A 144,179-nucleotide genomic window follows, 5' to 3' on the forward strand; every position below is an offset into this window, starting at 1 on the left:
ACACCCCTGGTCTAGTGCATAATACCTCCGTTGGCTAGGTAGCTCACGTTAGCTCACGTTAGTCACTACGAAATGTCCCAGTAAACTAAATAGTTCACTGAAGCGTTGTCTTAACGTTATCTAGCAGTAACTACAGATAACTCCTGATTTCAATGTCTTATAACATGCGTATTCGAGCCCCTGGCTTCCATCGCATGAGGGCATGCTGAATAGGGTCCAACTGCAGCGCCGGAGAATCCTTGCATGCTGAATGTAGAGTATAGGGTCCAGCTGCAGCGCCGGAGAATCCTTGCTGGAGCTGGAGGCTACTCGATACACACAGACAGTGGAGATGTTTGCAGATAGCGAGCATTTTGACTTGTTGCGTGGTGGCGATGTTTCGCAGATAATACAACTACAAGTATGATTATATAATATATATATATATTTTTTTAAAGAATTATAAAACATTTGGCTGGTAAGAAATATACTTGGCGGGTAGATTTTTCCCATCTACCTGCCACTGGCCGGTGAGTCAAAAAGTTAATTTCGTGCCCTGCTCACCACAGAACATAACTCACCATAACTCACCACAGAACATAACTCATCACAGAACATAACTCACCACAGAACATAACTCACCACAGAACATAACTCACCATAACTCACCATAACTCACCACAGAACATAACTCACCATAACTCACCACAGAACATAACTCATCACAGAACATAACTCACCACAGACCATAACTCATCACAGAACATAACTCACCACAGAACATAACTCACCACAGAACATAACTCACCACAGACCATAACTCACCATAACTCACCATAACTCACCACAGAACATAACTCACCATAACTCACCACAGAACATAACTCACCACAGAACATAACTCACCACAGAACATAACTCATCACAGACGATAACTCACCACCACAGTGAGTCAAAGTGACTTTATAAACAACCATTATAAACAACCAAGCTTGTTAGCTTGTTAGCTTGTTAGCTTGCTATCTCGTTAGCTTGTTAGCTTGCTAGCTTGTGTAGCGTTCCAAGGATCTGACGTGTCAAGCTAAGACAGATGCAAAACCCTCAGACAAGGGTTGAGATGATGATGATGATGATGATGATGATGATGGTGATGATGGTGATGATGATGATGATGATGATGATGATGATGGGATGATGATGGTGATGGTGATGATGGTGATGATGATGGTGATGATGGTGATGATGATGATGGTGATGATGATGATGATGATGGTGATGATGATGATGATGATGGTGATGATGATGATGATGATGATGATGATGATGATGATGATGATGGTGATGATGATGCTGATGATGATGATAATGATGGTGATGATGATGGGATGGTGATGATAGCATGGAATATACTACAATGAATGATCACTACGTGGACACACACACGCACACACACACACATGCACACACACACATGCACACACACACACACACACACACACACACACACACACACACACACACACACACACACACACACACACACACACACTCAGTTTTATGATTACCTCTCACTTTGTCTTTTCCATGCAGCCTACTAGTGATGCACGATATATCGGCTGCCGATATAATATGGCAGTTTTTTTACACATCGGTATCTGTCCGATATCAAAATAGGGCCGATATCCGATATTTAAAAAAAAAAATATCTTTTTTTTTATCTTTTTTTTTCTTTTTACATGTTTTGGCCTTAAATAGTTTCAAAATATCAGTCATTTCTGAAAATAAGTTACAAAAGTAAAAAAATTATGCGTTTTGGAAAATAGCTCTTTATTTGTGTGAGGTTTTGTCCGCTGCTCACCAACTTTCTCTGTCTTCTTTAAGCCTACTGTTAGGAATTCCCTACTCACTCTCTCTAGCCCCCACCCTCTCGTTCTTTACTCTCAGTGGCCACACCTGGACTATTATCAATTACCTCTCGCACCTGTGGTGGCAGGCTAATTAGTCCCCCTGTGGGCTTTAAATACCAGGGCGCTTCCCCTCGTTTCGGCGTGGGGTCGTGTTGTATACTTGCCGAGTCATATTCTCTAAACATCTAGACTCTTTCGGGAGATCCTCTGTCTGCCTATGCTGTTCCATTCTCCGGCGTCGAGATGTTTGCTCCAGCCTTCGCCAGCTGTCGCCGTTGCCTGTGGGGGAGACTGGTCTGCGCTCCCTGTACTTCCACGGGAGGCACCCCAGCGTTCCACTGCAGACCCCCGCGCAGCTGTTCGTCCTGACGCACATCCAGACCAGCGCAGACGCTCTCCAGTCCTCAGCGCGCAACGCGCATCTTCCAAGGACGCTCGAGCTTGGCACGCTCTCCAGACCAGCGCGCATCTTCCAAGAACCCTCGAGCTTGGCACGCTCTCCAGACCAGCGCGCAACGCGCATCTTCCAAGGACGCTCGAGCTTGGCACGCTCTCCAGACCAGCGCGCAGACGCGCATCTCCTAGACCTTCGAGCTTGGCACGCTCTCCCGACCAGCGCGCAGACGCGCATCTCCTAGACCTTCGAGCTTGGCACGCTCTCCCGACCAGCGCGCAGACGCGCATCTCCTAGACCTTCGAGCTTGGCACGCTCTCCCGACCAGCGCGCAGACGCGCATCTCCTAGACCTTCGAGCTTGGCACGCTCTCCCGACCAGCGCGCAGACGCGCATCTCCTAGACCTTCGAGCTTGGCACGCTCTCCCGACCAGCGCGCAGACGCGCATCTCCTAGACCTTCGAGCTTGGCACGCTCTCCCGACCAGCGCGCAGACGCGCATCTCCTAGACCTTCGAGCTTGGCACGCTCTCCCGACCAGCGCGCAGACGCGCATCTCCTAGACCTTCGAGCTTGGCACGCTCTCCAGACCTCAGCGCGCCGACGCGCATCTTCCAGACCTTCGTGCTTGGCACACTCCTCCACGCAGACGCACCAGATGCGTCTCTCGGTTCCGGTGCGCACTCCAAGTTGTGGCGCACCACTCTGTCCTCGGCTCGGACAGCCGGCTTCCCGGTGGCGACACCCTCGCCACCGCCGCCTGTTCCAGCACCACTCTGTCCTCGGCTCGGACAGCCGGCTTCCCGGTGGCGACACCCTCGCCACCGCCGCCTGTTCCAGCACCACTCTGTTCCTCGGCTCCGACAGTCGGCTACCCGGTGACGACACCCTCGCCACCGCCGCTGTTCCAGCACTCTGTTCTTCGGCTCGGACAGCCGGCTACCCGGTGGCGACACCCTCGCCACCGCCGCCTGTTCCAGCACCACTCTGTTCTCGGCTCGGACAGCCAGCTACCCGGTGGCGACACCCTCGCCGCCGCTGCTGTTCCTGCACCATTACGCATACGTCTGGGTGAGTTTTGACTGTCTAGATCATCTCCGTTTTCGTGTGTTTCTAACACTAAAGAATTACCACCTTTTAATCTGACAGTCACTCACCCAGCGTTGTGCCTCTGTTTGTTTCACTTGGATATTATTTTGGACGTTACATCTCCCACTGTGTGTTTGTTCACACCAAAGATAGTATTCTCTTTGTATTTGTTTTGGTACTTTGCTCTTTGTGTATTTTTCACGAAGATAGTTTTACTTTGTTTAACTTTGGTATTTGGACTGGTCACCTCTCCTGCATCTGCTCTGTTTTTTCCCCTTTGTACATTAACCCTCTCCTCTCTCCCTCTCGGCCGCCGTTACCCACCTCGGAGATCTGCCGAGAGTTCTGCAGAGCGGCCCAGGTTTTCCCACCAGTCCTCCCAGTCCTCCCTGTCCCCAGCCCGCCTCCGCGGGCCTCTGTCCCTAGTTTCTCCCCTCTCTAGTCCTCTGTCCCTAGTCCTCTATCCCTAGCTCTCCTAGTCCCTAGTCCTCTGTCCCTAGTTCTCCTTGTCCCTAGTTCTCCTAGTCTCTAGTTCCTCTGTCCCTAGGCGTTCCCTTACACCTTCCCTTAGTGTTCCCTTTTCCTGCCCGCCTCTTAAAGGCACTTTACCTTCCCCTCTTGTGTTATTCCAGTGTTTTGTGTTTTCTCCCTTAAAGGGACAGTGCCCTTTTTCCCTGTTCTCAATAAATATCTGTTTCTTGGCAAACCATCATACCTGTCTTGTGTTGTGCGATTGGGGTCGGTTACAAACCATAACAGTTTGATTATCATAAAAAAGTGTTTTCTATACAGAGATATCGACATCGGTAAATATCGGTATCGGCCAGAACAGCAATATTAATATCGGTTATCGGTATCGGCCACAATTTTCACATCGGTGCATCACTACCATAAACCATGAATGACACCATAACTTCCATTCCGCTGTCACTGCTATTCTAGGCCACACAGCTCTGAGCTCACAGGGTTCCCTGAGGTAAAGAAAATTATAATTAAACACTTCTCTAACCACTAGACCACTACTGCCTCATCAAGTACACTTCTCTAACCACTAGACTGCCTCATCAAGTACACTTCTCTAACCACTAGACTCCTCATCAAGTACACTTCTCTAACCACTAGGCTCCTCATCCAGTACACTTCTCTAACCACTAGGCTCCTCATCAAGTACACTTCTCTAACCACTAGACTGCCTCATCAAGTACACTTCTCTAACCACTAGACTGCCTCATCAAGTACACTTCTCTAACCACTAGACTCCTCATCCAGTACACTTCTCTAACCACTAGGCTCCTCATCCAGTACACAGTTTTCACATACATGTTGTTTTTGTGTAGACAGTGATGAAACATAATCAACACGGGCAGTGAAAAACGGTAATAAAGACAATAATAAACAGTGAAATCAAAGCCAAACGCTGCTGGTGAGCGGAAGTGTGGTGCATCCTGGGTAACGGAGGCCTCTTCAGGAAGTGTGGTGCATCCTGGGTAACGGAGGCCTCTTCAGGAAGTGTGGTGCATCCTGGGTAACGGAGGCCTCTTCAGGAAGTGTGGTGCATCCTGGGATACGGAGGCCTCTTCAGGAAGCGTGGTGCATCCTGGGATACGGAGGCCTCTTCAGGAAGTGTGGTGCATCCTGGGATACGGAGGCCTCTTCAGGAAGTGTGGTGCATCCTGGGATATAAAGTTATTCTACAGTGTGTAAAGCCTATCAGTAATAGCCTCTCGTGTTGTGGTTCTGTGCAAGCTGAGGGAAAACCTCGTCTGTTTACAATCCGTTTTAACCAGCTCTTGCTGTGGTTTGATTGATTGATTGATTGATTGATTGATTGATTGATTGATTGATTGATTGATTGATTGATTCAACAGATTGCAGAATGGGTACAGTACAGTACAGCTCAATACACACAATTGTTAAGGGGATGCAGACCAGAGAAAGACTTTCGTCTTGTTTACATCAGGGTCCCCCATTTTCAATTCATCATAACATATGACATGCATGACATACAGATAGACAGTACTGCTAAATCTATACAGATTGATTTTGGAGTCAAATGAGGACCTGTTCCTATCATTCTCCTTCTTCCCATCTAGTTAGCAACCTCAATGCACTGTGAATAACCTTAGGTATTGACTTAATATACGACATGCACTTGGTGAGATGTGATCTCTTGAGCTTGGTAGAGACGAGGGGTTTGGAGACATGATAGGCTACCTGCTATAGCCTATACCACTTTACCTACAACCAGACTATCATGCCATTGGTTCTCAGGGGTCCAGCAAAAATGGGGAGCAGTTCAATTGTACTAATATTCTATTCACTAGCAGCTAGGGGTGTAACGGTACACAAAAACCACGGTACGGTACGTACCTCGGTTTTGAAGTCACGGTTCGGTACGGGTTTTCGGTACAGTGGGGGAAAGTTTGGCTTTCCATGTTCCACTCAGGGGTGATGTAGTGTGCAGTAAATAATTGTACTTGTAGGGCTGTCAACGAATATTCTATATTGAAATTAATAATCGACTTGAAAAAATTAAAATAATAAATAATAATGATATTAGATTGTGAAAAAAACTGCCCCTGGTGAGCGGTCGTTAGTGGTTAATATACTGTTGTATTCGTTCGGTACACAGCCATTCGGTACGGTACGGTACACACTGAAACGGTTCGGTATGGATACGTGTACCTTTACACCCCTACTAGCAGTACAATAGAAGATTTGACAGTTCTGATCATAGGCTCCACTCTCTGCATCTGTAGGCTCCACTCTCTGCATCTATAGGCTCCACTCTCTGCATCTATAGGCTCCACTCTCTCTGCATCTATAGGCTCCACTCTCTGCATCTATAGGCTCCACTCTCTCTGCATCTATAGGCTCCACTCTCAGCATCTATAGGTTCCACTCTCTGCATCTATAGGCTCCACTCTCTCTGCATCTATAGGCTCCACTCTCTCTGCATCTATAGGCTCCACTCTCTGCATCTGTAGGCTCCACTCTCTGCATCTATAGGTTCCACTCTCTGCATCTATAGGCTCCACTCTCTCTGCATCTATAGGCTCCACTCTCTGCATCTATAGGCTCCACTCTCTCTGCATCTATAGGCTCCACTCTATCTGCATCTATAGGCTCCACTCTCTCTGCATCTATAGGCTCCACTCTTTCCATCTATAGGCTCCACTCTCTCTGCATCTATAGGCTCCACTCTCTCTCATCTATAGGCTCCACTCTCTCTGCATATATAGGCTCCACTCTCTCTCATCTATAGGCTCCACTCTCTCATCATCTATAGGCTCCACTCTCTGCATCTATAGGCTCCACTCTCTCAGCATCTATAGGCTCCACTCTTCAGCATCTATAGGCTCCACTCTCTCAGCATCTATAGGCTCCACTCTCTCAGCATCTATAGGCTCCACTCTTCAGCATCTATAGGCTCCACTCTTCAGCATCTATAGGCTCCACTCTCTCAGCATCTATAGGCTCCACTCTCTCAGCATCTATAGGCTCCACTCTCTCATCATCTATAGGCTCCACTCTCTCTGCATCTATAGGCTCCACTCTCTCTGCATCTATAGGCTCCAGTCTCTCTGCATCTATAGGCTCCACTCTCTCATCATCTATAGGCTCCACTCTCTCTGCATCTATAGGCTCCAGTCTCTCTGCATCTATAGGCTCCACTCTCTCTGCATCTATAGCTCCACTCTCAGCATCTATAGGCTCCAGTCTCTCTGCATCTATAGGCTCCACTCTCTCAGCATCTATAGGCTCCACTCTCTCTGCATCTATAGGCTCCACTCTCTCAGCATCTATAGGCTCCACTCTCTCTGCATCTATAGGCTCCACTCTCTGCATCTATAGGCTCCACTCTCTCTGCATCTATAGGCTCCACTCTCTCACTCTCTGCATCTATAGGCTCCACTCTCTGCATCTATAGGCTCCACTCTCTCACTCTCTCAGCATCTATAGGCTCCACTCTCTCTGCATCTATAGGCTCCACTCTCTCTGCATCTATAGGCTCCACTCTCTGCATCTATAGGCTCCACTCTCTCTCATCTATAGGCTCCACTCTCTCTGCATCTATAGGCTCCACTCTCTCAGCATCTATAGGCTCCACTCTCTCTGCATCTATAGGCTCCACTCTCTCACTCTATGCATCTATAGGCTCCACTCTCTGCATCTATAGGCTCCACTCTCTCACTCTCTCAGCATCTATAGGCTCCACTCTCTCTGCATCTATAGGCTCCACTCTCTCTGCATCTATAGGCTCCACTCTCTGCATCTATAGGCTCCACTCTCTCTCATCTATAGGCTCCACTCTCTCTGCATCTATAGGCTCCACTCTCTCTGCATCTATAGGCTCCACTCTCTCACTCTCTCAGCATCTATAGGCTCCACTCTCTCAGCATCTATAGGCTCCACTCTCTCTGCATCTATAGGCTCCACTCTCTCACTCTCTGCATCTATAGGCTCCACTCTCTGCATCTATAGGCTCCACTCTCTCACTCTCTCAGCATCTATAGGCTCCACTCTCTCTGCATCTATAGGCTCCACTCTCTGCATCTATAGGCTCCACTCTCTCAGCATCTATAGGCTCCACTCTCTCAGCATCTATAGGCTCCACTCTCTGCATCTATAGGCTCCAATCTCTGCATCTATAGGCTCCACTCTCTCTGCATCTATAGGCTACACTCTATCTGCATCTATAGGCTCCACTCTCAGTATCTATAGGCTCCACTCTCTCTGCATCTATAGGCTCCACTCTCTGCATCTATAGGCCACACTCTCTCTGCATCTATAGGCTCCACTCTCTCTGCATCTATAGGCTCCACTCTCAGTATCTATAGGCTCCACTCTCTCTGCATCTATAGGCTCCACTCTCTGCATCTATAGGCTCCACTCTCTGCATCTATAGGTTCCACTCTATCTGCATCTATAGGCTCCAATCTCTCAGCATCTATAGGCTCCACTCTATCTGCATCTATAGGTTCCACTCTATCTGCATCTATAGGCTCCACTCTCAGCATCTATAGGCTCCACTCTCTCTCATCTATAGGCTCCACTCTCTCTGCATCTATAGGCTCCACTCTCTCTGCATCTATAGGCTCCACTCTCTCAGCATCTATAGGCTCCACTCTCTCAGCATCTATAGGCTCCACTCTCTCTCATCTATAGGCTCCACTCTCTCTGCATCTATAGGCTCCACTCTCACTGCATCTATAGGCTCCACTCTCTGCATCTATAGGCTCCACTCGCTCTGCATATATAGGCTCCACTCGCTCTGCATCTATAGGCTCCACTCTCTCTGCATCTATAGGCTCCACTCTCTCATCATCTATAGGCTCCACTCTCTCTGCATCTATAGGCTCCACTCTCTCTGCATCTATAGGCTCCACTCTCTCTGCATCTATAGGCTCCACTCTCTCTGCATCTATAGGCTCCAGTCCAGGGTTCGAAATTAACGGGGGCTTGGGGCAAAATGCCCTCGAAAATTGACCAAATGCCCTCGAAAATCAGTTAAGGGGGGCAAAAAAAGCCCCCGACAGTTTACTAATTATATATATAATTATATATATGCTCTACAGTGCGAGCATTTCCCTCGTATTGCCCCTAATAATATGTGTGTGTGCAAACCGGAAAAATCATTTACTTGCAGTGTGCAAGACAGACGAGTGATTGTGAAGATTACAAAACAGCTCCGCTGTTAATAGTTCATATTGAAACTGGACTGAAATTCAGTTTTTGGGTGGAATGTTTGTTCCAAGGAGGAGGGAGGCGGGGCCCGCTGCGTGTTACAGGCACTTGAGAGGTGCTGCGAACACAGAGAGAGCGCTCTGCTCTCATCAAGCATTACACTGCTATCTTAACGTTAGCAAGCTAAGCATCTGCATAGCGCGACCTGTGTTCTGTGTAACGTTAAGTAACTTGTGTTCGGCGGGGAAAGACCATTCCATTTGTAACACAACTCCAAAAGAATAACATCCAAACCCGATCCCGATGCGCATTTCCTTCATTCCACAGCGCTGAGCGTGCAACGTATTTCATTGATCGATCTGGCCAGAGCCTATACTCACAAACGTTGCGTGTGTGGGGTTTTTCATCAATTTGAAACAAGCCTCTTGACTGTTGGAATTAGGGATGTTAAAAATAAAATATCTAATAATATTATTCAATATTAGACATTCATTGATCCAGAGGCAACCGGTTATTATATCAAGACAACAACACAACTTGCCCTCACTCAGGGACAATAATATTTAATCTATTTAGATAGAGTATGTATGTATTATTTACAGATAATTGAAGGTACCTCAAAACATGAAACCAAGCCATGATGTCACACATTGTGTGCGTGTGTGTGTGTTACTTGAACAATTGTCACTGTGCAATTGTCACTGTGCTCCTAAATTTCTGTGTGCTCCTAAATTTGTATTTAGATTTTATTTATTAACATTTTATTTAGGAGCACATGTGCTCCTTGGGAAAAAGGTTAGCGTAGAGCCCTATATATGGAGACATTAACATTACGTTATCAAACATAGGGACGAAGACTGTAAAAAAAGTGTCAACAATGTTTTATAATCTTTATGTTAATTTTCATTATAAAAATGTTGTGCCCCCGAAATACAAAAAAAAGCCCCCGAAAAGCAATTAAGGGGGGCAAAAAAAGCCCTTGAAAAAAAATGTTAATTTCTAACCCTGCTCCAGTCTCTCTGCATCTATAGGCTCCACTCTCTCTGCATCTATAGGCTCCACTCTCTCAGCATCTATAGGCTCCACTCTCTCAGCATCTATAGGCTCCACTCTCTCTCATCTATAGGCTCCACTCTCTCTGCATCTATAGGCTCCACTCTCTCATCATCTATAGGCTCCACTCTCTCTGCATCTATAGGCTCCACTCTCACTGCATCTATAGGCTCCACTCTCTGCATCTATAGGCTTGTCTCTCAGCATCTATAGGCTCCACTCCCTCATCTATAGGCTCCACTCTCTCTGCATCTATAGGCTCCACTCTCTCTGCATCTATAGGTTCCACTCTCTGCATCTATAGGCTCCACTCTCTTTGCATCTATAGGTTCCACTCTCTCTCTGCATCTATAGGCTCCACTCTCTCTGCATCTATAGGCTCCACTCTCTCAGCATCTATAGGTTCCACTCTGCATCTATAGGCTCCACTCTCTCAGCATCTATAGGTTCCACTCTCTCTGCATCTATAGGCTCCACTCTCTCAGCATCTATAGGTTCCACTCTCTGTATCTATAGGCTCCACTCTCTCTGCATCTATAGGCTCCACTCTCTCAGCATCTATAGGTTCCACTCTCTCAGCATCTATAGGCTCCACTCTCTGCATCTATAGGCTCCACTCTCTCTGCATCTATAGGCTCCACTCTCTCATCATCTATAGGCTTCACTCGCTCATCATCTATAGGCTCCACTCTCTCTGCATCTATAGGCTCCACTCTCTCTGCATCTATAGGCTCCACTCTCTCATCATCTATAGGCTCCACTCTCTCATCTATAGGCTCCACTCTCTCTCCATCTATAGGCTCCACTCTCTCTCATCTATAAGCTCCACTCTCTCTGCATCTATAGGCTCCACTCTCTCAGCATCTATAGGCTCCACTCTCTGCATCTATAGGCTCCACTCTCTCTGCATCTATAGGCTCCACTCTCTCATCATCTATAGGCTTCACTCGCTCATCATCTATAGGCTCCACTCTCTCTGCATCTATAGGCTCCACTCTCTCTGCATCTATAGGCTCCACTCTCTCATCATCTATAGGCTCCACTCTCTCATCTATAGGCTCCACTCTCTCTCCATCTATAGGCTCCACTCTCTCTCCATCTATAGGCTCCACTCTCTCTGCATCTATAGGCTCCACTCTCTCATCTATAGGCTCCACTCTCTCTCATCATCTATAGGCTCCACTCTCTCTGCATCTATAGGCTCCACTCTCTCAGCATCTATAGGCTCCACTCTCTCTGCATCTATAGGCTCCACTCTCTCTGCATCTATAGGCTCCACTCTCTCTGCATCTATAGGCTCCACTCTCTCTGCATCTATAGGCTCCACTCTCTCAGCATCTATAGGCTCCACTCTCTCTGCATCTATAGGCTCCACTCTCTCATCTATAGGCTCCACTCTCTCTCATCATCTATAGGCTCCACTCTCTCTGCATCTATAGGCTCCACTCTCTCTCATCATCTATAGGCTCCACTCTCTCTGCATCTATAGGCTCCACTCTCTCTGCATCTATAGGCTCCACTCTCTCTGCATATATAGGCTCCACTCTCTCTGCATCTATAGGCTCCACTCTCTCTGCATCTATAGGCTCCACTCTCAGCATCTATAGGCTCCACTCTCTCTGCATCTATAGGCTCCACTCTCTCTGCATCTATAGGCTCCAGTCTCTCATCTATAGGCTCCAGTCTCTCATCTATAGGCTCCACTATCTCTGCATCTATAGGCTCCACTCTCTCAGCATCTATAGGCTCCACTCTCTCAGCATCTATAGGCTCCACTCTCTCTGCATCTATAGGCTCCAGTCTCTCTCCATTTATAGGCTCCACTCTCTCTGCATCTATAGGCTCCAGTCTCTCTGCATCTATAGGCTCCACTCTCTCAGCATCTATAGGCTCCACTCTCTCAGCATCTATAGGCTCCACTCTCTCTGCATCTATAGGCTCCACTCTCTCAGCATCTATAGGCTCCACTCTCTCTGCATCTATAGGCTCCAGTCTCTCTGCATCTATAGGCTCCAGTCTCTCTGCATCTATAGGCTCCACTCTCTCTGCATCTATAGGCTCCACTCTCTCTGCATCTATAGGCTCCAGTCTCTCTGCATCTATAGGCTCCACTCTCTCAGCATCTATAGGCTCCACTCTCTCAGCATCTATAGGCTCCACTCTCTCTGCATCTATAGGCTCCACTCTCTCAGCATCTATCCCCAGCTACAGTTATGGAATTCTGGGCTAAATCATATCTAACACAACAACAACAACAGATAGAGGTCCCTGGTCCACGGCTTGTTTACAGATCAGTCCGAGGGCCCTGGACGTGTGAGAGAACCTCCCTCTGGCCTGATGTTCTAGTAGCAGAGCAGGCCGTCTGTTGGAAGAGGACTTAACTCCACTCTCTCTCATCTATAGGCTCCACTCTCTCTGCATCTATAGGCTCCACTCTCTCTGCATCTATAGGCTCCACTCTCTGCATCTATAGGCTCCACTCTCTCAGCATCTATAGGCTCCACTCTCTCAGCATCTATAGGCTCCACTCTCTGCATCTATAGGCTCCAATCTCTGCATCTATAGGCTCCACTCTCTCTGCATCTATAGGCTACACTCTATCTGCATCTATAGGCTCCACTCTCAGTATCTATAGGCTCCACTCTCTCTGCATCTATAGGCTCCACTCTCTGCATCTATAGGCTCCACTCTCTCTGCATCTATAGGCTCCACTCTCTCTGCATCTATAGGCTCCACTCTCAGTATCTATAGGCTCCACTCTCTCTGCATCTATAGGCTCCACTCTCTGCATCTATAGGCTCCACTCTCTGCATCTATAGGTTCCACTCTATCTGCATCTATAGGCTCCAATCTCTCAGCATCTATAGGCTCCACTCTCAGCATCTATAGGCTCCACTCTCTCTCATCTATAGGCTCCACTCTCTCTGCATCTATAGGCTCCACTCTCTCTGCATCTATAGGCTCCACTCTCTCAGCATCTATAGGCTCCACTCTCTCAGCATCTATAGGCTCCACTCTCTCTCATCTATAGGCTCCACTCTCTCTGCATCTATAGGCTCCACTCTCACTGCATCTATAGGCTCCACTCTCTGCATCTATAGGCTCCACTCTCTCTGCATCTATAGGCTCCACTCTCTGCATCTATAGGCTCCACTCTCTGCATCTATAGGTTCCACTCTATCTGCATCTATAGGCTCCAATCTCTCAGCATCTATAGGCTCCACTCTCAGCATCTATAGGCTCCACTCTCTCTCATCTATAGGCTCCACTCTCTCTGCATCTATAGGCTCCACTCTCTCTGCATCTATAGGCTCCACTCTCTCAGCATCTATAGGCTCCACTCTCTCAGCATCTATAGGCTCCACTCTCTCTCATCTATAGGCTCCACTCTATCTGCATCTATAGGCTCCACTCTCACTGCATCTATAGGCTCCACTCTCTGCATCTATAGGCTCCACTCGCTCTGCATCTATAGGCTCCACTCGCTCTGCATCTATAGGCTCCACTCTCTCTGCATCTATAGGCTCCACTCTCTCATCATCTATAGGCTCCACTCTCTCTGCATCTATAGGCTCCACTCTCTCTGCATCTATAGGCTCCACTCTCTCTGCATCTATAGGCTCCACTCTCTCTGCATCTATAGGCTCCAGTCTCTCTGCATCTATAGGCTCCACTCTCTCTGCATCTATAGGCTCCACTCTCTCAGCATCTATAGGCTCCACTCTCTCAGCATCTATAGGCTCCACTCTCTCTCATCTATAGGCTCCAGTCTCTCTGCATCTATAGGCTCCACTCTCTCATCATCTATAGGCTCCACTCTCTCTGCATCTATAAGCTCCACTCTCACTGCATCTATAGGCTCCACTCTCTGCATCTATAGGCTCGTCTCTCAGCATCTATAGGCTCCACTCCCTCATCTATAGGCTCCACTCTCTCTGCATCTATAGGCTCCACTCTCTCTGCATCTATAGGTTCCACTCTCTGCATCTATAGGCTCCACTCTCTTTGCATCTATAGGTTCCACTCTCTCTCTGCATCTATAGGCTCCACTCTATCTGCATCTATAGGCTCCACTCTCTCAGCATCTATAGGTTCCACTCTGCATCTATAGGCTCCACTCTCTCAGCATCTATAGGTTCCACTCTCTCTGCATCTATAGGCTCCACTCTCTCAGCATCTATAGGTTCCACTCTCTGTATCTATAGGCTCCACTCTCTCTGCATCTATAGGCTCCACTCTCTCAGCATCTATAGGTTCCACTCTCTCAGCATCTATAGGCTCCACTCTCTGCATCTATAGGCTCCACTCTCTCTGCATCTATAGGCTCCACTCTCTCATCATCTATAGGCTTCACTCGCTCATCATCTATAGGCTCCACTCTCTCTGCATCTATAGGCTCCACTCTCTCTGCATCTATAGGCTCCACTCTCTCATCATCTATAGGCTCCACTCTCTCATCTATAGGCTCCACTCTCTCTCCATCTATAGGCTCCACTCTCTCTCATCTATAAGCTCCACTCTCTCTGCATCTATAGGCTCCACTCTCTCAGCATCTATAGGCTCCACTCTCTGCATCTATAGGCTCCACTCTCTCTGCATCTATAGGCTCCACTCTCTCATCATCTATAGGCTTCACTCGCTCATCATCTATAGGCTCCACTCTCTCTGCATCTATAGGCTCCACTCTCTCTGCATCTATAGGCTCCACTCTCTCATCATCTATAGGCTCCACTCTCTCATCTATAGGCTCCACTCTCTCTCCATCTATAGGCTCCACTCTCTCTCCATCTATAGGCTCCACTCTCTCTGCATCTATAGGCTCCACTCTCTCATCTATAGGCTCCACTCTCTCTCATCATCTATAGGCTCCACTCTCTCTGCATCTATAGGCTCCACTCTCTCAGCATCTATAGGCTCCACTCTCTCTGCATCTATAGGCTCCACTCTCTCTGCATCTATAGGCTCCACTCTCTCTGCATCTATAGGCTCCACTCTCTCTGCATCTATAGGCTCCACTCTCTCAGCATCTATAGGCTCCACTCTCTCTGCATCTATAGGCTCCACTCTCTCATCTATAGGCTCCACTCTCTCTCATCATCTATAGGCTCCACTCTCTCTGCATCTATAGGCTCCACTCTCTCTCATCATCTATAGGCTCCACTCTCTCTGCATCTATAGGCTCCACTCTCTCTGCATCTATAGGCTCCACTCTCTCTGCATCTATAGGCTCCACTCTCTCTCATCATCTATAGGCTCCACTCTCTCTGCATCTATAGGCTCCACTCTCTCTGCATCTATAGGCTCCACTCTCTCTGCATATATAGGCTCCACTCTCTCTGCATCTATAGGCTCCACTCTCTCTGCATCTATAGGCTCCACTCTCAGCATCTATAGGCTCCACTCTCTCTGCATCTATAGGCTCCACTCTCTCTGCATCTATAGGCTCCAGTCTCTCATCTATAGGCTCCAGTCTCTCATCTATAGGCTCCACTATCTCTGCATCTATAGGCTCCACTCTCTCAGCATCTATAGGCTCCACTCTCTCAGCATCTATAGGCTCCACTCTCTCTGCATCTATAGGCTCCAGTCTCTCTCCATTTATAGGCTCCACTCTCTCTGCATCTATAGGCTCCAGTCTCTCTGCATCTATAGGCTCCACTCTCTCAGCATCTATAGGCTCCACTCTCTCAGCATCTATAGGCTCCACTCTCTCTGCATCTATAGGCTCCAGTCTCTCTGCATCTATAGGCTCCAGTCTCTCTGCATCTATAGGCTCCACTCTCTCTGCATCTATAGGCTCCACTCTCTCTGCATCTATAGGCTCCAGTCTCTCTGCATCTATAGGCTCCACTCTCTCAGCATCTATAGGCTCCACTCTCTCAGCATCTATAGGCTCCACTCTCTCTGCATCTATAGGCTCCACTCTCTCTGCATCTATAGGCTCCACTCTCTCAGCATCTATCCCCAGCTACAGTTATGGAATTCTGGGCTAAATCATATCTAACACAACAACAACAACAGATAGAGGTCCCTGGTCCACGGCTTGTTTACAGATCAGTCCGAGGGCCCTGGACGTGTGAGAGAACCTCCCTCTGGCCTGATGTTCTAGTAGCAGAGCAGGCCGTCTGTTGGAAGAGGACTTCACTCAGACCTGCACTGTGCGCCGAGGCTATACGCGTGACGACAACGCATTGAACACAATAATAACAACAAGAAAGAAGAAATCCCTGAAGCATAAACCGCTCTCGTCCTACAAATCAACAACAACAACTGGTTTCGCACACTGTGGCTGCTGCAACTCATCCATGAGAACCAAAGTGGTTACGTCATTGGAAAATGTTCACGTCATGTGTTTGCAAAAAAAATAAAAACACTCCTCCTCACAGCTCTCTGCGGCTGATCCACCTCCTCACTGTCCCACAGAGTGCAGGGCCAGTGGGCCACACACAAAGGACATCTCGCACATCTCGTGTCCAGATCCCACTGTGCACACACTACACTGCCTTCCACCGTGATCCAGTCTCATTGCAGGACAACCTAGTCATATACAGCGATACTGGGGGGATGGCCGAGTGCGCACTGACGCTGTTCCATCCATAAGCAAGATACGGTACCTATGTGTTCAGATAAGCACCGGGCTATTCATCCTCGAGCCGCGGATACAGACAGACACACAAACCATGGATGATGTGCAATAATAATAAACCCCTCGTGCCGCGGCCCTTACCTTTCAGAAGACGTTCAGATGCATTAATCCATGATCATTTCGATGTTCTCGCAATAGGTCCGATCACGTTTCCCCCACAACGTTGCAGGCGGCGCGCGTGAGAATAATAAGAAATAAATAATTATAGGGAGGAGCAGCCCTGCCCGTTATTTTCCTAACGGGAGGCGAGAGACAACGCGTCTATTACCGTGGATTCCATAGATGACTAAAAATACCGGCGTCCAAAAAAAATCCAGACGCGAATACAAAGCTGTGAGGTCAGCAGCAACCTTTTCAGATGTTGAATTCTCTCTCTCTCTCTCTAAAAACACACACACAGGGGCTGCGAAGCGATGCTGCTCCTGATTCAAGAGCCGTGTCCCTCCTCCACAAAAGAGCCGCCCTCCCTCTGTCTCGTTATTCTCCCCCCCCCCCTCCCTCTCGCTCACACACTCCCACACACACACACTCTCACACACACGCACGCACACACACGCACGCAGAACAGACCGGTCCCCATTTAAAGAGATAGCACGCAGGCTGGAATATCAGTGATGATGCACTCGCTCTCTGGGCTGCTGAGCGTTGAGTTGGGCGTCGAGGTCTGCAGCAGTGCGACCGGAACCGCGGGTTCTCTCTCTCTCTCTCTCTTATGTAACCTCGCGGTACTGATGGTTCCTCGGTACTGATTGTTCCTCGGTACTGATGGTTCCTCGGTACTGATGATAGTTCCTCGTCGCATTTCAGCCTCTAAACGTTGCAAAGGGGAAATCATACAACAACATCCATGGGCCGCATTGCTTTAGTTAACGCCGTGCGTTTCTTATTGTGGTGACAGAATTTAGATCAGCCAGATTTTTTGTTTGTTGCTATTGTGTTTATTAGAAGAAGGCTAAAAGCAGGGATGTCCACCTTTTTATGTGTGAAATAGTTGTACATATACCTTTTTAAACTGATATCTAGAATGTTCAAATTCATATTAGGCCTCTATAGGCCCTATAGATGGATAATACTATTCTGAAATAACAGCATTGTTTATACTGTATACAATCAATCAATGAATCAATCAAGGAATCAACCAATCGTGGGATTGATTGATTGATTGATTCTGACCATATAATGCTGAATCTTAGAAACTGATAATTAAACAGATTTGTTTTAGATTTACATTATTCGCCTGTACAAATGCTACTTCAGACTATTCTTTTTGAATGGTGTTGTTCTAAGCCAGGGGTCAGCAACCTTTTTGACATGGAGTGCCTGTTTGAAATATAGTTGTAACTAGTGTGCCTCAACAATATTCCATGCATCGTAATTTTTTTTTCTCATAATCAGGTATTTTTAATGATAATTTTTACATTATTACATCATTATTGTTATTGTTATTATTAACAATATTATTATGATGGTTGTATCAACCCTAAATCTGAGTTGGGGCGGGGGGGGAATGCAATGCAGACAAACGGCTGCATACAGTGTGACCATTTCACTCACATTTGCCCATTCATTTTTGGACACATCACACACCATCGGTGTGTGTACTGTACGTGTGCTGTCATAGCTCCACCTACAGGCCTAATGGAGAACACCAGGAGAACACCAGGATGTGAATGGAGGGTGAATGTGAGGTATATCGTGTAAATAAGTTTTGATTGATCGCAAGACTACACTGTAAAAAGATTTATTATAATAAGTTACCAGAACTTAAAAATATTGAGTTCAGTTACTGTGCATTTTTCAGTTTTCAATCCATAATAAGTTAACAGAAAAATAAGTACACAACCACATTATTTCAACCTAATAAAACTATGTTTATTGTCATTGTTTTAAGAACACAAGTTGACTTGGTAATACTCAAATCTTTAGTAAAAAAATGGCTTTTAACATGTGCAATGTTCAACGAAATAGAAAAATAAATAATAAAATTTGTTGATTAATCCCACTGGTCACAATGGTGACCGTAATACTGTTTTTGTTATAAGGCTCTGCAAATGTTACTGAATGATGTAGCAATGTATTTCCAGCTAAATTGAAATAATAAACAAATAAAGGGTCTCAATTAAATATGTGGTAGTAAAAATAACCTGTGGGAGGTTTTCAACAAGATAAATGCGACAACAGTGCAAAATATTTCACTATAATATTTCAAAGCAAAAAAAAACAAATTATAATTTTTTTTTCTTTTTTTTTTTACTTCTGCCCCCTGTGCATATGAAAATGCCCCCGCGTGCCTATGCAGCAGGCACGCATGCCTAGGGTTGCCTACCCCTGTTCTAAGCTATAAGAATGAGCAGAACACAAACCCTAACAATTCACCAATATGTCAATAATGTAACATTTATATTTGCAGGCATTTATAGGCTTCTGCCTCTAGTTCGTAGGCTTAATGTTACGGGAACAGAGGAGCTGTACCCGTAAAAGCAACACAACAGATTCAAAGGGGAAACCGCCAACCGGCGTGAATTTATTTATAAAAATAAATAACTAAAACAACAGAACAAACAAACGACGGTGGTGGTGTAAATCAAATCAAATCAAATGTATTTGTAAACTACTACTACTACTACTACTACTACTAAGGCCCGACAACACACGTTAATGTCCCCATGGGCCGGACACGTCTTCTTTAAACAAGTCAAGAAGAAACATCACAATAAATCAAGAACAAAACAAAAACACCATGAAATCCAAAATAAAATGTAAAATAAATAAATGAATGCAACACTGAGTCCCAGACATACCCCACGCGAAGGTAAGGAAAAACTCACTAAAAACCTAGCAATATAAGAAAAAATGCACCACAGGCAATGTGGAGGAGAGAAACCTTAGAAGGGCCGTTCAAGGGGGGGATCTCCCTTCATAGATGTCGGTGATAGTAGTGTTGCTATAAAACAGGCGAAACAGTTGTATGTACATGTACGTATACGTGTAATGAAACACAAATAAGTACATGCAATAGCAACTGGGGTACATAAGAAAGATTGAAAATAGAGCTGATGGAGGATCCATTCGAGGAATGGGGTCGGCGTAGAGAGGATCGCATCCTCCCGGCCATCATCACAGGACGTCCACTCACAGGGAGACGGGGACAGGCGGACATAGTAATAGATATATGTAGTAAGCATATAGAATAGAATGTTTTTTTTTTTTCTTTTTTTTTTTCTTTTTATCTTTTTCCCCCTCCTTTTTCCGATTTTTCTCCCATCCCACTGTTAGTCGTTATGCCAATTCCCACCCAACTTCCTTGTTGTTGCGCACTTTCCCCTACTGTTGGTCCGAGAGGCCGGAGACTGTCACATGCTTTCCTCCGACACATGTGCAGCCAGCCGGCAGCCAGCCTGGCCGCGCAGATTCTCACTGGGAGAGTGTAACGCGTGGGAGGCCGCACTACCTCTCTCCAGATCCTACCCTCGCTGAGCAGGTGCATAACCAGTTCGAAACAACAAGGCTTCAAAGCATGCCGTCTAACAGTGAAGTGAGTGTGTGTTATTGGAATGATTGATTGATTGATTGAACATTTTATTAATGTCCGCCTTGTTTCGAACTGGTTATGCTTAGGCCCTCTTTCGAAGTCGGTTATGCTTAGAGTTTATCTTTAGAGCAGGGCGATAGACCACCAGCCCTGATTCCAAACTCTAAGCATAACCGACTTCGAAAGAGGGCCAAAGCATAACCAGTTCGAAACAAGGCGGACATTAATACAATTTTAAATCAATCAATCAATCAATCATTCCAATAACACACGCTCACTTCATTCTTAGATGGCATGCACCTCCGAGTTGCTTCACAGCATGCCGTCTAACAGTGAAGTGAGCGTGTGTTATTGGATTGATTGATTGATTGCTTGAACATTTTATTAACAGTGAAATGAGTGTCTTTTTGACGAATGGCATCTAACAACAGACTTCCCGTGATTTATATTTTGTTCCACAATGTGTCATGACCAACCAATTACATAATCCAACATTGTGTAAGCAACTAACACATTCCACGTGACAGAATCCTTTTTGAATGAGTCGTTATGACGCTATCAACAATTTTTTTTATCCTTTATTTATCCAGGAATGTCCCATTGAGATACAAGATTTCTTCTTCCAGGGAGTCCTGACCAACACGGCACACAACAAGTTTCAACATAAAACAGGGCATTAAACAAAAAACATACAATTCAAATATAAATACAGAAGGCCATTTGTGCAGTGGCAAGGAGCATAATCACATCAGCAATAGCATCAGGTAAAACAGTTACATGTTTCATGAAGGGCTAATCGTAGCATACCTTTAAAAGCATTTACAGTAGGAAGTGCCTCTAGACAAAGTTTTACTTGCAGCGTATTCCATAAAAAGGGAGCATAGTGGGAGAATGCAGCTTTGCCTCATCCATTCGTAAAGATTATTGTCCGCCATCTTGGTTTCATTTCTAAAAACTCGAACTGGCGGAGTAATTGTAATTCGGTTGTGGGCGGGTTCTGGGATCACGAGCGTGTGTTATGAGAAATAACCACGTCTAACTTGACTGTTTCAGCCAATCAGAATCAAGAAATTTGCATGCCATTGTATAAAAGTACTTAACCCAGCAATGAACTAGAACAGGCATGGTTTAGACGTTGTAGGTCGGACAGAAGACGGTATGAAGCTGATCCATGACCTCGGTGGTGCACATAGCCAATGTGGGGGTAGAACAGTCACTGCAATCTTGGCCATCACCCCAAGACATCCACCACCTTGGTCAACACTACGAGACAACCACTCAGAGAGATGGGGAGTGTGTGAAGGCGGAAGCCTGGAATATGATGTATGTAATTAATCAATGTGTCTGTATGCTGAGGACTATATGAGTGGGTTTAACAATGTAAAGGGGTCTTACCGTGTTGTGTTATGTGGTGCGCCGAGGCAGTCAAAAAGAACTCCTGGGAATGGTCGGGGGTCCGGGGTCTGAATGGTCGGGGGTCCGGGGTCTGAATGGTCGGGGGTCCGGGGTCTGAATGGTCTGGGGTCCGGGGTCTGAATGGTCGTGGGTCCGGGGTCTGAATGGTCAGGGGTCTGAATGGTCGGGGGTCCGGGGTCTGAATGGTCAGGGGTCCGGGGTCTGAATGGTCATGGGTCCGGGGTCTGAATGGTCAGGGGTCCGGGGTCTGAATGGTCGGGGGTCCGGGGTCTGAATGGTCGGGGGTCCGGGGTCTGAATGGTCAGGGGTCCGGGGTCTGAATGGTCGGGGGTCCGGGGTCTGAATACGAGGGGGTCCGGGGTCTGAATACGAGGGGGCAGGCGAGAGAGAGAGAAAAACGGGGGCAAGCGAGTGGGTCGAAAAAATACCGGGGAGTCAAGGCGAGCGGAGAAAAACTAGCGTGGGGTATTCGGGAACGGCGTCCCCACACTAGACAAAAAGAGAGACAAAAACGAAGGTTAGTTAACCAGCCAGTAAATACAAATACGAATCAAAACAAGACAATGGTTAGTTAACCAGCCAGTAAATACAATATACGAATTGAACAGGGATTGAGACAAAATAGTCAAACGGTACGACGCAACCTACTGTTCCTGGTAGAACGAGCTGGCCTTGTCCTCAGGGCAGCGTTTAAACTCCCATCGGCAGCTGGCAGGGAGACAGGAGCCCCTGATTGGAGATTGGCACCAGGTGCCCTGCTGAGAACTCCTGAGGGCGCGTGTGTGTCGGGGTGGTGTGACAGCGACAGGTGACCTCCGGGGGGCGCTCCTGAGGGCGCGTGTGTGTCGGGGTGGTGTGACAGTGACAGGTGACCTCCGGGGGGCGCTCCTGAGGCCGCGTGTGTGTCGGGGTGGTGTGACAGTGACAGGTGACCTCCGGGGGGTGCTCCTGAGGCCGTGTGTGTGTCGGGGTGGTGTGACAGTGACAGGTGACCTCCGTGGGGCGCTCCTAAGGGCGCGTGTGTCGGGGTGGTGTGACAGTGACAGGTGACCTCCGGGGGGCGCTCCTAAGGGCGCGCGTGTCGGGGTGGTGTGACAGTGACAGGTGACCTCCGGGGGGCGCTCCTAAGGGCGCGCGTGTCGGGGTGGTGTGACAGTGACAGGTGACCTCCGGGGGGCGCTCCTAAGGGCGCGCGTGTCGGGGTGGTGTGACAGTGACAGGTGACCTCCGGGGGGCGCTCCTGAGGCTGTGTGTGTGTCAGGGTGGTGTGACAGTGACAGGTGACCTCCGGGGGGCGCTCCTGAGGCTGTGTGTGTGTCAGGGTGGTGTGACAGTGACAGGTGACCTCCGGGGGGCGCTCCTAAGGGCGTGTGTGTCGGGGTGGTGTGACAGTGACAGGTGACCTCCGGGGGGCGCTCCTGAGGCTGTGTGTGTGTCAGGGTGGTGTGACAGCGACAGGTAATTTATTGCCAAGTAGTTGATACATACAAGGAATTTGATTTGGTTGTATTGGTGTGACATTAACGGACAGCCAATTACGGTCGAATAAAATGAAAGGTAGAATAAAATAAAAGGGAGTATAAACTAAATGTAAATAGAAGTACAATAGAATAGAATAGAATATAATTATAAAATAAAATAGGCCAGGGCTGTACAATTGTGCAAGATGTTTGCACAATCATGTATCATCCTTATTTTCTGGACTGGTGGTTAGACGTTGGAGCTCTAGTAGAGCAAACACACAAGCTTCCAATAATGATGACTGTACTGTTCCCATGTGCAAGAGTTCGTTTGGACAGTCTGCCTTCTCTGTTAACGGGGCAAACTTATGGAACTCTCTGCCTACTGGCTTAAAACTGGAGTCCAATGCCAACGTCTTCAGCAGAGGACTCAAGGTATGGCTGAAATCAACGCAGCAGTGCTCACATAATGTAGACGCGGACTGGTTTTGTTGTTTTGATCATGGACTCTTGCTCTGGTAACTATTTGTTCTGATTTGTGATTTTAATTCTGTATTTTACTGTTGATTTTATTATATCTTTTAGAAAAGCCTCAATGGACTAGTGTTGAAAACTAGCACTTGTGCTATAAACACACAAAACAACGCATCTGGTCTGTCCACTGTGACTGGTCCAATGTAGCTGTGGTGTCCATTTTAAATAAACGTTTTCATTCATTCATTCAAGTGGTCAAGTATATGGGAAAAAGGTATGAACAGTGAAGTGTGAACAAGCATGAAGAGTGTTGAGTGTACACTATCCCTGTCAGGTCCTCACATGTTAGCCTGCTGCGTGTTAGCCTGAGCTCCTCCACTTCAGTCTGGTCTCAGATCAGATTCACACTTTTCAAATCAAAACAAGCCGGAAGTAGGAGGATGAGAAGCTGATCTGAGCTCCTTTGTCGTGGAGCAGCGAGGGCCAGACATACCCTTCTTCCAAGTGGGGCTGGATGACCCGCACAGAGAGGGGGTGGGTTCTAACCCCACACAGAGCTCCTCTAAGAAGGGGTGGGTTCTAACCCCCCACACAGAGCTCCTCTAAGAGGGGGTGGGTTCTAAGTTCTAACCCCACACAGCTCCTCTAAGAGGGGGTGGGTTCTAAGTTCTAACCCCACACAGAGCAGCTCTAAGAGGGGGTGGGTTCTAAGTTCTAACCCAGCACAGAGTTCCCCTAAGATGGGGTGGGTTCTAAGTTCTAACCCCACACAGTGCTCCTCTAAGAGGGGGTGGGTTCTAAGTTCTAACCCCAGACAGAGCTCCTCTAAGAGGGGGTGGGTTCTAAGTTCTAACCCCACACAGTGCTCCTCTAAGAGGGGGTAAGTTCTAACCCCACACAGTGCTCCTCTAAGAGGGGGTGGGTTGCTGAGTGAGGTCCTAAAGGTTGACGCACAACACCTCACACTGCTGACGGTCAGTGTTGGGCAGTAAGGGGTTACTTAATTATTAAAAAGTTACTAACTACATTTACTAATCCAAGTAACGCTGCCTTACTGCATTACATTGTTGCCAGAATGCAAATATTGTTTTTGTCCTATGGGGAGGTGTAGTGGTTACGTCATTGCTGTTTCCCGCGCGGTCCATCCCTCTAGAAATTGCCATGTATTTCCAATGGACCCATTTCTAAATCGTCTCGTTTAAAACAAATAAAGCATGAACATTGGCATGGTGTACCTTTCTGTGTGTATTCATCCACAATCTATAGCTCAACATGAAAAAGATTTATCGTAAAGGTAGCAAAATAACAACGTTTATGTTTTCGTTCACTGAGGAACATACGGTTATCCTATAACCATAGTTATATGAGTATAGCGAGCGCTCTGCACTCTAGTGGAACCCTATCCCTTATCAATCTAATACTGAATAATTTTCTCCCATCCGCCTGGCCACACCCACATCCGCTCCTCTACATAAGCGGGGTCGTGGCCATACTAACAGCTCCTTCCCAAGTCTTTCACCACCAAAGGCGAAGACCACGGGGTCCTCAGCGAGTCAGCGCAGAGCGCTCGCTATACTCATATAACTATGGTTATAGGATAACCGTATGTTATATTATCGTATAGCTTACGCTCTGCACTCTAGAACACAGGAGCTGAGCAGAGCGGAAGCTTGACAAATGTACCCGCTGAGGCCTCCCACAACCATCAGAACCGGGGAGGACCCGAGCCCCCGGACCCCCCTAGAGGGGGACGGGAGGGAATCGGATCCGACTGTGCGAAGAGGGTTTAGCACCTCAACGCACAGGGTGAGCAGATCGTGGGACTTACCTTCACAGAAGGACCTGCGACCACTCAGGCGCGCATCCCACATGCCACTAGGGAACGAACGGGAAGAAAGAAAACCCATTACAGCCCCCAACATCACAGGGTCAAAGGTCAAGAACCCAACCGCGTGGCAAGGCCGTAGCAGCGGAGTGCGGAGGAGGACCCAGCCCCAGGAACAGCCTGAGGGCCAGGACCCCCCGAAAAAGGGGGCCTGGTGAGGTCAACGATGCCGTAGCATCGGGACCCCACCAGACGGTCACTGATGACACCACACCCCACATCGCCAGCCTTCCCCCCTTTGGCATGCCGCTCTGAAGCACTCTAGCTTACTGCACCTGGTATTCCCAGGGGGTCCCCCATCCGAAAACTACCAGGGCCGAACCTGCATGTCCAGGTTGGCATGGCCGTAAGCCCCAAGAGGCTACCCCCCCCCACAATACTGTGGGGCCAGACGGCGCACCGGCGAGACAACCCCCAAGGGGGTTGATCCCTCAATCCAGGCAACAGGCCAGAACTCGACCTGTGCCTGGAGTACTGCGGACTAGACACGCGCCTAAAGGGTCTACTGTAAGAACAGTACCCGGCGGAAGGGGTGTTCGGTATGCTGTGCACCATGTCATGACTTTCCATTCCCATCCAGCGGGGTCGAGGTTCAAAGGAGAGGCCGACACAATTGGCAGACGTCATGAAAAATGCGAGGGCACACTCTCGGGCAGACGGGGTCAAGCACGGCCTCAACCCGAGAGTCGACTCTGCTACCAACACACCGGAGAACCAAGAAAAACCTAGAAACAAAGTGTTTCAGTTTTCAAAGGGTTAACCCAGGCCAACAGGTTGACGGGAACGAGTCCGGACCTGGGCCTGGCGGACCGGGACCTACACAGGGATGCCTAGAGAGGTTGACAGCAACCACCTCGACAGCCCCCTCCCATCCCTGCCCAGCAGGGGGAGGGAGGAGTGAAACAATGGAGAAGGACCAGGCCCCCTAACACAGTGCAAGGTACAACACAGTATGGACCAAGCACGTCACTGTTATGGGCAAGCCGTAGTGGCATACACATGACACACATATCCACGACATCAATCCCTGCGAAGCCCGGACCGACCCGGCATTTCCCCCCCGGAAAAGCACAAAGTCCTTCGGGGTACCAGAACAGCAGATCTGCGCCCCGGCGGACAACAGGTTAACTGACTTGGTCCGGCGTGACCAGAACCAGTCCCGCGTCCTAGTCACGCCGCCATCCCCAGTCCTAAGAGGGGGGTAGGTATGCGTGTCGATCTAAAACATCACAGAGGGCGCCACCAAGATGGACAGAACGTGAATGCGCTGCTCCTGGTGGCCCACCTCATGGGTGTGAGTCTTGCACTGGCGCTCGGTAGAGATAAAAAATCTCCTTCCTAGTCGCCCACATAAAAAAACGCCGGCCCAAAAATGTGGTTCCACATAGGAAGCACCCAGGGCCAGCGCTATATGCACGTCAAGAACCCGAAACACATCAATGGTGAATTCTAATAAGAAAACACCAGACGACGTTCCCTCCATGCTGTCTGGGATGAGCAGCAGGAACCGGTCAATAAGACACAGACACAGGCCTTATATGACGCGACTGAGGGCAACCCCGTCAATTCTGCTCCTCACATAAGAGGGGAAGACAGAAGTTCCCCCAGAGAGACCTCCACGTACAATTGAAAAAGATACATGAAATAATAATTGGGCCAAGTGACCAACGGCCCAATACACACTGTAATAGAGAGCAGAGCAGAAAACGAACAGTTTTCGAATGCAACGCATCATCCAACTTTGACAAAGACAGCGGTCTGCAGCACAGAGCCTGTAACCTCACGGATGTCTCCTGGCCAATAGGAAACGCACCCAGTGACGTATCCCATGGCCGGGGGGAAATCCCGTGACCCACCCATCCTAACAGGGAGTGGAACCAGGGAACCCCCCCCCCCTTCCCTCTCCCTGTGACGAGCTGCCCCTCAGCCGACAGGGAAAACTGACAGGCAGGAGGTCCCACCTCCCGGCCAATCAGTAAAGGGGTAGGAGGATTTTATCAGCCCACCCCTCATGACCCCTCACCCCTGATACGATGCAACGACAAAGCAGAGCCATGACACCAGTCATAGCGTGCCACATGAAAGCGCATTATACCTGTTAGGGTAACAGCTTCACATTCTGCACGCCAGCCACAGACGATAACCTCGCCTGTGCAAAAACTGGTTTTATACATGGCTTCAGGCTCATGTGCAAACCTGCCACCTGAATTCTTACACCTTTACCCTAAAGGAAGAAAAAACACAGACCAAGAGAGGGGCCCTGGTACAAGAGCTACACATGTAACTTCTGTAGGCCAACACCTAACCCAGTTGTGGATCCTAAACGTGAATACGATACACACAACCCTCCATCACAACAAAAAAGGGCAAAAAGTTCACTCTCACTACTGTAAGAGGAACGCCATTTTTTATGATGAGAGAAGACATAAGTCCTCGATTAAGTGCTGGTCACAGGCCTTGCTAAGTCTACATGACAGTGACCAAAAAAATTTCAGAGAAATTGCCTCTCTCTAAGCAAGAGCACAACCCCAGCAGAAGCTGAGGAATTTACACCGTATCCCCAAAAATATAGTGAATCAACACACATTTTGTAAACAAAATCATATTTGAGGGGAGGGGGGGGGGGGGGGGCAGGGGCAAACCACCTTACCCCTGATACGACGCCAAATGTGTAAAGTAAGCTAGGCTGACCAAACGTCCTCTTTTGCCCGGACATGTCCTCTTTTCACGCCCGGTCCGGGGCGTCCGGGGGGGGTTTATTAATTCATCGAAATGTCCGGGGTTTCACTGTTTTTCAGTTTCAGTTTCATTTTCACGGCCCTTTGCGAGCATCTGAAGGCTCGGGCTGCATTTTTCGCCGAACATATAAATTACCGAATTAAAGCGCTATTCGTTGCCGTTCGAATGCCAAAATCCGTGCCTCGGTTCTCGAGTTACATGCCGATATGTCAGGCATGCGACTTTTTACATGGCATTATCCAACCGGACTCCCGGAGAAGCATGCAGCTGCAGAGCCGCAGAGCCAGCGGCGCTCTCTGGGCCGCGCGCTGACGGCCGCGCTGTGAGGCAATAGTATCCAGCTGCAGGACGAGAGCACCAACACTCTCAGGACCGCAACACTTTAAGGACCCACACTTTAAGGACCCTCGCTTCCATTGGCTGATTTGGGTCACATGACCGTCCCACCCAATGGCTGAATTGGAGTATTGCACTGCGGGATTGATTGATTGATTGATTGATTGAAAACTTTATTAACAGATTGCAGAATGGGTACAGTACAGCTCAATACACACAATTGTTAAGGGGATGCAGACCAGAGAAAGACCTCAAAGCAGTACTGTTACATTTGTGACATACAGTAAATATATACAAGGGGGAGGGAACTGTACATTTATGATGAATTGAAAATGGGGGACCCTGATGTAAACAAGACTTGCATTATTTTGCGCGCCGCGTGGGAGCAAATTCGAGACACATATTCGGTTGCAAAAAGGTGTCCCACGGTCTCCTCTATGGCCGTGAATATTTTCACACGGATCGGAATCACGGCGTGCCCGTGGCACACTTTACCGTTTCGGCGAGTTTATTCCACGCTATGTCCTCTTTTTTGGAAATCAAAATATGGTCACCCTAGAGTAAGCTTTACATCATGCACGCCAGCACAGCCGAATACCTTGTTTGAACAGGTTTCCCACAGCTCTGCTTATGTGTGAAAAAAACTGGCCACTTGTTATTTTCATCATTACCCTCAAGTAAAGAATAACAAGCTAAGAGAGGGACTCAGCCCTCGATCATATGCCACTATGCACAGCATTGTAGGGTAACCCAGCCAGTTGTGGGCTCAGCCACGTTGTCTAAACGTTACATGAAGACACACAACTTCTCATCATACAACAAAGAACCCAGTTAATTTGTACTCACGTAAAAAACAACGCTGTTCATAGGTAGAGAGAAAGGCACAATCCTTGGCCATCGCTAACCCAAGCTATACAAAGCAACCAAGACAATTCTCACACAGCACACGTTGTATCTCCAAATGTAGTGAAGTAACATATGTTTTGTAGACAAAGACATCGTTATTAACAAAAACATTCGGGAGGGGAAAGAAGGAAGAGTGGGGTAATGTCCATTGGACATCTTACCTGCACCAAGGAACGCAGGACGAAAGGCCGCAACACAGGTTGGTCTCCACGTCGACGAAGGCCTCACGCTGGCTAGGCCAGAAGAAGCAATGGCCGGTGCCTAGCTCCGGCGTGACGCCCCCCTCCTGCAGCTGGTCATGGCGCAGGCCCGACTACATCTTCTGCCAAAGATGACGTCGTAGTCAGAGTGCCAGGGCCTGCTATTCTCACGGCTACGCCAATGGTTGTAGCACAAGCTAAATAGCTAACTCTAGGCTAACTGATAGCATCAAGCTAACGTTCCCAGCCGAGTGCAGCCGGCAGCTAACGTCGTAGCTAACAGCTAACTGGCTAACAGTTAGCTCAAACCGGCTATCGCTAGCCACTAGCTCACGCAGAAGCAAGCTAAGCGGCTACTACTGAAAACTGTACAACGTGAGAAAAGCAATACAGGCTAACACTTCAGACAGCCGCTGTCTTTTCCTCTTCTTATCCGAAGAAAAAAGGGAAAAAAAGGCAACACACGTCCCTCTTCAGAACGGTGTTTACCAGACACAGCGGTGTCTGCAACAAGCCCCTCACGGGCTATAGCCGACCTGAGCATGGAGATATTCACATAACGAACACCAAGCTCACCTCCCTCGCACCGGGTGTTTTTCATCTTGAAAAGCGGGGCCAGCACGACGACAGTGGGTATCCGTTTGTCCAGAGACCCGGGGAATTGAACCGCAGATTCGGAATCACGGTCCCAGGAAAACAAAGCTCTTACTTGAGGAGGAGCTAATGTTATCGTGGGGCATCAAACTAGAACCCCCTCCACGCCGCTAAGGGGCCGCGAAAAAGATCCTAGCCTGGAGCCGACCTTCGTAAGCTGTGTAGTTGTTCCCCCCACAACCGACACACCTGGCGCCCACGTCGCAAAAACATCACCCGCCCAGAGAGGCAGTCAGCCCCCACACGGCCGATCGCCTCCCAAGCAAAGTGTCCAGCTGCAGAGCCGGAGGCAATGCCGGCGGGGATTGCTCAGCGACGCAAGCCCCTAATGCGAAGCGCCCGTGGAAGTCAGAATGATCATCATCTTCTAGACACTCCGGTGGCGAAGACATTATCGCTGTATTTCCTCGAAAAATAGTGAGAGAGAAAACAAAGATATAATGTCAACGCAGCTCCTTTTCTACAATAACGTAACTCCTTTCCAATAACTATTTCGGCATCAAACTAAAGTGGTGTATACAGTCACTTTTCAGTGGTGAAAATAGGGAAGGAGCTGTTAGTATGGCCACGACCCCGCTTATGTAGAGGAGCGGATGTGGGTGTGGCCAGGCGGATGGGTGTGTACATGTGGAGAAAATTATTCAGTATTAGATTGATAAGGGATAGGGTTCCACTAGAGTGCAGAGCGTAAGCTATACGATAATATAAACACTTCTCTCTGGCACTGCTGACGGCGACAGCACTGAATGATAGGCGTTCTACTGGTAAGTGTAGTTATTAACCCTTATAACTACCTTTATTTCAACCAAAAATGCTTAAACAATAATGTTAGTGATAGAAGGGAACTCATTTTGTGCAAAAATGGAAAGCTTGCCAATGTTCATGAGGCAGAATTGTCACAATAGCCGATAATACATTTTCCTAATGATAAATCCCTATACGGGTGGACCGCACAGGAAACTAAAGTGACCTCCCTATAACGTTAGGTTTATACGCAGCCCTCTGTAGATGACATGCGCGGGCTGGCAGGTGAGAGCGAGGTCATGTCAGCTACTAGATAAACAGCAGGTGAGGAAGCGTTCATTAGCTGTCTGTTGTAAACATCTAACCAGAGGGCAACAGTAAAGTGCAATAACAATATACAACAATGACAGTATAATTATGTACAGTGATATCACAGGTATAAATATACTATGGTAGTAGCCATACTGGCCAGTGGTATAACTAGTATTGATTGATTGATTTAATTGATTGATTGATTGATTGATTGATTAATTGATTGATTGATTGATTGATTGATTGATTGATTGATTGATTGATTGATTGAAAACTGCAGATTGCAGAATGGGTACAATACAGTACGGCTCAATACACACAATTGTTAAGGGGATGCAGACCAGAGAAAGACCTTCGTCTTGTTTACATCAGGGTCCCCCATTTTCAATTCATCAAGACATTTATGACATACAAGACATACAGATATACAGTACTGTTACATCCAGACATTTATGACATACAGGATATACAAATATACAGTACTGTTTAAGAGACAGAGTTTCTAAAAGGTAATATATACATTTGAGGGGGAAGAAACTGTACATTGGAGGGGGAGTAAAAGTAGGAATGGAATATATACATATATAAACAGATATGTATACAGGTAAGTGAACAGGGATATATGCCTAACCCTGATAAATAAATATATATATATGGTATAATTGTATTATTGTACATGGCTATCCTACAGGTATGTAAACTGTAGCATATGGGTAGACTATAGTTTGAGGTAGGTAGTTTTCATTACAGGGTAAGGCAGTAGTAGACAGTGAAGGCAGTAGATATAAATAGGTATAAATTGAGTAAAGTCGACGTTAACATTCAGAATTTATTTGGTTGCTGTATGAATTCAAATGTTCACATTCCCAGAAAAGATGCATAGAAGTCAATGCTCTGTGATGTGTGCTCTGTCAATAAAACCTGATGTGATTTGTGAGCCACTATGCTTCAGCACTGACCAATTGAATTTGGTTGTTAAAGAACCCAGCGCATCTATCAAGGAGTAGGGAGTTCCCCCTGACATCCCAATCAGGTCTCTAACATCAAGGCCACCTAATCATCCCTCCCTGTTAATTGGCTGATATCAGTCCTGAGCCGTTCAGCCATTGTGTGTAGTGTGATGTGTGCCGGGTGCCAGTGTGTATGGCAGCCATTGAGCCTGTAGCCCAAGGTTTGGTGCTACACAGTGGTGGTGAATGAGACAATTTCCCTAACCCTACATTGTAAAGAAAAGAGCTTTGAGTGTCTCGGAAAGTGCTATATTCTTTTTCTCCCATTTTTCTATATTTTTCTCCCATCCCAATTTCGTATCATCCAATTCAACCCTCCCCTGTCACGAACGCTGTTTCTTGCCTCCCACAAGCCGGCTGCAATGTGGACTAAGTCATACATAGCACAAGTCCCCTCCGGTACTTGAGGTAACAGCAGTCGCATATTTTTACCTGCGCAGCTCGATCTCTCAGTGGCGAGGAGTAACGCGTGGGAGGCTCACGCTGCCCGCGACACTTCCTGATTCTACTGCGCAGGCGCACCAACCGACCTGTAGGAGTCGCTGTCCACAACGCCCGATCCCCACCCATCAGTTTCCCACCCCCTAATACGGCCAATGTGTATTAGTATGAACGACCAGCTAAACTGAAAGCAATGTGGAGCGCTGGGCTCGAACAGGCAAGCCCAGCGTCTCCGTCATTCGTGGCGAGCGCCTTGCCCACTACGCCACGTAGCCGCCCCTCGGAAAGTGCTATATAAATACATCGGTCATTCATTCATTCATTTATTTATTCAACCATCAATAAGCGACAGCCTGATCGGACAGATCGAATGCCAGGAGGGGGGGGGGTGGGGCAGAGCTCGCCACCTCGACGTCTGCATCCGTCGAGCGAGCGAGCGAGCGAACATCCAGCATCCACCTCTCTCTCTTCCTCTCTCTCCCTCTCAGTCTCTCCCTCTCTCTCCCTCTCCCTCTCTCTATCTCTCGCTCCTTCTCCCACGCGCTCCGAAGAGTTTTCTATTTATAGAGGCCTGCCTGCTCAGCCATGCTCCCACTGCCTAACCCCCCCCATCCGCCTAACCCCCCCCTCAGCACACACACGGATACACCCCCGCAGACACACACTCAAAGACACACAAAGCATCCTTGTACAGCACACATATATAAGCACAACAGAGGCAATGCAGGCACACACACACACAGACACACAGATACACACAAGCGCCGAATGCAGTCATGCACGTGCACATACTTATACTGCACACACATAGACACTGACTGCATACGTATTCATAGAGGGAGGCAGAGATATACACAGTATGAAAAAACACTCACACCGGTAAATACTCACGAATGAACATGCACACACAGACACAGACACACGTCACACACACATCCAGATTGGCTGTGATGAGATTTAGGGGAGGGTACAACGCTGCCTACAGCATCACCGGAAGTCAATAATACCACTCCAGAGAGAGAGAGAGAGAGAGAGAGAGAGAGAGAGAGAGAGAGAGAGAGAGAGAGAGAGAGAGAGAGAGAGAGAGAGAGAGAGAGAGAGAGAGAGAGAGAGAGAGAGAGAGAGAGAGAGAGAGAGAGAGAGAGAGGGAGAGAGAGAGAGCCGGGCAGACGTTTCTGTTAGAGGAAAGAGAATGAAACCTGATATATAACCTTATTTTATGCCTATTGTTATGTCTGCACTTTATGCATTGTTTTTATTCTGTCAACTGTGTGCTGATTTTATACCTATGTTATTTTATACTAATTGCTGTGGGGCACTCTGGACTGCGGTCCATGTGTGAAAGGTGCTATATAAATAGAGTTATTCCTATTTATTATTATTATATTGTAAAAAAAAAAATGTATGCATTGAAATGTCTGTAAATCTCGACGATATTGAAAATGAGGGTGACCTTAATTGTCCTTTCTAGACTAAATAAAGGTTTGAATGAATGACTGAATGAATGACAGGGATGACTGGATGAATGAATTCAGATTCAGATGACTTTATTCACCAATATTGTAAACACAAATGGAACGTGATACGACATTTCAGTGCATAACTTTTTTTCTCACAAATAAGAATAACACAATAATAAATAATAATAAATTGCAAAACAGGACAGAACAGTGAGACAACGACAAGACAATAAAGTGCAGTGGTTGGAGACATGTTATCGGTGCAACATAGAGTTTAAAAGTCCAGCCCTAGCAGCTCGCTATAGAGGGGAGGGGGGGGGGGGGTGGAGCAGGGGACACCTGACTCGTTTACCAGGCGAGCTGCTGAGGGAAGAAACTCAGTCTGTGCGGTTTTTAGTGTCTTGGGCAGCCATAGCCGCCTGCCGTGGGGGAGCATGGTGAAGAGGGCGTGACCCGGGTGGGGGAGCATGGTGAAGAGGTCGTGACCGGGTGGGAGCATGGTGAAGAGGGCGTGACCCGGGTGGGAGCATGGTGAAGAGGTCGTGACCTGGGTGGGGGAGCATGGTGAAGAGGTCGTGACCCGGGTGGGGAGCATGGTGAAGAGGTCGTGACCCGGGTGGGGGAGCATGGTGAAGAGGTCGTGACCCGGGTGGGGGAGCATGGTGAAGAGGTCGTGACCCGGGTGGGAGCATGATGAAGAGGTCGTGACCCGGGTGGGAGCATGATGAAGAGGTCGTGACCCAGGTGGGGGAGCATGGTGAAGAGGGCATGACCGGGTGGGGGAGCATGGTGAAGAGGTCGTGACCCGGGTGGGGGAGCATGGTGAAGAGGTCGTGACCCGGGTGGGGGAGCATGATGAAGAGGTCGTGACCCGGGTGGGGAGCATGATGAAGAGGTCGTGACCCGGGTGGGGAGCATGGTGAAGAGGTCGTGACCCGGGTGGGGGAGCATGGTGAAGGTCGTGACCCGGGTGGGGAGCATGGTGAAGAGGTCATGACCCGGGTGGGGGAGCATGATGAAGAGGTCGTGACCCGGGTGGGGAGTGGAATGACTGGATGAATGACTGGATGACTGGATGAGTGAATGAATGAATGAATGAATGAGTGAATGAATGAATGACTGGATGAATGAATGAATGACTGGATGAATGAATGAATGAATGACTGGATGAATGAATGAATGAATGACTGGATGAATGAATGAATGACTGGATGAATGAATTAATGAATGACTGGATGAATGAATGAATGACTGGATGAATGAATGAATGAATGAATGAATGAATGAATGAATGAATGAATGAATGAATGAATGACTGGATGAATGACTGGAGAATGACTGGATGAATGAATGGATGAATGAATGAATGAATGAATGACTGGATGAATGAATGAATGAATGAATGGATGACTGAATGAATGAATGAATGAATGAATGAATGAATGAATGAATGAATGAATGTATGAATGAATGATGACTGATGACTGAATGAATGAAATGAATGAATGAATGAATGAATGAATGACTGGATGAATGAATAAATGACTGGATGACTGGATGGATGAATGACGGTGGAAGGAGAGAAGAAGAAGAAGAGAGAGAGGGGGGGGGGGGAGACGATGGACCTGATGGTACCTTAATTAATCACCCCAACCACGGACTGTTCCAGCTGATGCGGTCTGGAAAAGCGCTACCGCAGCCACACAGCGAGAACCATCGGCTGAAGAATAGTTTCCCCCCAAGCCATCAGACTCGTCAACAGAGCCTATTGACGCCCCCCTAATCCCCCCCCCCCCCCCCCCCCCCCGGACTACACTTGCGAAACACTGTTTCTGCCGATAAAAACTGTATTGCACATTGCATTCTACACACTGCTCAAATTTGCACATTGCTCATTGCACATCACACAATATACTTTTTTTGGAACTGTAACATAGCCATTTTGTTATTAAAAATTGATTTAGTATAATATCTACATTCTGATCTGCACTGCACACTTTTTAGAACTGTATATACAGTAGGCCTAGTAATCTTTATTTTAGTCATCTTATTTTATTCAATGCTAAATGTATTGTATTGCACTGCACACTTTTTAGAACTGTATATAGTCATCATTATTTTAGTCATCTTATCAGCTCTACATCCTCTCGCCGCCTCAGACCCACTCCTGTCCGAGCTCCAGGACGGTCATCAAGGAGAAAGCCGCCTATTCTCTGTCCTCGCTCCACAATGGTGGAATGAACTGCCCACCACAGTTAGGAGCCGAAACACACCAATCTTTCGCCGTCGACTAAAGACGCACTTCTCAATCGATATCTGAAATTAAAGATTTAAAAAAAATATTTAACTAACCTTCTACTGTCCTATACTACCATGCACTCTTCCTACTATAATAACATGTCTCTACTACTCTGCACTCAACACTGCAGCACCCAAGTTTCAGCACTGTTTGATCATTGTTACTCAGCTGATAGAGTTGTACCCTTCCTGCTGACTTGTTGTACAAAACTTGTAAGTCGCTTTGAAAAAAAGCATCAGCTCAAGTTCTTTAATAGTTGTCATACAGAAGTACAGAATACTTTCATACAAATGCTTCTTACTGTTCAGCTCCAGAGACTGTGCTAGACAAGATAGTATCAAATAACATAATAACATAATATAGCATGAATTTAGAAGAAGAATGAGGTCACAGTTGTTCGGTATAGACATATGTACAATGTTCTGAGTTACCATATAATATACAATAAACACATACTATGCAGTGTACTAATGTACAGTACTATCTAGTGCAAAGCAGAAATGGGATGAGGTACAATTTTAGGTACAATTTACAGTAAGGTGTACGAGTTGTAGTGCAATCCTTCATCCATAAATATAAAGTGTGGGAGTGGGTGCTACAGTGTGTTTGTTTAAAGTGGGTGTGTGCTATAAAGTGTGTGTAGTGGGTGCTACAGTGTGTTTGTTTAAAGTGAGTGTGTGCGTGTGGATGTGTGTGCTATGTGTGTTTGGTGGTTGTTGTTGTGTAGTGTTCATTCATTGTTCGTTTAGCAGCCTGATGGCCTGGGGATAGAAGCTACTTCTGAGTCTTTCTGTGCTCGCCTTGAGACTCCTGTGTCGCTTGCCTGACGTCAGCAGTTCAAAGAGGCAGTTGTTCGGGTGGCTCGAGTCCTTAATAATTCTCTTAGCCTTCCCCTTGCAACGCTTGTTGTAAATGTTCTGGAGAGTGGGGAGCCCCCTCCAATTGTGCGTTCGGCTGAACGTGTCACTCTTTGTAGTCTGCTTTGGTCTTTTGCAGTGCTATTCCCAAACCAGGAGGTGATGTTGCCGGTCAAGATGCTCTCTATTGTACATGAGTAGAAGTTCTTAAGGATCTTCTGGCTGACTTGGAACTTCCTTAGGCGCCTGAGGAAGTAGAGGCGTTGTCGTGCCTTCTTCACCACACTGTTAATGTGTATGGTCCATTTCAAGTCCTCGGATATGTGGGCTCCGAGGTACTTGAAGCTGTTGACTCTCTCAACCGGTGCCCGTCGATGCTGAGGGGGCTGTAGTCCTTGACCCCCGACCTCCTGAAGTCCACAATCATCTCCTTTGTTTTGCTGACGTTCAGGGAGAGGCTGTTTTCCTGGCACCATCCCGCCAGGACCTTGACCTCTTCCAGGTAGGCCCTCTCGTCGTTGGCAGAGATCAGGCCCACCACCACTGTGTCGTCAGCAAATTTGACGATTGTATTGCTACTCCGCTGAGCCACACAGTCGTGTGTGTACAGGGAGTAGAGGAGGGGACTCAGAACACAGCCCTGGGGGGCCCCTATGTTGAGGGTGATGGATGAGGAGGTGCAGTTGCCTGCTCTCACCACCTGGGGTCTGCCAGTCAGGAAGTCCAAGACCCACTGGCAGAGGTCATAGCCCAAGCCCAGGTCCCTGAGCTTGGCTATGAGTATGGAGGGGACTATGGTATTGAATGCCGAGCTGTAGTCGATGAATAGCATTCTCACATAGTTCCCCTGCCTCTTGTCCAGGTGTGATGCTGCTGTGTGCAGCACATGGGATATGGCGTCCTCCGTGGACCTGTTGGGGCGGTATGCAAATTGCAGGGGGTCCATGTTGATGGGGAGGGAGGAGCAGATGTAGCCCTTTACTAGCTTCTCAAAGCACTTCATGGCTATGGAGGTGAGAGCTACAGGGCGGTAGTCGTTGAGGCAAGCAGGCTTGGATTTTTTGGGTACAGGGATAATAGTGGACTTCTTCAGGCAGGTGGGGATGACAGCCTGTTCTAAGGACAGGTTAAATATGTCAGTGAATACTGGGGCCAGTTGGTCGGCACAGACTTTTAGGACGCGGCCGGGGATGCCGTCCGGACCTGCTGCCTTCCTGATATTCACTTTTTTAAAGGTCCGCCTCACCTCATGCTCTGTTACCCTGAACACTGCGCCTCCATCAGCAGCCGACCCCCCCCCCCCCCATTGCCGAGGCTTGTGAGCTGGTGTTGTTATTACCAGCATCAAACCTTGCATAGAAGGTATTGAGGTCGTTTGCTAAGGAGATGTCATTGTTCAGTTTGAGGGAGGCGCCTTTGTAGTCTGTCATCGTTTTGAGCCCCTGCCACATAGCTCTAGAGTCAGCTTGTTCAAACTGGAGTTCAATTTTATCCCTGTAGCGCCGTTTGGCCTCTGACACTGTCCTCCTTACGTTGTGTTGCGCCACCTTGTGGTCATTCATGTTGCCTGCCACTAGGCCGTCATTGTATGCTTTGGTGCGCTCTCTCAGAGCTTCACGGACGGATTTGTCTACCCAGGGTTTTTGATTTGGGTAAACTTTCATTTTGGTAGTGGGGATTGTTTCTTTCACCCTAGTACAGACATAGTCCAGCACTGTCTCCGTGTAGGCATTAATGTTATCTGTGTCGCGGAATACAATCCAGTCTGTGTTGTGGAACACTGACCGGATCGTATCCTCTGACGTCACATCCCATTTCTGCACCTCTCGCGAGACTACGGGAGTACTTTTAATTCTTTGTCTGTACTTTGGTGTAAGGAAAATGGATGCGTGATCTGACTTGCCAAAGCCACTATCAGAATGAGCCTTGTAGCCACCTTTAAATTGCGTGTAACAGTGATCTAGGATGTTACCGCCTCTGGTGTTGCAAGTCACATGCTGGTAGAAATCAGGCAATACCTTTCTCAGATTGGCGCTATTGAAATCTCCCAGTACTAAAATGGCGGCGTTAACGTTCGTCGCTTGTATATTATTTACCTCGTCGTGTAGTCTGGAGAGCGCGGCGTTGTTGTTGGCTTGCGGTGGAATATACACTCCGACCAGGACGATCGCCGTTAACTCCCTCGGGAGGAAGAAAGGACGACACTTGATGGTTATATATTCCAGTTCTGGGGAGCCGTAGTTGGATAATTCCTTCACATTCGTTGGATCACTCCAATTTTTGTTAAACATGAAGGCAATACCTCCACCACGTTGTTTACCGGACTCTGATTGTGTCCGATCCTTCCTATGGATAAAGAAGTGATCCGTTGGTTGAATCGCGTGATCTGGAACCTCCGGTGTTAGCCAAGTTTCGGTGAAGCAAAGGACATTGCAGTCCCTAACGTCTCTTTGATATTGAATCCTTGCTCGGATGTCATCCAGTTTATTGTCTATTGATTGTACATTGGCTAGCAATATACTGGGAAGTGGTGTACGGTGTCGTCTGGATCTCAGCCTGTTTCGGATCCCAGACCTTTTTCCTCGACGTCTTTTCCTGGGGTCTAGGAACAAAGGATCCGGTCCTAGTCTCCGGAGGATTTCTTCCGGCCATTGATGTGGTTCGGAAAGTTGATCCAGCGAGTAATCCAGTTGGTAAGTTTCCCGTAATCCAATGTCAATGATTGACTGACGGTCATACACATATAATGCACCAACAGTTGGTGCAAATAAAACTCCTAATACTATAAAAATTAACAAAATAAAGCACAGTCTCGTCGGAGCGATCAGAAAGGCAGCCATCACAGCAGCGCCAAGTCTCTGTTTACTAAATGAGCTAAATGAGCAAATGTAAATGTGAATGTGGAGGGTCATTCTCGGTGGAGGTTGGGGGGGGGGGGGGGGCGGTGGAAGGGGGGTGGAAAGGGGGGGGGGGTCGGGGGGGTTCTGTGTACCACTCTGTGGCAGGCAACCCTTTTTGACGCAAGCAAAGTAATTCATGTCCCTCAAACAAAGAGCTCCCTCACTGCTATCAGACACACACACACACTTATACACACATTTATACACACACACACACACACACACACACACACAGACACACACACAGACACACACACACACACACTTTGAAGGGTTGAAGTCTCTCTCTCTCTCTCTCTCTCTCTCTCTCTCTCTCTCTCTCTCTCTCTCTCTCTCTCTCTCTCTCTCTCTCTCTCTCTCTCTCTCTCTCTCTCTCTCTCTCTCTCTCTCTCTCTCTCTCTCTTTCTCTCTATGTTGTCAGGCAGCGTGGCTACATGAGTAGAGCTCCGGACTGATGATCAGAGGATCACCGGTTCGAGCCCCGGTCAAGGCTGCTGTCGGAAAGTGGTTGTTGTCCAGCAGGGGGCACTCTGTCCTCTGTACTTGTCAGTAACAATGCCCCTGTTACGGTGATAGGGACACCGTACAGCTGCAAGTGCCGTCCTTCGGATGAGATGTTAAACCGAGGTCCTGACTGAATTCGGTCGTTAAAGAACCCAGGGTGCCTATCGTCAAGAGTAGGGGGTTCCCCGACGTTCCTGGCCAAATTCCCAATCAGGTCTCTGACATCAAGGCCACCTAATCATCCCTTCCCCTTAATTGGCTGATATCAATCCCTGTCTCCTGAGCCGTTCAGCCATTGTGATGTGTGCCTGGTGCCAGTGTATGGTAGTCAGTGTGTAGTGTGATGTGTGCCTGGTCAGTGTATGGTAGTCAGTGTGTAGTGTGATGTGTGCCTGGTCAGTGTATGGTATTCAGTGTGTAGTGTGATGTGTGCCTGGTCAGTGTATGGTAATCATTGTGTAGTGTGATGTGTGCCTGGTGCCAGTGTATGGTAGTCAGTGTGTAGTGTGATGTGTGCCTGGTGCCAGTGTATGGTAGTCATAATGTAGTGTGATGTGTGCCTGGTACCAGTGTATGGTAGTCAGTGTGTAGTGTGATGTGTGTCTGGTGTCAGTGTATGGTAATCATTGTGTAGTGTGATGTGTGCCTGGCGCCAGTGTATGGTAGTCAGTGTGTAGTGTGATGTGTGCCTGGTGCCAGTGTATGGTAGTCAGTGTGTAGTGTGATGTGTGCCTGGTGCCAGTGTATGGTAGTCATAATGTAGTGTGATGTGTGCCTGGTACCAGTGTATGGTAGTCAGTGTGTAGTGTGATGTGTGTCTGGTGTCAGTGTATGGTAGTCATAATGTAGTGTGATGAGTGCCTGGTGCCAGTGTATGGTAGTCAGTCTGTAGTGTGATGTGTGCCTGGCGCCAGTGTATGGTAGTCAGTGTGTAGTGTGATGTGTGTCTGGTGTCAGTGTATGGTAGTCAGTGTGTAGTGTGATGTGTGCCTGGTGCCAGTGTATTGTAGTCAGTGTGTAGTGTGATGTGTGCCTGGTGCCAGTGTATGGTAGTCAGTGTGTAGTGTGATGTGTGCCTGGTGCCAGTGTATGGTAGTCATAATGTAGTGTGATGTGTGCCTGGTACCAGTGTATGGTAGTCAGTGTGTAGTGTGATGTGTGTCTGGTGTCAGTGTATGGTAGTCATTGTGTAGTGTGATGTGTGCCTGGCGCCAGTGTATGGTAGTCAGTGTGTAGTGTGATGTGTGCCTGGTGCCAGTGTATGGTAGTCAGTGTGTAGTGTGATGTGTGCCTGGTGCCAGTATGGTAGTCATAATGTAGTGTGATGTGTGCCTGGTACCAGTGTATGGTAGTCAGTGTGTGATGTGTGTCTGGTGTCAGTGTATGGTAGTCATAATGTAGTGTGATGTGTGCCTGGTGCCAGTGTATGGTAGTCAGTGTGTAGTGTGATGTGTGCCTGGCGCCAGTGTATGGTAGTCAGTGTGTAGTGTGATGTGTGTCTGGTGTCAGTGTATGGTAGTCAGTGTGTAGTGTGATGTGTGCCTGGTGCCAGTGTATGGTAGTCAGTGTGTAGTGTGATGTGTGCCTGGTGTCAGTGTATGGTAGTCAGTGTGTAGTGTGATGTGTGTCTGGTGTCAGTGTATGGTAGTCAGTGTGTAGTGTGATGTGTGCCTGGCGCCAGTGTATGGTAGTCAGTGTGTAGTGTGATGTGTGCCTGGTGCCAGTGTATGGTAGTCAGTGTGTAGTGTGATGTGTGCCTGGTGCCAGTGTATGGTAGTCATAATGTAGTGTGATGTGTGCCTGGTCAGTGTATGGTAGTCAGTGTGTAGTGTGATGTGTGCCTGGTGCCAGTGTATGGTAGTCAGTGTGTAGTGTGATGTGTGCCTGGTGCCAGTGTATGGTAGTCAGTGTGTAGTGTGATGTGTGCCTGGTGCCAGTGTATGGTAGTCAGTGGGTAGTGTGATGTGTGCCTGGTGCCAGTGTATGGTAGTCAGTGTGTAGTGTGATGTGTGCCTGGTCAGTGTATGGTAGTCAGTGTGTAGTGTGATGTGTGCCTGGTGCCAGTGTATGGTAGTCAGTGTGTAGTGTGATGTGTGCCTGGTGCCAGTGTATGGTAGTCAGTGTGTAGTGTGATGTGTGCCTGGTGCCAGTGTATGGTAGTCAGTGGGTAGTGTGATGTGTGCCTGGTGCCAGTGTATGGTAGTCAGTGTGTAGTGTGATGTGTGCCTGGTGCCAGTGTATGGTAGTCAGTGTGTAGTGTGATGTGTGCCTGGTGCCAGTGTATGGTAGTCGGTGTGTAGTGTGATGTGTGCCTGGTGCCAATGTATGGTAGTCATAATGTAGTGTGATGTGTGCCTGGTGCCGGTGTATGGTAGTCAGTGTGTAGTGTGATGTGTGCCTGGTGCCAGTGTATGGTAGTCACTGTCAGTGTGTTACTATACAAATAAAGTTTGTTATTATTATTATAAAGGATTTTAAAGTAATATGGAACATTCTCATATAAAGGATCTCAAAGTAAGTAATCTTTCTCATATGAAGGATTTTTTTAAATTGGTCTCTCAGCACACTTAGGTCTGTTATGTTTAGCTAAGAAATCTGCTAAGAAGCATATTATTTATTATTATTTTATTTCATTGGGTTTTAGCCCTAGTTGCACTTTTGTTGCAAACTCAGTTATCCCATTAGTTCCCCCAAATGTAGGTCTGTTATGTTAAGCTAATAAATCTGCTAAGAAGCATATATTATTTATTATTCTTTTATTTTATTGGGTTTTTAGCAATAGTTGCACTTTTGTTGCACTTTTTTGTGTTTATTTCATGTTTTGAAAGATTGCGTATTACTGCAAATATTTTTTTTTACATAAATCATAGTGGTTCAAAATGTTGGGTCGCGACTTAATGACTAAGGAAAATGTTGGGTCCCGAGGCTATACCAGTTGAGAACCACTGCTCTAGATCCAGGATCTTGAACACCGGGGCCCCACAGGGCTGTGTTCTCTCTCCTCTGCTCTTCTGCTCTACTCTGATTCTGTTAGATTCTATAAATACGCGGATGACACAACAGTAGTAGGATTAATTAAGAACAGGGATTAATCGGTCTATAGAGCTGAAGTTGATAGCCTTGTTGAATGGTGCAAGGAGAATGACCTGCTCACATCTCTAAGATGGAGAACGACCTGCTCTTAAACATCTAAGATGAAGGAGAATGACCTGCTCTTAAACATCTAAGATGGAGGAGATCTCCGACCTGCTCTTAAACATCTAAGATGGAGAATGACCTGCTCTTAAACATCTAAGATGAAGGAGAACGACCTGCTCTTAAACATCTAAGATGAAGGAGAATGACCTACTCTTAAACATCTAAGATGAAGGAGAATGACCTGCTCTTAAACATCTAAGATGAAGGAGAACGACCTGCTCTTAAACATCTAAGATGAAGGAGAATGACTGATAGAGTTGTACCCTTCCTGATGACTTGTCGTACAGAACTTGTAAGTCGCTTTGGATAAAAGCGTCAGCTAAATGACTAAATGTAAATGTAAATGTATGTTTTTTATACTGTATATTGTTTCCACTGTTTTATGATGAAATGACCATTGCACCGAGACAAATCCCAATCAACCATGTGTTGAAATGGCAATAAAGTATCTATCTATCTATCTATCTATCTATCTATCTATCTATCTATCTATCTATCTATCTATCTATCTATCTATCTATCTATCTATCTATCTATCTATCTATCTATCTATCTATCTATCTGTCTGTCTGTCTGTCTGTCTGTCTGTCTGTCTGTCTGTCTGTCTATCTATCTATCTATCTATCTATCTATCTATCTATCTGTCTGTCTGTCTGTCTGTCTGTCTGTCTGTCTGTCTGTCTGTCTGTCTGTCTGTCTGTCTGTCTGTCTGTCTGTCTGTCTGTCTGTCTGTCTATCTATCTATCTATCTATCTATCTATCTATCTATCTATCTATCTATCTATCTATCTATGTATCTATCTATCTATCTATCTATCTATCTATCTATCTATCTATCTATCTATCTATCTATCTATCTATCTATCTATCTGTCTATCTATCTATCATAGGATTCTTAATATTCGTGTGACTCGTGTGGACGGTGGTAGATTGACAGCTAAGAGTAAATCCGAAGGAAGACAAACAAAGTGTGGACACTTCTCCATCTCGTGGAAGACACTGAAAGATGCTTTCCAGGGAGAACTCAGAGGCTGTTGAACAGTAAGATACGATTCAATAACATGTCAAAACTGTTTGAATATCAACAATCCCTTTCAAAGGCATGCAGAGATGAATGAACACACACACGCACACACGCACACACACACACACACACACTAGGAGCAGCACACTGATGCGAGGGCACGCACTGCGGTACAGATGACTCAGCCACTAGCGTTGCCATGGAAACGTTGCCTCTTTGCAATCAGTCTCTTAGTAACTGTGTGGTTGCCAAGGAACCTGTGTGTGTGCGTGTGTGTGTGTGTGTGTGTGTGTGTGTGTGTGTGTGTGTGTGTGTGTGTGTGTGTGTGTGTGTGTGTGTGTGTGTGTGTGTGTGTGTGTGCGTGTGGGTGTTTGTGTGTGTGCATGTTTGCCCATGTTGATTACATCTGTATGATGACATGCAGTCTTTCAACTTCAAGTAGTTAGCTTCAATATTAGCTGAATATTTAGTTAACTGAAATCATTATAAAGTTAGGGTGAGTGAGGTCCAATGAGGTTAAGGTGAGGAGTGAGGTCCAATGAGGTTAAGGTTAGAGTTAAGGTGAGGCGTGAGGTCCAATGAGGTTAAGGTGAGGAGTGAGGTCCAATGAGGTTAAGGTGAGGCGTGAGGTCCAATGAGGTTAAGGTTAGAATTAAGGTGAGGCGTGAGGTCCAATGAGGCTAAGGTTAAAGTTAAGGTGATGTGTGAGGTGAAGCCTGACGTCCCGTAAACATAAATGCTGCTTTGGACACGTTGACCCAACACGGTTGGATGTTACGATGGGGTAGGTGTGTTGGACCCAATTGCAGAGTTGAACAGAGGAGGCGGAATGCGATAGTTGTTCTTTCACAATTAAACAGTTTCTTTATTGTGAACATGAAGCTTAACACGACAAAACAAATACTTTGAAACAGGGAAAGAAAATAGAAGACATTAGTCTCCAAAGACGAGGAAGTAGTTCTAACTCGAACTGAGAAATGTTTGCATGGCAAACATCCACACGATAAATACTTTAATAATGAATAAATTAATACTAAATGGACAAAGCACGACACCAACCTTGGTATCACAATTATGCTCCCGACGTGAGCAATAACATACGGTTATCCTATAACCGTAGTTATATGAGTATAGCGAGCGCTCTGCTCTATTGGAACCCTATCCCTTATCAATCTAATACTGAATACATTTCTTTACATGTACACACCCATCCGCCTGGCCACACCCACATCCGCTCCTCTACATAAGCGGGGACGTGGCCATACTAACAGCTCCTTCCCAAGTCTTTCACCACCGAAGGCGAAGACCACAGGGTCCTCAGTGAGTCAGAGCAGAGCGCTCGCTATACTCATATAACTACGGTTATAGGATAACCGTATGTTATATTATCGTATAGCTTACGCTCTGCTCTATTGGAACACAGGAGCTGAGCAGAGTGGAAGCTCGACAAATGCACCCGCTGAGGCCCCCCACAACCATCAGAACCGGGGAGGACCCGAGCCCCCGGACCGCCCTAGAGGGGGGCGGGAGGGAATCGGATCCGACTGTGCGAAGAGGGTTTAGCAACTCAAACGCACAGGGTGAGCAGATCGTGGGACTGACCTTCACACAGAAGGACCCGCGACTACTCAGGCGCGCATCCCACATGCCACTAGGGAATGAACGGGAAGGGAAAAAAACCCGTTACAGCCCCTAACATCACGGGGTCAAAGGTCAAGAACCCAACCCCATGGCAAGGCCATAGCAGCGGAGTGCGGAGGAGGACCCAGCCCCAGGAACAGCCTGAGGGTCAGGACCCCCCGGAAAGGGGGCCTGGTGAGGCCAACGATGCCGTAGCATCGAGACCCCACCAGACGGTCACTAGTGACACCACCCCCCACATCGCCAGCGTATCGGACAGGGCCCAATCCAAGAGCAGGCCCTTCCCCCCTACAGCACACCGCCCTGAAGCACTCTACAGAGGCTACAACCCCACAACACAGTGGGGCCAGTCGGCGCACCGGGGAGACAACCCCCAAAGAGGTTGATCCCTCAATCCTGGTAACAGGTCAAAAGCGTAACTCGACCTGTGCCCGGAGCACTGCGGACTGTGAACAGCACCCCGGCGGAAGGGGCGTTTGGTATGCTGTGCACCATGTCGCAGCCTCCACAAAACCCGACCCCCTAGAGAGGCCGAGGCAGAGAAGGCTGACACGATTGGCAGACGTCATGAAAAGTGCGGGGGCACACTCGCAGGCAGACGGGGTCAAGCCTGGCCTAGACCCGAGAGTCGACTCTGCTACCAACACACCGGAGAACCAACCACCCCCCTATGTTTAGTTTAACAGGAGGCGGTTGTTCCCTTAACCCCCCCAAGAAAAAACTCCGAAACACAACTGCGCGTATACACCGGCTATACAGGCAGTACAAGTGTTTCAGTTTTCAAGAAGGGGTTAACCCAGGCCAACAGGTCGACGAGAACGAGTCCGGACCTGGGCCCAGCGGACCAGGACGTACACAGGGATGCCAGAGGGGTACAATAGAACCACCTCAACAGCCCCCTCCCAGCCCCGCCAAGCAGGGGAAGGGAGGGGCGAACGCGTGTTGATCTAAAACATCACAGAGGGCGCCACCAAGACAGTCAGAACATGAACGCACCGCGCCCGGTGGCCCACCCCATGGGCGTGAGACCCCTCCACCAATGTTTCGATCTACTCCGTCATCTCCCCCCAGAGATGAGCAAGAATTCGTCGAGACTAACCTAGTACACTGGCGCTCGGAAGAGATAAAATCTCCATCCCAGTTGCTCTACAAAAAACGCTGTTTCTATAATGAGCAACCAAGGCACGCCAGCCCATGCGTGGTTCCACACTGAAGCACCCAGGGCCAGCGCTATGTACACGTCGAGACCCAAAACACATCAATGGTAATTCTAACAAGAACCCAGATAACGTTTCCTCCATGGGACGAGCGGCAGGAAGCTGGCCAAAAGACACAGACATGGGCCCCATATGACGCATCTGAGGGAAAGAACCCCTGTCAACACTGCTCTGTATAAGAGAGGAGACAGGGAACCCCCAGAAAGACCTCCCACGTGAGTAATAATTGAAAAGATATATGTAAACATTGAGCCACGTGACCAAAAGCTCAACACATATGCAATAGAGAGCAGAGCAGAAAACAAAGTTTCCAACTCACCGCATAACTCAATCTTGACAATAACAGCGGTCCACAACATGGAGCCTGAAAAAAACTCACGGAAGCCTCACGACCAATAGAAACGCGGCCAGTGACATATTCTATGGCCGGGGAAATTCCGTGACCCACCTGCCCAAATATGGCGTGGGACCAGGGAACTCCCTAGGCTTCTGTAGGCTAACACTGTAGGCTAACACTCTAACCTGGTTGTGGACTCGATGCCATGTTTCCCAAACGTAACAGAATACACACAACCCCCTCAGATAAAAAGGTAAAATTCACTCTTATTACTGCAAGAAGAACACAGTCTTCTTCATGATGAGGGAAGACAAGTCTTTTGACCGAGTGCTAGCCACAGGCCTTGCTAAGCACACATATATATAGCGACCAGAAAACAATTTCCAAGAAAACTGTCCTACTCCCTAAGCAAACACACAACCCCACAGCTAGGTTAGGGTTTATACATTGTATCCCCAATATATAGTGAATAAACACATTTTGTAACAAAAAACAGTCCCTCACCAGGAGGGACTTTTTATTTAATAACAAAATTATATGTTGGGGGCGGGGGGGGGGGGGTAAACAGGGGAGTCACTAGCGGCGCCTGCCGCGTGCAGAGCGGTGCTTGCCCCCACGGGGAGCCGGCCCGGAGGAACGGTTCTGGGGAGCCTGGTCACGTCGATCCCTACCGTTACCTCCGGGTGTGGGGCGGCTGGCTGCTGCGGACGAGGCACTCCCTCCACTCCTGGCCTTCTTCGCCGAAGGTCCAGTAGCGGCGGCGGTGGTGGCGGTGGTGGCGGAGGCAACGGTCGCGGTCCTCTGCCGGCGTTGCTTCCTCCGGACATCACCGGTGGCATCGGGTCGGGGGAAATGGGGTTGGAGCACAGAGCGCTCCTCCTCCATCTCTCTGCAGGCTGCCGTCATCTGCTGCATGGCCGACCCGAATAGCCCAGCATCGGAGAGGGGGGCCGTGAGCAGGGGAATCCTCTTCTGCTCCGGCACCCGTGCCTGCTGCAGCCAAAGGTGGCGCTGGGATAGAGTGGCCAGGGCGCGCTCCTTCCCCGCGGCTATCGCCTGCAGCTGGGTTAGGTGCAGGATGGCTCCAGCCGCCTGGGCATGAAGATATTGTTGATGGTCATCCAATACCGACCCGCCCGCCATCATCCCCGACATGTAGCGCGCTAGCTGCGCAATGTTGGAGGTCGCAGCTAGGCTCTGAGTCGCGGCGTTGTACACCTGGTCACTCTAATTAGCCATCTGCCTTTTGCCTTTCGCAACGGCTCCCACACCATTTCGAGACAAAGTATGGATGCCATCGGGCTATCAAGCCGAGGCACCCCGTCCTTTAGCCCCTGGACCAAACCCGCCACCCGCGTGACTGGCACGTAGGCGGGGGTAAGGCCAACAATGCGGGAGATTACCTGTCCCTGTTTCACGTAGGCCTCCATTGATGGGAAGAATGGGCAGACAACGCCCGTCTCTCTCACAGGACGACGTTGCCAGAGATGACCTATCATGTCATCAGGAACAGGTGCTGGCAGAGTCTGCGGCAACGCCACGCAATTAGCAGCTGCGGCGGCCGCCATGAGCTCGGGGAACAAGGCAAGCAACTCCCCTTGCGTACCTCCCTCCACGTCACTTGCGTCCCTCGCGTACGGGAGGCTGCCACGGGCGCCACCATCCGACGCGGCAGATAGCTGGGCATCTCAGTCTCAGGGTCGGAGGTTCTAACCCAACCCCGGAGTACAAGGGACCCCAAGGAGACGCAACACTCCCTGCCACTCCCCGAGGGGGAGAGTGATACGTCTCTACTGGGGCTTCGAACAAGAGAGCTCTCGCCCCCTCCATATAATCCTCAGTCTCCATCGGAAATGGAGACGAGGCAAGAGAACTCTCGTCCGGCTCCAGCACAACATCAAAGCCTGGCCGTTGGCCCCTGCTGCTCGCCGCCTTACGACGAAAGCGAGCAGAGGCGAAGAGTCTGCGTTGCAAATCCCTAGCCACCAGAGGAGCTGTCGGCCGGGAACCAGGGCCGGAACCAGGCCATCTCACGGGAGATGGAGGCTCAACGGCCCCTCGGAGAGGCAAACTCACCACCGGGCGTCGCCCAGGCATATCTGACTGTCACGACCGCGGAGCCAGAGACGCCCCACGACGCACGGAGGATGCGGCAATGGTGAAGCACTGGTGAAGGGTGACGTTGCAAGCGTCCAAACCCTCCGAAGGTGCAAACATTATGTCTTAGCTTTTCTCGTAAATTGGCGAGAGAGAGAAAAATAAGATACAATGTCCACGTAGCTCCTTTCCAACAACTATTTCGGCACTAAACTCAAGTGGTGTATACAGACACTTGTCGGTGGTGAAAATAGGGAAGGAGCTGTTAATATGGCCACATCCCCGCTTATGTAGAGGAGCGGATGTGGGTGTGGCCAGGCGGATGGGTGTGTAAATGTGAAGACATTTATTCAGTATTAGATTGATAAGGGATAGGGTTCCAATAGAGCAGAGCGTAAGCTATACGATAATATAACAAATGCTTTCAGGTAGAGTACTCACGTCTGTGATCAGAGGAGAACTGACAACGAACAGCATACCAGAGGAACATTATGAAGGAGAGTAAGCTACACACAGTGGGCGTTAATTAGAGCAATCAGGACAATTTAGAGGAGAGGAAATGGTGAAATACTCCAAGGTGACGCCAGGGCTTTTGCTCCCAAGTGAGAGCAAAAGCCCAAACGTTACGGTTGGAGGGTTTAACGTTGGCTTCTGATTGTATCTTGGAGGGAATGGAACCCTCAACGTACAGAGTGAAGAATGAAAGACTGTGTTCCAGATCTGAGTCGGTCAAAGCAATAATAATAATAACATTATTTGTATAGCACCTTTCATTAAGGGGATTGCAGTTCAAAGTGCTTTACATCAGTAAGAAATAAGACATAAAATCAGTGTAAAACAAGCAGCAAGAGCAAAGCATAAAGTGGGATAAAATAATGCAGATATATTAATCAAATCATATCAGAACCTCATGTTCCAATAGGCTTCTTGAATTTCTGTAATCTGTTACAAAACATGGTAAAAGTCATAGTATGCACCCAGCGGATAGTGGGGCGTAGAGATACAAGTAAAAATAAGTCAAATAATAGCAAGGGTAAAATGAGCAGATAAAATCACAGTTTTTCACATTAGGATCTAAAATCCCAACAGACCACATTGTTTATGGTTTGATTCAGTTCTAGTAGAATAGAAAAGACATGAATGATGAAATGAGCACATAAAGTGCAGATATACTATAAAATCACAGTTTTTGACAGTGCAATAAAACATTTCTGGATTACTGTTTAACAGTTTAAAGTAGTCTTTACCTTCTCTGTTTGGTATCCACAGTTTAAAACCTGACAGTCTTCCCTCTTGTTTGATACCCACTTTGACCGTACAGTAATTGACTAGTACGGTTGTCCAGCCTCGGATATAATAAAAGAGAATAAAAACATGGGGAATAAAACAGAGAAATAGTGCAATGTCAATCACAGAGAAATAGTGCAGTATAATAGTGTAAAGTCAGTCAAATGCTTTGGTAAAGAGATAGGTTTTAAGCTGCCTTTTAAGAATGTCTAACGTATTGGCTTCCCTAATATTGTTGGGTAACGTGTTCCACAGTTTTGGGGCGTAGTTTACAAAGGCTGCATCACCGATCTTCTTATGACTCTTTCTGGTGACCTCTAATAGACCTGCGTCTGATGATCGCAGTGTTCTGGCGGGTGTGTAGTTTATTAGAGCGTCAGCAATGTAGCTGTGTCCTTGTCCATTTAGAGCTTTGTATGTGAGGTGAAGCACCTTAAAATCTATTCTAAAAGTTACAGGAAGCCAGTGTAAAGCAGCTAAGACAGGACTAATGTGTTCCCTCCTTTTGGTATTAGTTAGTATAGTCTAGCTGCAGAGTTTTTAATGAGCTAAGTCTTTCAGTTGTTTTCTTGGGGAGACCAGTGAATAGTGCATTTATTGCAGTAGTCTAGTCGGCTAGATATAACCTACTAACCTACTAACCTACACTGTAACACGCAACACTTTGATGAACATTGTTACTCAGCTGATAGAGTTGTACCCTTCCTGATGACTTGTCGTACAGAACTTGTAAGTCGCTTTGGATAAAAGCGTCAGCTAAATGACTAAATGTATGTAAATGTAGATATAAAAGCATGAGTTAGCTTCTCTGCATCATTTTGATTTATGAATGGTTGTACCTTCGCTATGTTTCTGAGATGAAAGACAGCTATTTTGGTCACTTTGTTTAAATGTGCTTTGAAGTTCAAATCTGTGTCCAGGATGACAGAGACTTTAATGTCACCTCCGGTTTAATCCAAGTGGTTAAACTTCCTAGATTATTTGTTAGCATCTCTCTTTTTGATTTGGGGCCAACAAGTAGGACTTCAGTTTTGTCCTCATTCAATTTGAGAAAGTTATTGTTCATCAATTTGTTTATTACTGACAGTAACAGCAAAGAGGTGTTATCAGTTCTTCAGAACCAATGTGAGTATGGGGAGTGAATGTGGTGACCATCGCCATCTAGTGGTTGCATCCATACACTGCATCCAATCGCCATTAATTTCTCTAATAAGAAGACTTTTTGATTATGGATTTTTCTATTTTTTTTGGATCTGTGTAAGATTATGAGCAAAGAAAATCTGCATAGTTTTTTGGTGAAGTGCCCCTTTACTAGAAGAGGCTGAGGAGGAGACTATTAGCCCAACCAGCCTACACCAGACCAGCCTACAGAGAGAGAGAGAGAAAGAGAGAGAGAGAGAGAGAGAGAGAGAGAGAGAGAGAGAGAGAGAGAGAGAGAGAGAGAGAGAGAGAGAGAGAGAGACACACACACACAGAGAGACACAGAGAGAGACAAGCAGGGAGAGAGACAAGCAGAAAGAGAGAGAGAGGGAGACAAGCAGAGAGACAGGAATAATGGGGATAGAGAGGAGGAGGCAGGCAGATGGGGTGAAAGAGCTTTTGTCTGAGCCTCTGAATGCAGTGTGACATAAAGTATCCCCCCCCACACACACACACACGTCTCTATCAGAATCCCATGCTATTTAGGGGGAAGAATAGCATTTGTCTGTGTGCTGACGTCTGTGATGCGGGTCCACAATGGGTTGGTTGGTCCCTTGAAACAGGAACCACAAACGTAAGGTTATCCTATAACCCTAGTTATATTAATACTGGCTGAGTGTCTCGCTCTGCCTACTGAGATATTACATTATCTCCAGTACCTACTGTACTCTGGGAAACAAAATCAAATGCACCCACTTGCACGTGACCACGCCACTCCTATGCGTGACTCTATATTACACCGGAAGTGGTCACGCCTCACCCTTCCAAGTTCGAATTCCATACGCGGAAAACATCCAAGGGACCTCAGGGCGCTGAAGAGAGAGACACTCAGCCAGTATTAATATAACTAGGGTGGGAATAGTTTCCCCTACATTAACAGTGAGAGCACCCGGTGCCATGTTTGAATACATTGGAAGTATTAACTGTAACTGATAACCTGCCCAGGCTTCTATATAAAGTAGACCTTATTGGGAGCATTGTCTGTGTGTCTGTTTCTTCCATTTGCTATTCTAACCCCTGGGTAAATATTGTGACTGCATAATTATTTAACCCTTACACCCCATTCACAGAATAGCATTTGAAGGGTCTATACAGGTGGTCAAGGAAGGGTACTGCTTAAAGGGAAGCCCAATAATACTATTGAACTGACAGTCACTGGGTGTGGGAGGGCTGTCGGAGGTACTGGGGGAAGTGAGAGTGTGTGGGGAGCTACTGCTGACCGCCTTGGAAGGCGAGGGAGACCAGAGTACCAGTTCCCAGGTTAGTAAATCCTGTGCCCCATCCACTCCTGCTGCAAGCCCTCCAGAACGACGTTCCGGGCCAAAGACGGGGGTACATATAGGTCCAATTCTATAGTATCCTACTACCCAGTGTGTACTACTACTCCCACAAGCAGGGATAATCCACCCTTCTACATTTGGCGTCACAAACAGGATCAACATCCTACTCCACTTCCTTGACACAGACCAGTAGAGAGACCATGACGTCCGAAGAAGGGACCCGCACCGCGCAGGAGATGGCGGCGAAGTTCGAGGAGCTGCAGGAGAAGTGTCGGACTCAGGCGGCACTGATAAAGGAGTTGACCGAGCAGGCACTCCAGGAGAAGCGGTACGCGCAGGTGGCTCTGCGGGAGCAGAGAGACGGCCCAGACGCCGCCACCGAAGTGAAGAAGGAGGGCACGGAGGCCATGGAGGAGCTGACCGCCCAGGTGAAGGCCCTGGCGGACAAAGCCCATTGGCAAGCAGGCCTCCTGGAGCGGCAGGCGCTGGCCCTGGAACAGACACAAGCCACCCTCAACAGAGAGGGCCGTGAATCCTGCCCGCCCCCCTCGCAGACCGTGTATGTCCAGCGGGACCGGAAATGCAGCGAGTTTGGAGGAGGAAGAGAGAGAGGAGAGTCGCCGGTGGAGGACTGGGTCCGGTAAATGAAGGCCCATTTCCGGACCAGCAGAGTGCCCGGCGATGAACAGGCAGAGTTCATACAGCAGCACTTAAAGGGCAAGGCAAGGCGGACGGTGCGCTTCATCCAGGAGGGAACCGCCCCAGGGCCCGACGCCCTGTTTCGCTTGCTGCAGGAGACGTACGGAGACAGAACCCCAGTCAGTGTCCGCCTGGGGGAGTTCCTCAACCGCCGGCAATCAGACGGTGAGACCGTGCGTGAGTTCGCGTACGACCTACAGGAGCGGATGCGGCGCATTCAGGACAGAGACGATCCTGCCGCCCGGCTGCAGGAGCAGTTCGTGCTCGGCCTGAGACGGGAGATGAGGAGGCGCGTGAGAGAGGACGGGGGACGGACGTTTATCGACCTGATGATGGAGGCGATAGACTGGTCCGAGGAAGAGATGGTCCTGCCCCCCACGAAGGGTCCCGCCCGGGGCATGATTCACGCCGCCGCCGCGGAGGGACACAAAACCCCTCCTCTCACCGACACCCTCCAGGAGTCAATCCGACAGCTGTTCGCTGGCCAAGAGCGGCTGAGCGCGCGCCAGGAACAGTTCTTCCAGGCCTTGCAACGGGAGCGAAACGCGCCCCAGAGAGGCGCCACCGGACGGCGACCTAGGCGAGACGTGCCCGCGACCCCGCGGGGAATACCCAGACGAGATGAGAATGGGAGGCTGATATGCTACGCCTGTCAACAGCCCGGCCATATCGGCCGCGAGTGCCCCCACGCGATGGGAGAACCACGCCTGACGGAAGCACCGGGCTACGAGGTTCCTCTCCCGCCAGTACAGGGCGTCACCCACCCAGCAGCCGGCGGGTCGTCCGACCTGGCGACCGCCAGACGATGAGCTGGAGAGAGAGGTGTAGTGACGTGCCAGATGATACGCCACCAAGGCGGCCGGCCCGACGGACGCGCTGGTGGCCGGAGGCCCGAGGCGCGGACTGGCCCGCCGCGGGGCCCCGCCCTGGTCGCGAGGCCAACCGAAGAGGTGAGCCCGCGGGAGCCGCCGGAAGCCAACAGCGGAGGGCATGCGACGATCTCGGCGGAAGAAGTTCAGGCTCGCTTGCTCCGGCCTGCGCGTGGTCGGCCGGCCTCCGTCCGTGCTCGCCAGAGCCCCGAGAAGCGGACCAATCCGTCGGAGGTCCCAGTGGTCGGCGCCAGGCAGATATCGGTCCAGAAGGGAGACAGCGGCTATATCTGGGACGAGATACGGCGGTTCCAAGTGGAGGACCTGGAGGTTGGGCCCGTACGAGAGGCGGTGATGAAGGGGAGCTGCCCCACCGGAGTGCGACTGCAAGAGGCGAGCCCGCTTATACGTAAGCTCTACGGGCAGTGGGAACGGTTCCGTCTGCAGAATGGGGTACTATTCAGGTGAATTAGTGACCCTCGAGAGGGAGAGGAGATACTCCAGCTGGTGGTGCCGGGGGTGCTGCAGCGGCACGTATATGAGATTCAACATGTCCTTGGGGGACATTTGGGCGAACACGGGACACTAGGGTTAATGGGGCGGGGCTATTACTGGACAGGGATGGCGGCCGAGGTGAAGGGCTGGAGGCAACAGTGTACACGGTGTGCCCCGGCTCGAGACGTGGTCCCGAGGGCTTGGGCCCCAGGATATGCACCTACGGGACTGCCCGAGGCGGGGGGAAACACGCGCGGAGGATGCACGAACCTGCACAGAGCTCTTCCGAGTCTGGTGATTCCCCCCTTGGTGACTCCACCCCTCCTACATCCTCTCGTGTTGCTACCCGGGAGGGCAAGAAGACGGACCCGGGATCCGAAAGGGGGGAGTCGGACCAACCCGGCCCCAGAGGAACCCACCCAGGGCCCCTCGGGTCATCGCTGAAGCAGCGCCGGACGAGGGAGGAGAGGTGGAGCCGGTCCCCTCAGGAGAGGACGGCGGAGACAGGGGCGAGGAGGGCGCCGCTGGCGGCCCTCAGAGGCCTCGGAGGGAGGGCCTACCAACAGAGACAGACGAATCTGACACAGAATCAGACGCAGGGGAGGTTGAACGAACCCGGCCCCAGAGGACCCCGAGATGGTGCTCGTCCAGGGAGGACCCAGCGATGGTGCTCGCCCAGGGAGGACCCAGAGATGGTGCTCGCCCAGGGAGGACCCAGAGATGGTGCTCACCCAGGGAGGACCCAGAGATGGTGCTCGCCCAGTTAGGACCCAGAGGTGGTGCTCACCCCAGAGGAGTACTAGAGGTCGGTTCCCTGCCGGGTATCGCCAGGACTACGTGCTGAAGAGTGTGGTTGTAGAACAGTGTGTGAAACTAATGAAACAATGTGTGAAACTGTTGGTCTAAGGACCGTTTTCATGTCATTAACCTGGTTTCATTGAGTAACTTGCAGAGGACTTGGCAAGTTTAAAGTGGGGGGAAATGTAGCAGCCTGAATATTCTACTAAGTATTCAGAAGTGCTAACTAACTGTTACTTTCCCTGTGTGTGTATAAAGTGTGATAAACAGTGTTCCTTTTGATATCTCGCCCGGTCTAATAACGAGGTGAGGTGCTACTCTTCTCCGGCTTCATGTGTAAATGTGCTATAAAAATAAAGCTGACTTGACAAAGACCAAAGAAGTTTATAACACCACCGTTCAATGGTCAATTTGGCTGGTTGGTGGTTTATATCTGTGTTTATGCCTCCTGCTACCCTCTCCGGCAGCCTGCTCCAACACGTACTGTGACTCACTACACCTATCCCAGGGCAGTCTGTGAGGGGGAGTGAGTGAGACCAGCTATTGATGTTGGTCTCCCTCTAGTGGTGGCAGAGTACTATTACAGCTTCTGGTTGATATACTGTAGTAAAATAGCACAAGAGATCTTGGAGAAAATTACAAGATATAAACCTTATTAGGCGGCTGGGTGGCGCGGCGGACTAAGCGCTCGTCACCAACGCGAGAGACACTGGTATCGAATCCGGCTGTCAGCGTTGCCTCCGGCTTGGCCGGCCGTCATACTGGCTCAATTGGTAGTCAGCGGGAGGGAAGCCGGTGGGTGGTAATCTGGTCGTTGTAAACAGCGACTCCTACAGGTCGGTCAGGGCGCCTGCACAGCGAGGGAGGGAAATGGTGAACTCCCACACGTTACACTCACCCAATGAGAGTCCTCGCTGGCAGGTGAAAAGATGCTGCTGGCTGTCTCCTATGTATCAGAGGAAGCATCTGATAGACTTGTGGGGGGGGGGGGCACATGCGAGCAACGACCAGGAAGGGGAGGGGGGAATTGGCATAACGACTAAATTGGGATGGGAGAAAAATACAGAAAAAAATGGAGAAAAAGTGGGAAAAAAAGAAAATATATATAAACCTGTTTATTCAAAAGGAGGAGTATGGAGCAGATGGGTGCAGGAAATCACTGTACATTAGTATTTGAATATTACAAATACTCATGAGGTTTTAAAATGTAAATGTCTTTTAGGACTATACCTCAGTCTATAATAATCAGTGGTTCTCAAACTATGGGTCGCAACCCAAAGTGGTGGTGTTTTGGTAGATCTGCTTTTGGCTAGACACTCTAGTGTCTATGGGTCGGTTTAGAACCTTAACGACCAATCAGGTCACCACAATATGTAATTGTTTTTAAATTATTACCAGTGTTAAAATTTTTAGCTATTTTATTCTTTAAAAAAAGATTTTTTATTATTATTTTATTTTTAATGTATTTTAAAATGTGCTCTTAATTATTCTGATGTCTTTATATTTATGAACACACTGTGACACTTGTGTATGTAACATCTCGACGGCACTGTAAATGAGTTTATACAACGGCATGCAAATTTCTCGATTCTGATTGGCCATTCACACGTCTTTATTGGTAACAATCCACGGTCCTGGGCTCAGGACCCGCCCACAACCAAATCACATAACCCTCCCCGGCTCACTCCGGGAGAAAACAGGATCGCGGAGAACAAATGGTTATGTTGAAAGCACCATAACGACTAAATATGGAGCGATTCTGTCAAGGGGAATGTGTTAGTATTTTAAACAATGTTGGATGATGTAATTGATGGGTCTTGACTCAATCTAGAACAAAAGAAAAATCGCGGATTGATTGATAGATTAATTGATTGATTTAAATTTCTTCCTTCCTACTTTCCGACTGCAGCGTTCTCTCTCACACTGTCCGACGCTGGCGTACCCACAAACACACACATACACACACACACACACACATACACACACACACACACGCACACACACACTGTGACACACACACGCGCACACACACACACACACACTCCTGTCTGCAACAGCGGGGGAGTCAGACTGAGAGAGAAGCAGCGCTGTTTTAAGTGAGCATGGTCTATTGAATTGATTGATTGGTTGATTGCTAATTTTATTACTGTACCCCTGGTTTCCAACTGGTTAAGTTTAGGCTAAAAGAAATAAATAAAAAAATAGGGCGAAGAAAACGTTTTTTTCCTATAGGGCAAAGAAAACGTTTTAATAAATTTTCAATCAATCATTCCAATAATACACAGTTGGATGTGTTAGTTGGTTGGATGCACTTCAAGCTGCTTCCACATGAGGCAACTTCTCTCAATCATTCCAATAATACACAGTTGGATGTGTTAGTTTGGTTGGATGCACTTCAAGCTGCTTCCACATGGAGTTGTGGGAACTACTTTTTCTGGCGGATGGTTTTTTCAATAAATCTTCGATTAATGTGTGTTTATTGTATAGAAATAAGGTTGGATGAATCTGGCAGTTGTATAAAAGCTTTACACCACGTGCAGTCGTGGTTTGTGACCAATAAACCATGCCTAGGGGGGTCTAACGACCCTCGGCTGCGCCTCGGGCCTAACAACCACCCCTAGGCATGGTTTATTGGTCACAAACCACTCCTGCGTGTGATGTAATGCTTAATTAATTACTCAGTGTATTATCGATTATAAATAAAGATTGAATGATTGATTAACCATCTTGATCAAAAGTGTGTGAGTATTATTTTTCTCATTATACTATCCACTGAACTGTTGTGTACAACCTCAATCTTTGGAAAATTGTACCAGCATCTTTAATATTGCAGGTTGGGAATCACAAGGTAAAGTGTTTTTGATACATACTGCATATCATGGTATAAATGTACATTCAAGTATACTAATGCACCAATATTTGACTCAGATGTTTAGGTACATGTGTAAATGTCAATTTCAGAGTTTTTCCAAAAGAAAATAAAAGAAAATGTGTCATCCATACATTTATGGCCCCTGACAAAAATCGGCAGGATATCTTGCGGATAACTTTTAACCCAATGTCCATGATGGTATCGTCTATGGAAAAATGCATTCAGAATGTAGTCCCCAGACACTTTTCAGGCTTCACCTTATGGCCTATAAGCATCGTCAATAGTTTGGTTTGGTCCAAGTATCATGACATATCTTCTACACATGGGGAACAATGCCAGCTACGTTGATTTAACCCAATTACAGTAACACACACATGAAACCCTGCAACTTGAAGATACAAGGTTTCTTCATGACAAAGACAATATTGTCCCACTGGTCAAATGTAAATAAACTGATTTAGTTGATAACACGTTTTGTTCTCATAATTACCACCAGGTGGGAGCCGGGGACAGCCTTGGTAATGACTTGTAGGTAACATTTGTGTCTTGGATGGAGGAGAGAGGATTGCCCTGTGAGTGAATGGGAGAGGCTAGTGTATTATGTATATGTATATATACATAATACATATATATATATGTACATATATATATATGTTGTTGTACCCGAATTCTTTTGTAAAAAGAACATAACCCAAGAACTGGAAAATGAAAATAAAAAACATTGTGAAATTGTTGAAATACATGTTTCTCCATGATCCCATAACAAGATAAGCTCTGCCCACAGGGGCGGACCTTCCTACAGGCGATATAGGCGGTCGCCTAGAGCGCCTCCCAGAGGGGGGCGCAAAAAAAAGAAAAAAAAAACAGGTCCACCCCTGTCTGCCCACACACAACAAGAAAGACTCTTGAAGAAACAGTATCTGGAGGAAGTAGATTTATTTGTAAATCGAGACGGGCATGGCTGTGAGCGCTCACCTTAAAACCAAATCAAGACAGCAGCACTACAGGTAAACGGTACTAGTATTTAGAGAAGGTCATATTAAACAGATAGACTCACACACACATTATGCACTCAGGTCATGGACATACACACGTCACACACACACACACACACACACACACAGTTATACCCCTTATCAATATCTGGATATCAGATGTCACACTTGATATTCCAGAGAAATCCTAAGGACTTACTGTGAATTACCCACAGTGCAATTCAACTCTACACACACAAAATAGATATTCACATGTTATTCCATTTTAACAGCTTCATAAACAATTCAAAATCTTGTTTTCATAAATAGTCAACAAAAACAAAGCCGCATCAACAAGTTCAGTTCCTCACCGTTGTGATGAGTATGGTCCCCGAAAGAAAAAAAAAAAGAATAAAAAAAAAAATGTGTGCATGATTCAGTTTCTGACATCCGGGATTGATGACCCAAAACTAACCCGATATACGACGGGAGAGAAGGGAGGGAGGAGGGGGTGAGGAGGGAGAGAGGAGGGGGTGAGGAGGGAGAGAAGGGGGTGAAGGGAGAGAGGGGGTGAGGAGGGAGAAGGGAGAGAGGAGGGAGAGAGGGGAGAAAGGAGGGGGTGAGGAGGGAGAGAGGAGGGGGTGAGGAGGGAGAGGAGGGGGTGAGGAGGTAGAGAGAAGGTAGAGAAGGGAGAGAGGAGGGAGAGGAGGTAGAGAAGGGAGAGGGAGGAGGGAGTGAGGAGGTAGAGGAGGGGTGAGGAGGGAGAGGAGGAGAGAGGGAGGAGGGAGAGGAGGGGGTGAGGAGGTAGAGGAGGGTTGGGAAGGAGGGAGAGAAGGGGGTGAGGAGGGAGAGGCGGTAGAGAAGGGAGAGAGGGAGAGAAAAGGGGGTGAGGAGGGAGAGGGGAGGGGGTGAGGAGGTAGAGAAGGGAGAGAGGAGGTAGAGAAGGGAGAGAGAGAGAGACATCACAAACGCACAGCACGGATGGGTCACTACTACTACAGGGGGGGGGGGTAACTCTGGACAACTGTACAGATAGTGAGACGAGGCTAAAGTGAAGGATAACGCCCCCGCCCCCCCACCACTTCCTGCATTCTGCACACCTGACGGGTAAGAAAATACAGACCACATCTACTGGAGACAAGGTACGCGCCAAACCGTATCAACCATCTGATCCTGTCAGCTCCACAGAGGCTGCGGGGGCAGGGGGGGGGGGGGGACTGACTATTGGTGAAAGTCTCCAAACTTTGTTCTTTGCCGCTGGAATGAATGAGATGGTGTTTGTTGTTTCGACGCGGACACTTTTTTGTTTACTTGGTGGACAGGATGAGGGCGACGATGAGGCCGTAGAGCCCCAGCACCTCGGCGAAGATGAGGATGAGGATCATGCCCACGAAGAGGCGCGGCTGCTGGGCCGTCCCCCGCACGCCCGCATCGCCCACGATGCCGATGGCGAAGCCGGCCGCCAGCCCGCTCAGGCCCACGCTCAGCCCGGCGCCCAGGTGCAGGAAGCTCCTGTTGGGGGACAAAATGAGACGCTCGTCACTGACCGGACCTCCGCTTATTAACCTTCTGTAGTGTGGTAGTGAAAGGTTTAACCGTCTGTAGTGTGGTAGTGAAAGGTTATCCTTCTGTAGTGTGGCAGTGAAAGGGTTAACCTTCTGTAGTGTGGTAGTGAAAGGTTAACCTTCTGTAGTGTGGTAGTGAAAGGTTATCCTTCTGTAGTGTGGCAGTGAAAGGGTTAACCTTCTGTAGTGTGGTAGTGAAAGGTTATCCTTCTGTAGTGTGGCAGTGAAAGGGTTAACCTTCTGTAGTGTGGCAGTGAAAGGGTTAACCTTCTGTAGTGTGGCAGTGAAAGGTTAACCGTCTGTAGTGTGGCAGTGAAAGGGTTAACCTTCTGTAGTGTGGCAGTGAAAGGGTTAACCTTCTGTAGTGTGGCAGTGAAAGGGTTAAAGCCAGCGTTACATTACATCACGTCATTTAGCTGAACGACTTACAGGTTCTGTACGACAGGAAGGGTACAACTCTATCAGCTGAGTAACAATGTTCATCAAACAGTGTTGAAACGTGGGTGCTGCAGTGTTGAGTGCAGAGTAGTGGAGACATGTTAGTATAGTAGGTAGTAATATAGACAAGGAAGATTATTTAGTGGAAGAGTGCATGATAGTAAAAGACAGTAAGAAGGTTATTATATATATACTCCCCCCCCCCCCCCCCAGATATTGATTGAAGAAGTGCGTTTTTAGTCGATGGCGAAAGATTGGTCGGTTTCTTCCATCCTAAATGTGGTGGGAAGTTCGTTCCACCATTGTGGAGCGAGGACCGAGAATAGGCCATCAAACAGCACCCTCTAGGAGGCCCGCTTGGTATTGCACTCTGTTTACAATTTTGTTTCTGTGTGTGGGTTGCAGTTGAGTAACTGGGTGCTGGCTGTGTTGCGGTGGGTAGGTGGACTCTGCACAGTATCCTAGCTGGCAGACACGCAGGGGTTTATGTCACCACACCACATTGTCCACAAACACATCAGACATCTCTCGCTCTCTCTCTCTCTCCGATAATAAATATTTAACTTTATTAGCGGACATTCTAAAATCATTTACACACGTGTGAATGTTGTGTGTAACATGTATATTACTGTCCCGTCTCTTTGGAAAGACGAGATGAGGTAAGAGGAGTTTGAGGATGGCCAGATATTGTTGATATTTAAACACTTTGAGTGCCAGCGACGCTATATGTCGTTAGTTCATGCCGACCGTTGAATGCCAGCAACGACATATAGCATTTGTTTGTCGTTTTCTTTTTTTATTAGCGATTTGAATTCATATTTCATCAATCTAGTCTCACGTTAGTGCAGCAACCTCTCTGAGCTCCATTGGGAAAATACCACCCCCTATTGTCTCTCCCCGTGTAACTGCACCCCATTGGATTAGACTGATGGGGGGGGGGGATCCAGTTTCCTCATTTCACTTTTCTGGCAAGCCATCCGGAGAGATCCAAGACTTCGCCGACCCTCAGAACAGCGTGGAATCAGTATTTCCAGTACCCAGCGCTGAATCAATAAACGCGATTGATATTTGGAATGGCGATCAGGAATTGGAATAATCTTTTTGGAGAACATCTGATCTGAGGTATGCAATCTATTTTACCAGTCTTAGGATAATCGGATCCGTTTTCACAGAGATATCAGCGTGTGCCATATGTGTGTGTGTGTAGCGTGCATAAGTACACATATACTATCGATAATCTAGCGTTTATTTGAAAACGATCATAAATAGGCCGAAAAATTACGTTTGTGTATTCCAGAATATTCCAGTAAAGGCCGTTTATCACAGAATCTTTATATTTTCCTTAAACTTTCAAGAAAACGAGGGCTTTTCAAAATGGTATAAAACGGAAATGAACCGATTAAAAAACAATCCGTTTCGACAATGTTGACTGCAAACAAGTCATTGATAAGCGACGGCCAGATTAGACACATAGCCATAATTTTAAGACATAGTTTATGCGTTCACAACGCTATCATTGAAGTGGGTGCTGGCATTCAACCATGTTTTGACCATGTTCACCAGTGGCATCCAAAGTGTTAAGCCCGGAGCCCTATTTTCTGAAAATCCGGATCTGGATCTACAAGGTCCATTTGCATGTTCTTGGTATCTAGGGACATCTATGGATCTCAGGGAATGTATTCACAGTGTCAGAAATATTGTGCCCGTTACTAGGCTTGAGTAAATTAATGAACCAAAGGAGAATATCAATTGAATAATTTTTTTTCCTTTGACGGTGAATAACACTGTGCTAAAAATGACCAGACATGAAAAACCGCCACTGGGCTCGTTCAGCACCTTCTTGAGATCACGTGTACAAAAGAAAATCCAAACTTCTAATCATTTATTATCATTATTATTTATTTAGAACAATTTGTTAATATATATATAATATTGCAGCGAGCATAGTCTGCATCTAGCTTTGTAAAGTGCAACCACACTTGCGACCCTTTTTCGGCTTGCCATCACCCCGACTGCTTTGTTGTTGAATCAAGTCAAATCCTAGGTAAGCGTGTATTGTGCGCGTGAACGTTGACGTGAACGTGCGGCACACTTCATAGGTTTCGTTTTGCGGTGAGCGAAGCGTTGACGTCATCGGACTTACAGCACCGAAATGTGGCACCGGCGTGAATCTGTACCGGTAGTACCGACGTGATTCGGTCGGTACCCTTAAAAGTACCGGATTCGGTCCCCATCCCTAGTAGAGGCCAGGGACGAAACCCAGTGTCTGGTGACGTCTATGGGTTCCAGACTTCAGGCCGTCATCGACTTCAAAGGATTTGCAACCAAGTATTAAAAGTGACCACTTGATTTATGATTGTTAGTTTGTCTAATTACCTTTGGTCCCTTAGAAAGGGAGAGGGGGCACATGTAGAAACTGTTGTAGTTCCTACACTGTTCACCTTATCTGGATGTAAATGCCCTCACATTAAAGATGAAAGTCTGCACTTAAAGCACACCTTGATTGTTTCATTTCAAGTCCATTGTGGTCCATTTCAAGATTGTGTCAATGTCCAAATATTTATGAACCAGAGTACGTTTTAGTCTTAATTCTCTATATCTGATGACATCATACATTTCAGTCTCAATTCTCTGGTCCTATCGCCTAAGCCTAGTTCCCATGGACAGGTGTAAAGGTGCGGTCTTACTCGTACAGGGAGACAGGTGTAAAGGTGCAATCTTACTCGTACAGGGAGACAGGTGTAACGGTCTTACTCGTACAGGGAGACGGGTGTAACGGTCTTACTCGTACAGGGAGACGGGTGTAACGGTCTTACTCGTACAGGGGGACAGGTGTAACGGTCTTACTCGTACAGGGAGACGGGTGTAACGGTCTTACTCGTACGGGGGGACAGGTGTAACGGTCTTACTCGTACAGGGAGACGGGTGTAACGGTCTTACTCGTACAGGGAGACGGGTGTAACAGTCTTACTCGTACAGGGAGACAGGTGTAAAGGTCTTACTCGTACAGGGAGACGGGTGTAACGGTCTTACTCGTACAGGGAGACAGGTGTAACGGTCTTACTCGTACAGGGAGACTGGTGTAAAGGTCTTACTCGTACAGGGAGAAGGGTGTAACGGTCTTACTCGTACAGGGAGACAGGTGTAAAGGTCTTACTCGTACAGGGAGACAGGTGTAACGGTCTTACTCGTACAGGGAGACGGGTGTAAAGGTCTTACTCGTACAGGGGGACAGGTGTAACGGTCTTACTCGTACAGGGGGACAGGTGTAACGGTCTTACTCGTACAGGGAGACAGGTGTAAAGGTCTTACTCGTACAGGGAGATGGGTGTAACGGTCTTACTCGTACAGGGAGACGGGTGTAACGGTCTTACTCGTACAGGGAGACAGGTGTAACGGTCTTACTGTACAGGGAGACGGGTGTAACGGTCTTACTCGTACAGGGAGACAGGTGTAAAGGTCTTACTCGTACAGGGAGACAGGTGTAACGGTCTTACTCGTACAGGGAGACAGGTGTAACGGTCTTACTCGTACAGGGAGAGGGGTGTAACGGTCTTACTCGTACAGGGAGACAGGTGTAACGGTCTTACTCGTACAGGGAGACGGGTGTAACAGTCTTACTTGTACAGGGAGACAGGTGTAACGGTCTTACTCGTACAGGGAGACAGGTGTAACGGTCTTACTCGTACAGGGAGACAGGTGTAACGGTCTTACTCGTACAGGGAGACGGGTGTAACGGTCTTACTCGTACAGGGAGACGGGTGTAACGGTCTTACTCGTACAGGGAGACGGGTGTAACGGTCTTACTCGTACAGGGAGACAGGTGTAACGGTCGTACTCGTACAGGGAGACAGGTGTAACGGCCTTACTTGTACAGGGAGAGTTTCTCGGTGATGTTGTTGGCGATCAGCACGGCCACCACCAGGCCGTAGATGGCGATGATGCCGGCCATGACCACGGGGATGATGGACTTCATGATGAGCTCCGGTCTCATCACCGACATGGCAGCGATCCCCGTGCCGCTCTTCGCCGTTCCATACGCCGCCCCTAATGCTGGAAGAAGAAGAGAGGAGTGCAGAGATATCAGGTTATTTCATTTGTACCGTTCCATACGCCGCCCCTAACACTGGAAGAAGAAGAGGAGAAGGAGTGCAGAGATATCGGGTTATTTCATTTGTACAGTCTTTAGAGTTTGGTTGTTCTCTTCTAAGGGAGGTGCACAATAAGACCCTCTCAAGCTCTTCGCTCTACCGAGGAAAGCAACTTATAATTGGGACGAAATATCAGGATAAGTAATGGAATATAACATTGGATGACAGGACATGGAAATTATATATTTTTGTATTATTATTAATAGGGATGTCCGATATTATCGGCCTACAGATATTATCGGCCGATATCGGCATTAAAATGTGATATCGGAAAATATCTGTATCGGTTTTCAAATTTTTTATTTTTTATGTTAAATGTTAAAATGTGATATCGGTTGATATCGGTATCGGAAATTAAGAGTTGGACAATATCGGTATATCAGTATCGGTAAAAAAGCCAATATCGAGCATCCCTAATTATTAATAATACTTTGAACATGTTGAAACTTAAATCAAAAATGTTATTATTGTTACAGCTGCTGAGCCATTACTGTAGCTAATGTCCATTTGTTATCTCTCCACACTATGTTAGTGCTTAATTATGCAGCACAGGAGATAAGATTATATATAAAAAGATGATATTATATATACAGGGCTCTACAGTGAGACTATTTCACTAGCATTTGCACCTAAAAATAGATATGTGCGAACTGGAAAAATTATTTAGGAGCACACTGTGGGAGTAATAGCTTTGCGTAGTGGGCGTGTCTATTTCATAATGGACGGAGCAGAGCGGACCTTCAATTCTAGAAGCTATAACATCTAGCTCGAGTCTTCAGCCGTGCGGTTGACAGCTGTGTGATAACTTGTGCTGTTTCTATGTGTAATGTAAACTCAGTGAGCAACAGGTCCAATTGTCTAACATGCTTTGCATCCTCGCCATTCTGGAATGCCCACGTTGTGCTAAAACCTTAACTAATGTTAGCTGTTAACGCTAACTAAGCTATCCCTGGGAACGCTCAGAGGCATCCTTCTTCTTCTTCTGGCGTGTGTCTTTAGACCTGCAGCTCCGTTGAGGCAAGCCGGGCCAACGTTTCATCGTTCAGTTCCATCAGACCGCGTTCTCCATACGGTGGCGGGTGTTTGGGGCAACTGGTGATTATATGTTCCACAGTCTGTGCAGGGGCTCCACACTCGCATGAGGCACTGTCCTTGAGGCCCCACCTCTTCATTGAGGCGCCGTAGCGTCCGACGCCGGCCCTTAGGCGGTTGAGGGTTGTCCACTGCTTCCGGGGCAAGTCCTGACCAGGGACGTCCAGAGGGTCATTGATGTAGAGGTGCAGCCTGAATGGTTCTGCTGACCTCCGCTGGTCCCTCCATCTTGTCCTGACCCAGGAGGCCTTGGAAGTGTCAGATGGTGTTGTGTGGAGTAGCCTGTAGGCTTGCATGGAAAAGGGGCACCGTGACTTTAGGCGCACACGTCGTGGTGTCTCTGTGGTGGTATTGTGAAGGAGGTGGGATGCAGTGATCTGTGCCTTGCGGGAAAGGGCCAGTGTGGCTGCTTCTCGTCTGATGGTAGCCGGGGCGATACCAGCGAGTACGGGCAGTTGGCATCCAATAGTGAGGGAAGGGGGGGCAGAGTCCTACACCCCCCCTCCATCTCTCCCACCCCGCTAACAATCGTGATTCAATTCTTGATTCAACGTATTTCATTCAAAAGGAAGATATTGATTGACATTAGCTATAGTATAGCTCAGCAGCTTTAACAGAATTATTTTATTATTTTAGATAATTTACATTTCAACAGTGTCAAAATATTAATTTAAATTATAATTAATGAAATTGTATAAAGAATTTTCCATGGGGGCGGCAGGGTAGCGCAGCGGACTAAGCGTCTGTCTACCACCGCAGATACACTGGTATCGAATCCGGCTGTCAGCGGTGCCTCCGGCTTGGGCGGTTCGTCATACTGACACAATTGGCAGTGTCAGCGGGTGGGAACTGGGAAGCCAGTGGGTGGTATTCTGGTCGTTGTAAACAGCGACTCCTACAGGTTGGTCAGGGCGCCTGCACAGCGAGGGGAAGGAACTGGGTAAGGTAGTGTGACCGCAGGGCTCTATGCTAACCTTTTTCGGAGCACATGTGCTCCTAAATGAAAAAATTTAGGAGCACACAAAAATATTTAGGAGCACAGTGAAAATATAAGTAACAGAGTTTATTTAATTTTTTTTTAAATAAATGTATATTTGTACTGTACGTGCATGTGCAAACGGGACACACATCTGTGCAATAGCACATACCACCAAAGTCACTGGCCCACTGTGTGCGTGTGTGTATCTGCGTGTGCAAACGGGAATGGGACACAGACATTTGAACTATTAAGTGATTAATGCCTACTGTGGCAAAGTTGTAGCCAACAACTAGGCCTAATAAAAAAGGCAGTGACATTAAACAAAAAGGAGACACTGGCATTACCACCAGGGCCATCAGTAGAGGGGACTGTAAGGTGCCTTTTCGGTATACTACCTTTGCTAAAACTATGTTCTCTGTTAAAGGTGGTAACTGGTAACTACTGGAATAGCCTACCAGTTGTGATTAGAGAGTGCCCCACATACTCCATGTCAGGGCTCTACAGTGCGACCATATTGCTCGCATATGCCCAGGGCACGAAATAAACTTTTTGACTCACCGGCCAATTTTTTTTTACATTTTTTTTTTATAAAATATATATATTATATAATCATACTTGTAGTTGTATTATCTGCGAGACATCGCCACCACGCAACAAGTCAAAATGCTCGCTATCTGCAAACAGCTCCACTGTCTGTGTATACTCGAGTAGCCTCCAGCTCCAGCAAGGATTCTCCGGCGCTGCAGCTGGACCCTATTCAGCATGCCCTCATGCGATGGAAGCCAGGGGCTCGAATACGCATGTTATAAGACATTGATATCAGGAGCTATCTGTAGCTTCTGCTAGATAACGTTAAGACAACGCCTCAGTGAACTATTTAGTTTACTGGGACATTTCGTAGTGACTAGTGAGCTAACGTGAGCTAATGTGAGCTACCTAGCCAACGGAGGTATTATGCACTAGACTATTGCTGGAGCATTTGTTGATATCAGGAGCTATCAGTAGCTAGCCGGCTGGATAACGTTACACAAATTACACAAATTTCAGTGACTGAAATTTCGGTGCATCCCTACATACAATGCCTATGTATTGGCTAGTGTTGCTCTTCTAGAAAAATAATCCTTTCAGGGTTGCCTATTGAAATACTGTACACCTCCAGTACAGAAACATTGTTTATGAGTTTGCGTGTCAGGTAGACCATTGATTGACAGCTGATTCTGCCAATTACGTCACACCGCTTTCACCTACCTCTGCTGTTGATAACGCTAGCCAAGTTAGCATACACACACGCACAGTGGGCCAGTGACTTTGGTGTAGGGGTGTAACAATGCATCGCAATGCATCGATCCTAAGGGAAAAATTCAACTGCATCGATTTGAAAATGTTAGAATCGATTATCGCAATTTTGTTATTGTCATGTCCGTTACAGCCAACACAACGACATATGCTACTGCATCAACGTTATGATTAACAAAGCAAGGCATTCGTTTTGTTGCATTAACGTTATATTACTATTGCTATCGATAAATCTAGGTGTTCTAAAATCTATTGCTATTGGTAAGACTAGAATAAGTTACATTAATTTAATGTTACCATATCGCAATGGCGGACTTTCAGGAAGTAAACAAGCAAATGAGAGCTTCCGATTGGTCATTTCCTTTATTTCCCTTGAAACCAGTCACGTCACTCTACTGTGATTGGACCGTTGGCTTGAGTGCAATGTGGGACTTGTAGTTTTTTAACGATTTATCAGCGGAGAAAGAAATTCCACGACTGAGGCTGTAATCTTCACTCGCACACTGTGCGAGTAATTGATTTTTCCGGTTCGTGCACACATATTTCTAGGGGCAAATGCGAGCAATATGGGCGCACTGTAGAGCCTGCGTTACACTTCCCCAGTGAGAGTCAGGTGAGGCATAAAAAATAATATTGTTTGGTTCCTGTTGGTTGTCAGTTAAGGCCATGAGTAGGTAGGGAATTTTTTTTATTTTATTTTTTTATTTTATCTCTTCCCACGGCGACTATGGATAGGGAATTCAATTTATTTAATTAAAATGTTCACGACAACATGGATGCATGTACTCTGCCAGCATGTTTAATATCCATAATACTAAAGGTTTGACTAAGATTTTTATGAAACTTTATTAAAAAAAAGAAAAAAATTGAACTCATAAAATAAATTAGGTCGCACCTAAATCGGCAGGGTCGGTCGGCAACCGGAACCAAACCATTATTTTTGTTAGGCCTGAAAAGAGGCTGCTGGCTGTCTCCTATGTATCGGAGGAAGCATGCGATAGACTTCAGGGCTCCCTAGGCCGACCAGTGGGGGGCACATGCGCGCAACGACCAGGAAGGGGAGGGGGGAATTGGCATAACGACAAAATTGGGATGGGAGGAAAATACAGAAAAATAGGAGATAAAGTGGATAAAAAAAAGTCCATGTTCTGTCATCTACATAATCATATATTATTTCCATTACCTTTCCCTATGCCTTAGTGTGTGTTCACTGTTCAGCAGCTCCTCTCTCACACACACTGCTCCACTCACACATCCACTCAACTCATAGAAGATACAGCATCAGGCTATTATTCTGGGTAGCGAGATACTTTTCTACTATCGCTGTATCGTGCAAACCAATTATATTTTTTTTATATTTACTTATTTATTATATATAAACCGGCCACAATGGCCGTCAAGATTTATATTTCCAGCCAACTGAAATTCTAGACAGCTATTGGCCAGTATTTACCTGATACAGTACCCCTGATACATTACATACACATTGCAGCTAAACTATATTAAATAATTTACAAGGAGAGTTGGATGAGAGAGTTCTATACTGTAGAGAAGAAGCAGCCATAGAGATGTTCCAATACCATTTTTTCCTTCCCGATCCGATACCTAAGCTTTGGGTATCGGCCGATACCGAGTACTGATCCGATACCAGTGCATACATTTAAAAAAGTATATATTTGACGCATACTCGCCGATACCAGCATTTTAGGCTGTATCGGAGGCATTTCCGATACTGGTATCGGAACAACTCTAGCCATAACACCCTTCCATTGCCAACACTAACTCACACTAAACTACCAAGTACACTACCAATATGATCAATTACATATACCTTATTGGACAGTATAGATTTAAGACCATCAGATACCAAGTACCAATATGATCCATCACTTTTCCTCAACAGTATAGATTTAAGACCATCAGATACCAAGTACCAATATGATCCATCACTTTTCCTCAACAGTATAGACTTAAGACCATCAGATACCAATATGATCCATCACTTTTCCTCAACAGTATAGACTTAAGACCATCAGATACCAAGTACCAATATATGATCCATCACTTTTCCTCAACAGTATAGACTTAAGACCATCAGATACCAAGTACTAATATATGATCCATCACTTTTCCTCAACAGTATAGACGTTAAGACCATCAGATACCAAGTACCAATATTATGATCCATGACTTTTCCTCAACAGTATAGACAGACCGAGTGTCTGGATTGAGACGCATCTGTAGAAATCCAATTGGAATTGCATTTCAAACAAACCCCCAAATGTGGTTTGGATCAGGTTTGCCGAAATCACATTTCACGTTTTTTTTTTTTTTTGCTGTCCAGACTTTGTAATACCTCTCGACAGGTTTGTTAACCCTTTCATTGCCACACATTGCCTGTTAACCCTTTGACTGTGACAATACTGAAGGTTAGCCCTTTACTATCACATAACCGACGGCGATGCTCCATCATTAGCATCATTAGCTCCAATAACCTTCTGTCATGTGGCAGTGAAAGGGTTAAGATCAGCGGCAAGATCATTGGGAAGGGCCAGGAGCCACTCTGCAGTATCCACAAGAAAGGGACAGTTAAGAAGGCCTCTCAAATAGTTGAGGACAACACACACACCCTTCACACCCATTACAAACTAATGCCCTCAGGCCGTCGATACAGAGCTTCATCATTAAACAAAAGGGGCTTAGTTAGCTTCGTGCCTACCTCCATCAGACTGCTGAACGCATTAATATATCATGCTTTTTGGTAGGGGTGAGACAATACATCGATCCAGATCAATATATCGATCTATTATCAATTATCAAATAGGATCGATGCAACGTAAAAAGATCGATTCATATTGCGATACTTGAAAATCCCCTTGTGAGCATATCCGCCCGGCTGGCTGCAACAACAACAGTAGCTCAGCGCAGCTCAGCGTGTGTAGACGTTAGACAACATTGCTTCAGAGTCCGCCTATTTTGCCCGAAATAAGTGCCTGTTGCTTTTTTTCCCCACAAGGGGTCAAATGCATCTAACATGCTTTCCATCCTCGCCATTCCTTTATGCCCACGTCGCGTTAAATACCGAAATTAACGTTGCGTTAGCGTGAGCTAACTAAGCTAAGCTGATAGAGAGAGCAGCAGAGGTCCACTAGGGACTGGGAAGGAGGGGGGGTTACTGCATTCTCAAGATAGCCCCACTAACAGGATCTGGCCGGTACTGCACCTTCTGACTCCCAATATGCCTTTTCCAGCCAAAAACAGCGCTGTGATACAGGGCTGTACACTGCGATGATATCGTCGCGAATTGCCCCTTTAATTGGCCGTTGCGATTGGTAAATATTATCTGGGGGCGGGCTTGCGAGTAGTGCTTTAAAGCCTTGCATTCGCATTTCACTCCTAAATTATCCAAGGCGTGTGATGACACCACTCACGCGAGCTGAGCAGTGAGCACTCAGCAGGCATGATCAGCGGGAACAATCGACTGAGCACTCACTCTGATAGACTGGCTGACTGTCTGATTTAGCTATGAAGAAAAGTAAAGTTAGTATTGCTTCATATTTTCGACGCGTTCGACCTCCTATAGTGAGCCGAACTGAACTGAACTCAGACACACGGAGAGAGCTGCGGCGTCTGCTGCTCCTCCACCCTCCCGCACCCGTGGCTGTTGTAAACACTAGTCTAGTGGGACACTGGGACCTCGGTGAGCCGGCTAGCTACTGATAGCTATCAACAAATGCTCCAGTAAGTCTAGTAGTGCATGATAGCTCGCGTTAGCTTACTGTTCAAAACGAAACGTTCCATTAAACTAAATAGTTCAGATAGCTCCTGATATCAATGTCTTATAACACTGAGTCGATGCGTATTCGAGCTGAGGGCACGCTGAATATAGTCAATAGGGTCCAGCTGCAGCGCCGGACAATCCTGGCCGTAGCTGGAGGCTACAGTATAGGGTCCAGCTGCAGCTCCGGGGAATCCTGGCCGTAGCTGGAGGCTACTTGAGTACACACAGACAGTGGAGCTGGTTGCATATAGCGAACATTTAGACTTGTTGCGTGGTGGCGATGTCTCGCAGATAATACAACTACAAGTATAATTATATAATATATATATTTTATTAAAAAAATATTATATAAAAAAAAAAAATCTTTTTTTTTAAAATCAAAAACAATCGATATAAATAATGGTAAAATTGTTATTTAAAAATGTGCCCCCAAAAAATATTTTTTGCCCCTAAATTTCTCATTTAGGGGCAAGTGTGCCCCTAGTGAAAAAGCTTAGCGTACAGCCCTGTGATAGGATATTAATATCGGAAAAAAAGAAAAACGAACCAAAAACAGTGAACAGGAGGTCTATTTGTATTAAAAACAATAGATTATTTTTCATTTAAATGTCTGGAAGAGATCAACAATAAAAATGTCATGATATTTCCATTGCCTTTTTTTGTTGTTGATTTAAATGTTACTGATTGTGTTAAATGGGCATATATCGTCTCATATCGATCGCAGGCACCTGAATCGTATCGTATCGTGGCAGACTGTGATATCGGAAAATATCGTATCATTGTCCAAAGAATCGATATTGTATCGTATCGTGATGAAACTGGTGATTCCCACCCCTACTTTTAAGTAGGGATGCCCCAATCGATCGGCCAGCGATCGGTATCGGCCGATATTCAGTATAAATATGAGATCGGTGAATTCCGATAATGCTTTATTTTCGCAGATCGTGAAAACCGATCGAAAAACATGATCCAATTCTCAGCGGAGTTCTCACTTGCCGACTTCTCTCTCAAGCACACAGAGCTGCAGCGCACTACCCCTCCCCCTCCTCCTCCTCCTCCCCCTCCTCCTCCTCCTCCCCCTCCCAGACCTGTGTCAACAGAGGCTCCGGCAATAGTCTGCGCTAGTCTAGTGAATGGGACGTCTGTGTGAGCTAACGCATGGGACCTCTGTGAGCTAACGTTAGCTACCTAGCTATCGTTACTGTTTAAACAGAATGACCCAGTCGTCTCCAACCCCGGAGCTGTGAGCTGGATTCGCCTGTTCGAATCCAGCTCACAGCTCCGGGGTTGTCACCAGCTTGGCTGGCCGTTCAGGGTGGGAGAAGCTGGCGGGGTGGGTCCGGGTCGTTGTAAACAGCGACTCCTACAGTTCGGTCGGGGCGCCTGCTAAGCGTGGATAGGACCTGAGTGGGATAGTGTGATCCTTCCACACGCTACGCCCTCTCAGGGAGGATCCGCGCTGCCAGGTGAAAAGAAGCGGTTGATTGGCTGGACGTGTGTCGGAGGAAGCACGTGATACCTCTGACTGTGGGGGGTAAGTGCGCAGCGACCAGGAAGGGGATTGGGAATTGGCATACGACTAACATTGGGATGGGAGAAAATCGGAGGAAAATGGAGGGGGAAAAAGATCAAAAAAATAAATAAAAATAAAGAAAATGACCCAGTCAACTATTCACTTTTAGTTTAATACATGAGGCATTGTCTAACGGTATCTAACCGGCTAGCTACCGATAGCTCCTGATATCAACAAATGCTCCAGCAATAGTCTAGTAGTAGTGCATGATACCTCTGTTAGCTCGTTAGCTCACGTTAGCTCACTGTTCAAAACGAAATGTCCCATTAAACTAAATAGTTCACTGAGGCGTTGTCTTAACGTTATCTAGCCGGCTAGCAGTAGCTACAGATAGCTCCTGATATCAATGTCTTATAACATTGATTCCCTGATACCCTGCTGAGGGCATTCTGAATGTGATTTGACCAAAGCAGAGTATACTGTACACACAGACAGTGGAGATAGCGAGCATTTTGACATAACAAATACCGTAGTAGGCCTCTCAATTCTTATAAAAAAAAAAGTCCCGGATATACATAAAACATTAATTGCCATAGATCTCTATAAATGGCCCAACACATTAGAGCTGCCGCGATTACCGCATTACCGCGGTATCGCTGTTACATCACAGCCACCGCAGAGTAGGCTGAATACCGCGTCACAGCTGTTTTTTATAATAATAATAATAATTTACCCTCCTCTCGTTGGGCTTGCGGCTCTGCAGATATACCCTACTCGTCTATCGAGGTTCCAAGCGACCCTATTGGGTACCAGAAAAGTCACGTGAAACATTGCAGACCACTGATTGGTCAGAAGAGAGACGCGGCACACGTTTTTACGTCCTGAATGTCAGTTCATCACAACAGCTAATAACGTTAGCTTTAACTCTCCGCCGGAGTGGACTATCATCGCTCTTCAGGAGTACTAAACGAGACATAATGATTTTACTGTCTGCAACGAATGTTATAATAAAAGCCCTTCGTTCTATACACTTGTCTGATTGAAAACTTTATTAACAGACCGCAGAATGGGACAACTCGGCACGCTCTGAGCAAAGAAAGGAACTGAGATATGAATAGAGTATTGCTTGCTATGGTCCGGTAAATACGCTGATGTTATTGAACGCATAACTATATAATGTCAATGCCACAAAACGAATGCCTTTATTATAAAGTAGTAACTTTATAGTAATAATAATAAGAAAGGGTCGGGGGGGGTGCCCGCGACACCGAGTGAACTGCGCATCCGTGTTTCACTTTCAATAACTAATGCGTGCTTGCCGAATCCCAAACAATATTCATGCTGCAAAGTCATCCTCTAAAGATAGACATTTAGACTAGAGGCAGGCTATATGCTATAAAGAGTAGACTACTACTAAAAAAAAAATGCATTCAAACTTTTTTTTTTAATTTTTTGTGTGCATGCGGTAAAAACCGCGGCGGTAGGAAATATTTTGCAAATTTGTGCGATAAGGAAATAATCAATACCGCGGCAGCTCTACAACACATTGATCACTTTAGGCACACCCTGAAACCAGTAACATCACAAATATGAAGCAGGTAATTACCCATAAAAATAATAAACCTTTCATGGGGTTATTTACAATAATAATAATTCATTTGATTTATAAAGCACTTTTCATTGTGAAACAAAGGTATGCAGAGTTTCCTGTCCTCCTGATTAATGCAATGGTGTGTGTGTTGTGGTGATCTCATTCAAGGAGCACTACACAAGCGCACGCGCACACACAGTTTGTTGTTTTTGTTCTATTAGTGATTTACACACTCTCAGTTGGTTCATTATAAAAGATACAAACCTGAAAACAAACGCACTTAAATGTTAAATAAAAGGACCACAGTAATGAGGCAGGAACATATTTTTTTGCACTATAATGGTAAAATTGTTATTAAAAAATGTGCCCCTAAAAAATATTCTATGCCCCTAAATTTCTCATTTAGGGGAAAGTGTGCCCCTAGTGAAAAAGCTTAGCGTACAGCCCTGCATGTGTATAGTGAAAGCCAAGGTAGGCGATTCAATAACGTTACTAGATCGACTAACCTTTACATTTGAATTTATTTTCTAATAGTCTACTAGTACAAATGTTTGGATCAAAATGCTGATCGTTACTTTGGTAGTTCGTTCAGACGGGAGAGGAGAGGAGAGGGGGTGTTCGCTTCCTTTTTTGCACTCTTCTCCCCGATTTGTAATAGCTTTTGGCAATCTGAAGTACTCTAAATGCTTTTCCCGGTCCGACCGATTAGTACAGCCAAAAACACTGCAATAATTGACCATTTTGAGCAACAATGACCAGGAACAGTTGCTAGTTCGCCTGCGTTGGATATGTTCAGTATACCGCCCAAATGGGCGACCTCCGTTTTAATGATGCGCCGTGAAAACACTATTGTGGCGATAAGAAAATAGCGAGCCAGAGACGTAGTTCGAGTCGAGGTATTTTACTTATCTCTACACATAGCATTTACAATAACAAACCCTCAACCCGGAAGTGGTATAACAGTAAACCCCCGCTCTTAACCCTTTCACTGCCACACTACAGAAGGTTAACCCTTTACTATCACAATACCGACGGTTACCGTCGGTAGTGTGATAGTAAAGGGTTAACCTTCTGTAGTGTGGCAGTGAAAGGGTTAACCTGCTGTTGTGCGGCAGTGAAAGGGTTAAAGGCACAAGCCCACCTTAGTGAATGTCTCTTACATATGGGTCACGACCACACTATAGTCAATGCAAGAATTTGGTGAATCTTTTACTATTGGTTGCAACATGTAGGAGTTAGCAAGAGACATGGTGACCATTTTGTAAAAAACAGAATTGTCTTGCACGTTGGAGAGGAACAATAGTCACATTAACAACATTCCAGGTACCAGAGTGGTCGTTTGACCGAAACGCTGTGATCATTAATATTCTATGTACGTTAAGATAGTGTGCGGGTCAACTACCCATGTTTAAAATAATATAACCTGGCGGTTACTACTTGCAAGCGTTATGTCAAAAGCAGCGTCATATTGGTAGAAATCAGAATAGACCACCGCAACACTTTGGGTACTTTGAGCTCATGGGAGAAAGCGGGGGAAGGGGGGTGAGCGTGGGGCGATAAAATGAATGAATGTTGATTAGAGCCTTGAATGAATGTTGATTAGAGCCTTGAATGAATGTTGATTAGAGCCTTGGCGTAAATGGTTCCTACCTACCAACCTCCTCCAATGTAGTTTCTTCGTCAAATGTATATACTGTCTTTTTTAGACTCTTCTTGTATAAAAAAATGTATAGATGTAGCAGTACTGTCTATCTGTATGTCAGGTATGTCATACATGTTATGATGAATTGAAAATGGGGGACCCTGATGTAAACAAGACGAAAGTCTTTCTCTGGTCTGCATCCCCTTAACAAATATGTATTGAGCTGTACTGTATTGACCCCATTCTGCAATCTGTTAATAAAATGTTCAATCAATCAATCAATGGCTGGAGCACCCCCCACAGATACAACCACTTACGTCTACTCTAGACTCTAATCAACATTCATTAATTGTATCCCCCCACGAGCTCCATGTAACGCGGAAGTGCAGTGGTCCACCCCCCCCCCCCCCCCCGCGTCACGTGACCGCGTCTCCTCAGCGGCAGGTGTGCGAGACGTGACGTGACGTCATCATAATCTCACCTAAAGCTCACGCGCTGCTCGACACGACAGTTGACTAGTCAAAGAAAGACGTCATCATTCTGGAAACCTCTCTGGTGCCTCTAGTTCTTCTACCCGCTGGATTATCAGCACTAAACCAGTCTAAACCAAGGCAACTAGTCTCGAGTGTCAAGGCATACATACATACATGAGTGATGAGTTTATTATATTATATTCTTAATAATTACCACTGAAGACCATGGCCGCAGTGGCTCCCATCACGGCGAAGAATGGGGAATATTCTGGGCTTTCGCTCATTCTCGCACGCTTTTCAAGATAGTACAGCGATACAAAATATAGATATCTTTTCTGTGGATCCCGCTGTCGGCTCTCGGCAGGTTAAACAGGTTAAAACACCGGGAGGAGGAGGAGAGGAGAGCAGCTGGTTCACAGGAGCTGCACCTGTGTGGCGGAGGAGCAAAATGGCGACACGGAAAAAGTCACGTGATCAAATATCACGGACGGGTCCATTTTGTTGACACGGGGGTGTCCGTTATTAAGGCTATACGCGTTTTGTTTTTCCTATCTGAAACATTGTGTGTGCGATACCTCGCAGAGTCAACGGTGGATATCGGGGGAATTATTATGGCGATTAGCAAAGAAATGGACACCAATTAAAGTGTAAATGTAAATTGGCCTCGAACGATGTGCCTGTGTTGTGGTATATTCTGCTGCAAGTCCACTGCATACAGTTTCAATGTTTTTTTTTAATTTTTTATTTGTTTTAACTACTTGTGTGTCTGTTACTGTAATATGAGGAAATGTCGGCACATTTTTCAAATACAATAAAAACGTGACGTGTGAACTTGACTGGTTGGTCTCTACAGTCACGTCTGCAGTAGGCACTCGTCTAGCATCTATGTCATTCTCCTGCGATCCGCTAGATGTCGCTGCTGAGCACATGAGTACTCGAGTACCTGGCCTTACATGACATGCTCCCATCCTCAGGGGAAATCACACTGATTGATTGATTGATTGATTGATTGATTGATTGATTGATTCACTTCTTCAACCATTATCTGAAATGATAATAAAAAAAAAAAAAAAAATCTAACCATGACTAACCTTACTGTCATGCACTTGTCCTAATAAACTAACCTACACTGTAACACGCAACACTTTGATAAACATTGTTACTCAGCTGATAGAGTTGTACCCTTCTTGCTGTCTTGTCGTACAGAACTTGTAAGTCGCTTTGGATAAAAGCGTCAGCTAAATGACTAAATGTAAATGTAAATTGATTGATTGATTGATTGAAAATTGTATTACCAGATTGCAGAATGGGTACAATACAGTACAGCTCAATACACACAATTGTTAAGGGGATGCAGACCTAGAAAGACTTTCGTCTTGTTTACATCAGGGTCCCCCATTTTCAATTCATCATAACTGCAGGTTGTACAGTAGCAATGAGTACTACCAGGATTCTAGTGTTACACACATACTTGATCACATGATCTGCAAGAGGCCTATGTTTTTTCAGATGGAAATGTTTCTTAAGAACTCTTCACTGTAAAGTTTGTCACATAATAATAATAATAATAATAATAATAATAATAATAATAATAATAATAATAATAATAATAATAATAATAATAATAATAATAATAATAATAATAATAATAATAATAATAATAAATAATAAATTCAATTTGTACCGCACTTTATATTTGTGAAAATCTCAAAGTGCTAAAAGGTCAAAAGTAAAATGAATAAAAACAATTAAAATGAATAAAACAACCAATGAAAATGGAAGAAACATACAGCCTAAAATCTAAAAAAAATAATAAATAAAAGTAAAAGAATAATTCAGGCAAATGCCTTGTTAAAAATAAATGTTTTTAGGCCCCTTTTAAAAACCTCAACGGACTGTGGTGCTCTCAGATGGTCGGGGAGGGCATTCCACAGCCGAGGAGCAGCTGAGCAGAAGGTCCTGTGTTTGGGTTGGAGTGTGTTTGAGTGTCCGGAGCGGAGGGAGCGGGTGGAGGTCGGGGGAGCGATGAGTTCCTTTAGATAGGAGGGGGCGTTGCTGTGGGTGAGGAGGGAGACCTTGTATTCAACCCTGGAGGAGACAGGGAGCCAGTGTAGGGAGTGGAGTATGGGTGTGATGTGTTCATATTTCCACACTCTCATCAGGATCCTAGCAGCACAGTTTTGGATGTGTTGGAGCTTCTGGATGCTCTTGCTAGGGATCCCGATGAGCAGTGCGTTGCAGTAGTAAAGCCTTGAGGAGACTTTTTCTAATTTTAGGGTATGTCCCGAGCTTTCCTTACCACTCCCAGGACAAACGTACCTTACCATCCCACTACTAAGACAAGCGTACCTTCCTATACCACTACTAAGACAAGCTTACCTTACCATCCCACTACTAAGATGAGCTTACCTTCCTATAGCCTACCACTCCCTGTCTCCTGAGCCATTCAGCCATTGTGTGTAGTGTGATGTGTGCCTGGTGCCAGTGTATGGCAGCCATTGAGCCTGCGTAACCCAAGGTTGGGTGCTACCAGTGGTGGTGAAGGAGGCAATTTCTATAGCCAATGAACAGCATCCTCACATAAGTGTTATTGTTTTCCAGGTGGCTGAGGGCTCTGTGCAGTGTTGTGGCTATTGCATCATCGGTGGATCTGTTTTGCCGGTATAGGAAATTGGTGGGGGTCCTTTTTGGTAATAGTTAGTCCATTACAGATTAATTCCTTAGCATTTGCTCCCTATGTGAGTGAGGGAAACAGGGCTTCAGTCATTCAGACATGTTGTCATTCAAACATGTTATCTTGCTTTTTTGGCATCGGCACAATAATAATATAATATTAATCATTAATAATGAATCATTATAATAATAATGTTTATTTGTATAGCACCTTTCATACAAGAATTGCTGCTCAAAGTGCTTCACAGCAGTAAAGAAAGACAGGCATAAAATTACCACAAAACTGGCAGATCAAGAGCAATGCATAAAGTGCAGACATAAAACAAGCATAAAATAGATAGCAGCAAAATAGACAAGGTCAAGGTAAGGCATAGAGTATTAAATCACATTGTTTTTCATATTAGGATCTAACACCTCACTAGGCCTCTTTGTTTACGGTTTGATTCTATGGCAATTAAAAAATAGACAGTAATAAAAGAGTAAAATAGTGCAATAGTGCAGTGGAATAAAATATTTAGTAAAATAGAATAGACAGAGTAAAATGATGCAATAGTGCCATGCAATAAAATAGTTCTCGTCGACAGTACTCTCTTTTACAGTACAATAAATCAATAAAAACAGTACAATAATTCAATGGTGGATGGCTTGAAGCAGAAGAGGTAGGATGTTCAATATATCAGTGAACACACCAACATGCATCTTGATACTTCTTCAGCCTTCCACCTTCCTGGCCCCTCCGATGTGTCAGGTTCCTCATCTTCCTCCTCCGTTGGACCCTTGACACCTGATTGATTGAAAACAGATTGCAGAATGGGTACAGTACGGCTCAATACACACAATTGTTAAGGGGATGCAGACCGACGTTTGTCTTGTTTACATCAGGGTCCCTCATTTTCAATTCATAATGCCCTCCGGTAATATGTGAAATATGTTTTAGAATGTGTTCTATTAACACGGGAATCGATCCTCATTCAAGAGGTGTCCTAATACCTTGTTTCTTCTCCATGCAAATCAAAAGAAGAACGGAGTACATGATTGGGCTGTGTGGCCGGTGTCAGCAACCTGACCTCTTCACGACCCTGAGGGGTCCATTGATTGATTGATTGATTGATTGAAAACTTTATTAACAGATTGCAGAATGGGTACAATACAGTACGGCTCAATACACACAATTGTTAAGGGGATGCAGACCAGAGAAAGACTTTCGTCTTGTTTACATCAGGGTCCCCCATTTTCAATTCATCAGGACATATATGACATACATGACATACAGATAGACAGTACTGCTACATCTATCACTGATTCTTGAGAGTTGGGACAAAACATGTCCTACATAGAAAAGTCTAATTTATATAAAAAATAAAGAAATTCATAATGATTGACATACTCACAAAGTTACAGCTAAAGGTACTGATTTGATGTTTTAGCACATATATTTGTTTTTTGGGGGATATTTGTTTAAATGTATAATCTGTGGTTAGAAGCTCCCATGTTAATTATCTTGTCCTCAGCAAGGGGTCACATTATTGACCAGCCCAAAAAAGCTTGAAAGACCTCTCCACTTGTGAAAACATACATATCAAATCAAAGATAAGGGTTATACATGTATAAAACAATGAATGCCATGAAACTCAAATAATATTGTCCATAGAAATCTACCTATCAAAGTCGTGTCCTCAGTTTATGTCAACTCTGTCAGACCTTTTCATAAACCTAATTAAATCAGGCAATAGCATGGCCAGCTCTATCCCTGAGGACCCCTTTTCCTTCCCCTGAATGTGGTGAATGCAACACTACCACACATGGTCTGGTAAGTTTTACACTTTTTGATATTTTAGACAAACAATGTCAATATTCCGATGGTCACAGCTGGAACATGTCAACACCGTCTCTCCGTTATTATACTTTTAAAAAACAATAGTGGATTGAATTCAAGTGTTTTAGTGAGATTATTAAGACAAAAAACTAGCTAGCTGTAGTGCACAATACAGGCTTGGAGGGAAAATGTGTGCCCTTTTGTCAACTCTGTCAGACGTCAACTCCATCAGATTTTGTGTCTGACGGAGTTGACAAATCCATCAATAACCTCATAATATGCTATTATACTATTTTTGAACATGGTAAAGGATTTAAATGTTATTTCAGAGTTTTATCTGCACAGAAGTGTGCATATAATAGCATGCATTACAATACACTTCTGACTTTTAGAGCATGGGCAGGCTGTGGTCTGCTTATTGCATAATTGTCTTACTTTCCCAGCACATGTTAATAAATAAATATAAATATATCACTTGTCTACGTTGATTGATTGATTGATTGATTGATTGATTGATGTAAAATATGGTGCAGTGTGTAGTTTTCACTACCAAACATACACTCTTGCCTCTTATAGAGCGGGGAAGGAGTTCCATGTTGCCCTTTCATATCCCAGAAGGGCTACAAGACAGAAGAAAACAGTTATTCTTGTTATTATACTGTTTACTTAGATCATCAGAGCAAAGGTGCACAGTGGTAAACTGTGGATATTTCATCTTAATATCTTTATAATAATTCTTAATATAGGACAGAGATGGCGCTGCTCCGACCGGCTGCCTTTCTGTTCGCTCCGTCGAGACTGTGTTTACTTTTGTTAATATTTATAGTTTTTAGAGTTTTGTTCGTACCAACTGTTGGTGCATTTAATGTATATGACCGTCAGTCACTCATAGACATTGGATTACGGGAAACTTACCAACTGGATTACTCACTGGACCAGCTTTCCGAACCGCATCAATGGCCTGAAGAAATTCTCCGGAGATTAGGACCAGATCCTTTGTTCCTAGACCCCAGGAAAAGAGGACCCAGACGACGAGGAAAGAGGGCTGGGATCCGTAACAGGCTGAGATCCAGACGCCACCGTACACCACTGCCCAGTATATTGCTAGCCAATGTACAATCAATTGACAATAAACTGGATGACATCCGAGCAAGGATTCAATATCAAAGAGACGTTAGGGACTGCAACGTCCTCTGCTTCACCGAAACATGGCTCACACCGGAGGTTCCAGACCACGCAATTCAACCAGCAGATCACTTCTTTATCCATCGCAAGGATCGGACATCAGAGTCCGGTAAACAACGTGGAGGAGGTATTGCCTTCATGTTTAACAAAAATTGGAGCGATCCAACTAACGTGAAGGAATTATCCAACCACTGCTCCCCAGAACTGGAATATATAACCATCAAGTGTCGTCCTTTCTTCCTCCCGAGGGAGTTAACGGCGATCGTCCTGATCGGAGTGTATATTCCACCGCAAGCCAGCAACAAGGTTGCGCTCTCCAGACTCCACGACGAGGTAAATAGAATACAAGTGGCGAATGTTAACGCCGCCATTTTAGTGCTGGGAGATTTCAATAGCGCCAATCTGAGAAAGGTATTGCCTGACTTCTATCAGCATGTGACTTGCAACACCAGAGGCGGTAACATCCTAGATCACTGTTACACGCAATTTAAAGGTGGCTACAAGGCTCATTCTGATAGTGGCTTTGGTAAATCAGATCACGCGTCCATCTTTCTTTCACCAAAGTACAAACAGAGAATTAAAAGTACTCCCGTAGTCTCGCGAGAGGTGCAGAAATGGGATTTGACGTCAGAGGAGACGATCCGGTCAGTGTTTCACTACACAGACTGGAATGTGTTCCGCGACACAGATAACATTAATGTCTACACGGAGACAGTGCTGGACTATGTTTGTACTAGGGTGAAAGAAACAATCCCCACTACCAAAATGAAAGTTTACCCAAATCAAAAACCCTGGGTAGACAAATCCGTCCGTGAAGCTCTGAGAGAGCGCACCAAAGCATACAACGACGGCCTAGTGGCAGGCAACATGAATGACCACAAGGTGGCGCGATACAACGTAAGGAGGACAGTGTCAGAGGCCAAACGGCGCTACAGGGATAAAATTGAACTCCAGTTTGAACAAGCTGACTCTAGAGCTATGTGGCAGGGGCTCAAAACGATGACAGACTACAAAGGCGCCTCCCTCAAACTGAACAGTGACATCTCCTTAGCAAATGACCTCAATACCTTCTATGCGAGGTTTGATGCTGGTAATAACAACACCAGCTCACAAGCCTCGGCAATGGGGGGGGGGGGGTCGGCTGCTGATGGAGGCGCAGTGTTCAGGGTAACAGAGCATGAGGTGAGGCGGACCTTTAAAAAAGTGAATATCAGGAAGGCAGCAGGTCCGGACGGCATCCCCGGCCGCGTCCTAAAAGTCTGTGCCGACCAACTGGCCCCAGTATTCACTGACATATTTAACCTGTCCTTAGAACAGGCTGTCATCCCCACCTGCCTGAAGAAGTCCACTATTATCCCTGTACCCAAAAAATCCAAGCCTGCTTGCCTCAACGACTACCGCCCTGTAGCTCTCACCTCCATAGCCATGAAGTGCTTTGAGAAGCTAGTAAAGGGCTACATCTGCTCCTCCCTCCCCATCAACATGGACCCCCTGCAATTTGCATACCGCCCCAACAGGTCCACGGAGGACGCCATATCCCATGTGCTGCACACAGCAGCATCACACCTGGACAAGAGGCAGGGGAACTATGTGAGAATGCTATTCATCGACTACAGCTCGGCATTCAATACCATAGTCCCCTCCATACTCATAGCCAAGCTCAGGGACCTGGGCTTGGGCTATGACCTCTGCCAGTGGGTCTTGGACTTCCTGACTGGCAGACCCCAGGTGGTGAGAGCAGGCAACTGCACCTCCTCATCCATCACCCTCAACATAGGGGCCCCCCAGGGCTGTGTTCTGAGTCCCCTCCTCTACTCCCTGTACACACACGACTGTGTGGCTCAGCGGAGTAGCAATACAATCATCAAATTTGCTGACGACACAGTGGTGGTGGGCCTGATCTCTGCCAACGACGAGAGGGCCTACCTGGAAGAGGTCAAGGTCCTGGCGGGATGGTGCCAGGAAAACAGCCTCTCCCTGAACGTCAGCAAAACAAAGGAGATGATTGTGGACTTCAGGAGGTCGGGGGTCAAGGACTACAGCCCCCTCAGCATCGACGGGGCACCGGTTGAGAGAGTCAACAGCTTTAAGTACCTCGGAGCCTACATATCCGAGGACTTGACATGGACCACACACATTGACAGTGTTGTGAAGAAGGCACGACAACGCCTCTACTTCCTCAGGCGCCTAAGGAAGTTCCAAGTCAGCCAGAAGATCCTTAAGAACTTCTACTCATGTACAATAGAGAGCATCTTGACCGGCAACATCACCTCCTGGTTTGGGAATAGCACTGCACAAGACCGAAGCAGACTACAAAGAGTGACACGTTCAGCCGAACGCACAATTGGAGGGGGGCTCCCCACCCTCCAGAACATTTACTACAAGCGTTGCAAGGGCAAGGCTAAGAGAATCATTAAAGACTCCAGTCACCCGAACAACTGCCTCTTTGAACTGCTGCGGTCAGGCAAGCGATACCGGAGTCTCAAGGCGAGCACAGAAAGACTCAGAAGAAGCTTCTATCCCCAGGCCATCAGGCTGCTAAACGAACAATGAATGAACACTACACAACAACAACCACCAAACGCACATAGCACACACATCCACACGCACACACTCACTTTAAACAAACACACTGTAGCACCCACTCCACACACTTTATAGCACACACCCACTTTAAACAAACACACTGTAGCACCCACTCCCCACACTTTATATTTATGGATGAAGGATTGCACTACAACTCGTACACCTTACTGTAAATTGTACCTAAAATTGTACCTCATCCCATTTCTGCTTTGCACTAGATAGTACTGTACATTAGTACACTGCATAGTATTGTGTATTGTATATTATATGGTAACTCAGAACATTGTACATATGTCTATACCGAACACTGTGACCTCATTTTTCTTCTTCTAAATTCATGCTATATTATGTTATTATGTTATTTGATACTATCTTGTCTAGCACAGTCTCTGGAGCGTAACAGTAAGAAGCATTTTGTATGAAAGTATTCTGTACTTCTGTATGACAACTATTAAAGAACTTGAGAACTTGACTGGTTCATGCATGTCTAGATTGCTGCATCATCCTTTCTCTGTCTTTCCATCCATAGTGTAATACATTATGGTATGGAGTAATCAACAGGATAATTCTTTGCTAGTCAGTTGTCACAATCTTATCAGTTGTAATATACCCTAGGAATATTGGAATGACTGTCTTCTTGAATTTTCTCCCACTGCTTCCACTGAACATGGATTTTGTCTGCACAAGCTAGTGTGAAGATGTTTGCAACATCTAGTTGTAGAAACTACGCACTGCAGCTTTAACGTCAATCAATCAATCATGTTTAGTAAATAGACACCTGATTTTATAGTCTTATTCTAATACATTTTCATGACTTGTGTATTATAGGAAAGCATGGCTAGACAAAAATTGTCAGTTGAGGAGCGAAGCAGAAGAAATAGAGAGTACCAATGAAAGAGAAGAGAAAAATTACACAGTGACGAAGAGAGCAAACATGCCTTGCAAGAGCAGGAAAGACAAATGTGGAAAAAGAGGGTTCAAGACAAAAAAGTAATAGAAATAGACAAGATGGGAGACAGGGCACAGAGGTATCGGAGAAAATATTGGAGAGATGTAGGAGAAAGGTGCAGATAGAAAAAGTCCTCTGAAGGTGCGGTGCTGGAGGCAAACACCCCCCCAGATCAGGATATTCTAGATAACAATGCCAGACAGCGCAGAGAGTCTCTCAGACAGGAACAGAAACAAAGTAAAATGCGAAAAAGGCATTCAAGAGAAATACAAACTTTAAAAGAGAAGATTACAAATGTAACAAAGCAACAAAACAACCTGAGAAAAACAATAATGTGCTGAAAAAGGCTACAAAATACAAATACATCACCACTGGACACTCCAGGCACGAAAACAAAGAATATGCAATCAGAAAATCCAAAAGGCCCTGCTATTCCACCACATCCTCAGAAGAGAGCTGAAGACAAACAAACAAACTCCTGGCCCACGGCGCCAAAAACCAGCACTGAGTGTGTCATCAGGCACGATTCTTAAAAAGTATCGTCTTCTTCAACAAATGAAAGAGTTTGGGTTAACCTATAAGTTAATGAGAGAAAGGGAGCATCCTCAGAAAAAGCCAACATTCATACAGGGTATAACAGACTGTCCATGTCCAGGATTTCTTCCTGAACTCTGCACGTGTGACGATGTGTGACGATGGATAGTGCTAATGATGGCTTTGTCATTATAAATGATTTCCCATATCTTTTAAAATCTTCGAAAGGGGATGGGTACATTTGGAAATTTTGCAATACAAAATTATGTAGGTTAGAGTTATCCTATCCCAAAAATGTACTCATATTTAAATGCCCCATTAAGAAACACATCATTTAGACACTTTGCATGTTAGGATTTCCTTCAGATTCATGTTGGCATCCATGTATGGCGAAGGCCCGGACTGGCCATCGGGAGCTCTGTCTGTCTGTCACACACACACAAAGGGAGCGGCATGTGATTGGTGGAGGCGGGACCAGGCCATACAACTGATTGACAGTGGAGATGGCGAATGGAATGGCAGATGGCACTTCTGCAAAATGACAGGGAGAGACAGCGAAAGACAAAAAATGTCAAGCATAACCTGCGCTTGAAAATGGACAGTGAAAAAAGAGGAAGGGTCGAGCAGAGAGGGAAAGAGAGAAAAATACATACTGCTTACTGCTTGTATTTCACAGAACAGTCAGATGGAAATGACTGGAAATGAAATGTTTCAACAGTGGAAAAAAGAGGAAGGTGGAACAGAGAGGGAGGGAGAGAAAAATACATACTGCTGACTGCTTGTATTTCACAGAACAGTCAGATGGAAATTACTGGAAATTAAATGTTTCAACACTTCAACAGTGAAAAAAAGAGGAAGCATGGAGCAGAGAGGGAGAGCGAAATAAAAATAAAGGCCCTTGCAGGAGATGCCGCTAAATGTGGCAACATTTACCAAATGTTTTTTTGCACCACGGGACCACCAGGTTAGTCAGTGATAAAAATAAACATGCTAGCTAGCTAACATAGCTAATGTTACCATGCATCATCATCATCGTCACTTTTTCCCCCCCATAAATCTTTTATTCAACTTCAGTCCTGATCATAACCATTTTTATTTTTCATTGTTCTTGTAATGTCAGATTAAAAATGAAATACTCTCACTTTTCTGATAAGAGTTGTTAAGTCTGACATTACAAAAACAAATCATTGCTAATCATTGACACATGATAATTATAACAATTATTAGCCTGTAATAACCCCCCCCAGAAAAATCCACTTTGCATTTGATATATTGAAAATATTTAAATGTTTGTGTGTTTTTTTAACAATAATTTGTGATGCCATCACAAACAATGGCATTTAAAGGGTAAACATTTTAAAGGTCCTGCACCAGCATGCAGGGAATTAAGTCTTTGTAACAAAAATCTTCCTGGTGGGGGACCCCCAGACCCCCTGCTTAAAAAGTGGCCTGACCTGGGCTATATTTCGCACTATATTTCCTGGCCTGAATAATTCCCCCAGTCCGGCCCTGCGAAGGGGTAAAAATGGTCAAATATGCCATTTTGAAATCCAAAATGATGTAGGTTAGAGTTATCATATCCGAAAGAATTATCCTAGATTTGAATTCCCCACAAGAAACACATATTTTAGACACCCCTCATGTTAAGATTTCTTTAAAATTCATGTTTGCACAAAAGTATGGCCCGCCCTAATATGATGACCACTGGTGGCTAGCCAAGACCATCGATGTGGATACTGATCAACAAGATGCATCCCCATGGTCCAACAGAAAAGGTTCTGTTTCTGCCCAGTTCAAGACATCATAGTGAAACTAATCGGAAATGCAGAAGGAAACGAAGAGGAGAAGTGGGTGAGAAAGTTGAGATCAGGAAGTGGTGTAGAAGAGGTAGATGAAAACAGGGACGAGAAGAAGGGCTCCTCGTCTCCATTACTGTTTTTGTTGTTGGAAACAGTGCATTTTGTAATAGTTGGAAACGGTGTATGTAAAGTTTGTTGTTATTACAATTGAGTTAACAAAATGTTCAGTATAAGACAAGGAGTTATTAGTTCTTATCATTGTCACTTCCATCTGTTTATGCATGTGTTCATTTATCAGAGATGCATATACAATTTGACAACTCCGTCAGTTTCTCGTCAACACCGTCAGAGCTTTGTCAACACCGTCAGATGTTTGTTTTTGTTAATTTTGGGGGAAATGCTAATTTCTTCTTCAGTTTATGTTGTTTAAGTAATAAAGGAGCATCAGATATTCATCCTCTTGTCTTATTTACTTAATGATCTTTTTTTTTTATCATATCAAAATTAAAAACAAAGTTTGAAAATGCAAATATTTCTAAATCTGGGTTTTCAGAATAGTGTGAAATTACACCTGAGGTTTATATATTATATTTGATTGCATACCAGAGTAACTAAACACTATTACAACATACTTCAGAACGTTAGATTCTTGTTGGACTGGAATAATTAGAATTATATACTTGTTTGTGTGTCTGACGGAGTTAACACAAATCAAGTTTCAAAGGGAAACATGTGAATTTGTTTAAAATGTTTTTCTATGTAGAGCCCGCACCTTTACATGGTTAAATAGCTCAGACCTTTCTCTACATGAATATACAACTCTAATCAATATAGTGTGCATTCTCAAAATATAATATTAAAAAGTGTTTTGTCCCGAGTCTCAAGAATCAGTGCTATACATTTATGACATACCAGATTTGCAAATACAGTACTGTTTGTGATACAAAAAAGAGTCCAGAAAAGGGAGTATATGCATTTGACGTAAAAACTGTACATTGGAGGAGGTTGGGTGGGGTTGGGTGGGGGGGTTGGGTAGGAGGGGTTGGGGGGGAAACACTACAACAGTACAAGCAAAACTGTACATTTTTGGAGCTCAAAATTGGCAGCCATCTTGCATTTGAAGGTCGACAATAGGTCAAATCATTATATAAACACCAAATATGTATTCCTTGATCAAAATAAGCTCTGAAACCATGTATTGTGCATCATTGTAGGTCAAACCATTAAAATGTTAATTTCCACGGCAGCCATTTGGGATTTTGGTCTCTCACGAATATTCCCTGGGTGGGTAGGGCGTTCCACATTGTTGTGGCATAATTGCGAAGTCCCTTGTTTGTGCCGAATCTGGGTTGAACATGATTTGTGGAACTCCCTCTGGTGTTGTGGTCGTGGAATTCACTGACTTTTGGGAAGTATTTCGACATGTACATGGGTATCTTGTACCCATACCATTATGCATAGACTGGGACCAGGAAGATGAAGACGACGGAGAGACATGATAATGCTTTTTGTGTCTAGATAGTAGATACGACTCTAATGTATAAGTATGTTTTCATCTCTTTCTGCAGCTTTCTCCAGAACGTGATCTATAGCCCCAAATACATTATATTGATGATGCAATACAGTTTTATGGCAATCAGCGCGATATAAAAAATTCCAACTAGACGTACTTCTAGACGTTACTACACGGCATCTGATGTTGACCGGATGGGCTAGGGGGCGTTTATAATTCCGTGGGCAGCGTTATACCAATCATCTAATGTGGGTCAAATGTTGATAATAGCAGTTAGTATCGAAGACGGTAATTTTACATGCTAAAACTCACCCCAGTCTCCGCGCGCCGTTGGGCGATCATCGTAGAGTAGAAATTTTACCATTATGGGATGTCGATTTACCCGGTCCATCTCCAGCTTGTATAATGGTATATACGTCCAAATCATGTTGTTTATCGAGTTATTGGCAATCAATCGCTATGTAGTGTGTCGAGATCGAGTCCCGGGACCTATAGCGAGTGCCCGGAAGTAATATGGCAGACCAGCACAACCTCTACGGCACTTCCTGTTAAGCGATTGCGCCGATCGGCCACCAGATGGCGCTCCTGAACCGCCAGAGAGCTCAGTGGGTCCTCCTGGTGGATCTCAGGCCAGCGGAGGGGAAATATGAATCCGATCCCAGATTTTTGAAATATTGATATTAAAGACGCTGTAAAGCGTCCTCGGCAACTTGAGCATGGCCGGGAATGACGCTTTTAAGCATTTTCCGGCAGTCAAAGTGTTAATGAGCTGCGTCTGGAGGGAAGGCTCTGTGATGTGGTTATTAAAGTCAACAGCACTGAGTTGAATGCCCACAAGGCCCTCCTGTGTGACTGCAGTGACTATTTCAGGTAAGTTTAGCTTGGTTCAGGTTAGCTTGGTTCAGGTTAGCTTGGTTAGTAAACAGATACCATACTGTACTTTTACTGTAAACAGATACTATACTGCACGTCTACTGTAAACAGATACTATACTGTACTTCTACTGTAAACATATGATAAACTGTACTTATACTGTAAAAATATACTATACTGTACTTCTACTGTAAAAAGATAATATACTGTACTTCTACTGTAAACAGATAATATACTGTACTTCTACTGTAAACAGATACTATACTGCACTTCTACTGTAAACAGATACTATACTGTACTTCTACTGTAAACAGATACTATACTGTACTTCTACTGTAAAATATACTATACTGCACTTCTACTGTAAACAGATACTATACTGTACTTCTACTGTAAAAATATACTATACTGCACGTCTACTGTAAACAGATACTATACTGTACTTATACTGTAAACAGATACTATACTGTACTTCTACTGTAAACAAATACTATACTGTACATCTACTGTAAAAATATACTATACTTCTACTGTGCTAAGACCCTATAGTTCTACAGTGAACATATATGACTACACAGGACAGAATGTTGCTTACTGTTTACTCATCAGATATCTCTATACTCTGCGTCCCACAGAGCCCTCTTCACTCGCTGGAGCGACTCAGAGAAACCAGTCTACACTATCCCTGGGGTGTCCCCGGGTATGATGCAGCTCATCATAGAGTACTCCTACACACGCTTTGTGCTGGTGACAGCAGAGAACGTGGAAGAGCTTCTGGTGGCTGCAGACCAGCTTCTCGTCACTGGCATAGTAGGAGCGTGCTCTGACTTCCTAGAAGGCCAGCTGTCTCTGGAAAACTGTGTCAGCATCTGGAGGTTTGCGGACATCTACAACTGCCCTGACCTGAGGCGCAAGGCCCATCTCTTCATCGTGTGCCACTTTGAGGAGATGCTGCGCGTCTCACAGGAGTTTGTGGAGCTGTCCCTGCAGCAACTGGTGGACATCATCGAGAGGGATGACCTGAACGTGAAGAGCGAGGAGACGGTGTTCGAGGCCGTCCTCTGTTGGATCGACCACTCCCGCGAGGAGCGTAAAACACACATCCCTTTGCTGCTGCCCAAGGTAACTAATTGTATTACGGATACGCAAACATGGTTGCTAGTGCCTGAGCCACATTTATTTTAAATTTTATTTTAATTATTTTACTTTTTCTTGTTTGTCTGTCTCTTGTCAAGGTCATTATGATTCATGTTACTGTTATTATTGTTGTCGTCGCTGTTGTCATTGTTATTATTATTATTATTATTATTATTATTATTATTATTATTATTATTATTATTATTATTATTATTATTATTATTATTATTATTATTGTACTGTTATGTTCTGTTTTATGTATGAAAAGAAAAGAAAAGAAAAACATTTATAAAAAAAAATTAACTAATTGTATTACTGTGCATTACATTAAAACAACACTAGGTTCCCTAGTACAGTGGTTGTCAAACATTTGGGTCCAAACTGTTCCCTAGCAACAGAAACCGTCTACAACCGATGTCTAAGTTGTACCCGCTGTCTGCTTGTCTCTTCCCAGATTCGCATGGGCTTGATGAGGCCTGACTACTTCAGGAGCAACGTCCAGAACAACCCTGTGGTGAGGGACAGCCACGACTGCAGGCCCCTCATCCTCAGCGTCCTGAACCCCTGGCTCCGACAGGCTCCCAAACCCCCTGACCCGCCCACGCCGGCCCCAGGAGGTCCTATTGGCCATCGGAGGCTGGGGTGGTGGCAGCACGGCCATGGAGGCTTACGATATCCGAGCCGGTGGATGGATAGACGTGAGCGTTGAGGGGGAGAGTCCCCGGGCCTGGCACGGCACCGCTTATCTCCACGGTCTGGTCTACTGCGTCGGTGGCTGGGACGGCAGAAAGGCTCTCAGCAGTGTGCGCAGGTTCAACCTCGTCACTCGCAGCTGGCTGCAGGCGGCTCCCATGCACTCACGCCGCTATCAGCTTAGCGTGGTCGTGTTGGACGGCTGTATCTACGCCATGGGAGGGGAAGACGGACGCGTGGTACTGAACACCGCCGAGCGCTACGAGCCTGAAACCAACCAGTGGACAGTGATCTCACCCATGCTGAGGCGCAGGCGCGAGGCCGGGGCAGCAGCCCTCCAGGGCAAGGTGGGTGGAACTGAGGGACACAGGGTGCTAGATGAACACAAGGAACGTTAGATCAGAAATCATAAATGTCTTTATTGCCAAGTAAGCTTGCACATACAAAATATGTGTCTGGGTCCTTTGGTGCATCAACATTAACAGACAAGTCAAGTCAAGTCAAGTCAAGTCAAGTCAAGAGTTTTAATTGTCACGGCATACAGGTATACAATGAAATGCGGCTGGTCTTGCCCGCGACGATGTGCAATACAGTGGTACAACATATAATAGAATCCAATAAAAATACAGTGGTACAACATATAATAGAATCCAATAAAAAAACAACAGTGCAATAAACAGGTACATGGTGTGCCATCTCGGTATCTGTACATAGTATTTACAGAGCATATAGGACATGCTAGGTAGCTTTAGTAGTGCAATACACTGTTCCTGATGTTATACTAATTTAAGTGGCCTTTCCTCTGGCCATAAGTGTTCGTGTGTGCGGCATGAGTGTTAAAGTGGCTGCTAGACAATTAAAGTAGAATGAAATCAAATGGAATATATAAACTAAATTAGAATATTCTTTCTTATTACAGGTTTACATCTGTGGTGGCTACAACAGGACGGAGGAGGTTCTGCTCACAGCTGAGTGCTACAGCCCAGACACTAACCAGTGGACTCTGATCGCCCCCATGAGCAGCAGGCGTTACGAAGTGGGAGTGGCTGCTTACGTAGGACTAGTCTATGCGGTAGGTGCACACGGAGACAAATGCTTTATACTAGATATTTTTATAGATATGTATCATTTGACTTGCAATGCTGCTGTGATGCCCTCATTTCCCTAAATGGATTAATACAGTGTCTGCCTGCCTGAGCCACACACTAAAACATTCCTCTCATGTGTCCTGTTCTCAGATGGGAGGGTGGGACGGTGGAAACGACCTGCGTAGCGCGGAGGCCTACAGCCCCTTGACTGACTCCTGGAGCGCCCTGCCCAACATGCTCACCCCCCGCAGCAGCTTTGGCATCGGGGTGCTGGACGACCTCCTCTTCGTGGTCGGAGGCATCACTGATGACTTCACCACCATCTCCAAGGTGGAGCGCTACGACCAGAGCAGCAACAGGTGGACTGTAGCCGAGGACATGAAGATCCCGCGCAGTGGCCTAAGCTGCTGCATAATGCATGGTCTGCCATTTTACATGAGCCAGTACGCTGCTCCCCGTGGAGGAGGAGGAGGAGGAGGAGGAGGAGGAGGAGGAGGAGGAGGAGGAGGAGGAGGCGGAGGAGCAGGAGGAGGAGGAGGAGGAGGGGGAGAAGGAGGAGGAGGAGGAGGAGCAGGAGGAGGAGGAGGAGGAGCAGGAGGAGTAGGAGGAGGAGGAGGAGGAGGAGGAGCAGGAGGAGGAGGAGGAGGAGGAGGCGGAGGAGGAAGAGGAGGAGCAGGAGGAGGATGAAGAGGAGGATTAGGAGCAGGAGGAGGAAGATGAGGAGGAGGAGGAGGAGGAAGAGGAGGATTAAGAGCAGGAGGAGGAAGAGGAGGATTAGGAGCAGGAGGAGGAGGAGGATTAGGAGCAGGAGGAGGAGGAAGAGGAGGAGGAGGAGGATGAAGAGGAGGATTAGGAGCAGGAGGAGGAGGAGGAAGAGGAGGATTACGACCAGGAGGAGGAGGATGAGGAAGAGGAGGATTAGGAGCAGGAGGAGGAGGAGGAGGAGGAGGAGGAGGAGGAGGAGGAGGAGGAGGAGGAGGAGGAAGAAGAGGAGCAGCAGAAGGAAGAGGAGGATTAGGAGCAGGAGGAGGAGGAGGAAGAGGAGGATCCTTTTAATGGACACCTACAGTAGCAGCCAATTATAATCGAGTATTCACCCAGGCCATGGTTATAGAATAAAGTATATTACAGCAGGGTACTCTACAAGGCAGAGGTGGGGGACTCGAGTCACATGACTTGACTGGAGTTGCAAATTTGAAGATTAATGCTGATAAAAAAAAAGACTCAACTTGACTTGGTACTAATGACTTGAGACTTGACTTTGACCTGAGGCAGATGACTCGAAAGGACTTGACAGTTTTTAATTAAAGCTGAAGAGCCTATTTGTTTGCGTGCAGCGTGGCCACCCAGGCTTAAAGGACGGTGTCTAGCAGGACCTAGAGAACAGTGCAGACAGGATGGAGCTGAGGGCGCGTTGAACGGATCCTCCTCACATATCTGCGTTGATTGTCTCTCAAGACATGTATTACCAGACCGTCTCTGATTCAGACAAGCCATGTATTACCAGACCGTCTCTGATTCAGACAAGCCATGTATTACCAGACCGCTCCTGATTCAGACAAGACATGTATTACTAGACCGTCTCTGATTCAGACAAGCCATGTATTACCAGACCGTCTCTGATTCAGACAAGCCATGTATTACCAGACCGTCTCTGATTCAGACAAGACATGTATTACCAGACCGTCTCTGATTCAGACAAGACATGAATTGACAGCTTTTCAAGATAGAGCTTCCTCATTCTGTTCACGGTCTCTCACTAGTTCAAAGTCAATGTAACTCGACCACGGCGGAAGGTTCTCTCTCTCTCTCTCTCTCTCTCTCTCTCTCTCTCTCTCTCTCTCTCTCTCTCTCTCTCTCTCTCTCTCTCTCTCTCTCTCTCTCTCTGCAGTCCTCTGAGATCAGGCAAACAAGATGGTTATCTTTCCTTGATGAGGATTCAAATGTCAGTGTTCTAAATCCATGGATGTATTGGTCTACACACACAAACCCCTGGAGTGGGGCCTCAGCCCCGGGAGTGGGGCCTCAGCCCCGGGAGTGGGGCCTCAGACCCAGGAGTGGGGCCTCAGACCCGGGAGTGGGGCCTCAGACCCGGGAGTGGGGCCTCAGACCCTGGAGTGGGGCCTCAGCCCCGGGAGTGGGGCCTCAGACCCGGGAGTGGGGCCTCAGCCCCGGGAGTGGGGCCTCAGACCCGGGAGTGGGGCCTCAGCCCCTGGAGTGGGGCCTCAGCCCCTGGAGTGGGGCCTCAGACCCGGGAGTGGGGCCTCAGCCCCTGGAGTGGGGCCTCAGCCCCTGGAGTGGGGCCTCAGACCCGGGAGTGGGGCCTCAGCACCTGGAGTGGGGCCTCAGCACCTGCACGCAGGAACCACAGGAATCTATCACAATCCTTTTCATATATTTTAATGGCAGAAATGTCTTTTCTTAATTTTATCTTGTATTATTTTTCATAGATTTTAATGACAGAAATCTATTACACATTTTCAGGGAGGTTTTAATGTCAATTCTGTGCTCATTTTATGCCCTGTCTATAATTGTGCCAATTTTATGCAAATGCCTACATTTATGCCAAAATAGGATCTGTTTAACAGTACTGTATATTTGCATATCTTGTATGTCACCAATGTAACAGTACTGTATATCTGTATGTCATAAATGTCATGATTAGAGTATAGTCTATATGCGAAGTCAGTCCCCGATTGAAGATTTTTTAAGATTTCCAGTTCCAGTGTTCTATTGTCCATTTTGCATACAACCCGTTATTATATAATTAATTAGAATGTTAGAATTCATTTTAGAATGGTGATCAGTGTGACTGTACTCCTGAAAAAGTATAGTAATATGGTTTATTTGTATTGGGAAAGATACAGACACATTAGCTGGTTGAACAACATCTATATGTGTGGTAATAATGCAGATATTGAGTGTATTTCTGAAAATGCGTGTGGCGCACGCCTGGCGCATGCCTCTGAATCCAACTGAAGCGAAAACGATCGCTTCTGCCCCGCGAGTCGCGTGCGCGCGCTTGCGGCCAGTGGGCACAGCTTGCTACATCCGTTAACATGGGAGCGGAAGTGAAGCGGCGGTCGCCTGCCCGTCCGCCTGCCTTGAATCGCGTCTGGTCTGCCTGCGGCGTTAGATGATTAGATTCTATTTTTACATCTAAATACCGGTATGTTGTGTATGTCATAAATGTCATTATGAATTGAAAATGGGGGACCCTGATGTAAACAAGACGAAAGTCTTTCTCTGGTCTGCATCCCCTTAACAATTGTGTGTATTGAGCTGTACTGTACTGTACCCATTCTGCAATCTGTTAATTAAAGTTTTCAATCAATCAATCAATCAATCAGTCAGCAATCTGACCTCTTCACGACCCTGAGGGGTCCATACCATTATACATAGACTGCGACCAGGAAGATGAAGACGACGGAGAGACATGATAATGCTTTTTGTGTCTAGATACTGTATGTAACCTAATATTTCCTGTCAGATTTAACACGACTAACTTGACTGTGTTTTTTGTGTTCCACTCTTGCATGAATAGTGAGTCAAATGTATTTGTATAGCTTGATTGATTGATTGATTGATTGAAAACTTTATTAACAGATCGCAGAATGGGTACAATACAGTACAGCTCAATACACACAATTGTTATGGGGATGCAGACCAGAGAAAGACTTTCGTCTTGTTTACATCATCAGGGTCCCCCATTTTCAATTCATAATGACATGACATGTCATACATGACATACAGATAAACAGTACTGCTACATCTATACATTTATGACATACCAGATCTACAAATACAGTACTGTTTGTGATACAAAAATACTAGATATACATTTGACGTAGAAACTGTACATTGGAGGAGGTTGGGTAGGTGGGGTGGGTGTTGAATCACACACAATGCAAAAGTAATTTTTAAAATAATATCAAAGAAACTTTTACTCCCAAGGATGAGAATATCAAGTCCTTAGCTCTGTACCAAAGGCTGCTGCTGGCAACGTAACACGTCATCAGGCTGCGTCGCGCTTTGTTTACGTCAGAGTGGCTGGAAGCATAGATCTATATCTATATATATCTATGGCTGGAAGTAGGTCATGATGATCCACCTCCTGCAGCGAGTAGCCTCCAGCTGCAGTCCTGGAGAATCCTCTCACTGGCAAGCTTGTGCCAGCCACAGGACGCCTGAATATTTTCCACAACAAAGTTAGTGTTTCCGCGTCCCTGATTGGCCAGGTCATGTGACATGTACGCCCAATTGTGGGACCGCAAGTTTTTGGATGGTTAAGCTTAGGCGCTCTTTCGAAGTTGGTTACGGTTAGAGTTTGTCTTAGAGCATGGCGATAGAACGCCTGCCCTGATTCCAAACTCTAACCTTAACCAACTGCGAAAGAGTCGCCTAAGCTTAACCAGTGATAAACTAGGCGTTAGGTAGTTTGCAGGCTGTTCGACCCGGAAATAGGCGCAGAACTTGCCGTCCCACGATTGGCGCACATGTCACATGACCTGGCCAATCAAAGCGCAAAACTCGAACGTGGAAACACAAGTTTGTTGTGGAAAGTATAGACGCCCACGAGACTGATTGATTGATTGAAATTGATTGATTGATTGATTGATTAAAAACTTTATTAACAGATTGCAGAATGGGTACAATACAGTACAGCTCAATACACACAATTGTTAAGGGGATGCAGACCAGAGAAAGACTTTCATCTTGTTTACATCAGGGTCCCCCATTTTAAATTCATCAGGACATATATGACATACATGACATACAGATAGACAGTACTGCTACATCTATACATTTATGACATACCAGATTTGCAAATACAGTACTGTTTGTGAAAAAGAGTCCAGAAAAGGGAGTATATACATTTGACATAAAAACTGTACATTGGAGGAGGTTGGGTGGGGTTGGGTGGGGGGGTTGGGTAGGAGGGGTTGGGGGGGGAAACACTGTACAACAGTACAAGCAAAACTGTACATTGGAATATTGACAACCATACTAGGTAATACTGTACATTGGAGGGGGTTGGGGGGGGGACACTGTACAAACAAGCAAAACTGTACATTGGAATATTGACAAAACCATACTAGGTAAATTACTGTACATTGGAGGGGGTTGGGTTAGGACATTTACAGGGGCCAGTTTCGAATTGCAGTCTCCCGTAGGTGTTCTTTGAGAGTGGTTTTGAAAGGGCGTTCCACATTGATGTGGCATAATTGCGAAACGTGTTTAGTCCCTTGTTTGAGCCGAATCTGGGTTTAACATGATTTGTGGAGCTCCCTCTGGTGTTGTGATCGTGGTATTCACTGACCTTTGGGAAGTATTTTGACATGTACATGGGTACCTTGGTCGTGTAGTGTATCTTATAGACCAGGCCCATTGCAAGTTGCTGTACTCTGTTGTCTACTCTAAGCCAACCTAGGTTGTCAAAGTGGGCAGGGGTGAGGTAGGTTCTAGGAGTAAGGTCAAGCAGTAGTCTGACCAGTTTGTTTTGAGATGTTTGTAATTTTGTTTTTAGCGCCTTTGAGGTGCTTTGGTACCATGAGGTGCAAGCATAGTCGTAGTACCCTTGAATGAGTGCTCCTGCCAGAGTCTTCAAGGTATTCTTGTTTACCAGAGAGGAGATCCGGTACAAGAATCGAGTTCGTTGGTTGACTTTTTTTATTACATTGGATGCCATTTTGTCACAGGAAAGATTAGCCTCTAGGATGGAACCCAGGTAGGTAATTTCATCTTTCCTTGTGACAATATTGTCACCCACTGTAACTGAGAAGCCATCGGTCTTGCTGAGTTTGTTATTTGAACCGAAGAGAATGGACTCTGTTTTGCCCATGTGTAATGATAGTTTGTTATCAGCGAGCCATATGCAGATTTTGCCTAGTTCCGAGCTGAGGGTTTTTTCAACCTGTAACTTGTTCTTGTCAGAGACCAGCAGGGCTGAGTTGTCCGCAAACAGGAACAAGTTGCAGTCACAAGCTGACGACATGTCATTTGCATAAATTAGGAACAGTAGCGGTTCTAGTATGCTTCCTTGTGGAACACCACAGCTCACTGTGAGGGGGGGGATAGGGTACCGTTTACCTCCACCATCTGTTCCCTCCCCTCAAGGTAGGATTGCATCCAGCTCACTGATAGACTTTCAAAACCAATTGCTTTTAGCTTGTCAATCAGAATGGAGTGATTGACAGTGTCGAAGGCCTTTTGTAGGTCCAGCATGACCATGCCGCAGTATTTGCCTGTGTCCACCTCTTGTTTGATGTGGTCATTCAAATAGAGAAGGCATGTGTCAGTGGAGTGGGATGTTCTGAAGCCAGATTGGAATTCGTAGATTCGATTTTTTTCCGCTAGGTACTTTTCGACCTGTTCGTAGACAATTTTTTCCATGACTTTCGAGATGGAGGTAAGAATAGAAACAGGGCGGTAGTTGCCTGGGTCTAATTTGCTGCCCTTTTTGTGCAGAGGGGTCACCCTCGCAATTTTGAAGTCCTTGGGGACGTGTCCCTGTTTTATGGAGAGGTTTATTATGTGTGTGATGACTGGGGTGATGGCGGCTGCTGAGTCTCTGAGGAATTTGGAGGGGATGTTGTCATGGCCAGTGGCCTTGTTAGGTTGGAGGGCGCTCAGTTTTTTGAGTACCTCATCTGTTGTTACCATTTCCAGCTTGAAGTTGTCCTTGCGGACCCCTAGGTTTTTGTAGTAAGCTACTATGTGTTCTACCCCATAATGCCCTGAGTGGGAGGGTAGTTTGTTTACCAGTGTTGTGGCTATGTTTGTGAAGAAAATGTTTAAGTAATTGGCTACATCCAGCTTGTCTGTGATGAGCGTGTTGTCCATTTTTATGTTTATGTTTGAGAATCTGGTTTTAAGTTTTTTACTGCAGCCTAGTTGATTATTGAGTAATTTCCAAAGTTCACGTGGTTTGTTTTTGTTTTCCTCAGTTTTGTCATTGATGAAATTCTTTTTTGCAGTTATGATCATGGAGTTTACGTCGTTTCTTAGTCTGTTTCTTTCCAGTTTGAGTTCAGTCACATGGGCTTGGAGTTCACTGCTCGTGCTTTTGGTAAGCTTTGACTGACTTTTACGAAACTCAGAGCATTTTTTGTCTCTGGTTTTCATAGCGGCCACGCACGCTGATTGGCGGAAAGTATGGAAGTATCTTGAAGTACGTCTGCGCTGATTGGCAGAAAGTACAGAAGTTTCTCGAAGGCCGCCACAAACCTGTGCTGTTTTAAGTGAGCATGCTACCGCCATCTGCTGGGATGGTGTCTGCATTGATATTATAGACCACCGCAACACTTATTTGCTGTATTTGCTTAGAGTTTGGAATCAGGGCTGGTTTTGATTGATTGATTGATTGAAAACTTTATTAACAGATTGCAGAATGGGTACAATACAGTACAGCTCAATACATACAATTGTTAAGGGGATGCAGACCAGAGAAACACTTTTGTCTTGTTTACATCAGGGTCCCCCATTTTCAATTCATGATAACATACATGACATACAGATAGACAATACTGCTACATCTAGACATTTATGACATACCAGATTTGCAAATACAGTACTGTTTCTGTGATACAAAAATAGTCTAAAAAAGAGAGTAATAATAATAATAATAATAATTTAGGACCTGCTCAGAGGTGGGGTGGGGGGTTGGGTAGGAGGGGTGGGTGGGGGAAACTGTACAACTGTACAAGCAAAACTGTACATTGTTTGGTGGTCTATTGGTGCCCTGCTCTAAAGATAAACTCTAAGCATAACCGACTTCAAAAGAGGGCCTAAGCATAACCAGTTCGAAACAAGGTGGACATTAATAAAGTTTTCAATCAATCAATTCCAGGCCGCGACCCTCTCTCTAACGTAGAGTGACGTCCCCTCGAGAAACTTCCGTACCTCACGTCAGCGCGCGTCCTGTGTGGCTGGCACAAGCTTGCCAGTGCAATAGTAGCTAGCTGCAGAACGACAGCACCCACAGGCTGAGGACCCACAGGCTGAGGACCCACAGGCTGAGGACCCTCGCTTCCATTGGCTGATTTGGGTCACGTGACCGTCCCACCCAATGGCTGAATTGGAGTATTGCACTGCGGGCATTGGCTGATTTGGGTCACGTGACCGTCCCACCCAATGGCTGAATTGGAGTATTGCACTGCGGGATTGATTGATTGATTGATTGATTGATTGATTGAAAACTTTATTAACAGATTGCAGAATGGGTACAGTGACCGTCACATGCCCGGATTGATTGATTAATTGATTGATTGATTGAAAACTTTATTAACAGATTGTAGAATGGGTACAGTGACCGTCACAGGCCCAGATTGATTGATTGATTGATTGAAAACTTTATTAACAGATTGCAGAATGGGTACAGTGACCGTCACAGGCCCGGATTGATTGATTGATTGATTGATTGAAAACTTTATTAACAGATTGTAGAATGGGTACAGTGACCGTCACAGGCCCGGATTGATTGATTGATTGATTGAAAACTTTATTAACAGATTGCAGAATGGGTACAGTGACCGTCACAGGCCCGGATTGATTGATTGATTGATTGAAAACTTTATTAACAGATTGCAGAATGGGTACAGTGACCGTCACAGGCCCGGATTGATTGATTGATTGATTGATTGAAAACTTTATTAACAGATTTAACAGATTGCAGAATGGGTACAGTGACTGTCACAGGCCCGGATTGATTGATTGATTGATTGAAAACTTTATTAACAGATTGCAGAAATGGTATAGAGGTGTGATAGGTGTGATAGGTGTGATAGGTGTGATAGGTGTGAGAGGTGTGAGAGGTGTGATAGGTGGGATAGGTGTGAGAGGTGTGATAGGTGTGAGAGGTGTGATAGGTGTGAAAGGTGTGATAGGTGTGAGAGGTGTGAGAGGTGTGATAGGTGTTGTGTTCATAGTTAAAGACAGTAGAGGTTGAGGTGGTATCACACCTCTCACACCTATCACACCGCTCACACCTCTCACACCTATCACACCTCTCACCTATCACACCTATCACACCTCTCACACCTATCACACCTATCACACCTCTCACACCTCTCACATCTATCACACCTCTCACACCTATCACACCTATCACACCTCTCACACCTATCACACCTATCACACCTATCCCACCTATCACACCTATCACACCTCTATACCCATTCTGCAATCTGTTAATAAAGTTTTCAATCAATCAATCAATCAATCAATCAATCCGGGCCTGTGACGGTCACTGTACCCATTCTGCAATCTGTTAAATCTGTTAATAAAGTTTTCAATCAATCAATCAATCAATCCGGGCCTGTGAAGGTCACTGTACCCATTCTGCAATCTGTTAATAAAGTTTTCAATCAATCAATCAATCAATTGTAGTGGGCACTTACATGGACACTTACCTGGACGGGACATAATCCACCTACACTGTCACTTTAAGGACACGGGGCATTGTGGGTAGCTAGAGCGGCCATATGAACGCTTGGCTTGGTTTGTTGTGGTATCCATGGCTATGCTAATAAATGATGCACACTGATGTGTGGTCAAAGAAACTTCACTCTCTTTGGTCGTGATTTCCCGTCTCCTACACAATCAATGAATCAATCCGGGCCTGTGACGGTCACTGTACCCATTCTACAATCTGTTAATAAAGTTTTCAATCAATCAATCAATCAATCAATCAATCCGGGCCTATGACGGTCACTGTACCCATTCTGCAATCTGTTAATAAAGTTTTCAATCAATCAATCAATCAATCAATCAATCAATCGTGACGGTCACTGTACCCATTCTGCAATCTGTTAATAAAGTTTTCAATCAATCAATCAATCAATCAATCAATCAATCAATCAATCAATCAATCAATCCCGCAGTGCAATACTCCAATTCAGCCATTGGGTGGGACGGTCACGTGACCCAAATCCGGGCCTGTGACGGTCACGTATACCCATTCTGCAATCTGTTAATAAAGTTTTCAATCAATCAATCAATCAATCCCGCAGTGCAATACTCCAATTCAGCCATTGGGTGGGACGGTCACGTGACCCAAATCAGCCAATGGAAGCGAGGGTCCTCAGCCTGTAGGTCCTCAGCCTGTGGGTGCTGTCTTTCTGCAGCTAGATGCATCTCTGCCAGTGAGAGGATTCTCCAGGGCTGCAGCTGGACCCTATTGCCTGCAGCACTAACTGCTAACTGCTGACTGCTCACTGCGCTGCACCATGTAGCAGCAAGCATTACTACTTTAAAAGTTGACTTGGAAGAAGAAAATAATATTCGCAACTATAGCGTAAGTTAATGTTATGCACTGTTGCTTCTGTTCTGTGAGGCTGACGTTACACCGTTAAGTGCCGTGCTAACCTAACTAGCAGCTAACATCCTAGCTAATGGCTCTCTCTAGTTGGTTTCACTTAGTAATAGGTAAAGGTGGTCTGGCTAAAGGCTAGCTAACGTACTAACAAAACACGAGCTAACCTGCTAATTAACGTTTGATTGAAACTATCCCTGGAAATATGAGCTTATTCATATTTTTCCAGATGAGCTGAGCAATGCATTATGTTTGACATCCATGATGACAAGTTATGTGGACGGCTAACTCTTTGTATCACAAACAGTACTGTATTTGTAGATCTGGTATGTCATAAATGTATAGATGTAGCAGTACTGTCTATCTGTATGTCATGTATGTTATGATGAATTGAAAATGGGGGACCCTGATGTAAACAAGACGAAAGTCTTTCTCTGGTCTGCATCCCCTATGTATTGAGCTGTACTGTATTGTACCCATTCTGCAATCTGTTAAATAAAGTTTTCAATCAATCAAAGCGTGTTGTTTCTAACGCTAACGTTAAGCTAGTGCGTGGCTAACGTAGGCCATGGCTATGCTAAGTAAGTTAGCTTGCTAACTGAAAACTTGCCTAATTCAGTGAATGTGTTTCTTGATGTCGGCAGCTCTGGCACAACAGTTATATAATGCAGTATGGGGACTGGGGTGTAGATGATGGGCTCATCCGAGAGCCTGTAACGTTATTACCCCATAACAACAACAGTCAACAACACGATCTGATGTAACCAAGACGCAAGTCTCTCTCTGGTCTGCATCCCCTTAACAATTGTGTGTATTGAGCTGTACTGTACTGTACCCATTCTGCAATCTGTTAATAAAATTAACTTCAATTAATTTCAATCAATCAATCAATCAATCACACCACACATTCGTTCTGCAGGTAGTCAGCGATAGCTGTTCCAAGTCCCACCCAACCCCATCAAGTCAAACTGTTAGTCTGTTATCATTATGTTAGTAACTACTAGGCCTGTCGTGAAATTACTTTGATACTGTGTAAAAAGCCACGCATGAATCGAGTCCTCAAAAACTGTGTTGGTGCTCCTCATGTTTTGTTATAAGCATGTATTGTCTTTCTTACAGGCCATTGAGCACATAAGATGAGGAACTATATAAGTCTGTTTGATGTTTTCAACTGAACAATGTTTTCAAACTATTAAGTTAGAGTGTTGTGTTCATTCATAGTTAAAGACAGTAGAGGTTGAGTACTTTATTATCTAAAGATGGTAAGTTAGAGTGTTGTGTTCATTCATAGTTAAAGACAGTAGAGGTTGAGTACTTTATTCGTGTTGTGTTCATTCATAGTTAAAGACAGTAGAGTTTGAGTACTTTATTATCTAAAGATGGTAAGTTAGAGTGTTGTGTTCATTCATAGTTAAAGACAGTAGAGGTTGAGTACTTTATTATCTAAAGATGGTAAGTTAGTGTTGTGTTCATTCATAGTTAAAGACAGTAGAGGTTGAGTACTTTATTATCTAAAGATGGTAAGTTAGATTGAACACAACATTCATAGTTAAAGACAGTAGAGGAGGTTGAGTACTTTATTATCTAAAGATGGTGAGTTAGAGTGTTGTGTTCATCCATAGTTAAAGACAGTAGAGGCTGAGTACTTTCTTCTGATATATCACAGATTTGTTTTAAAACTGCAAATACAGTATATGGGCTGTCCAGAAAATGTCAAGACGGATTTATGGTTGTTCAGTGTAAGGGTTCAGTGCAGTCTGTCTGGTAGGTTCAACATGAATCCAGTGGGAATGTGAAGAGATCAGAAACCACTCATTAGTGGAACAATTGACAACATTTTGGTCAGAATTGATCCGGGGAAAAATAGGGCATGGGTTGAAAATAACAGGAACTGGGCTGTCACTCAAACCTCTTGGGGGTTTCTACCTGGACTGTGTGGGAAATTAGTTAATAATTATATTGTTATAGTGTTTACACTGCCTATTTTCTATTCTATTTTTATTTATCCACTGTAGGATATATATATTTTTTTTTAACAACATCAAATTAGACACACAAGCATTAACAGTAAACATCCAATGAAATCACCATTTGAATCATTATAAATGTAGTTTACGAGATATATACCTAATACTTGCTATCTAATACCATACATACATACATATGCTCTTGCTCGCTCACCCCCCCCGGACCCCCACTTGGATAATCCATCCATTTTCATTCGTTTCTATCCAGGCACTACAATTCATATGCTAGCTTTTATTCTCTCCACCACTTCTAACCAGATTGCAATGTTGGTTTCACTGACACCTAAAATTCTTGCTGTAGATATTTCTAGATAAATCACATCGAGATAGGTAAGAACCCATACCTTCCGGCACATTTTTTCCGGTTGAAACCATCGTGATGCTATCAGCTTTTTAGCAGCTGTGAGACCAGATAAAACTAGTCTCTTTAGCTGTATAGGGGCTGCAAACTGAAAAACATCATTCAACAGCAATACAGTGGGATGTACAGGTATGTTCAGAAATAAGAATTCTGATAATTGCTGGGACACTTCTTCCCAGAATATCTTAACCGGTGGGCAATCCCAATACATGTGCATAAATGTACCCTCATCTCCATTTGTACATAAGGAACATAGGGAATCTTGTTTAAGTCCCATTCTGTTCAATCTTATAGGAGTCAGGTATGTCCTATGAATATAATTAAGATTAATTTGTTGATGGTCCGGGTTACGTGACGCAATTCGAACGTTTGCCCAGACTTCTTGCCAATCAAAATCTATTTCCAAGTCTGGTATATCCCTCCTCCAGACTGAGTCTAGGGGGAGGATTCCATACGAAGACGTTAGTAAGTGATGATAAAAATCAGATACGAAGCCTCTCGATGTCTCTCTTTCATAGAAGAATTTGTGATATCTGTGGTGCTCAATTGGTATCTTTAATGGGACTCCATGAGCCTTCAAACAATCCAATAACTGTGCGTAAAAATAATATGTGGAACTGGTGAGGTTAAATTTTTTATATATATCTTGATAGCTACAAAAACCCCGTTTGTTGAAAACATCTCCCAATGTGTGTATGCCCTGCTTTTCCCATTTGGGGTATCTTATAGGTTGTTTTCCAATAAGGAGTGCATTGTTATTGAATAGGGGAGTCTGGCTATGCCATTTATGTTGGTTAGAATATTTTTTGTGTGTTTCACGCCATATCCGGATCACATGTGTAATAAGGGGGCCAAATTTCAATTCGCATTGCTTAATTGATAATATGGTGTATACTATGTCCTGCAGTCTATGTGGTGCTACTATATTTTCTTCTAAGTTTCTCCAGGATACAGATGCTTGGGAGTCAAACCAGGTTGTCAGTGGTCTTAAAGAGTACGCTTTAAAATAGTGGTAAAAGTCTGGAAATGCCAAACCTCCGTCGGCTTTATTTCTCTGTGCGGTGGATCTTTTTATTCATGGAGGTTTGTTATTCCAAATAAATTTATATGCGGTGGAGTGTAATTTTTTCCAGTAACCATCAGGAGGGGGTAACGGTAACATTGAGCTAATGAAGTTGATTCTAGGTAAAACATCCATCTTAACTATTGATACTCGTGCCTGTACTGAGTTTTTAAGTTTGGACCACCTGTCAAAGTCGTATTTGATCTTATCTTGGAATTTTGTGTAATTGTACTTCACCGTTTGGCTTATAGTAGGGAATACCTCAACTCCTAAACATCTGAAGTGTTTAACCATTGGTATTTTTTCTGGAAGGAGTATATTCTTTGCAGGGGCATTAAGTGGAAGGAAGGCCGACTTTGGCCAATTTATCCTAAATCCCGATAGATTGCCAAAGTCATCAATCAACTTGAGAAGATGAGGCATTGAGGTGTTAGGGTTTTGCATGAACAATATTACGTCGTCCGCATATAAACTAATATGATGTTGTGTGCCCTTAATTGCGATTGGTTCTATGGATTGGGATTGTCTTATATATTGTGCTAAAGGCTCTAATGATAAAGCGAATTGTCCGGGACTAAGAGGGCAACCCTGTCTGGAAGAGCGCGATACCGGAAAGATTTCGGAGGTGATTATACCTGTTGTAATCATGGCCGATGGGTCTTTGTATAATACTTTTATCATATCAATGAATCCTTTTCCTAACCCCATCCTTTCTAGTACTGCCCATAAATAAGACCATTCCAACCTATCAAAGGCTTTCATCGCATTCCAGGGACAGCATCGCTATAGGTGGGGTGACATCCTTGCTGGCATCTAGCACATGTAATAACCGTCTTATATTATCCGTGATCAAGCGGCCTCTTATGAAGCCAGTCTGATCAGGATGAACTAAAGACATATGCTTTTGAAGTCTGATGGCTAATACCTTGGAATACAGCTTGATATCGGTTCCGAGGAGGCTCAAGGGTCTATAACTACCGCAATCGGTGGGGTCTTTGTCTTTTTTAAGGAGGACTGTTATGAGTGCAATATTGTCGATCTTATGGAAATTCCCCTCCTTGATTGAGTATAAAATCATATTAAGTAATAGGGGTCCAATTACATCCCAGCATGAGAGGTACATTTCTGGTGGGATACTGTAGGATAATTTTACGACCTGTATCATGTCTTCTACCTGTACCTCCCTCCCCCCCTCCCCCATGCTGCTATGATGCCTGGATTTCCCCAAGGGAATCAATAAAGGAATATCTTATCATATCGTAAATGAGACTCACAGGATGACTGACAGGCTGACTCCTCCCACAGAGACGGTTGAGGCCATGTCCAGACGGAGCAGGAACAGCCGCGCGTGGCGATATGTGTGGAGCGGGATACGGCGGGACGCTGACGCCCGGGAGCTCGTCTCTGAGAGCGAGGAGTGGGGCTATGAGCGTCTACAGGTGAGAGAGGGGTGGGGCTATGAGCGTCTACAGGTGAGAGCAAGGGGTGGGGCTATGAGCGTCTACAGGTGAGAGCAAGGGGTGGGGCTATGAGCGTCTACAGGTGAGAGAGGGGTGGGGCTATGAGCATCTACAGGTGAGAGCAAGGGGTGGGGCTATGGCTGAGCGTCTACAGGTGAGAGCAAGGGGTGGGGCTATGAGCATCTACAGGTGAGAGCAAGGGGTGGGGCTATGACTGAGCGTCTACAGGTGAGAGAGAGGTGGGGCTATGAGCGTTTACAGGTGAGAGAGGGGTGGGGCTATGAGCGTCTACAGGTGAGAGCAAGGGGTGGGGCTATGAGCGTCTACAGGTGAGAGAGTGGTGGGGCTATGAGCGTCTACAGGTGAGAGAGGAGAGGGGTGGGGCTATGAGCGTCTACAGGTGAGAGGGGTGGGGCTATGAGCTTTTACAGGTGAGAGAGGGGTGGGGCTATGAGCGTTTACAGGTGAGAGAGAGGGGTGGGGCTATGAGCGTTTACAGGTGAGAGAGAGGGGTGGGGCTATGAGCGTTTACAGGTGAGAGAGAGGGGTGGGGCTATGAGCGTTTACAGGTGAGAGAGAGGGGTGGGGCTATGAGCGTTTACAGGTGAGAGAGAGGGGTGGGGCTATGAGCGTTTACAGGTGAGAGAGGCGTGGAGCTATGAGCGTTTACAGGTGAGGCCTCAGAGTGATGTCATCAGTGGGGTTATGGGTATTTACAGGTAAGCCTTGTAACACTTCTGTGTTGTGACTCAGCAGTGACTCAGCAGTGACTCAGCAGTGACTCTGACTCTCCTGTGTTGTGACTCCTCAGTGCAGCGACTCGGACTCGGAGGCAGACTTGTCCCCCGCCGCCCCCCCGGTCCTCCCCAGCGCGGTGCCGGTCACCGGAGAGTCTTACTGCGGCTGTGACTCCCAGACGGAGGGCGTCTACAACCGCCTGCACGGCTTCCAGCGGGGGAAGGACTGCCGCTGTGGGGAGGACGACCAGGGTAGGTGGGGGCCGCTGTGGGGAGGACGACCAGGGTAGGTGGGGGCCGCTGTGGGGAGGACGGCCAGGGTAGGTGGGGGCCGCTGTGGGGAGGACGGCCAGGGTAGGTGGGGGCCGCTGTGGGGAGGACGACCAGGGTAGGTGGGGGCCGCTGTGGGGAGGACGACCAGGGTAGGTGGGGGCCGCTGTGGGGAGGACGGCCAGGGTAGGTGGGGGCCGCTGTGGGGAGGACGACCAGGGTAGGTGGGGGCCGCTGTGGGGAGGACGACCAGGGTAGGTGGGGGCCGCTGTGGGGAGGACGACCAGGGTAGGTGGGGGCCGCTGTGGGGAGGACGACCAGGGTAGGTGGGGGCCGCTGTGGGGAGGACGGCCAGGGTAGGTGGGGGCCGCTGTGGGGAGGACGGCCAGGGTAGGTGGGGGGCGCTGTGGGGAGGACGGCCAGGGTAGGTGGGGGGTGCTGTGGGGAGGACGACCAGAGAGAGAGAGACAGAGACAGAGAGAGAGAGAGAGGCAGAGAGAGAGACAGATATATATATAGAGAGAGAGAGAGACAGATGGAGAGAGAGAGAGAGAGGCAAAGAGAGACAGATAGAGAGAGGCAGGAACATCACCACCAGAGTTCGACTGAGCATTCACACCACTCCAAAAAAAGCGGACTATCCGAGAAAACAAACTCTGGTCCGATAGTCCGGACCAAACAGCTCTGGTGTGAAAGCACCCTCAAAAAGAGAGGTGATCGCTCCTTCAAGGCCGTGGCCCCCAAACTATGGAACCAGCTTCCCCTGGAGATCCGATCTAAAAACCCACTTCTATTCCCTAGCCTTCAATAAACCCTGATTCTCCCACACCCTAACTCACACACTCTCATGCAATTTTATTCTGCCCCCTCCCTCTTGTATCTCTTCTTATGCTCCTCTGTCCCCTGTGTGCTACTGTACTTTGTGTTCCCCTATCCGTGTGTTGTCCTACTGTCCTATTCTCTGAATGTACTGTCTTGTCCTGCTGTGCCTTTTTGTATTTGTGTATTTTATATCAGGACATTGATTTTTAACCTTTGAGTGTACAGCACTTTGGTTGGCTCTTGAGCCTTTTTTTTATTTATTTTTTTTATTTCTCTTTCTCCGATTTTCTGTCTTTCTCCCCGTCCAATTTAGTCGCCGTGCCAATTCCCCCCCTCCCTGGCTGCTGTATGCATGTTCTCCTACGAGTCGGTACAAGGGCGTCCCGAAGCCGACCGCACGCTTCCTCCGATGCGTGCGGCGACTGCCAGTGATGTCTTTTCACTTGGCAGCGAGGACTCTCATTGGTGAAGTGTAACGCGTGGGAGGGCACGCTATCTCCACCAAGTCCTGCCCTCGCTGAGCAAGTGCCGAGACCTGACCTGACCTGACGCTGTCCACAACGCCAGATTCCCACCCACCAGCTTCCCACCCCCTAATACTGCCAATTGTATTAGTATGAACGACCAGCCAAGCTGGTAGCAACGCCGAGAGCTGGGCTCGGCTCTTGAGCTTTTAAACGTGCTATATAAATAAATTACTTGACTTGACTTGACTTGACTTGTGAGATTATGTGTGTTTATGTGACAGTGGCTCAGGAGGTAGAGTGGTCGTCTGGTTATCGGAAGGTTCCTGGTTCGATTCCCGCTCCTCCCGGGCAGCGTGTCAAAGTGTCCTTGAGCAAGATACTTAACCCCTAACTGCTCCCGATGAGCAGGTTGGCACCTTGCATGGTCGCCTCTGCCGTCGGTGTGTGAATGTGTGTGTGAATGTGTGAGCGAACGGGTCAAATGTGAGGAACAGATTTGTAAAGCGCTTTGGATAAAAGCTGTTCTATAAAATGCACCATTTACCATTTACTTATGCAAAGAAATACAATCCTAATTATAGCTATAGACCTGTTCGATGTATACAAACATACCGTGTTTGAGCCAATCAGCAATACCAACTGAGTCACGTGACCAAGTTACCCCTTACCTGCGCGAGCTGCTGGCTAAAAAAGTACAACAGGGCTCTATGGAGAAACCATGACACTCCCCTGACTAAAAGTTGTTTAAAACAAAAACGGATGGATGTCATTTTTCCAAATCAGGGCGGCTGTGAGTGTGAGTCTTTCACCTTTTACACATCTAGCTTTGGCATGGATTGATTGTTTAGATCGCTAGCATGGCTAACAAATGCAAATATATTGTAGTCTGCCCTGTTGTTCTGACCAGGATTACGTTCCTTTTGTCCCCTTGATGCGCGCCGCACACACTGACGTGGACAGCGAACGGGTCTATAGGAGTGAATCAAATTGAAAAGAGTGTGTTTGTCAGAGCGTTGTGTTTGTGTCTAGACTTGGACTGGGTGTGGGACGCCAGCGCTCGCTCCGCGGCCACCACGCTGAGCTGTGACGGCCGCAGGGTGAACTTCCACAGCGAGTACAGCTGCGGCACGGCTGCCGTCCGGGGCTCCCAGGAGCTGGGGGCCGGGCAGCACTTCTGGGAGGTCAAGATGACGTCCCCCGTGTACGGGACAGACATGGTGAGATCAATATCCATCGCTGATGGAGAGGCAGATTCACGTAGGCATGCTAGTGGAAGTCAACGAGGGGCATGAAGCTAAACTCTGCTGCTAAGCCATAATCACAGTGGACTGCTCCTTTAATAAAGATTCCTCTGTTGCTTTGCAGATGGTCGGCATCGGGACCTCGGAGGTAAACCTGGACAAGTACCGGCACACCTTCTGCAGCCTGCTGGGGAGGGATGAGGACAGCTGGGGGCTCTCTTACACCGGTGAGGATGAGGACAGCTGGGGAGGGATGAGGACAGCTGGGGGCTCTCTTACACCGGTGAGGATGAGGACAGCTGGTGAGGATGAGGACAGCTGGGGAGGGATGAGGACAGCTGGGGAGGGATGAGGACAGCTGGGGGCTCTCTTACCTCAGTGTTTATCACTGTTGTTATCTTCCTCAGTGTCTATCACTGTTGTTATCTTCCTCAGTGTTTATCACTGTTGTTATCTTCCTCAGTGTTTATCACTGTTGTTATCTTCCTCAGTGTTTATCACTGTTGTTATCTTACCTCAGTGTTTATCACTGTTGTTATCTTCCTCAGTGTTTATCACTGTTGTTATCTTCCTCAGTGTTTATCACTGTTATCTTCCTCAGTGTTTATCACTGTTATCTTCCTCAGTGTTTATCACTGTTGTTATCTTCCTCAGGGCTGTTTATCACTGTTGTTATCTTCCTCAGTGTTTATCACTGTTGTTATCTTCCTCAGTGTTTATCACTGTTGTTATCTTCCTCAGGGCTGTTTATCACTGTTGTTATCTTCCTCAGGGCTGTTTATCACTGTTGTTATCTTCCTCAGGGCTGTTTATCACTGTTGTTATCTTCCTCAGGGCTGTTTATCACTGTTGTTATCTTCCTCAGGGCTGTTTATCACTGTTGGTATCTTTCTCAGGGCTGCTGCACCATAAGGGAGACAAGATGAACTTCTCCTCACGCTTCGGTCAGGGATCCATCATAGGAGTCCATCTGGATACTTGGCACGGCACCCTGACCTTCTTCAAGAACCGCAAGTGTATAGGTTAGTATTATATATAGGTTAGTATTATATATAGGTTAGTACTGTGTATAGGTTAGTATTATATATAGGTTAGTACTGTGTATAGGTTAGTATTATATATAGGTTAGTATTATATATAGGTTAGTACTGTGTATAGGTTAGTATTATATATAGGTTAGTACTGTGTATAGGTTAGTATTATATATAGGTTAGTATTATGTATAGCTTAGTATTATATATAGATTAGTATTATATATAGATTAGTACTGTGTATAGGTTAGTATTATATATAAGTTAGTATTATGTATAGCTTAGTATTATATATAGATTAGTACTGTGTATAGGTTAGTATTATATATAGGTTAGTATTATATAGGTTAGTATTATATATAGGTTAGTATTATATATAGATTAGTACTGTGTATAGGTTAGTATTATATATAGGTTAGTATTATATATAGGTTAGTATTATATATAGGTTAGTATTATATAGGTTAGTATTATATATAGGTTAGTATTATATATAGATTAGTACTGTGTATAGGTTAGTATTATATATAGGTTAGTATTATATATAGATTAGTACTGTGTATAGGTTAGTATTATATATAGGTTAGTATTATATATAGATTAGTACTGTGTATAGGTTAGTATTATATATAGGTTAGTATTATATATAGATTAGTACTGTGTATAGGTTAGTATTATATATAGATTAGTACTGTGTATAGGTTAGTATTATATATAGATTAGTACTGTGTATAGGTTAGTATTATATATAGATTAGTACTGTGTATAGGTTAGTATTATATATAGGTTAGTATTATATATAGATTAGTACTGTGTATAGGTTAGTATTATATATAGGTTAGTATTATATATAGATTAGTACTGTGTATAGGTTAGTATTATAATAGGTTAGTATTATATATAGATTAGTACTGTGTATAGGTTAGTATTATAATAGGTTAGTATTATATATAGATTAGTACTGTGTATAGGTTAGTACTGACCAACAAGCAATAGAGACAGAGTCATACTCAACTATCTGAAACTAATATGCAAACAAGGGCTGAAACGCTAACAGAATGTCAATGACGATGGGGCAGGTTAGATGTTAGCAAGCTAATGTTAGCTATATACGCTAGTTAGCGAACACACTTGCAAACATAATACTGTAGGCTCTAGCTTTCTGAAGTATCTTTTGATGCCTACACATTGGCAGTTCTGCTGACACACCTCATGTCTCATTGCCTGTATCCACTCTTCTCTTCCTAAAGGCTCAGCTCTTGGGTTCAGAAGCTCGTGAAAACGTAGCTCTGGGCTCTTCGTCGTCGTCATCCGATGTCAAAATAAAGAGTCTAGGTTATCTCCGTTTACAATATTTCGAAATAAAACGGGCAGTTTTACACACTTCATTTAGAAAAGCCATTCAAACTTCTCAAGTTTCTTCAGATGATGAAAAAAGACATGGTCCAAATGTATAATGAATTGGAAGGGATGACGATTAGCGATAGTAAAACAAAATTTTGCCTCATCTACCTGCCAACGTTTTACCGGATCAATCCTACCCATTTAATCATGATCCTGCCCTACTCTCACTTGGCACGGAGCGAGTGTTCAGAGTAGAATGCAGATCGGTGTCACATTAAATGCAGGTCGATGTCAACCAAAACGCAGAGCAGCGTTTTTGTGTGACACCAAGTGAGCGGCGCGGACATCCGCGCATTTGAAAATTGGAGCTTTGCACTTAGAGTCCGCGCGGACCTCCGCGGAGTCCGCTCCGTGTACGGTCCGCTCGACTATAGGGTTAGTTAGGGTTAGGGTTAGAGTTAGAGTCCTGGCAACAGCCGTCTCTCCTGCAGGTGTGGATATGATGTGTTTAGTGTCAGCTGTAAACAGCACTCTCCTGCAGGATATGATGTGTTTAGTGTCAGCTGTAACCAGCACTCTCTCCTGCAGGATATGATGTGTTTAGTGTCAGCTGTAAACAGCACTCTCCTGCAGGATATGATGTATTTAATGTCAGCTGTAACCAGCACTCTCTCCTGCAGGATATGATGTATTTAATGTCAGCTGTAACTAGCACTGTCTCCTGCAGGTGTGGATATGATGTATTTAATGTCCGCTGTATACAGCATGCTCTCCTGCAGGATATGATGTTTTTTTGTTTTTTTTTTTTTTTCTTATCTTTCCCCCCTCCTTTTTCCGATTTTTCTCCCATCCCACTGTTAGCTGTTATGCCAATTCCCAACCCCCTTCCTGGTTGTTGCGCACCCCCCCCTACTGTTGGTCCGGGAGGCCGGAGACTGTCGCATGCTTTCCTCCGACACATGTGCAGCCAGCCGGCAGCCAGCCTGGCAGCGCAGATTCTCACCGGGAGAGAGTGTAACGTGTGGAAGGTCACACTACCTTTCTCCAGATCCTACCCTCGCTGTGCAGGCGCCCCGACCGAACTGTAGGGGTCGCTGTCCACAACGCCCAGGACCCACCCACGGCTTCCCTCCCCCTAACTCAGCCAAACGAGTTAGTATAGCGTTCAGCCCAAGCCAAGGCATATGATGTGTTTAATGTCAGCTGTAAACAGCACTCTACTGCAGGCGTGGATATGATGTGTTTAGTGTCAGCTGTAACCAGCACTCTCTCCTGCAGGATATGATGTGTTTAGTGTCAGCTGTAAACAGCACTCTACTGCAGGATATGATGTGTTTAGTGTCAGCTGTAAACAGCAGTCTCTCCTGCAGGATATGATGTGTTTAATGTCAGCTGTAACCAGCACTCTCTCCTGCAGGATATGATGTGTTTAGTGTCAGCTGTAAACAGCACTCTCTCCTGCAGGATATGATGTGTTTAATGTCAGCTGTAAACAGCAGTCTCTCCTGCAGGATATGATGTGTTTAATGTCAGCTGTAACCAGCACTCTCTCCTGCAGGATATGATGTGTTTAATGTCAGCTGTAAACAGCAGTCTCTCCTGCAGGATATGATGTGTTTAATGTCAGCTGTAACCAGCATTCTCTCCTGCAGGATATGATGTGTTTAGTGTCAGCTGTAAACAGCAGTCTCTCCTGCAGGATATGATGTGTTTAATGTCAGCTGTAACCAGCACTCTCTCCTGCAGGATATGATGTGTTTAGTGTCAGCTGTAAACAGCACTCTCTCCTGCAGGATATGATGTGTTTAGTGTCAGCTGTAAACAGCACTCTCTCCTGCAGGATATGATGTGTTTAGTGTCAGCTGTAAACAGCAGTCTCTCCTGCAGGATATGATGTGTTTAATGTCAGCTGTAACCAGCACTCTCTCCTGCAGGATATGATGTGTTTAGTGTCAGCTGTAAACAGCACTCTCTCCTGCAGGTGTGGATATGATGTGTTTAGTGTCAGCTGTAAACAGCACTCTCTCCTGCAGGCGTGGCAGTGACCGGGCTGCCCAGCAGGGGGCTGTTCCCCATGGCCTGCTCCACGGCCGCCAAGAGCAGCATGAAGGTGATCCGCTGCTGCTCCGCGCCCACCTCCCTGCAGTACCTGTGCTGCGCCCGCCTGCGCAGGCTGCTGCCCGGCTGCACAGACCCCCTGGGCGCCCTGCCCCTCCCCCCGGGCCTGAGGCAGCTGCTGCACCACAAGCTGGGCTGGGTGCTCGGCCTCGACCCGCCACTGGCCGGACCCCCCCCCCTGTCGTCCCAGAGTGACTCGGAGGGCTGCGACCCGGAGGCGTGTCAGAGGAAGAGGTGTCGCTGGACGTGACGGACTGCTGGTCTGACCTCTCATATAGACCTTACAGACTGTAGTCCCGCCCCCCTCCCCCATCATGGTCTCTCCCCTCTCTCACACACACACACACTGTCTACTGTTGATAAACGGACCTGTGAACAGTAAATGGTGCATTTATATATCTCTTTTATCCAAAGTGCTTTACAATTTGTTCCTCACATTTTACCCATTCACTCACACATTCACACACGGACGACGGAGGGACTTGCTCAAAGGCCGTCATCTGGTTCCCCCAGAGGCCTTGTTCCATTTCTTCCCACCCCCTGCATCCTAGGTCTGCAAGGAGGGAAGCCAGGGACGTTAGGTCTAACGTCTGGTGTAGTGTTAGTGTTTGATGCTGGTAACATTGGCTAACGTTAGGTCACAGTGTTTGATGTAGCGTTGGCTAACGTTAGGTCACAGTGTTTGATGTAGCGTTGGCTAACGTTAGGTCACAGTGTTTGATGTAGCGTTGGCTAACATTAGGTCACAGTGTTTGATGTAGCGTTGGCTAACGTTAGGTCTCAGTGTTTGATGTAGCGTTGGCTAACGTTAGGTCACAGTGTTTGATGTAGCGTTGGCTAACGTTAGGTCTCAGTGTTTGATGTAGCGTTGGCTAACGTTAGGTCACAGTGTTTGATGTAACGTTGGCTAACGTTAGGTCTCAGTGTTTGATGTAGCGTTGGCTAACGTTAGGTCACAGTGTTTGATGTAGCGTTGGCTAACGTTAGGTCTCAGTGTTTGATGTAGCGTTGGCTAACGTTAGCTCACAGTGTTTGATGTAATGTTGGCTAACGTTAGCTCTCACAGTGTTTGATGTAGTGTTGGCTAACGTTAGGTCACAGTGTTTGATGTAACGTTGGCTAACGTTAGGTCTCAGTGTTTGATGTAATGTTGGCTAACGTTAGCTCACAGTGTTTGATGTAACGTTGGCTAATGTTAGGTCACAGTGTTTGATGTAGCGTTGGCTAACGTTGGGTCTAACGCCTGGTGTAGCGTTAGTTAGTGTTTGTGTTGGCGTTTGTTGTGGCGTAGACCAGGGGGACTCCATGATGTCAAACACGGGGAGACTTATTTGATACCAATGTCCATTACTGGAGTACATTAGAGATGTAAATGGCTGCATTTATATAACAGCTTTTATCCAAAGCGCTTTACAATCTGTTCCTCACATTCACCCATTCACTCACACATTCACACACCGACGGCAGAGGCGACCATGCAAGGTGCCAACCTGCTCATCGGGAGCAGTTAGGGGTCTCGCTCCAGGACACTTCGACACGCTGCCCGGGAGGAGCGGGGAATCGAACCGGGAACCTCCGGATTACCAGACGACTGCTCTACCTCCTGAGCCACTGTGGTGTGTGGAGCAGTCCCTCGTCAGGTCTTACTCCAGGAGCGAGGTCTTCTACTTGTTAGATCAGGTCTTACTCCAGGAGCGAGGTCTTCTACTTGTTAGATCAGGTCTTACTCCAGGAGCGAGGTCTTCTACTTGTTAGATCAGGTCTTACTCCAGGAGCGAGGTCTTCTACTTGTTAGATCAGGTCTTACTCCAGGAGCGAGGTCTTCTACTTGTTAGATCAGGTCTTAATCCAGGAGCGAGGTCTTCTACTTGTTAGATCAGGTCTTATTCCAGGAGCGAGGTCTTCTACTTGTTAGATCAGGTCTTACTCCAGGAGCGAGGTCTTCTACTTGTTAGATCAGGTCTTACTCCAGGAGCGAGGTCTTCTACTCGTTAGATCAGGTCTTACTCCAGGAGCGAGGTCTTCTACTTGTTAGATCAGGTCTTACTCCAGGAGCGAGGTCTTCTACTCGTTAGATCAGGTCTTACTCCAGGAGCGAGGTCTTCTACTCGTTAGATCAGGTCTTACTCCAGGAGCGAGGTCTTCTACTTGTTAGATCAGGTCTTACTCCAGGAGCGAGGTCTTCTACTTGTTAGATCAGGTCTTAATCCAGGAGCGAGGTCTTCTACTTGTTAGATCAGGTCTTACTCCAGGAGCGAGGTCTTCTACTTGTTAGATCAGGTCTTACTCCAGGAGCGAGGTCTTCTACTTGTTCAAGTTCAAGTTCTTTAATAGTTGTCATACAGAAGTACAGAATACTTTCATACAAAATGCTTCTTACTGTGAGGTCTTCTACTTGTTAGATCAGGTCTTCTACTGCGAGGTCTTCTACTTGTTAGATCAGGTCTTACTCCAGGAGCGAGGTCTTCTACTTGTTAGATCAGGTCTTACTCCAGGAGCGAGGTCTTCTACTTGTTAGATCAGGTCTTACTCCAGGAGCGAGGTCTTCTACTCGTTAGATCAGTTCTTACTCCAGGAGCGAGGTCTTCTACTTGTTAGATCAGGTCTTACTCCAGGAGCGAGGTCTTCTACTTGTTAGATCAGGTCTTACTCCAGGAGCGAGGTCTTCTACTTGTTAGATCAGGTCTTACTCCAGGAGCGAGGTCTTCTACTTGTTAGATCAGGTCTTACTCCAGGAGCGAGGTCTTCTACTTGTTAGATCAGGTCTTACTCCAGGAGCGAGGTCTTCTACTTGTTAGATCAGGTCTTACTCCAGGAGCGAGGTCTTCTACTTGTTAGATCAGGTCTTACTCCAGGAGCGAGGTCTTCTACTTGTTAGATCAGGTCTTACTCCAGGAGCGAGGTCTTCTACTCGTTAGATCAGGTCTTACTCCAGGAGCGAGGTCTTCTACTTGTTAGATCAGGTCTTACTCCAGGAGCGAGGTCTTCTACTTGTTAGATCAGGTCTTACTCCAGGAGCGAGGTCTTCTACTCGTTAGATCAGGTCTTACTCCAGGAGCGAGGTCTTCTACTTGTTAGATCAGGTCTTATTCCAGGAGCGAGGTCTTCTACTTGTTAGATCAGGTCTTACTCCAGGAGCGAGGTCTTCTACTTGTTAGATCAGGTCTTACTCCAGGAGCGAGGTCTTCTACTCGTTAGATCAGGTCTTACTCCAGGAGCGAGGTCTTCTACTTGTTAGATCAGGTCTTATTCCAGGAGCGAGGTCTTCTACTTGTTAGATCAGGTCTTACTCCAGGAGCGAGGTCTTCTACTCGTTAGATCAGGTCTTACTCCAGGAGCGAGGTCTTCTACTTGTTAGATCAGGTCTTACTCCAGGAGCGAGGTCTTCTACTCGTTAGATCAGGTCTTACTCCAGGAGCGAGGTCTTCTACTTGTTAGATCAGGTCTTACTCCAGGAGCGAGGTCTTCTACTCATTAGATCAGGAACACTGAAACATCAGGTCTTACTCCAGGTTGCATCATGCAACCGTCTGATCTTAAGGAATTTCACCAAAATGTACTTTTATGTTGCGATTCTGAATATGTGCCTCGATTCTTTTCCATTTGTCTAATGACTTTTGAGTTAAAGAGCTCTGAGCATGGAAGTACTGAACTGTGCCACTGACTGTACCGTTATGTCATTACAAGTTCCTTAAAGGAAAACTCCAACATTTTGGGAAATTAGCTTATTTGGCATCTACCCTGGAGTTAGACAAGAAGATACATACCCTTTTTCTTCTCTGTGCATGCAGTAGGACTAGGAAGACACGCACCGTTAGCCTAGCTTAGCGTCAGTCACTGGAAGTAGGTTCCTCCATTAGCCTAGTTCCAAACGTCTTCCTACTCCTAATGCATGCACAGAGAAGAAAAAGGTATGTATCTTCTTGTCTAACTCCAGGGTAGATGGCAAATAAGCTAATTTCCCAAAATGTTGGAGTTTTCCTTTAAGTTCAGAGTTAATAACTCAAAGCTCCTAAACCAACAAGAAACATTTTAGGTTTATCGTCTACTTTTGGGCAAATTCTAGGAACATGTTGCAGAATTACAACCTAACGGTTAGGTTGAGTGGAATTCCCCTTTTTAGCGGTCAATATGCAGTTGGGGGGGGGGGGGGGGGGGGGGTAGTGCCACAGCCAATGTAACGCGGGAGATCAGAGACATCACAGTTTAGTTGAAAGAACCCTGCTCATCAACAACGAACAATAACAGACCCATGGTGGCGTGTTGGTTACCGTAGGAACAATAACAGACCTGTGGTGGCGTGTTGGTTACCGTAGGAACAATAACAGACCTGTGGTGGCGTGTTGGTTACCGTAGGAACAATAACAGACCCATGGTGGCGTGTTGGTTACCGTAGGAACAATAACAGACCTGTGGTGGCGTGTTGGTTACCGTAGGAACAATAACAGACCTGTGGTGGCGTGTTGGTTACCGTAGGAACAATAACAGACCCATGGTGGCGTGTTGGTTACCGTAGGAACAATAACAGACCTGTGGTGGCGTGTTGGTTACCGTAGGAACAATGACAGACCTGTGGTGGTTACAGTAGGAACAATAACAGACCTGTGGTGGCGTGTTGGTTACCGTAGGAACAATGACAGACCTGTGGTGGTTACAGTAGGAACAATGACAGACCTGTGGTGGTTATGGTTACAGTAGGAACAATAACAGACCTGTGGTGGTTATGGTTACAGTAGGAACAATAACAGACCTGTGGTGGTTATGGTTACAGTAGGAACAATAACAGACCTGTGGTGGCGTGTTGGTTACCGTAGGAACAATGACAGACCTGTGGTGGTTACAGTAGGAACAATGACAGACCTGTGGTGGTTATGGTTACAGTAGGAACAATAACAGACCTGTGGTGGTTATGGTTACAGTAGGAACAATAACAGACCTGTGGTGGCGTGCAAGGAGCATGCATATAGATCACATCGCCATAGTCTAATACAGACAGAAAGGAACTCAGCACAATTCTCTTCCTGGCTTCAGACAGGAAACATTTCTTTAGACGGAAGAAAAAGCCCAGTTTAGGTCTAAGTTTTCTCTGTAGGTTCCCAATATGAACATCAAAGGCCATCTTGTCATCAATCCATATGCCCAGATATTTGTAGGACGTTACTTTGTCAAGGCATGTCCCTTCCAGTGTCAGAATCGGAGGGACAGCTGTATTAGCTCGAGAGCGAGAGAAGGTCATGTACTTGGTCTTTTTTGCATTAAGGACCATTATACAACGGCATGCAAATTTCTCGATTCTGATTGGCTGAAACAGTCCATTTACACGTATGTATTGCGATCAGTCCACGCTTGCTGGCCCAGGACCTGCCCACAACCGAATCACATCACATCAATCCGCTGGATCACAAGAAGGTGGACAATAATCTTTACAAATGGATATGTTGATAGCGACTAAACGACTAAATATCAAGCGATTCTGTCACAGCGAATGTCTTAGTCGTTTAAACAATGTTGGATGATGTAATTGATGGGTCTTGAATCATTCTGTAACAAAAGAAAAATCGCGGATTGATTGATTGATTAATTTTCTATTTTTCTTTCAATTTCTTTTTCCTTTCGACTGTCAGCGCTCGCTCTAGTCTCCACCCACCGCCACACCCCCCCCCCCCCACACACACACGCACACACACACACACTCTGCCTGCAACGCGGGGGATAGTCAGACTGAGAGAGAGCTGGGTGCTGCGCTGTTCTAAGTGAGCATGGCCTATTGAGTTGATTGATTGATTGATTGCTAATTTTATTACTGTACGCTTGGTTTCCAACTGGTTAAGTTTAGGCCCTCTACAGTAGATTTAAATAAATAAATAAAAGAATAGGGCGAAGAAAACTTTTTTTTTCCTATAGGGCAAAGAAAACCTTTTAATTTGTTTTACCTACTTTCTATAGAAGCATCTAAGAATGAAGTTCTATGGAAAGTAGGTCTGCATTCCCTTAACAATTGTGTGTATTGAGCCGTACTGTATTGTACCCATTCTGCATCTGGTAATAAAATGTTCAATCAATCATTCCAATAATACACAGTTGGATGTGTTAGTTGGTTGGATGCACTTCAAGCTGCTTCCACATGAGGCAACTTCTCTCAATCATTCCAATAATACACAGTTGGATGTGTTAGTTGGTTGGATGCACTTCCGATCTGCTTCCACATGGAGGCAAATTGTCTTTTTTGTAGTTGTGGGAACTACTTTTTCTGGCGGATGGTTTTTTCAATAAATCTTCGATTAATGTGTGTTTATTGTATAGCAATAAGGTTGGATGAATGTGGCAGTTGTATAAAAGCTTTACACCACTTGCAGTCGTGATTTGTGAACAATAAACCATGCCTAGGGGGGTCTAACGACCACCCCTAGGCATGGTTTATTGTTCACAAACCACTCCTGCGCGTGATGTAATGCTTAAGTACAGTAGGAACAATAACAGACCCGTGGTGGTGGTTACAGTAGGTCAATAGAACTGCCATGTAACAAACAAACAAATGTTTTTATATTTTATTATTTCACTATAATTTTTTTGTTACTAATGTTATGCATCCATGCACTTTTTGCTTACTGGTATAATACTGTAAATGAGAACATATAGATGGTCCTTCTCTATACTCTGTCGTGTTAATACTGTAGCTGTAGGCCTCTCTCTTTCTCTGTATCTTAAAAACTAAAAAAATACATGGCCTTTAAACTGAAACTAAAACGTGAAATTTAAATATATGCACAGAAAGAAGGCAGAAGGCCTTTGCAGATGTTTTAATAAACATGTGGATTAAGTGTCCTGGCACTGTGTTGATTTTTGTTTATATCAAATGTATATATCATTGAATATCTATGTAGGGTGGGCAATATACCAATATTAATTGAACCCTTGCACTGAAAAAACATATAAATCTGATTTTAAATGTTTGACAGCCCATGTATTTGCAGTTGTGAAGTTAATCTAAATCACTTGGTGTGTGAATGTGATATATCACAAGAAACTGCTCAACCTCGACTTGTTAACTATGAATGAACACAACACTCTAACTTACCATCTTTAGATAATAAAGTAGTACTTAACCTCTACTGTCTTTAACTATGAATGAACACAACACTCTAACTTACCATCTTTAGATAATAAAGTACTCAATCTCTACTGTTTTTAACTAGGAATGAACACAACACTCTAACTTACCATCTTTAGATAATAAAGTACTCAACCTCGACTGTCGTTAACTATGAATGAACACAACACTCTTGACTTACCAAAGACAGGTGGGTAATGACTAGAAGACATCCACATTACAGCCGGCTGCATCTGACCGTAGAAGGCTCTGTGTGCGTTGCATTGTGGACTCCTCACATGACATCACAGCAGATTTATGAAACTCTGCCATTGTGGAAAAACATTGTAAACAGGAAGTGGCAGGGTTGCCAGCTAAACATATTTGTACAATAAATTTGCCCTCTGTACGATATATGATCAATAATGCCCAAAAAGTCCCATAATGTACGATCATTTGATCATAAACCTCAGGCCAATCATCATATTTGACGCATCCATACAAGATTCTTTGTGTCCTCAGCCGTGCAGCAGCAACATCAATACAATAGGATCAAATAGAAGCAGTAGAAATAGCATAAAATAGCTCTTAAAATTTAAATTATAATACAATAATCTCAGTGTGGATGTAGTGTGTGCAAAGTGGCATCAGAAACAACAGTGAAATAGCTCTAACTAAATTATAATCTCAGTACAGTGAGTCATGATGAGGCTTTGCTGACTTTTTATATGATGTTTGTATAATAGACTCTGGACATTGGGATTTAAGACACATTTCGCACATTTATTTTGAAGGTTAATACACGTTTCCGGTCCGGAGGTTTAGCTTGCCGCCAGCCGGAACGGAGGTGTCTCTGCGCAGGAGACAGAGCGGGGGAAGACTTCAGGGTCGGACAGTTCGGACTCGCTCAGCGGAAGTGCTGCTCGTCGTGGAGGTCAACGCGGAGCTGGTGTTTATTTACTTTCAGGTATTTCAGAAGCTGCTTTATCTTTCTGTTCACTCATCTGTGTTGCATGGTATGTGTGGGTTATTATCGCTGCTCTGTTATGTGTATTGATAGTGTCGAGATGGTAAAGCTATTTAGCCAGTAACAGCATAGCCTTGACAGTTTCTGTGTCTTAATGTTAAATTTTAAAATGCGGGACCCTGATGTAAACAAGACGAAAGTGTGTATTGAGCTGTACTGTATTGTACCCATTCTGCAAGCGGTTAATAAAGTTTTCAATCAATCAATCATTAACATGAACTGTGTTGATGTCAACCTACAGCCTAGACTGGCCGCTCTTCCCAACATGTACAGATATAGATACAGAACAGCCCTGTCGTGTATTGGGTGGATTCAGCATCGATTAGAAACGTTAGATGCCAAGTGTCATAATCAATTGACATTATTGAAATGGATATGGCCCAAAACATGTGTATGTATGTCTTTAGTCTGCAGCAAAGTCATACATTTACATTGAATGTGTGCTCAGTGTTTTAGCCTGTATGAAATTATTAAGTTAAATATATATTACTTTAGTTAAATAAGTCAGCTTTTGCTCAATAATGCGTTGTAACGTGTGCGTGTCTGGTCTCAAACGTCATGTTTCAGATACAGAACTGGAAAGGGCTGTGGTCAGTTAAATTCTAGGTAATTTATTTATGTTTTCATTCATTGGGTGCAGGTCTAACATAACCGACGGTCAGGAAAGGCCAATACAATTGTATTCAGTTTGACATTTGCTGATGTTAGTTTTTTACGATTGCTTTGACTCGTTTTGCACATCAGAGTTTCAAACTTTCAATGTGCAAAAGTAAACTCTTAACACAGAATGCTGTACTGCTCATTTTGGGTTCAAAATAAAAAATACCAGTGTCAAATCAGAGAATAGTATATGCAAAAGTTTATCACCGCACCAGAACATTAGATATTTCAATCAATTAAGTGAACAACTGAGCTCAAATTTGATTATATTTCATGCTAAAGTTATCATATCATAGTGTCAGAACAGTGGATATGTTCATCTTTAAAGTTAAATTATTGGTGCATTTTCAAATACAATGGCCATTATCAAATAATGCGGTCAAACACAAAATACTTGTTACCAAAAGAGACTATGTATGCAATGGTACAGTCGGTCTGGGAGGGCGGAGACTATCACATGCTTCCTCCGACACATGTGTAGCCAATCAACCGCTTCTTTTCACCTGGCAGCGCAGACTCTCACTGAGAGGGTGTAACGTGTGGAAGGATCACACTACCCCCCTTAGATCCTTTCCTCGCTGAGCAGGCGCCCCGACCGAACTGTAGGAGTCGCTGTTTACAACAACCAGGATCCACCCACCGGCTTTCCCACCCTCTAACACTGCCAATTGTGTTAGTACGACGGCCGGCCAAGCCGGAAGCAACGCCGAGAGCTGGGCTCGATACCAGTATCTCCTGCGTTGGTGGCGAGCGCCTTGCCCACTGCGCCACCGAGCCGCCCGTCCTCTGTTATATTTGTAATCTTTCTTTTCAGACAGGTATTTTTCCAGACAGGATGAAGGTAGCAAAAGTTATCCCACTTTTCTAACAAATTATTTAATATAAAATATGACGACAGACATTCAAAGCTTCATTCGAAAACTTCAATAGAAGCTTCGAATGTAAAACAATTACATTCTGTACAGCCCTACTGGTCTCTTTTGGTAATTTTAGTACAGCAGTTAGACTGCACAGTGACCACAGCTGCTGCCCACATAGGTGTCTATTGTAAACATTGCCCTGGTAAGATGGCTGACGGTTATCTCATGATTTATGATGTAATGTTGTATCTAATGTATGGGATTCACCCTCGCATTCTAACTTGTCTCACTCTGTGTGTAACTCACCCAATAATTAATTGTTGCAACTGGCTTTTCAGCTCTTGTCATAATATTGTATCAAATACTTCTGAAAGTTATGGCAGGAAATGTATATTTAGTAAAATTCTCCACTTCTCCACGAGATTCACATGGACCACATGCACGACGGGATGGCGAACACAGTACTCGCCTGGAAACATTCCCTCCCAAACCTTCCAAATCTTGCAGCTTTGTATGTGTTCTAAGTAGGGATGGGTACCGAATTAGGTACTTTTAAAGGTACCTACCGAATCACGTCGGTACTACCGAGTACCGATTCACGTGAGATCCGTCTGTGCCACATTTCGGTACTGTATTTATTTATTTTAAACTTTTTTTTTTCACGTCAACATTCACACGCACAATATAGGCTTACCTAGGATTTGACTTGATTCAACAACAAGGCAGTCGGGGCAATGGCAAGCCAAAAACGATCGAAAGTGTGGTTATTTGAAGTTTGGATTTTTTTTTTCACAACTGAGGTAGGTAGATTACATTTTTAGAGACTAAAGTACCGAAAAAAGGTACCATTGGGTACCGGTACCGATTTAAATGTGAAAGGTACGCCCTAGTTCTAAGGTTCTGACGCCACACTCTCTCCTGCAGGCTAAGTCCACTCTGAAGGATCCGTCGCTAAGGACCCGTGGAGGGATATCTGCTGCAGCCATGGTGAAGAAGAAACCTCGCCTGATCGCTGAGATGGCGCGGAAGGTGCGCGCGTACAGGGAGCTGAAGTCCCGGCCGAAGGAGTCTGAGAAGTACGCCCTGGACTACGAGACCATGCGGAGGCCCCACACGGGCAAGACCCTGCCGGTGCTGGCCTGGGAGGACGTGCGCCGGGAGACCCGCCTCTTCCCCCTGCTGGCCGGCCTCAGGCTCTTCGGAGTGGGCCGCTTCTTCACACGCAAGTCCTGGCTGACGGACCACACGGAGCCCAGCTACTGGCAGATCACCAAGGTCAAGGTGGACTACACAGCCGAGGTGTGTATTCATCTGGAGAGGAGATGCTCTCAAGAAGGGAGCAATCGTTGGTTTCTTTTTAAATCGGAACTGTAACACAATCGTTGGTTTGTTTTTTTAAATCGTAACTGTAACTGAGGGGTACAATTCCCTGACTGTATTGATAAGTATGGTATCATTAAACCACTACCGCTTTATGTACTTTAACTACTGGCCACACAGTACATGATATAGATATGATGAACACTTTCCCACCTGATGAAACCAAGTCCACACAAATGTATCCGTCGAATCTTTAATATATAGCAAAGGGTATATACAACGTTCACGTAATGACATTTATGATTTGAATGCACTTGTAAGGCAAATGAGTATTCGTAGGCAAATCAACATTGAATGTCCAATCTCTGGTTACGCAGGAAGCAAGTATACAACCTGGTTCTTTAGGGAACTATAGCGATGGTACTTAATGATTATAGCTGGATACACTAAAGGGGGTCCCGCTGGTTGTAAGTCAGTAGGGGGGGGGGGGGGGTTAGGAGAGCCGCTGGCGATATCCCATCTGGCCAACGATTTCTTGGGAGAATTCAGAGTGCTGAACACGGTGCCCACAGAACCTTGGTCCACAGATGAATACAGTTGGGCCCTCTTGTAGACGGTAGCTGCCGGTCCACAACGAAGAGACGTGAGGCGACCTCACTCGGGTTAGAGCGCCGTCTCACCTGGACTCCTCTCGGGGGTAGTTCCAACACTTACCAGTGTTGGCTGTTATCCATGGCATAATCAAAGCACCCAAAGCAAGTAGATAATCCAAGCCGTGTAGGGCTCGCCGTCGTCCGGGTAAGGTAATCCAATGTGCAGGTCCGCTCGTCCTTGCCCAGAACTCCTCGGATGAAAGCACCACACGTGGTCTGCCCAGCCTGGTTAAGACTCTAGATAACGCGAGGAAAACTATAGGGGTACTGCTCACTTTATAACTCTAACCGAACGATGCACCATACATAATAGACTATTATTAACTTAATAGAAATACGTCCCACTCGACGGTATAGTGCCAAACTATGACAATTCAACTATTAATCCACACGATGTCTCAATGCCATTCTGAGGCCAAGTTGACCATACTGCACCACACGTGTATCGTGGGTGAGGCTTAACGTCTTGCCACTAGGTTGGAGGGTAAAGAACTAAGGGCTAAGGGAAGTTCTACTTTACTTGCGCCATATATATATGCGCTGTGAACAAATAGTACCATTCGTATTTCGGCAGACGTATTCCTACGCGGAACCGGGGCTAGTAACGACATGTTCGTCGGCACGATTGAACTTGAACCAAGGGGCTTGGCTGCTGGCGCCAAGTTCTTGTCCAATGAGAGAATGAAACTATTATGGGCTGTTAGTAGACCAAAGGGATATTCAGTGTATATGTACAAGGAATATACAAGGGATATCAAACGATATACAAATACTATTAAATATATATCCATAAATAAATATATATATTCGGTTTAATCTGATCCTTCACAACAGCCGCCCCCTAATTAGTCCCACCTAATTAGCTAAGCAGAGACAGATTGACCGCACTGTCTACCACTCAAGGTCCGCTGTAAGGGTCAGTCAACTCACAAAGTCATGGGGTCATGGTCGTCATCGATAGTGTCTGGGAGTCTGGGCAGTTCTATTAGCCTCGCCACGGGTCGTGTGTAAGTTCGCCCTTGGACGAGCACCTCAGCTGCTCGGACCTTGCCATCGGCACCGGTGATCACTTTGCTTACGCGGCCAGCCGGCCACATAGCTCTGGGTAGTGACTGGTCGATAATCATGACGACTGTTCCTTCTGTCAAATTGTCTCTCTCTTTTACCCACTTCTGGCGGGTCTGTAGAGACGGTAGGTAGTGGAGTAGAAAGCTGTTCCAAAACTTGTCAGCTAGTACTTGACTGTACCTCCACATTCTTCGGCCGTTCGCTTCTTCAGGCCTGTACATTGTCTGGGGTAGCGCGGGGTCCAGCCGCCCCATCAAGAGTGTGTTGGGGGTGACTGGGTCGACATCTGCTATATCACTGGAGACGTAGCCGAGGGGCTTGGAGTTCAATACTCCCTCGATCTCCGTGAGGACTGTCATTAGGACTTCTTCCGCCACAGTCTGGGCCCCAAGCACGGCGTACAGGGCTGCCTTTATAGAACGTACTTCTCGTTCCCAGGTTCCACCGAAGTGGGGTGCGTTCGGGGGATTAAACTGGAAGTCAATCTGGGATGGAGCGAGGTGGGTCTTAAGTTCTGGGCCCATAGCTTGGAAGCTCTCTCTCAGCTCTCTTTCTCCGCCTTTGAAGTTTGTCCCGTGATCAGACAACAATGTAGACGGTTTTCCTTTCCGTGATGTGAATCTTCGGAAGGCCATAAGGAATGAGTCTGTGCTCATGGTTGGAAGGAGTTCGATATGTATCGCTCTGGTGGTCATGCATTTGAATACAATACCCCACCGCTTCTCGGTTCCTCTTCCGTTCTTTATATACAACGGGCCAAAACAGTCCATGCCTGTGGAGTGGAATGGCTTGTCGCCGAGTCGGAGGCGACAGGGAGGTAGGTCAGCCATCCGGGGTATGCTGGGCTGCGCGCGCCACTTTCGGCAGTCTAGACAGGTTCGCTGGAAGCGTCGCACTGCTTCTCTCCCTTGAAGTATCCAATAGCGACGTCTGATCTCCGCGAAGACTCTCTCTGCTCCTGCGTGGTGTACATCCTCGTCGTATTTCTTTATGATCAGCTCTGTGACCTTGTGTCGGCTGTTCAAGACTATCGGGTACTTAACGTCATCCGGTAGATCGGGGGCTCTCCGCAGACGACCACCCACTCTGATGAGATTATGGGCGTCACTCTCGGGTGCCAGGTGGAGCAGTCTGCTGTCTGATGGGACGGGCTTTCCTCCCTGTAGACAGTCTAGCTCATCGGGGAACGAGTCTCTCTGGGCTCGTTGTAGTAGAAGAAGTTCTGCTTCTTCGTAGTCAGCTGCTGAAATATCAGTGGTGGGCTGAATCTCTGGGTGGTGCCACAGGAATGTCTTTAGTTGCGCACTCTGTAGGGTGAGGCAGTCATCTATGTTGGGGTCTGTGGAGGCGACTGTGCTCAGTCCACAGAACATAGGTTTCTTGTTCTCAGCCTCCTCTTTACTCGCCTCCCGTGGGGTGGGCGTAGGCCACTCTCCTTCCGGGAGCTTGAGGAACTCTGGTCCGTCACTGTAGATGTTGTGACGGGTGAGGTCATCTAGGGACATTCCCCGGGTGATGACGTCAGCTGGGTTGTGTTTGGTGTCCACATACCGCCAGCTCGCTGCTTCTGTTAACTCTTGAATCTCGGTGACTCTGACTCCCACGAAGACCTTGTATCTGCATGAATCAGACTTGATCCATGTGAGTACTGTCGTAGAGTCTGACCACAAGATTGTTCTGTGCACCGGAATGGTGAGTTCACGTTGGATTAACGTGGCTAGATGCGCTCCTGCTAGGGCTGCGCAGAGCTCTAGACGCGGGATAGATTGTTGCTTTCGTGGGGCTATTCTTGAGCGAGCCAGGATGAAAGCGGTGTGTATCTCTCCTCCCTTCTCTTGGGCACGCAAGTAGGCCACAGATCCATAGGCTACTTTGGAGGCGTCACTGAAGACGTGTAGATCCATCTTGCATGTCTCTGGCCTCACTGTGCGTGGGAAGTAGCTGCGGCGTATATTGACGCCTGGGAGTGAGCGGAGCTCCGTCTCCCACTCTCTCCATGTGGAGGCAAGGGGTGCGGGTATTGGGTCGTCCCAGCCCTGGTCCTTGTCCCATAGTGCTCGTACAATCATCTTTGCCCTGGTGGTGTAAGGTAGAATACATCCCAACGGGTCATATTGTCTGGCGAGTGTTCTGTACACACTCCGTCTGGTGGTCGGTATCGCCGTCGACCTTCCCTGCTCCGTGGTCAGGGGTTTGTGTCTATAGTGGAGCGAGTCTGTTTTGAAGCGCCAGACTAGTCCTAGTGTCATTTCTTGGGCTTCTCCTGGGATTGTCGCCATCCAGCAGGCCTGTACAGTGCGAGATATATCTCGCACGTGCTACAGCAACAGCGGTCTGTGCGATGAATGGATTTACTTCACTAGCACTGGTGCGATAGGGATTCGGTTCATATAGATACTCTTATTTTGAAAATCCTGTAGCGGGTCTCATTTCTGCCCACGCGCAGCTCCAGCTATAATAACTAGGCTCGACAGCTAGCAACATTCAGGTGCATATGATACTCTTATTTTGAAAAAACTCCGTGACAACTCGACGAGTCATATCCGTGCTTGCAAGCAGAGCAGCGTGTTGGTGCGCACTGCTGCTGCGTAACACAGCAGTGCGCCTACACGTCCCGAAATAAGTCCGTGGTGTTTTTTTTTTTCTCGCAACGGGTCAAATGCATCTACATGCTTTGCACCGTCGCCATTCCTTTATGCGCACATCGCCCGAAATTAACGTTTATGTACCATTACAATCACTACAACGTTAGCAAGCTAACAAGCTAATCCTGATCACAGGCAGAGCCAGCAGACACAGTGTGGAAAGGGAAATGGGGGGGCACTCTCTCCCCTTCCCTGTGTGTGTGTGTGTGTGTGCGTGCGTGCGTTTGGAAAGACGATGAAGTCACTAGTCAGGACTCAGGACAGGAGTATATTATAGTAAACTGAGGATGGACAGATAATGTTGATATTCAAATATAAAAAATGTCGAGAGGAGTGGAAGTTTGAAGACAGACTAGACTACAATATGATGCGGGGGTGGTGAGTTGAAACAGTGTGTGTGAATGAATGAATGTAAACTTTATTTAACAGATTGCAGAATGGGTACAGTACAGTACGGCTCAATAGACACAATTGTTAAGGGGATGCAGACCTGAGAAAGACGTTTGTCTTGTTTACATCAGGGTCCCCCATTGTGTGTGTGTGTCCCAACCGACCCCACTTCTATGTTTCAATAAATTATTTGCATTTAAAACTATTAACGCTGACTCATTCCTTCAGTCCACTCAAAATTATGCTAATATTCCTTATGTTGTTTATGATATTAATTGAAAATAGCATATGAGAGTATTACTATTATAGTAATAATAACACATGGCGATATACTAAATGACAGCCAAACATGGCACTGCAACTAAATAACACAAATACAATAGGCACATTTGTGACTGTTACAAATATATGTATGTTTTATACTTGTGCTACAAGATTTTGGCCTGTGCTACAAAACTCTCAACCTCTGTAGCACCAGTGCTATGTGCAAAAAAAGTTAACGTACAGCCCTGCATCCAGGTCTCGCTGCTGGCAGCCTTGTCCGCGGGGGAGAGGCTGCGCAATACGTGCGGGTCGCTGCTGGCCCACTGCCTGAGATCAAAGCCGCCTTTGATCAGGGAGGCGCGTAGCTTGAGTAGGAGAGCCTCGGCTTCTTCTTGGGTCGAAACGCTTTGTAAACAGTTGTCCACGTAGAAACTGTTCTTCACACTGTGTCGGACCTCTTCATCTGCTGCTGGGTCCTCTGCGACGTGTTTCTGCAGTGCAAATGTAGCACAGCACGGGCTGCATGTGGTTCCGAAGGGGAGGACTTCCCATTGGTAGATGGCTGGGTGCTCATCTCCGATCCTCTCTCTCCATAGGAACCGCAGTAGGGGCTTATCCTCCTCCACTAGTCTCACCTGCAGGAACATCCCTTTGATATCCCCGCTGATAGCCACCTTGTCCTGGCGGAAGCGTAGTAGCACGCCTAGTAGAGAGGGGCCGAGTGTGGGGCCGGGCAAGAGCTCTTTATTCAGATTCTGGGATCCGATCTGGTAGCTGCAGTTAAACACAATGCGATCCTTGCCGTTGTGGTGGACCTTGTGGTGCGGCACGTACCATGATTCGGTCGTCTGATCGGCCTCTTTAATGTCAATCTTCATTACGTGTCTCGCTGTGATTAGCTTCTCAATCTCAGCGCGGTACACACTCTCTTGAGCGGGGTCTTTGGCTAGGCGCCGCTCTTTGTTCAATAGATACCGCTCCGTAGCTTCTTTCGTGGCGTGAAAGGTGGGCATTCCCTCTCGCCTCAGGAGTGGAGTTGCGTATCTCATCACTCCGCCGACTGTGACTCTCTTTGTCCCTTGCTCGAGGAGGTTTATGGCGTAAATGTCTTCTTTAGAACGAATGTCTTTATTTTCGTTCTTAAAGGGCATTGTCTCTAGTGTCCATAGCCTCTCGACATGCTGCAGGAGAGTGGTGTCTTCTTCTGTCACTCTGGAGTGGAGGCAGCTAGTGGCTGCTGTTCGGTTGAGAGATTTAGCGAGGGGGCCTTGTAGTGTCCATCCTAGGCGGGTCTCGACTGCTGCAGGACAGCCTCTGGGTCCTGTATGGACCCGGTCTATCGGGACTATGAGGTCTGCATGGTCGGAGCCTATCAGCAGGGTCGGGGTGGCGCCGTCTATGAGCGGGATAGGTAGTTGACGCAGGTGCACATATTTATCCATCAGCTTGGCGATGGGGTAGGTGTACTGTGATAGTCCTATTTCTTGGCTGGTGAAAGCATTTGTAATCCTATACCGTCGCTCTGGCTGCCCGCTTGCTGCGATAGTGAAGGAGACATTCTCGCCTTTTATCGTCTTTAAATCTCTTCTTATTGTCCGAATCGTCATTTGGTTCTCGCTCCCCCGCAGTCCCAGCTGGGCCGCAGCGGACGCGAGCAGAAGGGTCTTCTCTGACCCGTCATCAAGGACGGCGTAAGTGTCCATGACTTTATCTTGGTAGCTCAATGTTACACGGACTACCTTTAAGAGCACTTGGGCGCCGCTGCTGCTGGCGGGGTCAATGTACATGACACTTGCCTTGGTGCTGCTCGATGGTGCAGGTGCAGGCTTTCTTCTGTTACTGTCGTGTAGGACATCTAGGTGGGCTCCGTCACACCGACTGCACCTCTTCTTTAGGCGGCACTCGGCTGCCATGTGACTGCGCGCACATCGGTAACAGCGCCTGTTGGACTTTATCCATTGACTCACTTCTTCTGCATTCATCTTTGTGAACAGGTCACATTGTGACAGCCAGTGTTCCTTCTCGCAGTACGGGCACACCATCTTCCACTTCTCTTTTCTCGAGGGGGTACTGTGGTTCTTACTGCTCGGTACTGATTCTGATTGGTGCATGACAGTCACCGATCTTCTTCCATCGTTTATTCTCCTGGGTCCCTCTCTGGAGCTTGGTGTGCTCCGCACGAACGTATCCAGTCGTAAGCTGCTGACTTCTCTCGCCAGGAAGTCGGCTAGATCGAGGAGGGATGGTTCGGGACCGTTAGGATCACGGTGGTCTCTCTGCCGCCTAAAGCGCTCTTGTCTGGCGGGTGGCAGCTTCTCTAAAATCCTCTCGACGTTAGAGTTGGCGTATAGCTCGTGCATACCCTTTTCTCGTTGCGCTCCCAGCATCCCTACCAGGGACTGCACTTTTTTTTTTGTATTTTATTTTTTTATTATTTTTTAAACAAACACATAAACAAACATGACAACACACAATAGGATATACAAATACACATATGCTCCAGCTCGTACCCCCCTCTCCCGGACCCCCCATTGGATAATCCAACCATTATAATTTGTTCCTAACCAGACACTACCATTATATGCTGGCTTTTATTCTCTCCACCACTTCTAACCACATTGCCATTTTGGATTCATTGAGACCCAAAATTCTAGCTGTTGATATTTCTTGATAAATCACATCGAGATATGTAAGAATCCAGACCTTACGGCACATTTTTTCCGGTTGAAACCATCGTGATGCTATCAGCTTTTTAGCCACTGTGATACCGGATAAAACCAATCTCTTTAGCTGTGGAGGTACTGCATGCTCAAAGACATCATTCAGCAGTAATACAGAGGGGTGTACAGGTATATCCAGAGTTAAGAGATTTGACAATTGCTGGGTCACTTCTTTCCAAAATATCTTAACTGGTGGGCAGTCCCAGTACATGTGCATAAATGTCCCTTCATCCCCATTTGTACATAAGGAGCATTTGGAGTCTTGTTTAAGACCCATTTTGTTCAGTCTTATAGGAGTTAAGTATGTCCTGTGAATATAGTTAAGATTGATTTGTTGATGGTCCGGGTTCCTTGATGCAAGGCGTACATTTGCCCAGGCTTCTTGCCAGTCAAAGTCTATCTCCAGGTCTGGTATATCCCTCCTCCAGACTGAGTCTAGATGTAGGGTTTCATACGAGGCCGTTAGTAATTGATGATAAAAATCTGAAACAAAACCTCTCGATGTCTCTCTTTCATAGAAGAATTTGTGGTATCTGTGGTGTACAATTGGTATCCTTAATGGAACACCGTGAGCCTTCAAACATGCCAATAACTGTGCGTAAAAATAATGAGGACTTGGTGAGATTACATTTTTTGCATATCTCATCAAAACTACAAAAACCCTGTTTGTTGAAAACGTCTCCTAATGTGTGTATGCCTTGCTTTTCCCATCTAGGGAATCTTATAGGTTGTTTTCCAATCAAGAGTGCATTGTTATTGAATAAGGGAGTATGATTATGCCATGTATGTGGGATAGAGTCTTTTTTTTGTGTTTCACGCCATATCCGGATTGCATGAGTGATTATGGGGCCAAATTTCCGTTCGCATTGCTTAATTGATAATTTGGTGTACACTATGTCCTTCAGCCTATGTGGAGCTACTATATTTTCTTCTAAATTTCTCCAGGATACTGATGCTTGGGGATCAAACCATGTTGTCAGTGGTCTTAAAGTGTATGCCTTAAAATAGTGGTGGAAATCTGGAAATGCCATACCACCGTCTGCTTTGTTTCTCTGTGCGGTGGATCTTTTTATACGTGGTGGTTTGTTATTCCAAATAAATTTGTATGTGGAGGAGTGTAATTCTTTCCAGTAACCCTTTGGAGGGGGTAACGGTAGCATTGAGCTGACTGCACTTTTATAGACAGGTTGTCTAATGAGCGATTGTCTGTTGCTGGGGGTAGGCGGTCAATATGCCTTATCTCTTGGATTACGTAATCCCATATACGTCCATATCTCTGGTCCAGCGCTGCTAGAGCCGCGGTGTATGGGGTCGTAGAGGTGGCATAGGCTAGTAGGGCTGGGCGATATGACGATATTATATAAATATCGGGTACAGTTCATTAACGATACACTTTTTAAACGTATCGTGGATATCGTGATGTTTTGCCCAAGAGGCTTGTGTCGCGTCAATCTGGTCCACACGTTGACACTTTTGAACAGCGCCGCCCCACACACACTACTGCATCAAAAGTGACTACTTATGATAACAAAGGCATTCGTTTTGTGGCATTAACGTTATAATAATAATAATGCAGGACCTGTTCAGAGGTCTCTATATAGTTACACTTTCAATAACATCAGCGTATTTACATAGTGCCGACCGAGGTCGACCTAGATATAGCAAGCTCGTTCATATCTCAGCCCGTGCTGACTCAGTTGTGCCCATTCTGCGGTCTGTTAATAAAGTTTTCAATCAGACAGATGTATGGAAAGGCTTTTATTATAACATCCGTTGCAGTAAAATCATTATGCCTCCAGTCGTTTAGTCCTTCTGCGGAGCTAAAAGCTAAACGTCGGCCGCGGCGAGCTGCCATTGTTATTGTCATTGAGCTCTCCAATGGCGGAAGTAAAAAATAAATACGCGCTTTCCGATTGGTGCTAAGAACAGCAGGGCGGGTGCAAGCGATGTGACGTAATTGGCAGACGCGACTGTCAATCAAAATGATTCTGTTTGCCGACTGAATGAATGAGAACGTTATTAAAAGATTGCAGCATGGGTACAATACAGTACAGCTCAATACAACAACAGTCAACAGCGGACTAGAGGATGCAGACCAGAGAAAGACTTTCGTCTTGTTTACATCAGGGTCCCCCATTTTCAATTCATCATATTTCATATCTAAATCATATAATATCTCATTGCTAAATATATGCAATATATAATCTAATAATCCAATAATCTAAATCTAATATATAATATAAAAATGCTAAATGCATGGGTATTTTATTTTGTCTTTAATGTTAGCTTGCAAACTCAAATACTGTCTTGGTAAGCCTCATAATGAATTTTGGGGAAAAAAAGAAAAACATCGTGATGCGTATCGTGTATCGCCGAAAGGTCAGAAAATATCGTGATATCATATTTAGGCCATATCGCCCAGCCCTATAGGCTAGCGCTATATTGTGCGCTCGGGGTACTTTCAGGTGCTTCAGTAATATTGCATACTTGTGACGTTCATCAACGACATCCACCATCATTGTCTCTAAGCACATTCGGAGCTCCGTGTACTGTGCCCGATTCTCATGGGTGAAGTCTGGGATGGTCGGTGTGGCAATGTATGACGCCGTGGATGGCTGATACATTGGCGAGCGTTGGGGGAGAGGCCTCCTAGGCGAGTCTCCTCTTGCGCCTCTCTGTGGGCTGGTACCGGCAGGGTACCATGGCCCGCTGGTCCAGGTGCTATTCCTCGGGGCTGGTCGTGCGTCGTGCTCACCCGTGAATAGAGTCGGGGGTCTGTAGCGCAGCGCCGCGGGGGTATAGCCTGGGCTGTACTGGACCTCCTGGTCCGGTGGAGTACTGTGCTGTCGTCGGGCTTGGTTCTCCTCCTCTCCCTCTTCTTCTTCTATCAGGTCCTCTAGATCCTGTAGTCGTTTATTTAGCTTCTCCGCAGTGTATGCTGCTCCTTCCTTGTAGCTGGGTCTCGCTTGGACCGGTCGGGGAAGGGGGTCTGCGGGGGGTATAGGCTCTCTCTGTTGGTCAAGTTCAGGGTTGCTTGCTCGGTTAGGAGACGCTGCCCTTGACTGTTGTCTCGACGAGTTCCTTGAACCCCTGGCGGAGGGAGAGGGTGTTGCCTTGAGGATCAGCTGCTCCATTAGTTGCGCTTGTAGCTTGTCGCGCTCGGCTTGTAGTCTGTCGCGCTCGGTTTCGCGCTGGATGAGAGCGAGGTAGCGCTCTGCTTCTCTTTGGGCACCGGCAGCGGCACGCTGGGTGTCTGCTCGGTCTCTTGCCATATTCTCTTCCGTCTGAAGGCGTCTCATTTCCAGGCGTATGCGCTCTTCTTCGCTCCGTTGCTGTGTCTGGAGTCGATCGCGTTCACCCTGAAGTCGATCGCGTTCACCCTGGAGTCGATCGCGTTCGGTAGAGGCTGTCAGGCTGACGAGAAACGCCTGTGATAGCATCCTCTCCGCTTCGCTGGGGGAAGACGGTTGTAGAGGTGAGCCGCTCCTGGCGGTACTCGTTGGGGAGTCCTGGAGCTCTATTTCCTCGGCGCTCTCCTCCTCTTCTTCCATGCAGAGTTCTCTCTCTGTAGGGTTGTCTTCCTCCCGGGGCTGGTCGGGGACTACTTCTTCGGTATTGGCGGGGGGTAAAGGCATGTCTGTTCCCTCCTGGTCCCCACCGTGAGCTTGGTCAGTTACATTAGAACCCACTAGGGCCTCTGTGGTCGGGGTAACCTGGTCGTTAAGGTCAGACATAATTTTACTTTCTACTTTTACCGCGTTTACCGTTTGTAGAAGGCTAGGTAGTTGACTGACAGCGTAATCCTCTAAGTACGGAGGTGGCTGTCGTCTGCGCCGCGGGCGTTCTACGTTAGGAGGACCGTTTCGTGGAGTGTTCATCATAGGCCATTTCAATATTAATAACACTATATTAATATTACACTAGTTACCCTCCGGCTCGAAGGACCAATTGTAACTGAGGGGTACAATTCCCTGACTGTATTGATAAGTATGGTATCATTAAACCACTACCGCTTTATGTACTTTAACTACTGGCCACACAGTACATGATATAGATATGATGAACACTTTCCCACCTGATGAAACCAAGTCCACACAAATGTATCCGTCGAATCTTTAATATATAGCAAAGGGTATATACAACGTTCACGTAATGACATTTATGATTTGAATGCACTTGTAAGGCAAATGAGTATTCGTAGGCAAATCAACATTGAATGTCCAATCTCTGGTTACGCAGGAAGCAAGTATACAACCTGGTTCTTTAGGGAACTATAGCGATGGTACTTAATGATTATAGCTGGATACACTAAAGGGGGTCCCGCTGGTTGTAAGTCAGTAGGGGGGGGGGGGGTTAGGAGAGCCGCTGGCGATATCCCATCTGGCCAACGATTTCTTGGGAGAATTCAGAGTGCTGAACACGGTGCCCACAGAACCTTGGTCCACAGATGAATACAGTTGGGCCCTCTTGTAGACGGTAGCTGCCGGTCCACAACGAAGAGACGTGAGGCGACCTCACTCGGGTTAGAGCGCCGTCTCACCTGGACTCCTCTCGGGGGTAGTTCCAACACTTACCAGTGTTGGCTGTTATCCATGGCATAATCAAAGCACCCAAAGCAAGTAGATAATCCAAGCCGTGTAGGGCTCGCCGTCGTCCGGGTAAGGTAATCCAATGTGCAGGTCCGCTCGTCCTTGCCCAGAACTCCTCGGATGAAAGCACCACACGTGGTCTGCCCAGCCTGGTTAAGACTCTAGATAACGCGAGGAAAACGATAGGGGTACTGCTCACTTTATAACTCTAACCGAACGATGCACCATACATAATAGACTATTATTAACTTAATAGAAATACGTCCCACTCGACGGTATAGTGCCAAACTATGACAATTCAACTATTAATCCACACAATGTCTCAATGCCATTCTGAGGCCAAGTTGACCATACTGCACCACACGTGTATCGTGGGTGAGGCTTAACGTCTTGCCACTAGGTTTCGAGGGTAAAGAACTAAGGGCTAAGGGAAGTTCTACTTTACTTGCGCCATATATATATGCGCTGTGAACAAATAGTACCATTCGTATTTCGGCAGACGTATTCCTACGCGGAACCGGGGCTAGTAACGACATGTTCGTCGGCACGATTGAACTTGAACCAAGGGGCTTGGCTGCTGGCGCCAAGTTCTTGTCCAATGAGAGAATGAAACTATTATGGGCTGTTAGTAGACCAAAGGGATATTCAGTGTATATGTACAAGGAATATACAAGGGATATCAAACGATATACAAATACTATTAAATATATATCCATAAATAAATATATATATTCGGTTTAATCTGATCCTTCACAACAGTAACTGTAACGCAATCGTTGGTTTGTTTTTTTTAATCGGAACTGTAACGCAATTGTTGGTTTGTTTTTTTAAATCGGAACTGTAACGCAATCGTTGGTTTGTTTTTAAATCGGAACTGTAACGCAATCGTTGGTTTGTTTTTAAATCGGAACTGTAACGCAATCGTTGGTTTATTTTAAAATCAGAACCGTTGCGTAATTGTTTGTTTGCAGAAACGGCAGCTTTGCTAACGAATGATGATGTCCGTTCTAAAATGATGACGCATATTTGACGCATCCATACTTTACACACCAGATAGTTTGTGTCCTCAGCTCCTCAGCCGTGCAGCAGCCACTTTAAATAACTTTCTTTTCCTGTCAGAACTTCATTTGTGCAGCGGTTAAAAGACAAACATAGTCACAATACATAGACACTCACCACTATAAAAAAAAACACCAGCTTCGTTAAAACTACAGTAAAAAAGACCACTATATAAAAAAAAAACACCAACTACATTAGGTTTAGGTTTACTTTATTTGATCAAGGGGGACAGCGTACATTAATAAAACATTTGACAAATGTAAATGCACCCAATTTTTGCCAAAAGGCTAATTTCCATTGGCAGTCCCCCTGCCAGAAGGTACAGGCTAAAATCCTGTGTGA

The 144,179-nt window shown here is 46.1% G+C and overlaps 3 protein-coding genes across 3 annotated transcripts in view; 2 read left to right on the forward strand and 1 right to left on the reverse strand.

Moving 5' to 3' along the window:
* Window positions 1-60,817: 60,817 nt before the first annotated feature.
* Window positions 60,818-79,824, reverse strand: atp6v0ca (ATPase H+ transporting V0 subunit ca). The gene is made up of 3 exons (XM_084330865.1): window positions 79,608-79,824; window positions 66,745-66,928; window positions 60,818-62,384 (listed from the first exon to the last, which is right to left on the reverse strand). Exons 1-3 carry the CDS (start codon window positions 79,675-79,677, stop codon window positions 62,180-62,182), a joined length of 459 nt encoding a protein of 152 aa, XP_084186991.1. The 5' UTR covers window positions 79,678-79,824; the 3' UTR covers window positions 60,818-62,179.
* A 26,594-nt stretch (window positions 79,825-106,418) lies between these two features.
* Window positions 106,419-119,971, forward strand: spsb3a (splA/ryanodine receptor domain and SOCS box containing 3a). Its single transcript, XM_084330218.1, has 7 exons — window positions 106,419-106,533; window positions 111,308-111,441; window positions 112,274-112,451; window positions 114,788-114,975; window positions 115,124-115,226; window positions 115,896-116,021; window positions 119,408-119,971. The coding sequence occupies exons 2-7, from the start codon at window positions 111,322-111,324 to the stop codon at window positions 119,740-119,742; spliced, it is 1,050 nt and encodes a 349-aa protein (XP_084186344.1). The 5' UTR covers window positions 106,419-106,533; window positions 111,308-111,321; the 3' UTR covers window positions 119,743-119,971.
* Window positions 119,972-127,473: 7,502 nt separating this feature from the next.
* The window catches only part of mrps34 (mitochondrial ribosomal protein S34), a 27,738-nt gene continuing 11,032 nt past the window's right edge, over window positions 127,474-144,179 (forward strand). The window contains exons 1-2 of the mRNA XM_084330419.1: window positions 127,474-127,549; window positions 130,054-130,428. Of these exons, the coding sequence (XP_084186545.1) occupies window positions 130,114-130,428 (315 nt within the window). The 5' untranslated portion in view covers window positions 127,474-127,549; window positions 130,054-130,113. The remainder of the gene's footprint in view (window positions 127,550-130,053; window positions 130,429-144,179) is intronic.

This window comes from Notolepis coatsorum, assembly GCF_963971535.1.
Source record: "Notolepis coatsorum genome assembly, chromosome: 15".
Taxonomy (NCBI): domain Eukaryota; kingdom Metazoa; phylum Chordata; class Actinopteri; order Aulopiformes; family Paralepididae; genus Notolepis; species Notolepis coatsorum.

Bases quoted from the DNA above. Each gene is read 5' to 3' on its own strand.
- atp6v0ca (XM_084330865.1), bottom strand. From the start codon at position 79,677: ATGAGCGAAAGCCCAGAATATTCCCCATTCTTCGCCGTGATGGGAGCC. The intron at 66,929-79,607 runs GTAATTATTAAG...TTCTTCTTCCAG, and splicing joins TGCGGCCATGGTCTTCAGTG to CATTAGGGGCGGCGTATGGA. The intron at 62,385-66,744 runs GTAAGGCCGTTA...GTCCCCCAACAG, and splicing joins GAGAAACTCTCCCTGTACAA to GAGCTTCCTGCACCTGGGCG.
- spsb3a (XM_084330218.1), top strand. From the start codon at position 111,322: ATGTCCAGACGGAGCAGGAACAGCCGCGCGTGGCGATATGTGTGGAGC. The intron at 112,452-114,787 runs GTAGGTGGGGGC...GTTTGTGTCTAG, and splicing joins CTGTGGGGAGGACGACCAGG to ACTTGGACTGGGTGTGGGAC. The intron at 115,227-115,895 runs GTGAGGATGAGG...TATCTTTCTCAG, and splicing joins CTGGGGGCTCTCTTACACCG to GGCTGCTGCACCATAAGGGA.